Raw genomic sequence first — 144,179 nt, forward strand, 5'->3', positions numbered from 1 at the left:
GTCCCCATTATTATACTGACCCTTTTAGCTACCACTCTCATTCTGCCAATCTACTCTCTCCTATTTCCCCACTTATCACCGCTTGTGCCTTTCATCGAGTCCATGTCATATCATAATTCATACAGCCCCGTAATGCATTATGCAATGCACATAAACAGCTGCATAGCTATTCTTCCTCTCTGTAATATATGAGTATGGATAGTCTTATGTAAATCTACGTGCCTCTCTCTTTCAGACACGCACGCACACACAAACATGCTTTTCTCTGCCGCGCACAGACACGCTGCATCTCCCAACACCATCTAATGAGGTGATGACCAACCACTTGTTATAATTGCTTCAGACTCCTTTTAATTTTCAAGCTTATTAATCATATGTAGAGTTATTTAAAAATGCATAAATTAATCTTGGATTAAAAAGCCGATCAAAGCCTCAAAACAATTAAAGAGTAAGGTGAGATTTCCCTAGGGCTGGCAGTTTTATTTTAATGGAGTGTTCAGGTGATTATCACAGTTTGATGTGCAGGCTGTGATTAATGTAGGAACACTTAAATGAGTTTTTCTTTCCTTCAGTCTTGTAAAGGTAAGCATGATCCACATAATGACCCTCCTGATTCATCTCTTAATAACATTCTCTTTTTCTTGCTGTCATTGTGTAATAATAGAGGCTGTTTTTTTGAGCTTGTAAAAAAAATGTTGGTTTAACTTAAAAAAGTAAGTTACCTGGTTACCTTAATTTTAAGTTCATTGAAATTAAAAAATTTAGTTAATACAATGAAGGCGATTGGTTTAATCAACAGAAACTCAAAATATTATGTTATCTAAACCACATTAATTATTGAAGTTGATTTGAGAAAAGAAAAAATGTTAACAAATAATGAAAAAAAAAAAAAAATTCCTTAAAAATGTTTCTATCCAGAAAGCTTTTAAACATCTCTTATGTCACAAAAATTAGTCTGATTTAATGTTCATAAATCAACATGTTTGCCTTACTTTTAAGAATGACACCACTCAATTCTTCGTTTAGACTACTATTTTGTTTATTTCTGTTTTGATACTGTCAATGATAGACCAACCCAATTAGTGAAGCAAGTAGATACTATTAACCTTGCTGTTTTTTTTTTTTTTTTTTTAGTCTCTGCAATTTAAAATCTTCTAGTGGAGTCTAAGCACAGTGACCCTGTGTCAAGGGAACCAAGAGTGACAAGTTCGTTTTAAAAGCCTTGTTTGTTTTGTACCTAATTTTCTGAGTTGACAAGTAAAATTACCGTAGCTGCCAGTCACAATTGGGCAGCCTCACTACATCATCAGATGACCCTACCCTGACCCTTATAGACACAGTGGAGGACAGAGACCAAGCAGCATATATAGAATTATTTTTGTGTGCACATATGTTCCATTCATTTTCTTGAACTTGTGTACATTGTGAGAATTACCTAACCCCGTGCCTAAACCTACCCAGGCTATTATCCACCTCCTAAAATATATGAATTGGTCATGAGATAGTGTTGGAATTACTCAGTTAAGTGACATTCAGGAGAGCCAACCTTTTGTTAGCGATTTTTTTAGGCGCAACTAAGGCCTACGTTTTTTGATTGTCAATATTTTTAGAATATATAGGTATTAGTCGTAGGCCTATATATTTGTGATATTTGTGCAAATAATGACAGCAGCCTATTTATTTTTTGTCGATATAGCCTTCCGATAGAGACGGCGATTAGCGTTTTTTGTTAGGCCTACATGTAAACAAACGGAAAGGCGACTTGTGAGCGCTAGCTACATTTACCTAGCTAGCAGATTAATAATTTCTGTGGTTACTGAAATGTTGAAACACATATACATAGCATATTTGTAAATTTAATATCTACTTTTACATGCAACTTATAAATATATTAAATAATTAATAAATAAATAATTAACCCTGACTGACTGCTTCGCCATTCACAGGCACACAGCCTTTTCATTCTCTCATTTGTAGTGCAGCTGTTGCGCCTTTCCTCGTTTGTATTGTGCAGTCTGTGCTGCACAGCCTTCACTTTTCAGTCCACCTGGGTTGACACAGCGTGCCAGTCCTCATACACAACTATTACCGGGGCGCCTTTATCAATGTCCAGTAATTAAAATGTCACCATTTAATTTTCTGGCCACACAGATCCTTTTGGAGCAATCCGCTCTTAATAAAGGATCTAATCGAAATGCTATTTCGAAGTGAAACAAAAAGGCGTTGAAACGCGGTCCAAGTGTGGCGATCGATAAAGGAGAAGAGGATTGATTTGTCCTTAAAATTAAATTTATTGGGGTCATGGTTTTATGCTGATAGCTTGTAGAAATAATGTTTACTCTCAAACTCCTTTCTGAGGCGAATTTTATTTAATGTTCATATTTATTTGTTTAGGAATGTAACTTTTAAAGAAAGTTTTATTTTGTCCACTTTTATTTCAAAGGCCATTAACTTGTCCAAACGAGCTGTCTAACTGGAATGAATAGGGGTCACTGGAAACTCCCAGCCGCTTTATAACAACACAACACGCTTGCTCCTTGTTCTTGTTCTAATCTGTCGATATACCAGCACGTGCAATCCAATAGTAATTAAGCTTGAAATATTGCGTTTGGCTTTTTCGGGATTTTTACTTCTTTCTTTTTTTCAACATTAACCTACTCCGATATTTTGAGAAAAGAAAATATAAATTTGAACATTTCAATTTCTAATATTTTTAGATTCATATTTAGCCTAAGGGTAATTAATTAGGCCTATTTGACTTTTATGAATTCATGCGTAATTGATATTCTTCATGCCTAATTTAGGCAAATCTTAGCTATTTTGGAGGGACTCGAAATTGCGTGTTTATTTTAATAATGCTCGCCTAGCCTATCTGTCGTTGAATCTGACATCAACTTTTATATTGAAATGTATAGAGAAACTATAATAAAGTATCTCTTTTCCATTAACCGCTTAAAATCTGGTTGATGACATTTAATAACCTATCAAGAACTTCTCAGTTATTTTCTATTTGAAATCATTGCCTAATAATAATTATTGTTATTAATTTAGTCATATAGTCATTATTATTGTTGTTGATTTATTTTATTTGATTGTTATTAACTTACTTGCAGTTAACATTGGTTTTTATTTCATTATCAGTAGGTCTATAACAAGATATTAGCCTTACATATTAAGCGTTCTTTGTTCTAGAATGGGGTCTCTAATTTCTTAAGGATCAACAAAGGGGCTAAATTAAATATCGTGTGAGGTGTCGGATTCCCGTACCTGCCCTGAATTTAACCATGATGGGTGAGTAAAAGAAATAATGGATAACAATATGGCATTCAGCTTGGTCCCTGAATAATTTAAAAGAAGTGAATAATTACAGTCCAAAATGGTAATTATTGTTGGCGAGAAAGAAAGTCTCTTGCCTGTGAAAGTCAATAGCACTGGGCTGGGTCGCATTACTCCAAACTCCCTCCCCAGGACCTCCCTCCGCTATCAATATTGCAGAAAGCGCTCGTTTTCACATCACAAGCATTCTAGAGAGACTATCATGAACAGTTAAACTTAGCGAGGTTAAAAACAGAGATAAAATTCACTCTTCACTTTAATCATGGAATGCACTCTGGTATCGCTTTAAAAGCATTACAAATAAGATGGTGGTTTCATTTGATTTAGCTAGTTCTTGACAGTAATTTGTAGCCGAAATGTAAGAGTTTATTAGGTTATTTTATTGTGATAATATTTCATAAGCAGTAATTTGTGCATCTCATTCTCCTTTTAAGATGGAATCCACTTGATTTTGCGTTAATCTGAAATATTTAATGCAGACACGGCTTTTAAACTGGGTTTAAAGCGTAACGTTGTGAATTACGCTTTGTCTTCATAAGAATGATTGCTCCTAAAAGTTAAACTAACCCGTGGGAACTTAAACATATGCGGGCAACAGCACACCCCTAACCCACACCGATCCAAATAGCCCCCGGAGACAATCATTGCTTAGCCTATATAAGTCCCCCGGCACCATGCACTTTCAATAACAGTATAGTTTATTTTTAAACAGACACTGAATATAGATGAAAAGCCTCGAGGCCATTTCCCCTTTTCGTTTTTGTTTATGCACTCTTTTAATATGCCTTTTTTTTCTTGATTCCCATAACACGTTCCATTTCATAACAAAATAAATTGTGAATTATGCACAAAATAAATTATTTCTTTTATCTAGATCTTCTTTTGTGTGTGTGTGTGTGATCTCGCCATAGTGTGACGGTGGTTTTTAATTGACTAGTTGTGAATCCTTAACATCGTAAGCGTTTCTGAGCCTAGATCTTTTCTGCCTTTTTGTTTTGTAAACATTAGGTTTAATCCAAGGGACTTATTTTTTTAGGTTTTGGTGCGACCTAACAAGCGACATCAATAATATTCACCGTAGAGAAATCTGAGAAAACCTTTTATTTCATTAAAAACTTACAACAACAACAACAACAACACGTTTTCTCAGAACGCACCGTAGTAATTCCCACGAAAACTGGTATTTCACATTAAACAAACTTTTTCGTAGCCTACATACAGCATTAATACGACTACTACTAGGGTTGACTAATCTAAAGTATTCCTAAATGCCACGCGCGCCCCCGCACACACTGGCAGACAAGCAATCACTTTCATGTGTTAAAAGATCACGTGGTGAACTTTAAACGTCTCCAGGCCTCAATGACAGCACTGACTGTCGTCCCCATTGGTCCCGAAGGCAAATAGTTAATGTAAATATGCTGGCGCTAAGTGGGAGTGCCTCGCCATTAGTTTAGCTGTCACTTGAGCGCTGTCGAATGTCTTCAGTGGTTGTGTCGTTGAGGTCCGCACTAGCATGTGGTCACCCTCCGCGCGCACCTCAACAGTAGTCGCGGGAGAGCCGAGTACGATGCAAGTCCACGCGCTCTAATAGGCCTGAAAGAAAACCGCTAAACAAACGCTCGTGGACATTTTATATCAGATCGGCGGGATTCCAAGGCGTCTGATTACCAGAACGCGCTATAGAGGACAGCGCATTTATCCAGAGGATTCGAAAACGCATTTTCGAATACGCATTTTCCTCCACATATAAAAGGCTCTTCGCGTTCTTCTGAAAAAGGTGAGATCATTTGTCCATGTCTGCAATGTAAATTGTTTTTTTTACACTGTTCAGAAGCTAAAATAACCGCAAAGAACTGCGCTGTATGTATCTTTATCCACAATTTTATCCAAATAATAGGCTACTCTAAGTAAACTGTATGCGTAGCCTAATAAAACATAGGCTTTAAATATGTAAAATCTATTCAAATAGATAGACATCAAATCAAATAGCTATATTTGTCCATTTGTAAAAAGAAAAAACGCATTTTTAAGTTTAACTGAAATTGAAAACAAGGAGCTTGTCTTAATTATAGTTCACTTGGTTTTAACAACAGATCCGATAGCCTATACGTAAAGCTCATCTTTTAGTAATTACAATTAAAGTGGCTTAAAGCTTCTTACACCTTTATGCTCTTTGGCAAGGCTCAAGGAATCATTTCCTTCTGCTCTTTCCTTTATAATCACTGGTGTTGACACTGCATTTGTTTGCATTTTTCAAAACGGTCTTTTGTACTGCACACAAAAAGTATTGTAAACAAACGTATAAATACATTAAAAATGGGCTAAAACGAAGAAAGTCCGGAATTTCGATGCAATAAAAAGCACGTCGAAGTTAATATCATTAAGACGATAATCTCGGTGTCTCTACAAATATCTTTAGACAGATAAATTCTTTCAATGTGGATTAATTAAACCTGGCGGCCATTTCATGAATTTTCAGCATGTAGGCTAACGTTCTTTATTCATTATTATTTTTATTAGGCTATTGCTATTATTTTATTATCGCTATAACATTCTGTGTGAAATAATACATTGTTGTTATTGTTTTTTCCGTTTCTAATTCAGTATAATAGTGTCCTGAAAAATATTCTTTGTGTCCCTCTTCGCAGATTTCCAGGAATGGAATCTATCCCAAATCAGCTGCCGGCTGGAAGAGACTCCAGCTGTTCGCCGAACTCCAAACAAGACTTGCAGCCTTACTCTGGCCCAACACTCAAGCCGAACCAAGTCAGTGAGACCTCTTTATACGGAATACCGATCGTTTCACTAGTCATAGACGGTCAAGAGAGACTTTGCCTAGCTCAAATATCCAACACACTTCTGAAGAACTACAGCTATAACGAAATCCACAACCGGCGCGTGGCCCTGGGCATCACCTGTGTGCAGTGCACTCCGGTCCAGCTGGAGATTCTCAGGCGCGCGGGGGCTATGCCCATTTCCTCGAGACGTTGCGGGATGATTACAAAGAGAGAGGCCGAGAGGCTCTGCAAGTCGTTCCTGGGCGCCCACAGCCCGCCGAAATTACCAGAAAATTTCGCTTTTGACGTGTCGCACGAATGCGCGTGGGGCAGCCGGGGCAATTTCATCCCAGCCAGATACAACAGCTCGAGAGCGAAGTGCATTAAGTGTTCGTTCTGCAACATGTATTTCTCTCCAAACAAGTTCATATTTCACTCTCATCGCACGCCGGAGTCCAAATACACGCAACCCGACGCAGCAAACTTCAACTCGTGGAGAAGACACTTAAAACTGAGCGACAAAAACTCACCAGATGATGTGGCCCATGCCTGGGAAGATGTCAAAGCCATGTTTAACGGCGGCAGCCGCAAGAGGACGCTGCCAATCGGTGGGTCTGAAAGTTCGTCCTCGCTTAGTACGCAACGACCGGGAGGTCAAACCCAGGGGGAACCGTCTGAGGTGCCTCACAAAACTCTCAGATGTGAGGATGACAGGGGGAACGTGACCATGCCGAGCAGCATCCGCAGTTACCCCGTGATTCCGGTGCCCAGTAAGAGTTTTGGGATGTTACAGAAAATTCCACCACCGCTCTTTCCACATCCATACGGTTTCCCGGCTTTTGGATTGTGTCAAAAGAAGGATGACGGTGTGGTGATGGGAGAGCCAAACAAGACAAATCTGTCAGGTGTGTTCTGGCCGAGCGCTAAGGACAGTGCTTATCCCTCATTTCCGATGTTTTGGCCTACGACAGGCAGCTTGGCCATGCCAACATACCACCATGCCCAACCTAAACCTCCTTCTGACGTGTTATGCACCAGACATAGTGAACTAGACGCGTCAGAGCAAAGTGACCGAAGCACGAGCACCCCTAAAGACAGTTTACTTGATAATGAACGGTGTTCCAGCACTCAGTCGACACGGAACGAAGAGGATAAATCTGGGGACGAGAGCAGGTCTATAGAAGGAATGCCAGCCACCACCGCCAGAAAAATAAGCTACATATCCGCATTCAGACCGGTTGTTAAAGATGTTGAGAGCATCGCGAAACTATACGGCAACAGGGGTCCGTATTCTGCTCCTCGGTCCGGCTATTTGTCACCAGATTTCTTGAGTGAAAGTTCTAGTTATAGGTCAGTGTCTCCGGACGTGGACAGCGTGGACGATCCGGATGTGGACGTGGAGTCGCATAAGGCGCACGAGGATGAGGAGTCTCTGCAGCTGTCTGTGGATGACCGGCGGAGTCCACAGAGTTTGGCCGTAGCGCAGAGTGACGGGGTTAAAGGTCAAGACCAAGAGAATAGCCAGATCCACACCATGAGTGAGCTACACACGACAAATTCAAGTGAAACGCGGTCGTCTGATTTGGAGAGTCACGACAATAAACACACGACGCGATTTGAGGTGAGTACGGGACCGCGCATTGGATAATTCCTGTGATTTTTTTAAAATTCAATTTCTCTCAATATTTTTAAAAAGAAAAATAGGCTAGACATTATAACCTAATATTTTTAAGATATAAATAGGCTATCTGCATTAAATTGGCAGTCATATATTAAAAATAAATCAGAATTAATACGAATGCTATGTTTTCTTTTTCTCTTCAACTATAAGTAAATCTTTACGATTTATTTTTAAAGTGTATTTTCATTTTAATCTAATTTACATTATTCGGGTAATTAATTATTGTTAATGTAATACAGTTTGTGAATGAGGTGAACGCATCCAGATTGTGGAGAAAATTGTCGCGATGCTTTTAAAGCTTAATAATTAATTCAGGTAATTTGTTGTGAGTGGATATGGCTCTTCATAATCTTAGTTCATTAAAAATGTAATTATATCAAAATAACAATGTTCCACTCGAATTCTGTTCATCACATTCACACAGAAAATGTGAAAGTGGATAATTGCGAATAATTGCTCAATTTTACAGGTCTATGCGCGGGAAAGAGACGAGCACGTGCATCAAATGAGCACATCTTATTTTGGTTCAACGACGACGTACCAGCGCGAAACGAGTGGTAGGCCTGTTTTCATTCATGTGGATTTTTATTTTTTATTTTTTTAAAACAAAAAGTTATTAACATACCGCGTTTGTAACATAAATATGCTTATAGTTAAAGACGTGCATGAAGAAGAACCTTCGTCTACAGTGGAGGAGATGGAACCCAAAACTCAACAGGATCAAACCAGCGTCAACGAGGAGCGCCTGAAGGAACCAAATGATGGTGCGTACCGTTTACTGGACCTCCTGATATTCAGCACTAGTCTGTTGGTTTTCTTCATGCTGTATTTGTTGTTTGTGCAGATGAGGAAGCAATGCGCCATGACACTGGCAGCAGGGGCTCCTTGATTGGGAAAAACATAGAGAACATGGCCAAAGGTAACTAAACAAAACAATACATGACTGGACATTACCATTTGTCAACATATTTAGCAGAACTGATGAGAAAATGGAGATCATGAGGAGATTTACGGCACAAAATAGAACCTTAATTTGTTGTTACTGGAAATTATGGTTTCCATGATAGAGCGTGGAATGGCATGGTAATAAAACTGCTGATTATTTTGAAATTTAAAGTCATTTTGAAACATTTGAATAAGCTGTTTCTTTTATATATTTTAACAGAGGAATTGCAGAAACAACTTGTGGAACAAGTGGAGCTTAGAAAAAAGTTGGAGCGTGAATTCCAGAATCTAAAAGGTAGGTTGTTCTATGTTAGTTTCCTTTCTTATGTATTCTTTGCACTTTCCTAAACATATACAAGGCTATCAAAAACTAATTCTCTACATTTACATTTATGTTAATGTTCTTAACAGATTAGTTGTTTTATTTATTGATTGATTATCACTAAGACAAATTTCTAGGCAAATATACTTGGCAATAAAGCTCATTCTGATTCTGATTTTACCTGTAAAATAAGCTACAATTAGCTACAATATAAGTAATTCTAAATTGAAATGTGATATTGGTAACATTTTACATTTGTTAACATTAATTAACAATGAAAGATACTTATAAAGCATTATTAATCTTAGTTAATGGGACATTTAAATTTCATTTTAATATATTATTACAATCAAAAGTATTTGTTTATGTTATTTAATGGACCTGAGTTAGTGTGAAATAACAATGGACAGTTGTATTTTTTTAATTAACTAACATTAACAACGATTAATAAATACTGTAATACATGTCCTGCTCATTGTTAGTTAATGCATTAACTAATTGTAACCTTATTGTTGTGTTAGCGTGATATTTAAGAACCGAAACTTTGCAAACAATAAAATGCAGTTTGAATAGAATTCATTTTTAACAACTATGGATACAAATGCAAATTACCTTTAAAATGCTGATTAATAGTTGGCCATTTAAAATTAAATAGCTATAATAAAAAAACACAGTTAAAGAATCATTTTGTCAAGTGTAAACAAGAGGGAGTCTTTCAAGAGATGCAACAAAGAGTCCAATAACTTCGGCTCAGTATAGCTGAAGAGTTCTGCATAACATTGGCACGTGAATCCAAATTCATGACAGTGAAAAGATTTTGCAGACAGTTTATTTGAATGTAATGCTGGGGATTAATTCTTGCTGTTGGATCACTTTTCATCAGCACAAACTGAGCATATTTTAAAAATTGAGAATGAATGTTACAGAAACCACTGAAATACTGCAACAGAAACAAAATACTTGATATAGTTTGATATAGGGAAAATAGACAACTGATTTGTACAACGATCCATTCAAATAAATGTTATTACCCCAAAAGATGTCATGACTGTGCACAATTTTAAAACATACTTTTTTAAAGAAATAAAATACATAAAACAGCTTCACATATAAATATATACACATATAAATCACATATAAAAGCAGGGTAAATCAGTCAAATGAGAGAATTAATTAAGGGTCAAAACATTTTTGTAAAGCACTATAGTTTTTTATATTGTTTATATGTATTTTGATATTTAATTTATGTCACATTTTCTTCTTAGACAGTTTTCAAGACCAAATGAAAAGGGAGCTTTCATACAGAGAGGAAATGGTGCAGCAACTCCAGATTGTTCGAGGTAAGCGTTCGACTTCACACGACAGCTTGTGTACTGTATTTAATGAAACGACAACACACTAAACTCTTTCCATCAGAACTACTCACCACCTTCTGTGGTCCTTTTTGGAGTTCACATGAGTTTGTTGAGTTTTATATGTTACTAATCAGTAGGTTTATGCAGTTTTTCATTGCGTAAGGGCGTTACATAGACAGGGATCCTATGGTTTTTGTCAGCTTCTGAAGTGCGTACACTTGGATGCCAGAAAAGCCCATGCACAAACCTGAACCAGTTTAGATGAGAGGGGAAAAATCCACACCTGAGATATCCTTTGTCTCTCCTGCGCAGACACTTTGTGCAGCGAGTTGGACCATGAGAGAAAAACACGATAAACTATTCAGCAAAAGTTAAAAGGTAACTGATTCTGGCAAGCAATATTAGCATTGAAAAGACTAAAGGATGTATCCTAGGAAGGCACAGTGTGACCTTGAATATTTTTGATAACTCATGTTCATATGTAGACGGTTAGGATTTCAAATTCAGATTTGAGCCGTACTGCAGTGTATTATATCAGTTATTGTCCTTGAACACATTTCCTCTCTGTACACACACACATACATAATCGTATGCCTGCTTTTGTTTTAAATGATCCATTCACTTTTTTCCCAGAAGCTCACGACGCACTACACCATTTCTCGTGTAAGATGCTGACTCCCCGTCACTGCACTGGGACCTGCACCTTCAAGTCTCCTCTTCTACCACCTTGATGGACACCTATTCAAGACATACATGTTCTTTAGAAATACTGCTGTGTCAAATCAAACTTTACTTTTTTCCTCTGCAAAACACTGTCAACCTTTAGACCTGGAATAAGCAAGTGTGTACTGTAGTATTTTAGCTCTTACACTGTAATGAAGTCATTTTCATTTGCAAAGGAGTGTTTTCAGAGTCACTGTATGTACTGTATAATTTATATAAAGTTCTAGAAAATTGCATTATAAAAAAATTGACATCCCACTTAAACATATCGTCATCAGCTGTAGAAATCACTGGTAATAAGTGGCTATGTGCAATGCATATATTTGTTATGTATACTGTGCTACATTTTTTTCTCTCTCTCTTTTTTTTAGTGATAGGTTAGGACATTTTGTTAAATTAGATGCAACAGTAATTAATGTTTTTGTATATATTATTTATTCCAAGTCCATGTCAGTTGTTTATTCTCATCTGCATATTTGTATATTATTGATGTAAAGCACTTTAAATTGGCAGCCCTATACTGAAATGTGGATTAAATGATCTTGTTTGAGTCCGTCTTTATTTAATCTCTCTTTATTTCCATAACAATGAACTACATTTGCATATGTGTAACTCCCGAAGAACAACATAACATTGCTATCAAGATCTTAGATTGAATATTCTTGCATATTCACATGAATATGACTGTACAACTATGACAGTTTTGATTTTCATTGTAGAAATCCAAAAGGTTTGGTAATTCAGGGTGTTGATGAAATTAATACAACCACTTACATAATCATCTATATGCTTTTCTGAATTTCTATAATTTACTACATGTTTTGTACAAGCTGTATTCATATTTAAGGGGTGGTTTAAAATTTTAAGATTATTCAACTTGGTTTTTTGAGTCATCACAACAAAAATTGCTAAATTTTGAGTTGTGATAACTAATTGCAACTATAATTTTTACAGTGTTGCTGATGTTTACATTCATGCATTTGGCAGACGCTTTTATTCAAAGAAACTAACATTGTATTTGAGGAGCATATAGGCTATATATAGAAGAAATAGTTTTTAGTTCTCATAATTTTATGTTTTTTGTTTAAAACTCTTATAAACAGCATGACACGTTGTGAGTGCATCTGTGTCTCCTAAAGGCCAGCTATGGGTGATGAAGGTCAATGACGCACCACATTTGAATTTTTGGCATTTGTAACTTAATAACTCTATTAGTTTCTATTTCTACATTTTGGTCCAGCTGGTTTGTGACGAGTCTTTCGACAACCTTGAAGATAAGAAGATGCTGTCTGGTTCCTTTCTTAACTTTCACAAAACATGTACTTCATAGACAGCACCTCAAGAGATGCAGCTGCCTCACGTATCAACTCAAGATATATAGTAAAATCAGATGTTCTGCCTTCATAATGACTATTATTTTGTTGTCAGTTGTATTCAATATGAAAGGTTTAAAACTTTACTATTTTTAAGCCATCAGGATTTTAGAATGTTGATAGATCACATTAATTGATTTTAGCAGTAATGTCTATTATTATGCTATAGTGTTTAAGTCAGTTCACTCCTCAAGGCAACCTTTGCAGACTTCTGCATCTGTAAGTCTACTGAAGCTGTGTTCCCCCAAAATTAACATATTTATCAGTTAATTTTTTTGCAATTATTCAGCACAGATAAGCAAAATTAGGTGCCCAATATCATCATAAATATGGCTTTATTTAAAATAAATAAATAGGCTGCACAATGAAAAAACAAATTAAAACTAATTAATAATAATAAAACTTAAAATATTTATAAATATATATATATATATATATATATATATATATATATATATATATATGTGTGTGTGTGTGTGTGTGTGTGTGTAGGACTTAAAATATATATAAAACGAAAAAAGAAACTACGTAAAATATAAATCCTTATGCCTTCCCAAATTTACTGCAATTTACTACAAGAAAGAAAGAAAGAAAGACCACTAACAGAGACAGAGTTGCAAAAAGGTGCGAGTCTGCCATCTAGTGGACAACTTTTTCATAGCGTATTCATAATAGTCTCGACACCGTTTTGTTGATGTTATTACACATTGAAACAAATATTTTCAAAAAAGAGCTACTGATATAAAGTTGGAAATCAATCCGCATGGTTCGTCGGATCTTTTAATCGAATGAATCAGTTAAGCCTGTTTACAAAAATTGCACAATTAAAATTGATGGGATGAAATGGATGGGATAAAAGTAGGCTATAAAAAGTAAATAGCAGAAATGTTACGAATAACATACTAGAACAAGAAACCTTGCTAGGAATATGTTTAGCTAGGCCTACGTCTTTATTTTTAAGGACACACACAAGATTTTTAAAGGATTTAGGCACTATTAATGAAAATGCAAATTGACTTTGTGAGGTGAATCATGGCGCAACAAGCTGCACTTATAGACACATACGAAATCACAACAACACTGAATAAAAACGCTTAGAGCATGTAATATGACACGGTGGAATGCCAGAGTACACGTGATTACAAATTCAGAAACGTAAAAAACATGTCACAATCTGAATTGTTTTTAAAACAAATTGTTCGAAAGAACCGATTCCTGGAAATGAGTCGTCAGCTGATGAAACCGAATCCAAATTTCGTCGGATTTCCCGGAAAATGTACCGATACCATTTTGTTTAATCAATCAATAAACACATTTATGAATTATATAAATAGATAAATCCAACAAGCGAGTGCGTTTCGTTCCAGGAGATCTTGTCGCTGATGTGTAATGCCATGAACTCCATTCAAGCAGCGTGAAATCGCGTAATCCTCGCGCTAATTTTTAAACTTCAGAGGGATTCCTGAGCATTTGAACAAACACACGTCCTGGTCACGTGCCAAGGCTCAGATCACGCTTGCGCCAGAGAAACAAGATGGCGGAGAGTGCGGAATTGAAGGTAAAGTGTAACCCGCAATTTACTGTCAATACAGCCTTTATACAAGACCTGTTCGGCAATGCTTTCCGTCCGACCTTTTCCTGTGATTGACTTTTGTACGAGGCGTCGTTAAGTATTTGATTTAAAAGCGCTTTATGAGCAGTTTTAAGCCCGGTTAAAGGAACAGTGTTATTGTTGTGATGGATTCAGTTAGCTGCCAGCTAACCCGCACAGCTGTCTGCCTGCTGCTGTGAAATTATCACCCTACCATCTGAATTGATTTATTAATACTGTTAATTGTTCTTTTAACGTTTAAATGAGGTGATTAAATAATCCATGGGCCGTCAGGGGAGTCGGTCGTAAGTGTGAAGCAGCATGTGGGTGGTGCGTAGGCTGCTAACAGGCTGGAGATTCGGTACTTTGACAGTTAGTACTTCTGTTAACCCGCTACATTTATAAAAACAGACAACTGCTCAGTATCATAACCTAGATAGCTGACAACCAAGACTGAATTTTGGGCGTCGTAGAAACGTTTGAACATTTGAATTGAATCTGTGACGTCCAGAAATGCTCTCTGTGTTTGCAAAACACCAGGTTTTGAGACGGAACCATCGACCACGGCCTGTTGCTTTTAGTTTCTGTGTGTTTTAGTAGGAAGTTCGTGTATGTTTAGCGGGTGCTTAATGTCTTAGGTTTGAGATGTCCTGTAAGGTTGTTTGTCCTGCATTGAATTAAGACGTGAAGACATTTTAATAAGTGCATTCTGTCATTGTTGATGTGACTGTTTGAATGCCCCAATTACGATATGGATTACTAGTGATAATAAAGTGACTTTGGTCAGCTGTTTGTTGTTGTACTGTAGTGTTACTTATGGGGACGAACATCAAGACTTCTAAACTGGCTGTGACTTAGACAAAATACTGTCAAAAGACAGGTGTTGATTAATTTTAAGCAGTTTCCGAAACAGATAACATGGCAATAACTTGTGTACTAGAAGATTTTTCTTTTTTCCTTCACAAAGGCTTTATTTGGCAATAACACATTGTACCTTGATACTCTTGTTGGCAATAAAAACCAGCAATTTTGCAGAGAGCAAAACAGGACGATAGGCATTCGGTCTAAATCTTCAATGGCCTGTACTGCTGATAATCCAGTCAGCAGTGTTTCTTAGGTAAAACCGCTGTTATGTTTAAAAGTAGTTTTAAGCTGTATATTTTAGGTGTGTGTCAGTAGAGAAGGTATTTCCTGTGGTTTTGCCATTTAAGACAAAAATGAGTTTGGAGTTCAAACTTGCTACATGGGAAAAGGACAATTTGCTTTGCTGTTAAAAGGCAAATATCAAATATTTAATGGTAACACACAGTATTAGCATTAACTGAAAATAATTAAACTTTTAAATGTGAATTCAGTGAATATGATTTGCTGGACCATCTTTTAACTTCCAGAATCCCCCAATACACATAATCATCATCATCTTGCCAGTGTTCATTGAACCAGAAAGCATAAAAATAAATGTTTTTTTTTTTTTTTTGCCTTCAGCGCTGCTTGAAATCAGGAATGTTTTATTTGCTTTTACCGTTCACCATCTGACATAACTTGTCAAATGAAATCCAATTTTGATTTTATGATAAAACATACACCTGTTATAATAAGTCTAATATAATAGGTTACTGTAATACTAGCTTTTACTACTGCATAATGTTTAGTGTATAGGTCAAAACAAAAGGTTCACAATTTACACCTTCCTGGTCAAACATTGATTTTAAAATATGAATTAAAAATTCCCTGTTTGTTTTTGTAAATTATTAGGGATGGGGAGGTAGTTTATTATAAAGAATTCTGCCTCATTTTAACTAGTTATCAATTATTATAATTTGATTTATTTTAATGTTATTGAGCATCAACGCATTTGTTGGTTATGCAGATCGGAAGCTTGCTTTACGCAGTTACCAAAATGACATCCTTTCAGAGAAGTGCTTCCTTTAGATTATGTTTTTGTCATAAATGAGTCAAGGCTTATGATAACCACACTCATTGAAACTAAATCAGTAACCTCATTGTTGATTCAAGCAGTTGTTTTATTATTTGCACCTTTTCTGTGAAGATGTGCTATTTAGACTGTTCTCAGTTCTTTGCAAGGCGATCAAACCGTAGAACAGAGCCTATTATTGTCTTGCTTTGATGTTTTTGGAAGTAGTGCTGGAATTATCTGAGGGCCTAAAGAGATGATCTGTCATCATTTACTTACCCTCATGTTGTTCTAAACCTTTCTTTTTTTTAAAAAAAAGAGAAATTCTGAAGTCTGTGATGGTCGCTCTTTTTCAGTCCAGTCATAATGAATGTTAAAGCAACCTGCAGGGTTCCCTCGATCACGAAAAACCATGAGATAGAAGGAAACTTAAAAATTGTGATTTCTATTCTTGGAAAGGGGTCATGACATGAGAAATATAAGGGACATATAAGGGTCTTTGTACCATTGAAACATCCTTCAAGGTTCAAAGTTTAAAACATCCTCTTCATTATAAAAAAGCATTTATGTAGCCAAGCTTCAAAAATGGTTTGTTTAGATGTTGTGGGACATGTAACGTCACACGGGGAAATACATTTGCATAGACTGCCACTAGAGCATGACATTAATGAATAGTTTTACATCCACTGGCGTTCAGTCACTTAACTGACGTTGCGTCAAAAGCAAATGGAACCCATTATAATCATTGAAGCTGCCTACAATATACAGTATACAAATGTCCGTCAATTTCTGATGTACTCCATTGTGTTTGAGTCTGCTGACAACAGGACAAAAAATTGGAGAATAAAATAGGGCTGGACGATATGGCCAAAATTTATATCACATATATTCTTAATTTCGGTCGATACGATATAATTCCGATATCGATATGAACTATATAATAGCCTCAGAAAAACTGCCAAGAACGGCCACAACGGATGTCTGTACCTACAAACGTCTGAAAAATGAATTTGCCAAATCTATGAAATCTCTTCCTATAAAACTATATAATATTTTAGAAATAAAAACAGTATAATAAATTTGTTCAGCTTTTATTTGTATTTAGCCTTCATACAAACATAAAAATAAACATAAGACTCACTCACTTTAGTAATATTAATATCTTTAACATTAAACTATAACGTAGGCTGATTTTATTATTCTTAAAGGGTCATGTAAACATATGTATAGGCTGCACATCATTGAAAACACTAAAGGTACTCAATGTTATTCATAAGTGAAAAATAGTTATTTTTGCATTTTTCACAGAGATTTCTGTCTTCCTGTTTGAAAAGCTGAGTCGGAGCAACGACACAAAATCTGACATAATCGTGTACTTTCGGCCCAAGTATGGGCATGGTCGAACATGCTGACGTAGACCGTTTCGAGCGAATCTCGACATATATATTCATGACATAAAGCTCATTTAATCCAATCACTGCGCTGTAGTATGCATAAGATTATAATTGCAGTATTATGCATGAGGAAGCGTCACTTCTCTCGGAAGTGGATTGTTTTGCTGTAATCTAATGGAAAATATGTTCGCATGAGATCGTATTACATCAGAGAATTCAAATAACACAAAAGTGCTGCTCATTCACCTCTGCCTGCTCTAGCTGCGTTCAAATACGCAAGCCGTAGGCTGTTTACCTCAGCACAGCACGTGTGTTGTTTGTATTTTGCTCGCGATGCGGTCAGAACTGGAGTTTGAATACGAACACATGAAAAATACAATTGTTTTTATGATATACAGGCGGAGCGCGCATATGTTCGGTTTCAGCGCGGAGCTCCGCGATGAGTTTAATAACACTAGCCACGTGACACAGAGCTCACACAGAATAAAGTATCTGTGTTTAAAGTTTTTATTTCACACATTCTCCTGCACCAAACGTTAACCAGCACGGTGTAGTTATGCACACATATTTTCATCAAGTTGTGGAAGCTTGTTCCGTCGCATTTGCATCAGGTGTACTCATTTTGTAAAACTTGCCGCGTTCGTGTTTGATCTTAGCATACAACTGTTGAGCACTGGCTGGTGGCTGCATGTCTCTCTGGTGTACGTCATCACGCAAATAGCCAATCGCGTTCTGCTCTTTCTAGCGGCTGCGCCTCAAGTCAGTGATGCTGTAATGTATATATCGAAATACCGGAAATGTGTTTTAAAATCATATCACCGTTATCGAAAAAAATTATATCGCGATATATATTGATATTGAATTATTGTCCAGCCCTAGAATAAAACTACATTTGCATTGACAAGTCTTGTTTAAACGGCTTGTTTGTCTCTGTGCAGACTTTAGAAGGATCCCAGCATCATAAACAAGTGGTGGCTTATTTTTAATGGCGTCTCTGATCGGGATAGGATTATATGTTTGTTCAGAGCATTTGACTGCAGATTGTTTTGTAAATGAGGCACAGTGTATTTCAGTTTGCAAAAAAAAAAAAATTGTTAAAAGATGAAGCAGCCAACCATATTGAATCTGACAGCAGCTACAGCGCAAACCATAAGTAAACAATTTGATGATGCTTTTTGCTGTAAATTATGGTTTTATAGGGATAATATTTTCAAAGACTTATTTTTTCTATGCAGTGGTGTTAGCAATCATAACAATGGCCATTTGCTGACAAGCCTTAAAGGAGCCTTCTCTTAGTAACCAATCATTTCAGGGTTAGAAGGACAGTTGTAAGTAATCATTATTCTGCATATATTTGCTTTTTTTTTTTTTTTTTTAATAAAAAAAGAACTTGTGAACCTCAAGGAACAAATAAAAATAAAAATAACAGAATAAAACATGACAAAAGTTTTGTGAATATTCTTAGTCAAGTCACCATTATTTAAATAGAACTTAAAACAATACAGATACAAAGTTTTTTAATTAATTACAAAAAGAATATAAAATTTCAGCTCTGTGTCATTATTCAACTCAATTTGATTCAGTGTTGTTTCAATTTAGTTCAATAACAATGTCAAAGTTGCAAAGTTCATAAGATATAAAAAACTCAGTTCAAATTAAAAGCAGCTCTATAGAGGATAACAGTGTCATTATTCAGCTCAGATCAGTTCAGCACTATATTTAAATGCAATTTTTGGCAATTTCTGCAAGGTACATTTTTCTTTATAAATGTAATTTTGTTATTATATCTTCTTGATATTAAAATGTCACTTTTAGGAGGGCTTTTTTCTTCACCTGTAGTACTTGTTTCTAGCTGGCTGTTCATCTAGCTTGTGTAGAAAACCTGTGTGCAGCATAGTGCTGTTTGTATATTTAAAGTGTGTGCTTACAGACACAAGAGCCCATTTCCCATAGGGTATCGGTGTCATTGAGAGATGACTTTAGATTGTAAATTGTCTTTAAAATGGGGTCAGTAAGATTTGAAAGAAATTAATCATTTTGACTGAAAGTAACAGTGAAGAAGACATTTGTTACAAAAGATTTTTTTTCAATTAAATGCAGTTCTTTTGGACTTTAAAAAAATAATAATAAGTAGCTAATTTAAACATTAACAATAAAAAATGTCTCTTGAACAACATTTGAGCATAATATAATAATATAACCACAAAACATAATAAACACGCTCCAGCCAATAACCGACAAGAATGATTTTAAATGCGCGTTCATGACCGTTTCAGGAAGCACGGAGGGGAGGGGGAGGAGGAGGAGGAGGGAGGGTCTAGCTAGCCTCTGTTTTGTTTGAGAACACTTCGAACATCAACAGGAAGTTACTCCACCCAGGATTGCTTAGATTGTAATAATATTTCACAATATTAGTATTTTTGATCAAAAAAATGCAGCCTGGGTGAGGTTAAGAGACGTGTCATGTTTCGCAGAGCGCTGCAAACACACTGTTGCACACCAACGTAAAAATCAGAAAATATTAATTATTATTAAAACGCTGTCATTCTTAAAGCACCGGTAAAATGAGAAAGCGTGATAAACATCAGAATTTTCATTAACATTGCTGCAGCTTCTCCAACTTGGTTCACACAGAGATAAAAGGATCTTCTTCTGGTATGCTTTGTTCCTGTAGCAGACACCGCCATCTAGCAGTGTGGTTGTGTGCTTATAGAACGATGCATGGACATATACGAGACATTAGCGGATGTTGTCACTCCAAATGTCTATGAGATGCTTTGTTTTCTTTGCAAAACAAATAATCCCTATGTGTTGTTAGAACTAAGATGAATCGTGGTTTGTTTTTTACAGAGAACTGTTACACCCCTAGTTTTTACACAGCTCAGGGTCCACTTATTTTTCCTTTGTCTTCACAGGGTTATAGGGCCCTCATGAGGAGGATGAGCTCATCCTAATAACCATTTAAACTTAGGAGTGTTTGCTCCCTTCACCTTGCTCTCTCAGCTGGATGTTGACTAGGGACTTCAACTGTTGAACTTGACAAAGAGTATACTTTCAGGTTGTGGGATGTTCATTTGATCTTAGAATTATGAAAGAAAAAAACCCCTGGAAAGTTGAAACCATGCTGACTATATGATTTACCAGGAAGTTCAGGCTTTCTCATGGGTTCTTCTTGAATCACCAAACTTCTAATCTCTCTAGGTTTACTTTGAGTGCCGTTCCTCGCTACAATAGGACGAGAGCAAGAGTCTCATCTTCTGTCTGCACCGTTAGTGAAGCCGTTTATTTGTGTTGGGCGGTGGGGTGGGTGGAAATTAATAAAGAGTGTTTGTGTCAGTATTTGTGTGAACAGTCCAGTTGGCACTTGGCAGTAAACTGGGGAGGGGACTCTGGTCTCTCCGAGGTGAAGAAATATGATCTTCTGCTGGTCTGTGGTTCTCTTGTTTTCCCTGGAGCTGTGCTCCACTGCTTTTGTTATGAAAACTCACTGGCTTAGGCTCAGGCTTGATCTTCCCTTCCCCCACTATCTCACCCTCTTCACCACTCGGCCTGCCCATAGATTTTAATAGAATCCAAATGCGGGTACCTACCACCAACACAGTCCTTTATAGTCTCAGAATATCCAAGAATGATAGGGGAGGTAAAGTCTGCTGTTCTGCACACGAGAAGTGGCTTTGATCCCACACATGTAGGTGTTAACGTTTGCACATGTGCTCAAGCTACGTACATGAGGGCCATCACAATTACAGGTCTGCACAATACAAACCTTACAGCCTAAAATTCCCTTAAAAACCTGATATGATCTGCATTTGACAAACAGAACTGATTGTATTCTCACTGACATGCCTTTTAGCCAACATAACTATGACTTATGGCTTATAATGAATGCTAGTCCAAGACTGAGCCTGAAGCTAATTTAGTTCTAGCCGGCCTACGTTGTGTATAAGACATATAAATCGTAGCTCTTACTATACTGACTGGATAACCTAATTATAAACCACCCTCATTAACAGTGAGGCACCTAAGCACTAGTTAACTGAGTTAGGGTTAGTAGTAAGTAAACAATGACTCTGTGTTTCAATTGGAACTGCCTACTGTCTGTCAGAAATGAAGAAATGGGTTGGAAAATCTATCAAAAAATACAGAAATTAATACTTTTTATTCAGCAAGGATGCATTAAATCGATAAAAAGTGATAGTAAAGACATTTATAATGTTACAAAAATGTTACTATTATAACTATGTGCTGTTCTTTGTATTTATCAAAGAATCCTGGAAAAAAAATTATCAGTTTTCCACAAAAATATTAAGCAGCACGACCTTTTTCAACATTGATAGTAAATGTTCGACTGTTGAAAATTCAGCTTTGCCATCACAGGAATAAATTGAATTTTAAAATATATTAAAATAGAAAACTAAATTGTAATTTGTAATATTTCACAATGTTACTTTGTCTGGCTATCACCAGACCAAGCTCAATTTAAAATTGAACATTGGTCTGGGGAGTTTGCTATATATTTCCTACTGCACAAGAGGCGTGATCAACGAGCATTATTCACGCAATTGGATAGTCCTTCAACCAATCAGATCAACGATCCGGGTGACGTACTTTTGCAGAGCGATGCGAAAACTCCAGACAGGCTTAGTTTGTATTGGTTTGTAGCATTGATCAGCGGTTTGCAGAAGCAGCAATGGCATCGAGCGATTTTTGCAGGTTGTGCAAAAAAACATGAAAGTGAGTGGTATTTGCACCCAGTCGAGCGATTTGTTTGCTAAACTAAAGAAGTCATTTAGCATCATTGAGAGGTTAAAAGGAATTGGATTGACGGTCGTGCGAGAGACGCCATCGTGTTATACCCACCCAGAGCCATAGAAAGAGCTCTACCGCCAATAGAGAGCAAGGTGGATAAGCCAGTCTGTGATTGGTTCCCGCAAAAGTGTAACAGATGCAGAAGAAATGAATGTACGGGTTTCCAGACTGAGTTGCCGGGCAAAATCAAATCGATGTTACTGAACAGTAACAACTGTTTTTACTGTTTCTTACCAACCCCAAAGTTTAGAACTGTAGTGTGTTTTAATTGTTTTTACAGAAAAACCATTTCAATTCTTAACAACATTGTTTGAATTTTAAAAGTTTAATAGTTTATTTTCATTTATTTACTCAACCTTAGGCTGTACCAAACGTGTATGCTGTCTTCATTGATCATCATTTTGGGGTGAACTATTCCTTTAACCTAGTTAAATGCTCTCTTAATTATTTGTTTTGGCAATTGCATGATTTCTCTGCTGTTTCCTCTCTTTTAAAAACAGCAAATGGTGATGAGCCTCCGTGTCTCAGAGCTTCAGGTTCTTCTGGGATATGCAGGCCGCAACAAACACGGAAGGAAGCACGAACTCTTGACCAAAGCGTTACATTTGTTGAAAGCCGGTTGCAGCCCTGCCGTGCAGATGAAGATCAAGGAGCTCTACCGCCGCCGCTTCCCCACAAAGATGGTGTCCCCGACAGACCTCTCCCTCCCTGGCATACACTCCACTTCTGGAGGAGCTCACGCAGGCCTGCCCGCCAGCCTAACACAGCTGGGATTTGATGGGCATGGTTCACCGTCTCTACTACCTGTCGCACTGCTTGGGCCAAAGCACGAGCTGGGCCTGCCCCACCTGCCCTCCGCCCTTCACCCAGTCCATCCAGACGTCAAGCTACAGAGGCTGCCCTTCTATGATGTACTTGATGAGCTTATCAAACCCACCAGTTTAGGTGAGTATAAGGAATGATCTCTTAACAGTCAGCTCCAGTGCACAGCATAAATGAGTACACCCCCTCTGAAACTTCTGAAAGTCAGCAATTACTCAGTTACTTAGAAGACATGTTAGGGTTCTATAGAGATATAATGTTCCAGCAAGTCTGCTTAATCAATTACCAAAGAAGCATGTCAAAATTATTCAGGAAAATAAGATTTTCTTATCAAGGTGATAAAATGTTGTGTAGCAAAAATGAGTACACCCTCCTAAAAGTTACTAAATAAAACGAAATAAAAATGTTCTGGTGTAAGTTTAAGGCAATGTTTGATCAACAGGTAAGTATGTTGAACCAAAACATTTCAAGTAGAAGTAATTTCTTGACAATTAAAAGTCTTATACAGCCCACTGAATCATTCTCAGACTTAATGCTGACAACAATGGAACCACTTGGAGAAGAACGGTCAGGAGACTTATTTCTTAGCACAAAAGAGGACTACCAAATCATTGTTTTGAGTGAAAATATAGCAAAAGTAACACAGAAATTCAAAAACAATGGACTTGTGACAAGGCCCCTGAAATAATCAGGTCTTCGTTTTTAAGCTTTCATTTAGTGATGAGGGATTTTTTTGCTAGACAAAGAGCAGGAGAAATACTAAGCTAGTGTCTCAGAGCCAGCAAAAGCTATGAAAAGAGTGACTGTTTATCTCACAGAGTAAGATGCAGCCTGCAGAAATGACATGCATGGTTGTTCTCACTGGAACTACATTCTGTAGCCAAAGCACAATAAAGTCAGTTAGCCATTTCCAAAGCCCATATTTACAAAATATAGATTCTGGGAATCAATACTCTGGTCTCATGAGACCAAATCAGTCATTTTGGATCTAACAGCATCCAAAATGTTATGGTGTTGCTAGAGGAGGAGTACAGTGAGAAGTGCCTGGTTCCCACAGTAAAGTTCAGTGGTAGTAAAGCTCTTATGTAGAGATGTATGGGTGCTGAAGGTGTGAGGGAGTTGTGCTTTATCAATGCTGTCATGAATTCCCACACCACTGTGTAATTTAATACACAAACTTGAAACAGAAGATGTTACCCTTTCCTCATTCCCTGCATTGTTGGGCATTTTTTCAACATGACATTGAGGATATGCATTCTCTCAAGGTGAAAAACCTTCTGTGGATATGCATTGCACTCAATCTTAACACTCTTGAGCGCCTGTGGGGGATTCTGTAGAGACGAGTTGAGCAACACTCCCCATTAAAGATCAGGGCATTTAAGGAGCTCATCCAGGAGTTAAACAGGACAGATGTGCCAATTTGTCATGAACTTGTACACTCCGTGCCAAGAAGGGTCAGAGCAGTATATTCAAAATTATGGAGGGCATACTAAGTACTAGAATATTATACATTTGTTGAATTAAATCTAGGGTGTACTCATTTCTGCAATCCTTAATTTAAACAAAATTGGCTAATTTACTTATTTTATGGCTATTAATGAAATATATTTCTCAGTTTTTATTATGTATATGTTTAATACATTTCAGTTTTGCCATCTTTCCATGAATTGTATTAGTGATCATAAAGAAAATACATCTTTTGTATTTGTTCAGAGGGGGTGTACTCATTTATGCTGTCCACTGTAGTTGATTACGGTTGAATAGTGCTGAAATGTAGCTTGTCAGAGAGTGTTTTGCAGAGTAATGTCCTTTCCAAGAAGTTTTGTCTCTAAATTCATCTCCTCTGAAACATATTTCATCCTAGATGCACATAAACAGTTTTGTGCCATTTCTACTGCAGCCGTTTTGTTAAAGGGTTAGTTCACCCAAAAATGAAATTTCTGTCAAGTACTCACCCTCATGTCGTTCAAACCCATAAGACCTTTGTTCATTTCCGGAACACAAATTAAGATATTTTTGATGAAATCCAAGGGTTTCTGAACCGTCAACAGCGTAGGAGACTGACATAGAAGAGAAGAAATTGTTGAATAAAGTCATTATTTTTGTTTTGTTTTTGCACACAAAAAATATTCTTGTCGCTTCATAACATTAAGGTTCAACCACTGTAGTCACATAGACTACTTTAACGGTCTTTGCAACCTTTCTGGGCCCTTGAAAGGTGCAATTATGTTGCTGCCTATGTGTGGTTCAGAAACCCTCGGATTTCCCTCGGAAGGTCTAATTTAATAGGATCTAATTTAATAGGATAATTAATGATAGAAATTAGATTTTTGGGTGAACTAACCCTTTAAAGTTATTTAACCCAGGGGTTTTTCTGAATCCAAGAATGACCCCCAAATATGGTGCACCCCTAAAATAAAAATGTAGCTACATATATTTATGTGTAATTTATACCATGTGAGAGAAATATTATGGTTATGCTTGTATGGTTACAGTGTAATTACACATACATACTGACTAATATTAATTAATTGCATTCACTTAATATAGGGTTAAGGTTAGGCTTAGGGTTTGGTTTTGGGTTAGTTGCTTGTAATTATGCATAATTTATTGTTATTACTATAGTAAACATATGTAACGTTATGAGTAACTGTTACCTTAAACAATAATTCTAATTATATTTTAAAAACAACAACATAGATTTGATTAAATAATTCACTTTTATATTTGTTATATATTGCATCAATAGATCGCTTAGAAAAGCATCTTTTCGGAGCTTGTGGACATGATGCTGCCTTAAGACTAGACTTTCGGACATCCGATCAACTAATCGATTTTGAAAATCTGTAGATTTGTACATCCCTTATGAGCAATATGAATGTCTCTTGAAGATTTCCCTCCCCCATTGATGCAAACATAAAGGTGCTCTTCAAGTGATTTATGGCTTATCAGATTGGACAGGGGCCACCTGTGCTATATTTAGTCATCCAGCTCATGCTAAGAATAAAAGGCCAATATGGAAAGGAAGTGTGATTAAGCACTGTGGCTGTGCTAGTGCCTTTTTTTCTTTGATAGTTCTCTCTCCAGCAGGTTTAAGTGTTACGATCTTTCACTGGTTTTTGGTTTTTGTGATGTTTAGATAACTAAACATCACAAAGACCACTTCTGGGATTTTTCAAGTGCAAGCCTGTCATTGTATTCTTTCAATGGAAATGACTGCCAGATTGGGTCCTCAGAATCAATATATGGAGGCAGTCAGGCCAAACTCCATCAAAAATTGAGTTGCAGTGATTCAGTTGCTGAGCAGATGGCAGTTTGAATCAAATCTAGGTCCTTAACCAATAACTCATTTTGGAGTGTGGAAGCAAGCTACCTTATTTCAAGTTTCATTTTCTTACAAGAACTCTTATATAGTTCAGTTTGAGTGCAAATTGCTAAATAATAACTGCCTTTTGCTATGCAATGCAAAGGACCCTATAACATTAAATTGCTTCTCAAGCAACTTCCAGAAAACAAGATGGTCCTTCTTCCGTATTGAGTTGAAGCCCTTCGGACTGAACATTCTTTCTGGGCCAATGTGATGAATTTTGAGTTGTTTGAGCTGAGAGTGCAACCAGTGTTGATGGAGCTTCAACACAGCAGAGAATTGAGTACAGATTAATCATCTTCCAGCATCTCACTGTTAAACACTCTCCACTTCAATTGGAATAGATTTTCCTCTTCACATGACTACTCAAGGAAAGCGCACCTCTCATTTCAGTGTCTTTCATTGAGTTCAGCCACCTATGTGTGCGGTGTGGAGTGCCTGTAAAGGTGCTGATAGAGCTTCCTCTTATCTCTCTCACCCTCTCTTGCTTCTGAAACCCTTGCTTCATTTAAGGAGATTGGGTTATGTAACCTGGGGTTATTTTTGGATCTGTTGTAGAGTTTGGCTTTGAACTAAACTGCGCGAGTGTTTAAAGTAGTTCCACGGACCAACAACCTTGTGTCTGTAACTGAGATGCTGCTTTGAAATCAGTTTGAGATAATTAACTTTACTTACTGTTGAATTTTTTCTTGATGCTGCTAACTAAAGTTCACTTTCATATGCTATTCTGTTCACTGCTCAGTCAAGGATGCTGTCACGAAATATGCAAATAATTACTATATAACCAAAAGTACGTGGACCAACAAAAACCATTACAAGGAAGTTGGTCCTCCCTAACGGTTTCCTTTTGAGTAAACACACCAGACTTACTGAAGCATTTCTTTATGGACTGTACGATACAGGAAGAAAAAAACCCTCTCCAAACTTGGAAGTGTGCCTTTTTATGAAAACTAATGCTAAAGGAATAAAATGGAATATTCTGTGTGTTGCCTGAACTGTGCTCTTTTGTAATACATAGGCATATGGTAATGTTAAAAATGATTAAATTCCTTTATATATTTTTAATTTTAATTAAATTGTTAATTTAATTGTAGAACTATATTTTATAATTGTTGTATTAAAATTCGTATTCAATATTTATTTAATTTTCATGTTTTTCTTTTTATCAATAGAGTGATGTGGTGGGTTTTCCATCTTCTATAATCATCTCCTCTCTTATTGTTTTACAGCCTCAGACAGCAGTCAGAGGTTTCAGGAAACATGTTTTGCGTTTGCACTAACGCCTCAGCAAGTTCAACAGATCAGCAGCTCAATGTAAGTATGGGGGGTGATATCACATCATATTGCATTGTTGGACAAGATAACATGGTTCAAGTGCTTGAAATGCCCCAATTAATTTGGATTTCTAATAAATTTTACATAGTTTTCACGTAACTGAAACCTGGCTGAATTTAAAACAGCTGTTGAGCAGTTTACCTGGTCTTGTTAGATATCTTCCTCTTGTAGTTACATAGCAGGCGATAGTGCTTATCAGACATGCCCAAGCGAGCGGTCCTGTAGAATGTTTGGTATGCTTTTCTCTCCTACGCTCTATCACACATTCCTTTACTCCCACCCTCTTGTCTCGACAGGGACATTTCTGGGACCAAATGTGACTTCACCGTTCAAGTACAGCTAAGGTATATGACAAGTTTCCAACAAAAGATCTACAAAACTCAACTGGAAAAACTGGAAACATGTTGCTAAATAATTACTTTAAAGAGTGTCGTTTTACTTGCCACTATTGTTAATGTATGTGTTATCACAGAGTCTTATGATAATGTAAAATGTTGTATTTTAAATAGCAAATAATTTGTTATTTTAAGTGCTGTGCAGTTAAATATTTTTTTATTTGAATGTGCTGTGTCTACGTTTTGATTGTCTGTTTTTAGGCTAACATACCCCCATCTTCAGAGCTTGCTTTTGTTTGGGTTTCTAAGAGAGTCTTGGAAATCTTTCCCACACATTCCTAAAAGAATCTCAACACATATTTTTCAGGTTTTGCTTATCAGAGACAAGTTGTCCTCAGGAAGATCATTTCCCACCCAACCTTTGTGTAAAAGTGAATGGAAAACCCTGTACCCTCCCTGTGAGTCTGGCTTTATTTTTGGTCACAAATCAGCAAGAATCTTTCAGCCAGTGACGGACAAATTGTTTGAAACAATGATTAACACGTGTATTTTTAAAGGGATAGTTCACCCAAAAATGAAAGGTTTTGAACAACTTGAGGGTGAGTAAATAATGACAGAATTTTCATTTTTGGGTGAGCTATCCCTTTAAATGACTTTTTCCAAAATTGTATGAAACCAACACAAATACAAACATTACATTTTTCAAAGATTTAGTTTTAACTTTATCATTTTTCTTTGTTAGCATATTTGACTCCTATAACAAATTAATGTTTCATATACAAACCTTTTTCTGTGATTTATTGTTTCTTGTGCTGGCTGTTTAACTGAATGGTTTTTTTGTGGTTGTCCTCAGGGATATCTTCCTCCAACCAAAAATGGAGTGGAGCCAAAGCGACCGAGCAGACCCATCAACATTACCTCCCTGGTTAGGTTGTCTACAACAGTTCCTAACACCATTGTTGTATCATGGACGTCAGAAATCGGAAGGGTAATAAAAGTGAAATCTGTTTTGAAATTGTTTCTTGGTTGGTCTAAAATTGAAACATCATTGTCATGTTGCTCAGAATGCGACAATTTCTAAAAGCTATGTTTTCCATACAGAGCTATTCCATGGCAGTGTACTTGGTCCGACAGCAGTCCTCCTCAGTTTTGCTACAGAGACTACGGTCAAAAGGCATTAGAAACCCAGACCACTCAAGAGCACTCAGTAAGTTTACTCTGAACTTATAATGGTATGCGCAACAAACTTCCGTATTCTGTAAAACGGGTTGCTTCCAGTTCAGGTGTTTTGTATGTACTTAGTTAAATATAGAGCTGTTTTACTCAAGATGCCTTCAGAGAAGCTACCATAGATGTCTATTGCATATGCAGATTGATATATACATATTTTTTGTTTTTCTTCTTCTCACTAACGTTCAGATGTTAGAATACAACACCAACAATAAAAAGAACTAGCTAGGTTAGCAGATTACCTTAAAGTCCCCGTGAACCGGAAGTTGCAAACAACTTTTCTCCAGTGTTGTGACGTATTTCCAAGTGAAACGGAATATTGAATAGAGGGCAGGGTTTTACTTTAGCGCTCCTCCTCTCCATCTCTCGCTGGAGTGGAGGGAACACAATTCCAGACCGGAAGTAACTTTTCAGATTTTGATTAAAGATTACCACGACAAACAATTTTTTCTGTGTATTAACTTGCACGGATTAATTGTTTACCACAAGACTAGTTATATGCGCTAGCAAAGTAAATAGGGTCAGTTTTGATTTCATGACGACTTTAAAAAATAATGGATATCGCGGTCAGCAGTGTTGAGGAAAGTTTATTTCAATAGGAATGCATTACAATGTTGAGTTACTCTCTAAAAAAGTAACTAATTGCATTACTTAGTTTCTTTTTATGGAAAGTAATGTGTTATGTTACTTTTGCGTTACTTTTTCTCAATCTTTTCTCATTTTTGGCAAATGTAAAGGCCCTTTCAGTCCAAAAGTGAAATAAATTAAAGGTGCCCTCGAATGAAAAATTGAATTTACCTCGGCATAGTTAAATAACAAGTGTTCAGTACATGGAAATGACATACAGTGAGTCTCAAACACCATTGTTTCCTCCTTCTTATATAAATCTCATTTGTTTAAAAGACCTCTGAAGAACAGGCGAATCTCAACATAACACCGACTGTTACGTAACAGTCGGGGTGTACGCCCCCAATATTTGCATATGCCAGCTCATGTTCCCAACATTATGAAAGGCATTAGACAAGGGCAGCCAGTAATGTCTGTATCTGTGCACAGCTGAATCATCAGACTAGGTAAGCAAGAACAATAGCGAAAAATGGCAGATGGAGCAATAATAACTGACATGATCCATGATAACATGATATTTTTAGTGATATTTGTAAACTGTCTTTCTAAATGTTTCGTTAGCATGTTGCTAATGTACTGTAAAATGTGGTTAAAGTTACCATCGTTTCTTACTGTATTCACGGAGACAAGACTGTCGCTATTTTCATTTTTAAACACTTGCAGTCTGTATAATTCATAAACACAACTTTATAACTTTATTCTTTATAAATCTCTCCAACAGTGTAGCATTAGCCGTTAGCCACGGATCACAGCCTCAAATTCATTCAGAATCAAATGTAAACAATATGACAGTATACAATACTCACATAATCCGACGCATGCATGCCGCATGCATGACGGACACTTTGTAAAGATCCATTTGAGGGTTATATTAGCTGTGTAAACTTTGTTTAGGCACTGTTCAAGGCAAGCGCGAGCTCCGTGGGCGGAGAGCACGAGATTTAAAGGGGCCGCACAGCATAAATCGGCTCATATTTAATGATGCCCCAAAATAGGCAGTTAAAAAAATTAATTAAAAAAAATATGTGGGGTATTTTGAGCTGAAACTTCACAGACACATTCAGGGGACACCTTAGACTTATATTACATCTTGTAAAAAAACGTTCGATGGCACCTTTAAGCCTCAGGCTGAAGGAAATGTAAATTCACTCCTGTACAGTAGAGAGCGCAGCTCAAACAAACCTTTCAGCTGTGCTGCCATTCTGGATCACAGAAGAATAGGATGCAGGAGAAGTAGTAAATGATTAAATGTAAGCTCACATTTAGTTTAGAACTAGTCTAGAATAACCATCATGTTTGCACAGTGTCTCTGCACTCCCGATTTCTCTCAACATGGGGACAGGAGGGCTGTCAGTCAGTAAATGGGAAAACAATGTAACTTGTGTTACTTATTTGAAAAAAGTAACTCAGATATTTTGTTGTAGATTTAAAAGTAATGCGTTACTTTACTAGTTTCTTGGAAAAAGTAATTACGTAACTCGCATTACTTGTAATGCATTACCCCAATACTGGTCGTCAGTTCATACTGCTGTAACACTTCCTGTCGGTTCATATGACATTCTGCCCAAAGCCTATTGAGCCTTTTCATTCTGAATATTACACACACAAATGCGAATTTCTGCCAGTTTAAGTATATAATAAAGTGTTTTTCCAAGTTACAAGTCTTATTTGAGCTGCCTGTTCACTGTCAGAGAATATTGCCTATTAAAAGACTGATTGATTTTGCATTCTGTGCCCTCTCTTCAGTCAAAGAAAAGCTTACCGCCGACCCTGACAGTGAGATTGCCACCACCAGCCTGCGAGTCTCCTTGCTCTGTCCGGTATGTAATGGACCTTCAATAAAGTTTTTATTCCTCTCAATGGATTCTGTTAAACCTTGTGACATTCCTTTGGACACAATTGCATTAATCATTTTGTCAGAATAATGAAACTTTGCTTCTTTTCACCAAGGCCACCAGGCCCTGCTTAGGACTCTGATTTCCCACATTGTGTTTGTTGTCAGTTTAATAATTTTGAGCTATGGAGAATAAACCACAAGCCAGCAGTTTAGGAATGAGATACAACTGTATAATCATCATTCAGTTATAAAGTTTGAAAGCAGCATGTGGCAATATAATGAATGCTAACATAATGTGTGCCCATCTGTGTGTAAATGAACAGCTCGGAAAGATGCGGTTGACGATTCCCTGCCGAGCGCTCACCTGCTCGCACCTGCAGTGCTTTGATGCTACGCTCTACATCCAAATGAATGAGAAGAAACCCACCTGGGTGTGTCCGGTCTGCGACAAGAAAGCCCCATATGAGCACCTTATTATTGATGGGTCAGTACTGGTCTCACCTTTCACACCTGTGATTGTGGGCCATCTGAAATCTCTCTTTGTTTTGTACCAGTCATCGCCTAATGTGTATGAGCATATATACACTACCGTTCAAAAGTTAAAGTTTGTAATATTTTTATGTTTTTGAAAGAAGTCTCTTAGGCTTACCAGGGCTGCATTGATTTGGTCAAAAAATACAGTAAAAACTGTAACATTGTGAAATGTTATTACAATTTAAAATAAATGTTTTCTATTTTACTTTATTTATTTACAGTCATTACTCCAGTCTTTAGTGTTACATGATCCTTCAGAAATCATTCTTGTATGCTGATTTGCTCCTCAAGAAACATTGAGTTTAAACTCAAAATTTTCATGGAAACTGTGATTATTTTTTTTTCAGGATTTTGTGATGAATAGAAAGAAAATCATTTGCAACATTCTAAATGTCTTTACTGCCACTTTTGATCAATGTGCCATTGCTTTATGAAAGTATTATTTTCTTCCAAATAAACAACAAAAATCTTACTGACCCTTAAAGGGATAGTTCACCCAAAAATGAAAATTTGATGTTTATCTGCTTACCCCCAGGGCATCCATGATGTAAGTGACTTTGTTTCTTCAGTAGAACACAAATGATGATTTTTAATTCCAACTGTCGCCGTCAGCGGTATAATGCTTGTGAATGGTAACACAATCTATAAGAGTCAAAAAATATGCACAGACAAATCCAAATGAAACCCTGTGGCTCATGACGGCACATTGATGTCTTAAGACACGAAACGAATGGTTTGTGTTAGAAACCGAACAGTATTTATATCATTTTTTACCTCTAATACACCACTATGTCCAATTGCGTTCAGCACTTGGTTAGTGATGTCTGATCACGCTCTGACAACGGAAGTGATGTCTCGCGCATATACTTCAATGAGTGCGAGACATCACTTCCGTTGTCAGAGCGTGATCAGACATCACTAACCAAGTGCTGAACGCAATTGGACATAGTGGTGTATTAGAGGTAAAAAATGATATAAATACTGTTCGGTTTCTCACACAAACCAATCGTTTCGTGTCTTAGGACATCAATGTGTCGTCACGAGCCGCAGGGTTTAATTTGGATTTGTCTGTGCATATTTTTTGACTCTTATAAATTGTGTTACCATTGACACGCATTATAAGACTGATAGACTGCACCGGTTCAAGTTAAAAATCATCATTTGTGTTCTACTGAAGAAACAAAGTCACCTACATCTTGGATGCCATGGGGGTAAGCAGATAGACATCAAATTTTCATTTTTGGGTGAACTATCCCTTTAACGTTTGAACGGCAGTGTGTGCTGTCAAAATTGAAGTCTTGCCAAAGTTGTTTTTTTCCCTAAAAGATTTTCTTTTTTTGTACAGGTTGTTCATGGAGATTCTGAGCAGTTGTGTGGACTGTGATGAGATCCAGTTTAAAGAAGATGGCAATTGGGCTCCTATGAGATCCAAGAAAGTGGTACAGGAAGTGTCAGCATCGTCAAATGGCATTGATGGTATATTTTATATATGTTATACAGTTGTCTCAGTCCTGTAGTAAAATGTGTAGATATTTGAATGTTACTGTATTAAACATAAAATGAGATACTATTGACTTTTTTTGTTTTTTTTTTTATTAAGGGAGGTCTGTTTTTTATGCTCCTCTCTTGTAGACTCGTGTCGGTCTGTTGTATCAGACCACAGAAACAGTTCGTCCCACAGTAGCAGTAAGAAAGTGGAGGTAATTGACTTGACGCTGGACAGCTCCTCAGATGATGATGACGACGAGCCTCCACCTAAAAGAGCCTGTCCATCTCTATCACCCACCTCCCCACCTGTCAACAAAGGGTGAGAATTTATATTTTTCTTCATTTTGAACGGTATGTCTATTGATTTATCATTTAAACCCCAACAAACGTTTTTGTATAAAGTGTATTTGTGATTTATTTCTTATAAATGGCATTTGGATTCATATTTTGTTGTATAATGCAAATATCAGACATTTTGAAATGTGGTTTAAATTTATAGATCATTTTGAAGCCTGTGTTATGTCCCTTTTTTTTTTTTTTTTTTTTTTTGCTGTAGAGTGTTGAATCTGCATCATCAGGCATCTCCACTGGCACGGGCTCCCAGCATGCCAGCAATGGAGACAAACTATATCCCTCCCCCACCGCCTCTCATCCAGGATTATCGTCACTATTACCACACAGCCAGTGATCTGTCAGGTACCGGCATCATTGATTATATGTTTCATTTTTATAAACAGAGCTGCATGAATCTGGACAAATTGAAAATCACAATTTTTTTTTGTTGTTGTTTAAAATAAAGGTCACGATTCTGAATAGGCAACTAAACAAAATAACATGTAATTTACTGGAGGTTCTGTCAAAATGTTAATTGCTACAGTGTATTTAAAAATATTTAATTCATTTGAATCATTCCTTCAAACTTTAAAAACAAATCAATGAATCAAAAAGACTTCACTTGTTTCATTACTGGATGAATCAGTGTTTTTGAACAAATCTCTTGAATGAATGATTCAATGACTTACATTATTTGACAATCAATTGTCGCCACCTGCTGGTGTTAGGATGTAATCGATACAATCTAATTTGATGCTTTAAGTTATTTTTAAAAGATGATTTACTCTATTTTGTCCGCTACTGTAGTTTATATCCAAACTATAAACTTTTATCCCATTACTTTTGTGATAATTTGAATTACTGTAAGACAGAAATAATGATACTGTTTGGTTGAAACTGTTTGATTTCATACCTATATACGATAACTGCTCTCTCTGGGTCAGCGGCAGCACCAACACAGATCTGAATGTTCGCTGTGATCGTACTTGTACTTTAATAGACAGTCTTTAATCGTGCAGCTCTAATTATAAATCTTTGTACATGAAATAAAATCTTTGTACATGAAATGTGGGATTATTTTTTTGACTTAATCCAATGAACAAAGATTTAGGATTTTAAAATATGTTGGGTTTTAAAATATATCTAGGTCAGATGTAACCAAATTCATACTAAACAACTTTTTTTCCTTGTTCTACAGATCTGAATTTCTTCTCATTTTTACAAGGGGACAATCACCAGGTATGTTCACTCTCTGAAACAGAAGCACATCACTGCTAGAGGGCAGTATTGTTCTTAAACAAACGTCCATGTTTAACCAAATTTACATGGATTGAGTGCACTAGAACCCAGATCTGGCTGAGATGGAATTAAAATAAAAAAAAAATTTATTATAAAACATCAACCATAGTCTAAAGTTGTTTTTCTTTATCCCCTTTGCAGCATTATAACATGGTCATGGCTGCTGCAGCCGCCGCCTCAGCCTCTGCGTCAGCATCAGAAGACCATGAGCTGCTGCTGAACCGCTTCATGCCCTACGGTTCCTCTCAGCTCTTCCTGGAGCAGTCGGGGACGCCGGCGAACAGCTCGCTAGTGCCTGCCAACGGCAGCGGGGGCAGCAGCAGTGGAAGCAGCAGCAGTCTGGTGTCCTCCAGCAGTCTGAGAGACAGCCACCCACACACCAACGCCTCCCGCTCGCGCTCCGACGCCGCCGCCTCCGTAATATACGGCTCCATCCCCGACGTCATATCACTGGACTGACCGCACTGGGGCGCCCTGCAAACGGACAAGCCTTTATCACGAACGGCTGGAGGGCGGAGAAGGATCTTAGTGCACTCGTGATGGGATTTAGACATGAATGGGATCGAAAGTTTGGAGGAGGAAAACAAAAAGAGAACAAAGACTTTTGTAAAGAGAAGAATACAATTGCTGTGTACAGAGAAGAAAAATCTATTTTCAGTTTTACTTTTGTATATAAACAATAGGACGCTGCCTACCCAGTGAGTGACTTCAGTTGGTATTTTCTCCATGGATACTGAAGATGTTTTTCACTGCTCTGTGTGTTGTTCTTTGATTATCTTATTGTGTACCTTTTATACTTTTTGCTATTTTATTTCACTTCAAATAATTATTTTAGTCACAGTAATAGAATGGCAGTCATCTTCATCATTTTTATTTCTGAGACTCTTTCCCTCAGCCATTGTTTGATCAGTGAGGGAACACCACATTATTTAATGCCATTATCCTGTGCAGGTAATTTATTATTGCTTTAAGTTATGTAGGATGTATGCTGTACAGAAGCATTCCCTTATGCCAATACAGAATCTAGCCACGACATGCTTGAAGAGTCGACAGAGGTCACGTCTTATTCCAGTTGCACATTCATTACCACATTAAGTATGTAGGAAGAAGAAGAAGCGGAGTTTAAAGACATCAGTGCCCAGATTTGCTGGATAGTACCTGAGGTAAACTCTTGTACTGTTTTTTTATTTCACGTTCTCATATCCTTTGATGTTTTTTTTGTCTGAACTAAACCTCAAAAGGTGAGGTGAGGTTTGCAAAAACAGCGCTGAGGGTATCAGAAAATATAGTATACCTCATTTAGTTTGTTGCAAAAATGACAGAATAATAACCAGACTGATGTTGCAGTAGACGAGTAATTATTTCCTCAAGACATGAAGTGTAACATCCCATACCAGCAGACCTTCAGATTCAGATTTGGTCCCAAGATTTCAGCTATCAAACGGCAATTGACAGCTTTCTGATTTGGTGTCTTCTGTCTCTTCCAGTGGCCATTTTAAATGTCAAGAACACCTTGTCATTTTCTCAAGGTCTGTGTGGTTTGGGCTACAATTGAGATGGGAACCAACCGTTCCAATACAACCATCATCTAATTCTAGCTTTATAGGTTTTGAAAGTGTGCTTGGAAGGTGACCTTATTGCAACATAATCTGTGCTGTCTATTTTCATCTGTGTAAAACTGAATTTATTTATTTTATCTATATATTATATTTTTACTATTTGTTTGATCATGCATTTATTTGGTAATTATTTCAAGAGCTCTTAACACTTGCTTTGCATTGTACAAGTAGCTAATTACGTGTCCTTGTCTCTCCTTCTCTCACATTTGTACTATATGAGACATCTGAGGCATTAAATTCCACAATCGTACTTGCTGTGTCAGATTCAACTTGGGTTGAAATTAAGCCGTTTAAAGGATAAAAGCCACATCCTCTGGCTTCATTGTGAAGTGACAGCTGTTTTTGATTTGTCATTGATTGTCCTGCATTAAAAAAAAAAAAAAGGGTTGTGGAACAGCTAATGATGGATCTGGATGAACGTTAGCACATTCTTTTAATCACTTTAATGACAGCCAGTGCACAGTCCACTAATCTTTCTAAATGAGAGTGATTTTTGTATTCAATGTTGAAAATTAACAATTGGATTGATGAACCCATGCTTGTTTAATTTATATATTTTTACATTTGCACTGAGTTACATAATAGCACACAAAATTGAGACGGCCGTCATTCTACACAAATCTCCCATTTGACATTGCACTGAAATCATACATTTCATGTGCCCGCTGAACCGCTACGTCCTTGAAGTAAACCACTAGACAGTCAGTCTGTTATAGCTGTACCAATAACTGGCAAGTATGAACTCTCTGCCTTAAGTTCTTCTCTTACTGTATGGTACGCTATGAGAGAAACCATTATGTACAGGAAACCAATACCAGTTTGTACAAAATATTATATGAATTATTTATTATTTGAATTGGGATACATTGTTTACTTAATGAATGTTACTTGTTTATGTAGAGAGCGGTTTAGCTGTAATAAAACAAATACATTAAATCTTTTCTATTTCTGTCTTATCTGTATTTTGGTCTTTATTTGACCTCTGGTTGCAGAATGCAAAAATGGATTAAAGGATTAGTTCACTTTCAAATGTTTTCATCAAAAACCTTCATTTCTTTTCGACTGAAGAAAGAAAGACATGAACATCTTGGATGACATGGTGGTAAAATTTCCTGATAATTTACTCACCCCCATGTCATCCAAGATGTTCATGTCTTTCTTTTCTTCAGTCGAAAAGAAATTAAGGTTTTTGATGAAAACATTCCAGGATTTTTCTCCATATAGTGGACTTCAATGGCCTCCAAACGGTTGAAGGTCAAAATTAGTTTCACTGCAGCTTCAAAAAGCTTTAAACGATACCAGACGAGAAATAAGGGTCTTATCTAGAGAAACCATCACTCATTTTCTAAAAAAATAAATAAAATTTTATACATTTTAACCATAAATGCTCATCTTGAACTTGCTCTCTTCCTCTTCTTCTCTATTAGAATTCTGGCAGTGTAGACACTGCTAAGTGTATTACTGCCCTCCACAGGTCAAAGTTTGAACTAATTATTATATACTTGCACAAGCATATTGTATATGACAATTTAGTTCAAACTTTGACCCGTGGAGGGCAGTAATACACTTAGCAGTGTCTACACTGCTGGAATTCTAATAGAGAAGAAGAGAGCTAGATCAAGATGAGCATTTATGGTTAAAATGTATAAAATTTTAATTTTTTTTTAGAAAATGAGTGATTGTTTCTCTAGATAAGACCCTTATTTCTCGTCTGGGATCACGTAGAGCCTTTTGAAACTGTAATTTTGACCTTCAACCGTTTGAAGGCCATTGAAGTCCACTATATGGAGAAAAATCCTGGAATGTTTTCATCAAAAACCTTAAATTCTTTTCGAATGAAGAAAGAAAGACATGAACATCTTGGATGACATGGTGGCGAGTAAATTATCAGGAAATTTTAATTTGAAAGTGAACTAATCCTTTAAGGAAATATTGTGCCATAGTCATTAAAATTGAGATTTTTTTTTTATTATTATTAAAATTTTTCTGTCGATAACATAAAAACGTATATTGGTCTTATTTGAATCTGACTAAGTAAGACTGACTACCCATTGGCAAACTTCTAGTTGGTAAGTAGTTCTGCAGTGGCAGGCTATGGAAAACACGGGATAAAAGAATAAAAAAGGTCATTTCGAGTTTATAACTTACAATTCTGATTTTTTTCCCCCTCGCATTTCCGAGTTTAGGGTACCACTGGGCTAAAGGCACACCTTAAGAAAAATGTGCTTTTCACTACTCCCATAGTGTATGATTGCAGAAAAAACATAATCCTATTTGTTTTTTAATGAACATTGTTGGAGCAACATATTTTGTATGAAAAGAAATCATAAAAGTGGTTTGTTTGGTTTAAAATATATGAATGTGGTGTATAAATTATATATAAATATAAAATATATTTTATAAATTATATATTTATAAATATATAAATTATATATAAATATAAATTATATATAGATATAAAATTATAAATGAGGTGACGAGGCTTTTGCCCCACACATGGCTCTCCAGCATGGCGCAAAAGGCACAAAGCATTTGTACAAATACTTTAGCTGAAAAAATGTAAAGTAAAAAAAAATCACTTTAACAAAGTTTGTACTATTTTCAATTTATTTTGATAAAATAATTTATTTTTATTCAAATAAATATATATTATTTAATATATATATTAATGTCATTAAAATGTTAATTTTAAAAATACAGAAACCAAATTATTTAAAGTAAAGATTCTGAAAGCATTGAAGGAAATCCCATAATAATTTCATATAGCTTTACAGTAGTATCTACAAATATGATGATATATGATATATTTTTAAATATGATGGTTTCATTATAAATATAGTGATTATCTCTAAGGTGAGATAAGATAAGGGTATCTCTGTCGGAAGCTTTAGTTATTTTAGTTGATAAAGTTTTAAATACAGATATTTTTCTTACAAAAACCCATCAGTTCGCTTCAGAAGGCCTTTATTAACCTCTGGAGCCGTATGGATTATTTTTATAATGGATGGATGCATTTTTTTGGGCTTCAAAATCTCGACCTCCATTCACTACCATTATAAAGCTTGGGAGAGTCAGGATATTTTTAAATATACCTCCGATTGTGTTTGTCTGAAAGAAGAAAGTCGTATACACCTAGGATGGTTTAAGGGTGAGTAAATCACGGGATCATTTTCATTTTTGGGTGAACTAACCCTTACAGAAAAGTGCTGAGCTTAATTTTTGTGCCATCTAGTGGAGAATAAAATTAAATGCGCCTTTATCTCACAATTCTGAGAAGGAAAAAAAAAAGAATTGTGAGAAACTGGTTATTCTGTCTTTTCTTCCTCAGAATTGCGAGTTTATATCAAACAATTCTGACTTTATAACTCACAATTGTGAATTTATCTCAAAATTCTGAGAAGAAAAGTCAGAATTGCGTAATATATATTAAAAAAAGATACAGTGGGTACGGAAAGTATTCAAACCCCCTTAAATTTTTTCACTCTTTGTTATATTGCAGCCATTTGCTAAAATTCATTTTTTTTCCTCATTAATGTACACACAGCACCCCATATTGACAGAAAAACACAGAATTGTTGACATTTTTGCAGATTTATTAAAAAAGAAAAACTGAAATATCACATGGTCCTAAGTATTCAGACCCTTTGCTGTGACACTCATATATTTAACTCAGGTACTGTCCATTTCTTCTGATCATCCTTGAGATGGTTCTACACCTTCATTTGAGTCCAGCTGTGTTTGATTATACTGATTGGACTTGATTAGGAAAGCCACACACCTGTCTATATAAGACCTTACAGCTCACAGTGCATGTCAGAGCAAATGAGAATCATGAGGTCAAAGGAACTGCCTGAAGAGCTCAGAGACAGAATTGTGGCAAGGCACAGATCTGGCCAAGGTTGCAAAAAAATTTCTGCTGAACTTAAGGTTCCTAAGAGCACAGTGGCCTCCATAAGTCCTTAAATGGAAGACGTTTGGGACGACCAGAACCCTTCCTAGAGCTGGCCGTCCGGCCAAACTGAGCTATCAGGGGAGAAGAGCCTTGGTGAGAGAGGTAAAGAAGAACCCAGAGATCACTGTGGCTAAGCTCCAGAGATGCAGTCGGGAGATGGGAGAAAGTTGTAGAAAGTCAACCATCACTGCAGCCCTCCACCAGTCAGGGCTTTATGGCAGAGTGGCCCGACGGAAGCCTCTCCTCAGTGCAAGACACATGAAAGCCCGCCTGAAGGACTCCAAGATGAGAAATAAGATTCTCTGGTCTGATGAGACCAAGATAGAACTTTTTGACCTTAATTCTAAGCGGTATGTGTGGAGAAAACCAGGCACTGCTCATTACCTGTCCAATACAGTCCCAACAGTGAAGCATGGTGGTGGCAGCATCATGCTGTGGGGGTGTTTTTCAGCTGCAGGGACAGGACGACTGGTTGCAATTAGGGTTGTTCCGATTCCGATACTAGTATCGGAAATACCACCGATACCACAAAAATTTCTGGCATCGGTATCGGCGAGTATTTAAACTCACGTACCGATCCGATACCATTTTCTTAAACAATACCTAGTTGTGCCCGCTATCTTTGCTTAACGCAGCAAATCGGAAATCAATTCTTCTTCGCGGCTCAGAATGCAAACACAGGAAGTTGTGCTGTGTTGCCACAAGCAACCACTGTTTAGAGCAGCGGAGAAGTGAAAACGCGCTAGCAGTATGTCTGTTGTTTGGCAGTATTTCAGACCAGTAAAGCGGCGACATGTCTCATATGCAATGCTGCAATTTCGAGTGGCACAAGTATTGGCAACTTTAACACAAATAACTTAATAAAGCATTTGAAGACGCGTCACCCCGCGCAACACAATGGTTACATAAAGGCTAATGCTGCGTTCACACCAGACGCGAATGAAGCGATAAGCGCGAGTGATTTACATGTTAAGTCAATGCAAAGACGCGAATTGACTCCCTGCGGCGCGATTCGCGTGAATGACGCGGTGCGAATTGAGCGATTCGGGCGTTTGACGCGCTTAAGATGGAGAAGGATGAGGCGTGCCAGCTTCATTCAAACAAAGAGAAAAGCTTTCAAAAGACAATAAAGATAACCGACAAAATTGTCGGGTTTATTGTTCTGGATGACCAGCTGCTGTCAGTCGTCGAAAACGTGAGATTTTTATTTAACAAAATTGTTTCTGGACTTCAAGTTTTAAAGAGATTATTTTCTTATATAGCCTAATTTTATTCCTAGATTTGTTGCACTGTTTTATAGTAATATTGTAAAACTAATATACCTTTTTCAGTTTACAGTGTTAGATTTGTGGCTGCATTTGGAGTTCTTTTTCACTTAAAATAAATAAATAATATAACTGACAAATGTAGCCTATGTCAGATAATAAAAATACTCTAGTTCACTGTATATTTTTGTTCTTGTTTTATTAAGGGATAAGTCTGAAGCACACCATAAATAATTCTATCAATTAATACAGGGCTAGTAGTGTATATATATATATATATATACAGATACACACCCAGGTATCGGATCGGTACTCAGTATCGGCCGATACCCTGAGCTCAGGTATCGGAATCGGTATCGGGAATGGAAAAGGGGTATCGGAACATCTCTAGTTGCAATCGAGGGAATGCGGCCAAGTACAGGGATATCCTGGACGAAAACCTTCTCCAGAGTGCTCAGGACCTCAGACTGGGCCGAAGGTTTACCTTCCAACAAGACAATGACCCTAAGCACACAGCTAAAATAACGAAGGAGTGGCTTCACAACAACTCCGTGACTGTTCTTGAATGGCCCAGCCAGAGCCCTGACTTAAACCCAATTGAGCATCTCTGGAGAGACCTAAAAATGGCTGTCCACCAATGTTTACCATCCAACCTGACAGAACTGGAGAGGATCTGCAAGGAGGAATGGCAGAGGATCCCCAAATCCAGGTGTGAAAAACTTGTTGCATCTTTCCCAAAAAGACTCATGGTTGTATTCGATCAAAAGGGTGCTTCTACTAAATACTGAGCAAAGGGTCTGAATACTTAGGACCATGTGATATTTCAGTTTTTCTTTTTTAATAAATCTGCAAAAATGTCAACAATTCTGTGTTTTTCTGTCAATATGGGATTGCTGTGTGTACATTAATGAGGAAAAAAAGATGAACTTAAATGATTTTAGCAAATGGCTGCAATATAACAAAGAGTTAAAAATTTAAGGGGGTCTGAATACTTTCCGTACCCACTGTAATTGCGACTTTTCATCTCACAGTTCTGACTTTTTTTCTCAGAATTGCGAAACAAAAAGTCGCAATTACCATTTTTATTTTTTATTTAGTGGCGGAAACAAGCTTCCATAGTTTTCCTTTACTTGTTACCACTGTTTTTCTGCCACCATAATGCGCGCGCAGCTGCAAGTCATGTAACTGTGACGTCTGCTCCCAAATACTCTCAGCGAAAAAAAGTCGCTCATCAGCGTACTGTTGCCATGGTTACCTATCTCTTATTTCGTGCCATTACTTGTAATCTAACTTTTGTGATCACTGAAATCACTTGAAACAAAGATAGTCACACTAATGCATAGGGGGAAAAAAATATGTACTTTTAACCCCCCATACCGCGTTCCCAAGGGATCAAACCCCAATAATTGCCACCCAGTCATAGGTTACATGTTTCTAGCCAATCTTTGCCCCGCATAGGCGGGTAAGACCAGTGCGTGTGCACCTCTAGATATATTAGTGGAAGCACACGGCTGGTGGGCAAACCGCTGAGAGAACCTCTTCAGCACAACCGAACACGGACTGAGCGCAGCGCGCGCGCAGGTAGCAGGTGGAACGCGCCAGTGGATACTCAACTATGGGTGACCCCTTCAACAGCACAGCAGCAAGGTGTTTAACCGAACCTCTCAGGGTCATGTCACATTTGGAAATCTGGAGGACATTGACGTAACCGCGGACAGGAGTCCGGTCTTGAGGATCATGATCTCCGTGGTGTACATTCTGGTGTGCGCAATAGGCTTAGTTGGGAATTCGCTCGTCCTCTTCATCATGAGAGTGAAACACTGCAAACAGAGCACCACCATTAACGTGTTCATCATTAACTTAGCTGTCACGGACCTCCAGTTCGTCCTGACATTGCCGTTTTGGGCTGTGGATACCGCTCTGGATTTCAGCTGGCCGTTTGGAGACGCCATGTGCAAGATCATACTGTCCGTCACTGTGATGAACATGTACGCCAGCGTCTTCTTCCTCACTGCTATGAGCATCACTCGATACTGCTCTGTGGCTTCAGCCGCCAAGAATAGTGTCCGCGCACCAGCATCATGCTCTGTCAAATGGGTTTGCGCGTTTTTGTGGGTCGTTGCTACAGTCGCCACCGCGCCAACGTCCATTTTCTCCACTGTGACAAACGTGGCTGGAGAGAAGCTCTGTTTACTAAAGTTTCCTGCAGGACAATACTGGCTGGCCTTTTATCATTTGCAAAAAATCCTGGTTGCTTTTATTCTTCCCATGTTGATCCTTTCCGTGTTCTATTTGTTGCTTCTGAGATTTGTGAGAAAGCGAAATTTTAATAACATTCATTCAAAGCACAGGATTCATGTCACCAAATCTATCACAGTTGTGGTTCTTTCATTCTTTCTTTGCTGGATGCCGAACCACGCGATTACATTTTGGGGTGTGCTGGTCAAGCTGAACGTGATTCACTGGGATGAGGCTTATTATATTGTCCATACTTATGTATTCCCCGTTACTGTTTGCTTAGCTCACACTAATAGTTGCTTAAATCCTTTTATATATTGTCTTACGAGAAGGGCATTGAGAATGAAACTGAAAAATTGTTTGTCAAATATTGCTCCTTGGTTATTAAAGAAGTCTTTTCAGAAATCTAGGAGGCATCCGTGAACCGACATGTGACACAAATGCATCGATATTAAAATTGCAGATCGATAAGGATTATAATTATTATAATATATTATCAGTAAGTTTTGATGCATATGATAATTTATTGTTGGATGCTAATCTTTAGAGACTAGACTGAATTTATTGCTAGACCCATATTTAAAAAAAGAAAAAAAAAAAGAAAAAGAAAACAATGACCAATTAAACTGAAAAGTGAATATTGTTTAAAGAATGGTCATCTTAAACAATGTCATCTTTTGTTAATCTGAGAAGTTCAAAAATGCATGCATGTTTGAAAATGACTAAGCAACAACAACAGTCTGTCTTTACAAATACTAAAACATATCAATTGTAAAACACAAGCATATTCCCAGTTGTGAATAAGGTTGACATAAATAAATAATTATTGACGTAAACCAGTTTCTGACCATAATTTCACCTATGCAGTGCTGAACATATTATTTAATTGTAGTCAATGCTGATTACAAATTAGGAACATAGATTACTCATTTTAGGTAATATATTGTGATTACTTTTAGGTTGCTTTTGACCTAACTCGTTTATCACTTAGATTTGAATGGGATTATTGTGTACCATACTGATATATATATATATATAGCCTATCAAAGAGAAAGAAAATATTTTCCATTCTTTGTAATCAACAACATGAAATGCATTAAGCATCACATTATGCCAGGTTCTGGGGTTAATGAAAGAACTGCAGGGGGGTTGAGTTGATGAAAAGATAATGATTGATTAAAATCATAAAAACGTCAAATTAAAATGAATAAATTATTTGAAAATAAAAATAATCAAAATAAAATGAATGAACACTAAAATATTAATATTTTATGTGTTTATCAGCGTGTCGTCAATGTGACCATTATCCTACATCAGAGAACTGTAAACATACAAATGTGTAATTATCAAGTTGCTCAGGAATATCAAGTTCATTCCTTCTATCCTAGGAGACTCTTGCAGGTTGAAAAAAAAAATGTTGTAGCATCAAATAACATTTAAGGAGTCATATTGTTCAATTTTCCAAGTATTGATTTTAGACTTTTAATCATAAGTAATGTGATTACATACTGTATGTTACTTGTAATGCATTACCCGTTACATCAAAAAAGTAATCTGATTACATTATGCATTTTACTTGTAATGCGTTATTTTACTTGTTACACCAGAAAAGTAATCTGATTACTTTATGCATGTTACTTGTAATGCTTTACTTGCTACACCTGAAAAGTAATCTGATTAAGTTATGCATGTTACTTGTAATGTGTTACTTGATACATCAGAAAAGTAATCTGATTACTTTATGCATGTTACTTGTAATGCTTTACTTGTTACACCAGAAGTAATCTGATTACTTTATGCATGTTACTTGTAATGCTTTACACCTGAAAAGTAATCTGATTAATTTATGCATGTTACTTGTAATGTGTTACTTGATACATCAGAAAAGTAATCTGATTAAATTATGCATGTTACTTGTAATGTGTTACTTGATACATCAGAAAAGTAATCTGATTACTTTATGCATGTTACTTGTAATGCTTTACTTGCTACACTGGAAAAGTAATCTGATTAAGTTATGCATGTTACTTGTAATGCGTTACTTGATACATCAGAAAAGTAATCTGATTACTTTATGCATGTTACTTGTAATGCTTTACTTGTTACACCTGAAAAGTAATCTGATTAAGTTATGCATGTTACTTGTAATGTGTTTCTTGTTACACCAGAAAAGTAATCTGATTACTTTATGCATGTTACTTGTAATGCTTTACTTGTTACACTGGAAAAGTAATCTGATTAAGTTCTGCATGTTACTTGTAATGCGTTACTTGTTACTCCAGAAAAGTAATCTGGTTACTTTGTGCATGTTACTTGTAATGCATTACTTGATACATCAGAAAAGTATCTGATTAAGTTATGCATGTTACTTGTAATGTGTTACTTGTTACACCAGAAAAGTAATCTGACCATTTTATGCATGTTATTTGTAATGCGTTAATCCCAACACTGCTAATTTCAGATGAGATTGAAGACACCTGATTGCTTGTTTTTTCCACAGTCTGAACACATCAATAGATCACTGTATTTTATATCATTTTATTCATTGGTTTGTTAAATACACACAGTATTGCTATGTTATTAATATATGTTTAATACAGTTCTCTTCAGTTAAAACCAAAAATTCACTGTCCACTCAAGTGGACATTTGAAAATCTATTTGAAAAATATGTGTAAAATAAATCCTGACTGAGGTTGTCATAATTTATGCATGAAATGGTTATATTATTGAAAAAATAACTTAAAATCTTAGGGGTCTCCAAGTATTGTAGGTCAAAGGGGTTTGTCTGACAAAAAAAAGTTTGGGAATCCCTGCATTACATGAACAAACAATAAAAAACATGAAAACGGCAATGATATTACACATTCAAAGTTTTCTAAGTTTTAAATATTTTTTCCAGACTTTTGTCCAGATCAATATATAGTGAATATGACTGGATGATGAAGAAGTGTTTCACAGCTAGCCTATATCGGTAGTGTTTAACTGTTAAGTAACAAAATTATTCATCTCATACACTGTGTTATTATTGAGAGGTGCTTTTAAACGTAAGAACACTCATGGCCGTTTTTTACAACTTCAGTCAAGTAAAATTACAACAAAGAATACCAATAATCTACTTTATTACAACTGTAAACATGTATATTTTGCATTGCAAATATCAACATAAATGATAGAAGAGACATCTTTACATACAAAGAGCCGTTTGGAACATCTACAAAAAAAAAAAACAGACATTTTAATACTGTATTAATACCGCGAAAAGCGAACAAATTCTGTGATGCTCTAGTCACCTGACAGGGGCGCCAAAAAAGTGCGTCATAGAAACGCAGCGCGACGCCTTCACCCTGTGTGAATTAAATCGGAGCTGGCAATGCCTGGATTTGATTTTCCAGCTATTTTTATTGTTTAATCTGTGAATGGCGCCTAAACAGGACCCTAAACCTAAATTTCAAGAAGGTAAGATACCCTACAGGAAAGCTTTGGATCCTCTAAAGGAGTCATCAGTTGTTCGGTGTATCCTCTCATTCATCCGAGTAAAGGAAGCGGGCGCTGCCACTGCACAATGGCGCGTGTGCACAGCAAGATGTGCATAGAAAAGCAGGTTTTTTTTAGCAAAACACTGCTAATTGCCTATTTTAAAGTGTGCAGAATTGTTTATCAGCAATCAAGTGCATGCACAATAGCACGTTAGTGCTTTCCGTTATATATAACAGCCTCTAAACATGCACGCGGCCGCGCGTTTCTGAAACAAAACATTAGCTGTTGTCTATGTAGCCTATTAGCTTACAGCAGGCCTTGTTTACAGGAAGCTCCATTTATAGCATTAAAGTCCTGGCGGGAATAACGTTAGTTATTTATCGCCATTCGTAGCATAATGTTAAGAGTGTTATTGAATCGTTTCGATTAAACAACTTAGTGACTCATTGAACAGAGTTTTTCAGACATAAGTTACACGATTTGTAATGAGCTGATGGTTAGCAGCATTTGCAGATTTAACAGAGGATTTACTGATATGGGGTGAGTTTATTAACCAAAATGTTGACAAATAAAACTTGGTTTGGTTAAATAGCATTTTTCAAACATGTAAAAACATTTTCTGCTAAGACTTAGTTTTAGTATTGTTTAATGGAAATGCTATTATATTTAGGTTCTAAGTAAATTTGAATATTGGTTGTAATAAATTGAAATTGGAAAAAAATTACAATAATCGCATGCTTTTAAACTATTTTGCTTTTGTTTTGTTACTTTGAATGCATTTACTAAAAATATACATGATAAACAATTGCTCCTGTGCTCATATACGTTATTTAACGCCCATTAAATGCTTCTCCTTTATTCATTAGCCTACCAGTGGACGCCATTGTTACACATTAATGTTTCTGATGTATTTCAGGTGAACGAGTGCTGTGCTTTCATGGGCCATTGTTATACGAAGCTAAGGTATCTGTTTGAATCATTCATGCCATTATGCATTCTTCAAAAGCCTGTTTGATTTTTGATTTTTTTTTTGTGTAAATGTAGTATAAGTGTTTGAAGTAATGGTTTTGTAAGAGTTATGCTTTTCATATAATTTTCTACATTCAGTGAAAGCACTTAAAATGGACACCGTAGCAATTAACTTTTTTTTTTTTTTTTATTTAATATGTTTTGTTATCCTGATGTGTTTTCTCATGAAGAGGCATTTTTCCTGTTTGTGTTTGTCTGAATGTAATTTTAATGTTAAAATTACTTCAAACGTTTTAATTATCCTCTAAAAGATTTGGATGTTTATATATACATATTTTATCTCTTCACAGTGTGTGAAAATCAATATTAAGGACAAACAAGTGAAATACTTTATTCATTACAGTGGATGGAATAAGAAGTAAGTCTATGTATTAAAAAATTAAGTGCTAGTTACACCTTTAACATCCCTGTTTCCACCAATGACCATGCTATTTTTTTACAGGTTTGGTCGGTTAATTCTAAGAATGTGTGTTTAATGTGTTTCTAGTTGGGACGAATGGGTTCCTGAAAGCCGTGTGCTCAAATATGTGGACAGTAACCTGCAAAAACAGAAAGAGCTTCAGAAGGCAAACCAGTGAGTAATAAAATTTGTAAACAAGTGACTCCTGACATAGATCTTTCAAAGAACTGAATTTAAAGTAGGGCTGGGCGATATATCGCATGCGATTTCACGCGCATTTCGTCAGTAAAGCCAGTTCCCTGATTACCGCTAAATCGCCATCACCTGCTTTCAAATGGAGCGCCTTTTAATAGACAGAGCCGTAGTTCACGGACAAGCCACGCAAAATCGCGTTCAGTATCGAAGATGAATCGACTTCGATAATGAACCTGATTTTGCGTGGCTTGTCCGTGAACTACGGCTCTGTCTATTAAAAGGCGCTCCATTTGAAAGCAGGTGATGGCGATTTAGCGGTAATCAGGGAACCGGCTTTACTGACGAAATGCGCGTGAAAATCGCATGCGATATATCGCCCAGCCTTAATTTAAAGCCAATATAATGTACATAACCCTTCCATATCTTTATTTTGTCATTGTTTACACAATCTGTACAAAAGATTTACTGCAGAAATGTATTGTTTTTCAGAGACCATTATGTTGAGGGAAGGATGAGGGGTGTCGCACCGAGCAAGAAAATCGCTGCTGTGCAGCAAAAAAATGTAGATGTGTGAGTACTATTTTGCTTGAGGCAAGAAGCAAAGTGCATTTATGGGCACGTCAACAGTTCATCTAGAATTTCTAAAATTATTTTTCAGAACTGCAAACTCAAATGCATAGTTAACCATGGTTTTTCTATTAATTTCACTAGAAAAACAAAGAAGAACAAGCAAAAGAGTAAGTTCTATTTCCCTATGCAAATACTGATGTATTTTGACCTGTCGAAGCTGTTTAATTGTGTTAATGTAATTAAATAACCATTTAAAAGAGTTTCGCAGATGGCTTACAAATGTCATGCTGTTCTCCCATTAGTATTTGTCAGAAGTTTAAGTAGTTGCAGATGCAATAGTATTCAGACATTATTAAATGTGGCTTGGGGCCATTGATTTACTGTTACTGAAAAATAAACTCTGCCTTGTTAACTTCTCAGCACCAGGGTCTGGAGAGGGCACTAGCACTGGGGACATGCCTCACCCCCCACGCAAGAAGAGGGCACGTGTTGACCCAACTGTGGAGAGTGTATGTCCGTTCAAAGTCTGTTTAAAGCAAATTGGCCAATATTTAGAGTCTCTTTTTGAACTGGAGTTTTTACATAAGCAAACACTAAGGCTGTTTTGACGCCCAAACTGGTTTTGTGTGCAGGAGGAGACTTTTATTAACAGAGTAGAAGTGAAGGTGAAAATTCCTGAAGAGTTAAAACCGTGGCTGGTAGATGACTGGGATCTGATCACTAGACAGAAGCAGGTAACTACAAACGTCATCCCATGCTCAACCTAATCAAACTCCTGCATTGCTCTTAATTTAGATGTATTGCATAATAATTAAAGGTGCAGTAAGCAATTTCTGAGAAAGACTGTTGAAATCAGCCCAAACAAACACACCCATTGCTCCGCCCACGCAACGTAAGAGTGTATTTTTCTTTATCATAGCTGAAGTGAAGATGGCGAACGAGCGAAAGGAAGTGAACATACAGTACATAAGAGTGTATATACCAGCAAGAGTTCATTAGTTGCCAGCAGCACTCCAGCTCCACATAAACAATAGCCCCTTTCACACAGAGTTTCCTGAAAATACTCTGATAATTTGTCCCGGGATTGTTTGATTTTTTTTTTTTTTTTTTTTTTTTTTTGGTTCATTCCCACTGGCAGTGATTTTCCGTCATTTGTAATGTCTCCGCAGCATCTTAAGTTTGCTCATGATCTGTGATTTTTTTTTTTTTTTTTTTTTTTTTTTTTTTTCCTCAAAAAACCATGCTTGTGCTTTTTTTTTTTTTTTTTTTTTTTTTTCCCCTCTGATTCAATCATAAACTAGCACGTCGCGTACCATTCCACAAGCTGGCGAGCGATCTCAGCTTTAGCGTCATCACTACGACGCACCTCTTACGGCATTGGTCCTGCCTTTAGTTCACATGGGGGGGATTCCGGGACTGATCCCGGCAATGTTTACAGGTTTGCGTTCACGCAGAAGGCACTCTGGCAATTTTCTGGGATCAACGCACTGTTTGAAAGGGGCTAATGACGCTCAACTGTCCTGTTACTATAGCTAGAGTTACAACAACAGCATATCTTGGCTCTGTGGAGAACCAGTGTTACTCACATATGGAGCAAAAACAATGCAACCTCTGTGTCCATTTTCAGGCCTTCTTGCTTGGGTCTCTCCAGCACTGGAAAGCTCTTCTAATATTAACATGGGTTCTAAAGTGCTTGCCTGATCATAACCCTTCTTTTTCCAGTGATTTTTCCTCTGACCTTTTCTCTTTTGTAATGTCTCTCAGCCATCCTTCTTTCTACAGTCTTTGCTCAACTCTCTATTTTGCTCACTCTCTCTCCTCCACCATCATGAGTGGACGCACCCCCCTACTGCAGATTGGCAACAAGTATGTTGTGGTGCTCGGTCCGATCCACTTTCAGCAGCATTTCTTAGAAATCACTTGCTGCACCTTTAAACTACAGAATGCTGTCTAGAGCAGCAACTAAACAAAGGAAAAATATGATTAGGTATTTGAAGTTTTACCAATGGCATGTTTGCTGAAATTTGCCTGGATATCTGCACAAATTGGTCATAATATTTGAGTTTTGAACGATAATATGGACTGTGAAAATATTTGTGGTTTTATGTATTTTTTTGTTTAGCTTTTTCACTTGCCTGCAAAAAAAAATGTGGATGCTGTCCTGGAGGACTATGCAAATTACAAGAAATCAAGAGGAAACTGTGATAACAAGTATGATAACTACACTTGATCCATATTTTGTTGAAATCGTTGTTGTAATATTAATTAGTTGTGCAAATCATTCAGTTAATTCTAAAGAGACACTCATACACACTTGACCTTTGCTCAGGGAATATGCCGTGAACGAGGTGGTTGCTGGAATCCGTGAGTACTTCAACGTGATGTTGGGCACTCAGCTCCTCTACAAGTTTGAGAGGCCGCAGTATGCAGAGATCCTAGCAAACCATCCAGATACGTCCATGTCTCAGATCTATGGGGCGCCGCACCTGCTGAGGCTTTTTGGTATGAACTTAAGTCAACATGAAATTGCAGTATTTATTTATTTATTTTTTTGGTGTTGTTTTTAATTCATGTGCCCTCGTAATATTAAATCAAAATAACTTCCCCTTCCACTTGCAACAACATCTCTTCTCTGATGTCATGAGGGCGGGACAACCTGTCACTCACATGAGATCACAGAAATAGCAAACCACAACCATACAATCAGTTCCCAAAACAAAATCAAGTCCCTACATTTCTCTTTTTTTTTATTGGTCAGGAAGACGTTTCACTTGGATATACTGTATGTCACAATAGGGAAGAAAAGACTACTGAAACTTCCTTATCATGCCAACTTTAAAAGCTAATTGTGTTTTGAAACCTAATTGTATCATTAAATGCAAAGTAAACAGTCGATTTTAAGTATTTTACAAGAAAGAAAATGTTGAATGTGAGCTTTGAATGCTATAAACTATTAAACCATTAATCCATGGCAATGCTCATAATTTCATCCTCAAAGCAATGTAATCATGGAAATACAGCAAAGAACAGGTAAAGAGCCATATCACGTAGAATGTTTTAATTACATTATTGGTAATGGCATATTCTTCACAGTATTTTGGGTTTTTGTTAACGTTTGTCCTCTTGTGTCCTTTGACAGTGCGAATTGGAGCAATGCTGGCTTACACACCTCTGGATGAGAAGAGTCTAGCCCTGCTTCTCAGCTACCTGCAAGATTTTTTAAAGTAAGTAGAGATTGATTTTTGTGCTTGATTATTTGCAGGCAGTAAATGGCTGAAATGTGAAACATTTTGTGCTCGTTTTAGGTATTTGGTGAAGAATTCGTCATGTCTGTTCTGTGCAAGTGACTATGAGGTTGCACCTCCGGAATATCATCGCAAAGCTGTCTGAGGACAAAGCCTGTGAGGATGTTTGGTGCTACATTCTGATCCTCATTTTATTTTTATTATTTAAAATCCATTCATCAGTCTTGTGGAAGATTTTAGTGCTCACAACATCAGTCGATATTGGTTCAGTAATCTAAGGATAATGTCTGGTATTCCAGATAAGGAATTACATTAAATCTCTTCGGAAAGCTGCTGGTTTTTGCTCCCATTTTATTGATCTGTATTTTTGGTTTATGTAATATTGATAAACAGAACCTGGTCATGTATAGTTGAAATGCTGCATTGTTTTAACTTTTTTTTTTTTTTTTTTTTTTTTTTTTTTTTTTGAGAAAAATGTCAGTCAATAAATTGTCCTTCCCAGTCGTGGCTCTGTTTCATTATTCTTTAACCGCAGATAGACTCCTGCCAAATTTCATAGATGAGTTCAATAACTATGAAGCAGAATCATATCTTGATGCTAAGAACAGTAAAGGTTATGAAGCAACAGCAGTTCAGTGGTTTGTGGCCACATTAAAGGGATAGTTCACACAAAAATGAAAGTTGTCATCATTTACTTGCCCTCAAGTTGTTTCAAACCTGTATGGATTCCTTTCTTCTGCTGAACAAAAGATATTTTGAAAAATGTCTGTAACCAAACAGTTGATGGGCCCCATTGACTTACATAATAGTTTTCCCCCACATATAGTTCCAAAATTTTGTTTTTGGGTGAACTATCCCTTTAAAGCAGATGCTGTTGACCTAGGGTCAAGTTTAAAAATGTATAGTTTGATTAAAAGAATAAAGTCCAAATATCTACTTTTACTTTGCTTGCTTCAATATACAGGTGCTGGTCATATAATTAGAATATCGTAAAAAAGTTTAAACATTTTTTTATTGTAAATTATTTTTAAAAATGAAACTTTCATATATTCTAGATTCCCTACATGTAAAGTAAAACATTTCAAAAGTTTTTTTTTTTTTTTTTTTTATTTTGATGATTAGAGCATACAGCTCATGAAAGTCCAAAATCCAGTATCTCAAAATATTAGAATATTTCCTAAGATCAATCAAAAAATGGATTTTCAAAACAAAAGTTCAATTCTTTAAAGTATGTTCATTTGTGCACTCAATACTTGGTCGGCAGCACACATTACAGCAAATGACTTGCTCCTAGCACAAATTACAGTATCAGTGAAGTGTGGCATGGAAGTGATCAGCCTGTGGCACTGCTGAGGCACTATTGAAGCCTTCAGATCATCTGTATATTGTTGGATCGACTGTTTCTCATCTTTCTTTTGAAAATATCCCATAGATTTAGGTCAGGCATGTTGGCTGGCCAATAAAGCACAGTAATATCATGGTCAGCAAACCACTTGGAAGTGTTTTTTGCACTGTGGGCAGGTGCTAAAGTCCTGCTGGAAAAGGAAATCAGCATCTCCATAAAGCTTGTCGTCAGATGGAAGCATAAAGTGCATTGACTTTGCACTTGATAAAACACAATGGACCAACACCAGCAGATGTCACGGCCCCCCCAAATCATTACTAACTTCAGAAACTTCCCACTAGACTTCAAGCAGCTTGGATTCTGTGCCTCTCCAGTCTTCCTTCAGACTCTGGGACCATGATTTCAACATGAAATGCAAAATTTACTTTTATCTGAAAAGAGGACTTTCGACCACTGTTCACTGTCCAGTTCTTTTTCTCCTTAGCCCAGGTAAATGCTTCTGACGTTGTTTCTGTTTCAGAAGTGGCTTGGTAGTCCTTTTCCTGAAGGATGTCTGAGTGTGGTGACTCTTGATGCGCTGACTCCAGCTTCATTCGACTCATTGTGAAGCTCTCCCAAGTGTTTGAATCGGCTTTTCTTGACAGTATTCTCAAGCTTGTGGTCATCCCTGTTGCTTGTGCACCTTTGCCTACCCAATTACTTCCTTCTAGTCAACTTTGCATTTAATATGCTTTGATACATCACTCTGTAAACAGCCACCCCATTCAGTAATGAATCAACAAATTAAAAAAAAAAAAAAAAAAAACTTTTGAAATGTTTTACTTTACATGTAGGGAATCTAGTATAAATGAAAGTTTCATTTTTTAAAATAATTTACAATAAAAAAATTAACTTTTTCACGATATTCTAATTATATGACCGGCACCTGTAATACAGATTTGGAGGATTTGCAGTTGTAACTTTTGAGTATATGTTTAAAGAGCATGCTGCATGTTCACTGTACAGAGAGATTGTCATTTTTTTCAGCACACTGCAAAGGTTTAGAAACCACATATCATTGTAACATGATAGTGTAGCTCAGCTTCACATAACATACTGCAGCTGTTACAGTTAGAACACTTGTATAACTGCTTTTTAAAAAAATATTTAGGCACAGTGCCATAAAATACGCTCTATATGGGAGGCTGCTGTTACATAGTACATATTTTAAAGGCAGAATGAATGAGGTCTTTCAAGAGCCTCATGTTTGAAACAGGTTTGTCTACTGGATTTGGCAAGTCCCCAGACTTTCAGCTAGAGCAACATTCAAACAACATAAAATGGCAGACTTTACCCCCAAGAACATAACCCTGTTTATTGTTTTTTTTTTTTATTAGAAGTAGCACCCTCAGCATTATTAATGTTCAGTTTTTTGTACTATAACAAAGAAATGAGTCTCTTTTATGTTTATATGTTTAGGGGGCTATTACATGATCCCAGAAAGAGGATGTGATTCACAGGATGTGATTCATAACACGCTTGATTGGCTTTTAGTAAAGAAGCAATAAAACGCTTCAGGATATAATTAGGGGTCCAAACACAGAATTTCTCCTCTTCATTATTTTTCTGCCCTAAAACTGGGCTTCAGAGACTGTAAATCAAAGACACTGCTAATCAAACGAATACACACTACACACTTTCTTCAGACACTAGGTGGCGCTACTAGAAGATAATTATTTATATTATACTCTGGAACTGCAAAAATACTATAGTAAAGTACTTTAATTATTTTTTGTGGTAATTATATAGCTAGTTGTTGTGGTAATATAACAACTAGGCCTATAGTAATATAAACAAATGACTTTACCCAAGACTGTACGAAGTTTTCTCCAACTATAGGTTATATTATACTACAAAACACTACAATTTACTGTAGTAAAAACTAAAGTATACTACAGTATTTATTACAGTTTATCACTACAGTATGCTGTAGCATTCATTAACAAAGTGTTGTAAATACTATAATATATACTACAATTTACTATAGTTTACTATAGTTTACTATAATAAATACTATACTGTTTTTTTACTTCATGTGGATGGAAAAACATACACATGGACAATGGGACTTTTTAAGAAAAATATAGTTGAGAATATGATATCAACTAAAGAACCTTTGGGTTGTGTTCACATTTATCTATCAAATTTTGCATTTTGTTTGTCCTTTTCTGTTTTTTTTTTTTTTTTTTTTTTTTTTATTATTATTTGACAAAGATAATTGTCTGATAACACTTCACATGATATTATGACATAGAATAAATATGAATAATCTCATAAACATGTAACATAATAAAATGTGCCAGCTAAATAAATGAACATCAATTCAGTATCTACAAAAAGTGCAACAAAAGTTTATATGATAAATGTTCATTTAAATCATATGATGATTTTAAAAAATAGGCTACGCATATTTCTAACCAACCACTGACGCAACTGTGTTTACAAGTTTGCAAACAGGACGAGCCTGCTGACAGTATTACTCGAGGCTGTATCCAAAACAAACACTCATTGTCGAGCTGCTTTTGAAGGCATCTACGGAGTCTGTGGAATCTGCAGCCCACAAATCATGTGAATCAGCTTTTCCACGGCATGACCTTCATACGGAGACTCCCTGTTCACGCCGATTGGCTCATTGTTACACAGTTTTCCTGACGATTGGTTCATGGGAGCGCGTCAGGTCTCAATAGAGCCTGAACCTTGTAACCGAGGGGTGGAATAAAGTTTACAGGCAAACTTTGACAAGACAAGAGACGCAGATTTGGACATCTGGACAAGTGCACTGGGCTTAGTTACTGTTATACTGGAACTATGAAAAGTTTTAAACAACGACTTAAGAAAAACGAGGTAAACATTAGTGGCTAGATACAATTTTTCACTCTTTCGAATAGCCTGTCAAGACTTTGGACCAAGCCCATAACATGTCCTGAAACTGTGAGAATGGGACTGTGGGTGGTCAGTCTGTGTGGTTGTAGTAAGTTGCATATTGTATTGTTTGTTTATGTTTATGGCTAAAGTGATAAGGACGTCTGACGCGTGATTGTGTATCATATCTTTAGAAATTACGCGACAGATGATTTTATCGCTGGTGAATGACATACTTTGCGCTTGAGTGAGACAAGAGATTGTTTACTGTGTTGTTGGACATGTAAAAAACTAGAAATATTCCACAAATATTGTTTGCTATTTCATCCTTATTACTTGACCAATTTCTTTCTTTCTTTATTGGTTCCTGTGCTGTGATAGACTGTAAGGCTATTTGAAATAACTATAATAATTTCTGGATATGCAATTGTAATGCGGTCAACAGACCTGGAACTACTTCATAGTGCGGTTATTGAGAAATAATTGATAGTTTAAAACTTCTGTGAGCCAGGAATTCAGCATCACCTTACCATAAATTACATTATAAAAAGGATGGTTCTAGTCCTGGATTCTGATTGGTCAATATAGCTTTCCATCCTGTTATTTATTAATTTTTTTTTTTTCTTAGAATATTTGTTCACTGTACGTACGTTATTTTATTTTTTGCATAGCAACATTCTGTTATTTCAGTAGGACATATATCATATAGCGACTTAATGAAGGAATTTTTAAAGGAAATTGCTAGTGTTATACCAAAGACTATATAACACCAAGACATGTCACTCGTATTGTTTTGAATGGGAGAAAGTGTAACGCGCAATATGGCGGAATAAGTCCCGCCTTCTAAATAAGAGCCAATCGCCGACTGGTAAAGTCTTCGCATCACTTCAGCGGAGTTAGAATCACCGGTTTCTATAGAAACAGTCAGAAGCGCGCCTCCGAAGAGACGCGCATTTAGGTCTGCGCATGCGCATTAGCTTGATCCAGCCTGAAAAATAGTTTTATTGTCATGATTCGAGCGTTTAGAAACTAAATTTATTAGCCGGTTGTTGTTAGATTTCATTGGTGATTTCAAATATGAAATTTAATCGTAAGGTTGGCGAACAGTTTTGGAGAATTTGATGTTTCCCCATTCAAAGAGATTGCATGATGCCCAGGATGCCCGAGAGGCGTTTCAAAGATGGCCGCCGAGTGAAATGACTTGTCTTAAAGGGACTTTGGTTATACTGAACTATAGTAAAGGTTTCACATTAAAAATATGTGATTTGTTTCTCTTAAACGTGGAAATAAAGAAAGTTGTAGGGTTTCAAAAAAATAAAAAGTGTTCATTAGCAAAGCCAAAACATAATGATAAATGCGTAGAGCTGTAAGAGAATAAGTTGCGAAATTAATGGTATAAATATTGTGTTTTCTTATGTTTCAGAGTACAGAATGGGGAAAGTATGATGAGCGTCTCATGAAGGCAGCAGAGAATGGAGATATAGAGAAACTCATAGCCACACTCAAGAAAGGAACCAACCCCACCAAACTAGACCCAGAGGGCCATTCTGCGTAAGTGCCACTTTCAACATGATGCTTGCGTGATGTTAAAAATAGTCCATTCTGTCCAATGTACAGCAGTTTTGTTTGTTGTTGTTGTTGTTGTCTTTACTTGAACTTTACTGAGAATAATTCTCCTCATAAGTATACTCTATATTTTATTCTACGCTTATGCAACAAAACCAACTGACTGACAACATTTTTGCAAAGACAACTCATTTTACAGTCAGTTGCTGTGCACTACTGAGCTCATTCCTGCACTATGTTTTAAAGTGGAAGCCGAACCCCTCTATGAAGGGCTCTGGGATCAAGTGGTCTTGCGGTCTTTGATTGGACATGAATCAACATATCTCTATCCTCCCTGCTGGGACTCTTGTGTTCACTTCTTCTGTATGCATTTCATCACTCGTCTCTTGCCACAAAAGATAGCTTTTTAATAAAAGTGCAAATGTCCAGCCAGGGGATGAGGGAAGAAATTTTGAAAGCCCTATTTTTTGTACCCTCATCCTCCTCTGCAATGCACAATGCCTTGATTGTTGTTTAATTTATTTCCAGTAGCGGCTTCTGAATGAAAAGTAGGGAGTCTGTAGCACTCAAGTTTTGTAGTGTTTTTTTCTTCTGCATTAGAATTGCACACTAACCTAAGACTTTACTGCTAAACACATTTTGAGGCAATTTCACCCTTAATGCTTTTTAAATCCTTCTTCTGCATTGGTTTACTCTTCTTATATTTTACCCTCAAGGATAAGTTACCTAGAATGCCCTGTTTGCTTTGTGGAGGGTTTGGTATTGCTTTATTTTATAATTGACAGAGCTTAGGTACTGCTTCTGCAATCTGTAATGAGATCTTTCCTCCATGGGCCTCCCGCACACATGATGATAAATACTGGTATGTGTAAAGAAGGATAAACAAAGCACAAAATTAAATGTTGAAACATGAACCTCCAAGATGATTAGCATACTTTCTTCAGAATCAAGCTAACACTGACATACGTTTTTCTACAATACTATGTTTGCAGAAAGAATAAAAATTGACCTCTGATTAAGCATTTTAAAGGTATACTATGTAACTTTTTGTTTGTTAAAAATTAAAGCGGCAGTCTGTAACTTTTTTTGAGTTAAAAATTATCCAAAATCAATTTTTGAGCAAGTACATAACCAGCCAGTGTTCAAAACTATCTCCTTACCTTAAAGGTGCCCTAGATTGTTTTTTTACAAGATGTAATATAAGTCCTAGGTGTCCCCTGAATGTGTCTGTGAAGTTTCAGCTCAAAATACCCCATAGATTTTTTTTAATTATTTTTTTTAGCTGCCTATTTTGGGGCATCATTAACTATGCACTGATTTTTTCAGCGCGCCGCCCCCTTTAAGAGATGCGCTCTCTCTGCCCCACGAGCTCTCGACTATATATACATCGCATAAACAAAGTTCACACAGCTAATATAACCCTCAAATGGATCTTTACAAGATGTTCGTCATGCATGCTGTATGCATGCTTCGAATTATGTGAGTAAAGTATTTATTTAGATGGTTACGTTTGATTCTGTGTGAGTTTGAGGCTATGCTCTGTGGCTAAAGCTAACATTACACACTGTTGGAGAGATTTATAAAGAATGAAGTTGTGTTTATGCATTATACAGACTGCACGTGTTTAAAAATGAAAATAGCAACGACTCTCGTCTCTGTGAATACAGTAAGAAATGATGGTAACTTTAACCTCATTTAACAGTACATTAGCAACATGCTAATGAAACATTTAGAAAGACAATTTACAAATATCACTAAAAATATCATGATATCATGGATCATGTCAGTTATTATTGCTCCATCTGCCATTTTTCGCTGTTGTTCTTGCTTGCTTACCTTGTCTGTGCACAGATCCAGCCGTTAATACTGCCTTTCCTTGTCTAATGCGTCGAATGGGCTGGCATTATGCAAATATTGGGGTCATACATATTAATGATCCCGACTGTTACGTAACAGTCGGTGTTATGTTGAGATCCGAGTGTTTTCCGGAAGTCTTTCAAACAAATGAGATTTACATAAGAAGGAGGAAACAATGGGGTTTGAAACTCAATGTATGTCTTTTCCATGTACTGAACTCTTGTTCAGACTGCGGAGTGGATACAGAAATTGAAATCTACAGGTAACGCTAATACACACTAAATACACATAGTCACGCAATGCTGATGTTGTTAACATTAAGAATTTGAGAACAAAGTATAACAATAATAATAATTTGCATGGTTTGACGTGATCCGATTGTTAGATTTAGTCATTGGTAGCATGATAGCAATTGGTAGCGTGATTTATCGTAATGCTTTTTTTCCTCAGTTGGTCAGAACAAAAGTTGCAGATATGTTACTTAATTATTCAGATGATATTATCTGGTGAAAATTATTATTTTGGCCATACTTCCAAGATGTACAAGCTGTGATTCCAAAGTACAGTATCCACATTGGTGTGGTGACTGACAGCAAACATTAAATTCATCTGCGCTGAAGAGCTGTGCCGATACACATTCCACGTAAAGATGATAATTCCACAAATAAATGCAATAGCAGGTTTTGAACAGAGATGGCGACAAAGAGACAAAACCTACAGACTGCAGCTTTAACTAAATATAAATATTAAGTCAGTACATCATCAATCCTCCTTCCAAAATGTGTTTTAGTCTTATCCTTATGATAAGCCAATTATAAGTGTTTATATTTTAAACCTGTCGGGATGGTTCATGGGAAATTGCATACACACGTCATGCATCCGTGCATGTCTCATCATATTTGTAAATAGAGAAAAGCTGCTCCAGCTACTTTGATGCATGTATGTTGTGGGAGTGGTGTAGGTTAGTTGTCATAACGAGTAAGAAAGGTTGACACGGAGCATACTAAATCTTGAACCTCAGGGTAATCACACATCTTTAAAAAACGCAGAACAGAGGAGAGTTTGCTGGCAAAAAGAGAACGCGACAGAGCTCGTAATAAAACAAGAATCAACATTGGCTAGGCTTTTTGGAGATGTCGAGGGATTTGAAATGTAAAAGCCATGTGGAGATGGGATTTTAATACTCATCAGGTGATTAAGGTATCTTATTGAACAGATAAATTACCTTATCTGAGCTCTCTATCTAGCCTGTCTAGCCAATCACAGACATATCTGATGAGCACGTGAACACAAAGGCCAATCAGAGTTGTTTACGAATCAGCGCAACAGCAATCAAAGCAACACATTTTTAAAATTTCAGTACTGACTTGGTATCACATTCGGTACTTTTGACAACTCTAGTCCACTGTTTTATGTTCTATGACTTACGTTTTCATGGTCTAATCTAAAACATCTTTAAGAAGATTTATATTGGCAAGTAGATGTTTGTGAAGATTTGTAGAGATCTGGTTTGACCTTTTTTTGCTTTTTGTGTTGTGCGTTGTTCAAAACATAACCATCCCACCCACCCCCCCAGGACAGGATAAAGTGTGATTGTTTCCAGTTCCATCCCCTCCACTTGCTTCATAGGTAGAATACGATTATATTTTTTAAAAAGAAAAAGCTCCATACTAGCTTAGAAAACACATCCCAATATTAACATTTTCTGCTTCTCTGTCATTTGGTTTGGATAATTTTTTTTGAAACGAAAGAAAAAGCCTATTACATGATTTTAACAAGTGTTTCATTTTTCATACCTGACTAGTTTGACAGTAGCCCATCACATCACAGCATGATATCCCATTAACATTAAAGCCATATAAGCCATGAAAGAAGTTCTTAAGTAGTAAAACAGGAACATGAGAAGCAGAGAAGTTGTTCCAGAGAGTAAATCATCATCATAAAAGCTTTCTAACAACATAGACGTTTAACTAAATCATAAATGTGCGGCACAGCAGTGCTCCAGTGATAATATGTTTATGGGAGAGTATTAAACATGGTGTGTGGTGTTACATGAAGCCTATAATTTTCCTATTTTTCTTCTTTTATCTCTTCCAGTCAGCTGTTTTTAAAGGGGGTTATGTATTAGGTGTGTCAGGCCTCGTGACAGGATTTTTGTCGTGTTCTGTTGTTGTTCAATATCTCCTACCTTCCAATGTTTTTCTGTTAAATAAAATATATGAATATATGCCAGTAAACATAATGGAATAAAGAAATGTTACATTTTTTTATATTTAGCTCCTGTGCATTTTATTTTCATTCCTTTTTCAAATAGATTTAAAAAATACTTTTTTCCCCTTTATTTTCTGCTACAAAACATGTTCATACCCATTACCCACTCCTACATCTTGTTGATCCTTCTTTTGTCCTCTAACTATTTCAACTTAAGAGCAGCAACAGTCTTGGTGATCTAATTAACTCTTGTATCATGCCTGCTTTGTGACTAGGCTCAAGGAGTGGTCGTGTCTATTTTCTGTTGAAACAGGCCTTGGGTGCCATGTTGTTGCATGTTAACATTTCTTGGCTCTTAATACATAATCGTATTGGTAAATCACTGGTAAACTCACATATGTTGTAAATGCATATTTTGATTTCTATGGAAGTTTTATAATATTAACCTGTGCAAATATCTGCTTTTAAATATACATCGTTCATGTTGTAAAATAATATTATTGACACTGACATTAAAGGGTTAGGACACATAAAAATGTCGTTCCAAACCTGTAAGACCTTTGTTCATCTTCGGAACACAAATGCAGATATTTTTGATGAAATCCGAGAGCTATCTGACCTTCCTGTGTACAGCAACATTACAACCAATTGCAAGGCCCAGAAAGGTAGTAAAGACATTGTTAAAATTGTTGTACACACAGTGCGTAAACGGTGTAGGAGACTGGGAAGAGATGATATTATTGAATAAAGTCGTTATTTTTGTTTTGTTTTTGCGCACAAAATGTATTCTCTTTGCTTCATAACATTAAGGTTGAACCACTGCAGTCACATGGACTATTTTAACGATGTCTTTACTACCTTTCTGGGCTTTGCAGTTGGTTGTAACGTTGCTGTACACAGGAAGGTCAGCTAGCTCTCGGATTTCATCAAAAATATCTGCATTTGTGTTCCGAAGATGAACAAAGGTCTTACGGGTTTCGAACGACATGAGAGTGAGTGAAAGAAATTTCATTTTTGGGTGAACTAACCCTTTAATGATGACAACAATATTATTGATGATAATTAGAGATGCACCGATTGCAATTTTTTTGGCCGATTCCGATTTCTGATTTTTTTTGTTAGTGTGATCTGCCGATACTGATTCTGCCGATTCTGATTTTCTTTCTAAGAACTATAATTGACAGCATATACAAACAGAAATCTTCTTTTCTTCAATGCAAATTTTATTTTTCATAAAAAAACAAGTAAAAAGTCAGTAACAAAAATAAGAACAAATAAACAAGTTGCAAACAACAGCAGAAATAAATGCATTAGAATAAAAAGAGCTATGAAACTTTAAGTTTTTCAGGTTATGTAGTTTTCAGGGGGTTTTTTTCAGGACAGAAATATTACAGAAATCAAAGTTATCAAATGAAAAATAACACTGGATAGTCTTCATTGAAAATCTTCATCAAAATTAAATACAGATTAATGCTTACAATTAAAGCAATAAAACTTATTTAGTCAAGAGCAGAAAGTTATTTTCTTTGTCTTTTGCTCTTAGATTAACATGACAGCAGCAGGAATATTGGACTGCTGTCACTTTAAGAGTTTATGCACGGACCCAATATACTGTTACACAACATGCGCTCGCTTTTTAACGTGCCGAACATGTGGGAAATCGGTCGATTCCAATCCCTGGCCGGTCGATCGGTGCATCTCTAATGATAATCGTGCTTCTATTTTATAAATTTACTTGTATGTTATTTTTTTTTTAAGGTTTCATGTTGCTGCTAGCAAAGGCCTCATAAATAGCTTAAATGTTTTCCTGGAAAACAGTGTCAATGTGAAGGCTTTAGATGCTGCCGGTAAGACTTTATGTCTCTGCACTACTCATCTTTAATGATTGGCATCATATACACTCATATAAAAGTACACATTTAAAGTAGGTCAAAATCATGGCCATACTGTTTCTGACTTTTGAACCTCACTGTATGTATGTTGTTCCTCTCTGCAGGTAAAACAGCTTTGCATCTGGCTGCAGCAGGCGGTCATTCAATGTGTGTGCAGAAGCTGCTGCAGGTACCTTCCACTGCGTTTTTCCACTAACAATCACAGGAAGAAAGACTAATGAGAAACCGCATTGGAATGTCACATTGTTGACGTATAACCAACCCCTTTAGCAATTGCTCTGCCAAAGACAGCTCAATGCTTTCTTTTCTTTCCCTACCCTGTTTTATGTTTAAAGCCCTTGTTTATTTGGATTTTTTTTCTCTGGACTTTCCTTTGCTTTTGATCTCCATATGAAACTGTGTGCTTAAGGCAGGGATGGAGCAATTTACTCCACTTTTTTGTATCATAGCAACAGTTTTTTTGCTTCCAAACGCATGGTTAAGAATGTGAGGTGTGTTATCTGGTGTGGAAATGTGAATTTTCTTTCGTAAAGCTTTGATGTAAATGCAGCTATAATTAAATGCAAGTGAAAACGAAGGATATGAATGCAAATGAGTTTCAATTGGCAGTCAATTGCATTAAAGCAAAATAATTAAAACCATGAACAATTTAAAGCATTAAAAGTAGAATCTTATGATTGAGCCAAATTCCACATATACATTTGAATTTATGATGAGCATGTGCTGAGTGGCATTTATGCAATTTACATTCTCTTCAGTGTTTTTACCTCAGTTTTCTTGTTGAGCAGAGGAATATGTAAAAGAATTTAATATGTATGATATTGCTCATGCATGTGTTAAATATTTTCTTTTCCAACAGTGTAAATGTCCTGTTGACAGCGCAGACCTGCAGGGCCGTACAGCTTTGCATGATGCAGGTGTGTGGATTTTTCTTCTTTAAAATTATAATTTTTTATTTTTATTATTTATTTTATTAATATTCCATTTAAAATATAAACAGTTGCTTTTGTTTCACTGACTAATCAACAACAATGCATCATTAAAGCTTTCATATCGTTTTTTATTCTTATTGTTAATTCTGGTCAATAATCTCATGACCACTGCAAATAACATCAACGCCAGACTAACTGCTTGTTGTTAAGCTTAATGAAGGGCTATTGTATGGAAGCTTGTTTCTGCCACTGAATAAAAAATTATAAAGTTAATTGCGACTTTTTATCTCACATTTGTTTGTTTTTTTCTTTTCAGAATTGCAAATTTATATCTTGCAATTCTGACTTTATAACACAATTGCGAGTGATAAAGTCAGAATTGTGAGATATAAACTCAACTGAGAATTATAAAGTCAGAATTGAGAGATATAAATTTGCAATTCTGAGAAAAAAAGTCAGAATTGCGAGTTTATACCTACTTTATAACACGCAATGCAACTATATCACGCAATTCTGAGAAAAAAGTCAGAATTGTTAGATATAAAGTCACAATAACCTTTTTTTCTCTGAATTTTGAGTTTATATCTCACAATTCTGACTTTATAACATGCAATTGTGAGTTATAAAGTGAGAATTGTGAGTTATAAAGTCCAATTCTGAGAAAAAAGTCAGAATTGTTTATATCTCACAATGCGACAACATCATGCAATTCTTGCAATTCAAGTCAGAATTGCAAGAAAAAAGTCAGAATTGTGAGAAAAAAGTCAAATGTGAGTTTTTATCTTGCAATTCTGATTTTATTTCTCGCAATTGTGAGTTTATAACTTGCAATTGTGAGTTTATAACTCACAATTCTGACTTTTTCTCGCAATTGTGTTTATATCTTGCAATTGTGAGAAAAGAAGTCAGAATTGCGAGATGTAAACTTGCGAACTGTGAGATAAAAAGTCGTAATTATCTTTTTTATTTTTTATTCAGTGGCGGAAACGAGCTTCCAGACTATTGCCTAAGTTAGGCAGGCTGTATTGAGATATTTTATTAGTGGTTCAATTTCACAACGGTGACAAACAAAGTTTAGGGAAAACACTATTGTTACCTGGCTGTCACCAATGAAGGCATTTAATCAATTCATTTGTTCCATAGCCTTAAAGATGATTGCTGCTTGGCAGCAGATTCTGTGGTTTTGAGAAGATGGCAAAACTATGTATAGTTAATATAAAGTGGTCCACCAACTGCACAGCACCAACATATTTTAATGCCACACCTTAATGTGGGACTGTCTGCATGATCTCTAGTGTATTAGAATATAAAATAATAATAAAAAAGTCTTAGATTTGACATTCTATACAACATGTATGTACACTTTTTAGGATTCTAAGGCAAGAAACATTTTATGAGACTGGTCCTATTTAATATTTTATTGATATAATATTTAATTAATAACATGCAAATATTTTAACCGACAAGCCTACAGGACATACCACAGTGTTAAAAGGTTTTATGCACACCAGTATGCTTAGAGCTTTTTCTTCCACATTCTGAAACTGAAGTGATAATGAATTCTTTCTTTTCATTTTGGGCATGCGTGTCAGATTTATTATCATTCTTTTCAAGCAGATCTTTCATTATGAATTCTTCAACTGCTCCATGAGGATGCATCAAGGACCGATATAATGTCTAGCTGTCAGAGTTGATCAGACAATTATAACGTCTTGTGTCTTCTTATTGTTTTTCAGCATATGTAGGCTGTAAAGCCGCCATCAAGATGCTCTGTGACAGCGGGGCATCTATTGATGCTGCTGATGCAGTAAGTAAAATAGGTTTTGAAACAACAATTCATTTTGCACGCTGTGTATATTTAAGAAGTGAAGTAAGAAAGGGAGATAGAAAAAGTGATTTTGAAATTAACACCAAAATATATACATAATATACAGTATGTACCTTTTTCAGGATGGTAGATCTCCTTTGTTGCTTGCTGCTAAGATGAGCCAACCAGGAGCATGCCAGTTGCTTGTGCAATTTGGAGCACGCACTGTCCTTCGAGACAAGCAAAACAAGTAAGGGAAAGCATTTAAAAATGATCATATTTCCTGTTGTGCATTAATAATGATCCACAAAGTTAGCAAAAATCAAATCTGTATAATTAAAGAGCCAGAAGAGGAAGATCACATTTTAAATTCAAATACATTTTTTATGTTCAGTTCCAGCTTGTATACTAATGTGAATCAACTTGCAACCTAATATGAAAAAGGCCATCCCAGGTCATTTCAGCTGCATTGTGCTAGTGTCCTTAAGAAATCCATCTTCTACAACAAGGAAGTCACCTGTTTTCCTTCCACTGAAGTGGGACACATTTGCATGTGTACCCTGCAGAAAGCAGCAATAGGAACAAAGTGCAAAGCACACTTGTACTAGTGATACCTTTTGTTATTTATCAGCATTTATTGATATAGAAAGTGCAGCAACATTACCATTTTTAGGGCTGCCAAAGTTCATTTAACTCAGGAGATTAATTAAATGATGAACAGCATTACATTTATTTAATAAATAACATAATGAAATACAGTGTTGGGGGTAATGCATTACAAGTAACTTGTTACGTAATCAGATTACTTTTTCAAGTAACTAGTAAAGTAATGCATTACTTATTTTAAAATTTACAAAATATCTGTTACTTTGTCAAATAAGTAACGCAAGTTACTTTTTCACATTTATTGACATTTAAGCTCTCCTGTCTTCATGTTGAGAGAAATACAGTGCCGAGGTGTTCTGCGCGCAGTGTAAACATGATGGTTATTGTAGTTCTAGAGTAAATGTGAACATGCATTTACTCATCTCACTTGCACAAAAACATTCAGTATTCCTTAAAATGAATAAAAACAGTGAAATGCAATCTCAGAATTTTACACAAACCTGTAATAATTAACTATATTAAAGGTCCCGTTCTTCGTGATCCCATGTTTCAAACTTTAGTTAGTGTGTAATGTTGTTGTTAGAGTATAAATAAAATCTGTTAAATTTTAAAGCTCAAAGTTCAATGCCAAGCGAGATATTTTATTTAACAGAAGTCGCCTACATCGAACGGCCAGTTTGGACTACATCCCTCTACTTCCTCCTTTAATGACGTCACTAAAACAGTTTTTTGACTAACCTCCGCCCACAGGAATACACAAGAGTTGCGTTTGTAGAGTGTGTTTGTCGCCATGTCGTCGAAACGCTGTTATTTTCATCCCGCAGTCCAATCACTGGGTCTGATTCCGGCTCAAATTGATAGGGTAAAATTAAAGACATGTTTACAATAACACTGAGCGCGTGCATCTCCACGTTATGGTAAGAGGCGTGACCTTTCCGGGCAAGGTTCGCTAAGCTGCTGTCGAATCACAACACAGGAACCGCTGGCACAATCAGAACTTGTTACGTATTTCTGAAGGAGGGACTTCATAGAACAAGGAAGTCATCAGCCCGTTTTTATGACAGTGGAAACAGCGGTATACAGATAAGTAAATTATGTGAAAAATACTGTGTTTTTTTACACGCGAAACATGAATACATGTTATATTGCACACTATAAACACAATCAAAGCTTCAAAAAACCACGTAAAACGGGACCTTTAAATCACACAAATATACTATATGTATTTAATCTCACTTTATTAACCAATACCTTCGCTGTTGACTTTCGATGATCTAATTAAACCATACTAATAAGCAAAAAGTACTTTAGAAATAAGAGTGTTGAACTTCCTTCTCCTGTATCCTGTTCTTCTTTAATCCAGAATGGCAGCACATCTGAAAGGTTTGTTTGAGTTACACTCTCTACTGTACAGGCATGAATTTGCAGCCTGAGGCTTATTCATTTCACTTTTGGTGTGAAAGGGCTTTTACATTTGCCAAAAATAGAACTTTTTATTGTTGTTATTAAAAAACAAACAAGCAAGCCCTGCCCAGGTGAGAAAAAGTAACGCAAAAATAATGTAATTAGTTACTTTTTTAGCAAATAACGCAATATTGTAATGCATTAATTTGTAATGCTTTCCCCAACACTGATTATATAGTTCAGTACAAGTCATGAACTGCTTTTGATGAGTCACCTAGGAAAAGTTAATTCAAGTAAAGATATCTTTAGCTTTGCAGAAATAATCATAAAGTGTGTTTGACCTCAGTAGTGCCATACCAACTGATCAATCATTATTTCTGTGTTCTGTTTTGTTATATTTTATGTTCTGTATGTGTGTGTTCTGTCTAGGACTGCGCTAATATTAGCTTGTGAGAACTCCTGTAAAGAAGTGGTGGAGATTCTCCTAAAGACTAAGGCAGATGTTTCTGCAGTGGACGCTTATGGCCATGATGCTTACCACTATGCCAGACTAAGTCGGAATCAAGACTTGATCACACTTGTACAAAATGCCTTGGAAACAACCACTAAAGGTAACACAAATGTGCTTGTTGAATGATATTGAACATTTTTCTACTGTTTATTAGCAATATACATGTATACGGTGGGATTAAATGTTGTTTCAATGTGTCAAAACATCATATAATCTTGTAACCAGCAATGCTGGGTTTTTTTCAGCAAGGTAGTACAAAGTGACAGTCTTGTTATCATCACATGTAGCAATTACTGAACCTGCTCATGCAGGCAGCAGGTCAGTTGAGTTTTAAATTTAGATCCCATATCAACCATCATACTGTCATTACTGGGTAATGTCATGTCATTTAAGAGAAGTGATCCAGCAGATCCAGCTGTGCTCACATAGACTTCTCAGATTCTAACACTAAAAGGATTCCTTTTCCAAGAAGTGTCTTATTTAAAGAGAGAGGCTTATTCCAAGCAAATCAGCTGCTTATTCTTAGATCACTTGGGTCCCTGAAAGATGCTTTTCATATAATATCTGCCATATCACCAGATGATAAAATGCAACAATTAGTTAATAAAGTGATTGTCATGTAAATCAAAGCACATTCATGGCATAGTAAAATCTGAAATGTTATGCATTAGGAACAGAAACATTATGTGCTATAACCTTTCCCCCCATTTTGTTTTCAGCTAAAGAGACTGCCAATGTTTCACAGAAGATCCAACAGGTAACATTGACATTTTGCTGACAGTTTAAGTGTTTGGCGCATTTGCATGCACATTCACAGTCAAGTTCAAGTATTTGAAATCCAAGACAGGAAAAGGAAGTAACGGCAGACAATAAGGTCATGGGTTTGCTGCACTCAAATTAACTCCATCCTTTTATTGATCTTACTTCCATCTAGCATCTTAAATGCTAATCGCAGTGCACTTTAATTAGAGCCATTCTAATACGCAGTCACTTGAAAATGATGATGGTGTGCGATCTCCAGCTCTCCAGTGATGGAAATCAATTTGATGAAATTTCTGCAGCTGTTGATGGAGAGGAATACTGATTCGCATGCTCAGCCATACATGTGTAAATTCATAGTTTCTTTGTCCTAACACATATATTATGGATCCAGCCTTCAGGATATGTTTCACTAATTTACTGTAGGGAAATGTATTATTAAAGAATCGTTAGAGAATAGCATTTATTATGGAAATAGATTTCTTTCTTTCTGAAGGCCATGTTAACAGAGATTTTTGATAAGAATTGAAACATTTATTTTTCTTTCTGAATGAACAGGCTAAACCCTGGACCAAAGCAGGATCAGTAAAGACGGAGAAAACTTTGTCAGAGCCCCTAACAGTGAGTTTCTTTAGAGAATGACTGATGATTTGATTTCATTTGATTGACATCTGAAGTCTGTGCTATCAGGCAATCATTTTCCTCTCATGTAGCTGATTGTGGTCCTGTGAACAGTTGTGAATGTCATCATTAAAAGGTTGTGTCTGAATTACAGAGGGAACATGGCAGTCACTCCACTGAAGGTAACTTGGAACGTGTTTTATATATAAATATATAGAATTGCAGAAAATCAGGATTACAATCAGTCATATCACAAAAGCTTTCCAGGTCGGGGCTCTAATGTTTTAAACATATTTTCTGCTCCCTGAAGGAAAAAGTGCCAAACAAGGTCATAATCTGGATTCTACACAGGTATATATTTTTTTTAAGTATGTGACCTTGATATATTGCTTACAGTTTGTACTTCTTTTATCAGCCATTTAAATTAAATTTTACATTAAGGTCTTCATCACAAAATCAGTCAATCAATAAATAATCAATCAATCAATCAATCAATCAATCTTTAGTTTAGGTAACTTTTTTTTTATGTATGTGACCTTGATATCTTTGAAAACAGTCCTTTTGTCAGGCAGTTAAATTTTATAATAATGTAAATAATATATATAATGCTATGAAAGCTTGTTTCCACCGCTGAATAAAAAATAAAAAAGGTAATTGTGACTTTTCTTTTTATCTCACAATTGCAATTGTGAGTTTATATCTCACGATTTTGACTTTATAACACGCGATTGTGAGTTTATTTCACAATTCTGAGAAAAAAAAGTCAGAATTGCGAGATATAAACTCAGAATTGCGAGAAAAAGATCAGAATTGTGAAAAAAAAGTCAGAATTGCGAGATATAAACTCGCAATTGTGAGTAAAAAGTCAGAATTGTCGAAAAAGTTTTTTTTTTTTTTTAAATTCAGTGGCGAAAACAAGATTCCATATAATGCAGCGCACCAAGTAATACAATTTTTATAATGTGAGCACTTTTTTTCTGACAGAATATAGAGATTAAAGGGTCATAACCTCACTTGATATCAGACTCATTTTATATCCTATTCTAATCAAACTGAAATTACTTCAGTTGAATTAAACTAGACGAACAAAACAGTATTTCTTACTTCAACATTACCCTTGTCAATTATTCAGGTCAGGCCTGCACAGTCAGCTCCTGTGCCAGTGAGATCTACTCCGATGGAGTTATTGCCCGGTGAGGTGGAGGCCCTTAGGAGAGAGCTACGAGATGCACGAAGGAGGCAAGAAGTAGCTGAGGCGGAGGTACACAGGCTGGACACGGCGCTGGCTTTGCGCTGTCAGGAATACGAAGGATTGAGGAGAAGCAGCGAACAAGCTCTGCATGCGGCCCATAACCGGGCATGGGAGCTGGAGGAGGCCTTGGGCGATGTGCAAAGGAGGATGGCCGGCTCAGAATCACGAGTGAGACAGATGCAAGCTCATCTAGTGGCCGTCAGAGAGCACTTGGTGGAAGAGCTGAGAGTCCAGCTTCAAGAAGTCAAAGGCCAGCGGGAGGCAGCCGTAGCCGAACTGGGGAGAATGCAGAAGGAACTCAGCCAGAGCAGGAGGGAGGTTGAACAGCAGAAGGAGAACCAGAGCTCCTTGATGCAGGAACTTAGCCGGCTTTCCCAGGAGCTGCTCAGCAGAGAAGAGCAAATAAACACACTGAGGACCAGGTTAGCGGGAATGGAGACACAGCAGGCTGAGATGTTGTGTAAAGAAGCTCAGACCCCATCAGAATGGTGCCTCACACATGCGAAGAGCACCATGACTGACACCATCACAGAGACCCAGGAACCAACTGTAGATCTGGAGAACTACATCAGCAAGGGTGAGCACACAGTCATAACCAGCTCACTGAACAATGCACTGCAACAGGCTGAAACCAAAGCTGACGAGGCTCTACAGAAGTACCAGTGCGCTCAGGAGGAGAACCAGAGCCTGCTGAGAGAACTTAAAGAACAAAAGGCAGAGCTGGATACCATCCAGGAGGCTCTGCAGGCCAAGTTTGTTCCTGTTGTCTTAATGGAGGAAAAGGAGAAAGAGGTGGAGCAACTCAAAGTAGCCCTTGAGGAGATGGAGAAGAGACAAAACCAAGCCAGTGTGAGCATCTCAAACACAAAAGAGGAAGGTGTTCAGAGAGAAGAACACAAGCAGCCATGCACAAGTGAAGTACAGCATAACAAAGTATCTTCTTCTACAGGGAGTGACAGAGCAGAACGTGAAGTCACTAGAATTGCAGTGAGAATCGTGCAGCCAACTGAAAGCAAAAGTAGCACAGCTGAGGACCAGGGGAGCACATCACCAGATCAGGTTGCAAAGGTTCATGATTATTGCTTGTATATTTCTTATATTCATTCATGATTATTTTGTCTCACAGATCATCAATTAAAATGACTGATAAATGGCCGATACTCAAATTCTGTACTTTTGTCTAAATAAATTAAGAAACAAAAACTTTTTGTTTTAAATGATTAAATTGTTAATGTTTTTAAAAATCAACTTTAAGTGAGAATTAGATGGCAGCGAAGGTAATAAAATGTGGGAAATTAAAAATTAAATATCTCTAATATCAGCAAATAGCCTAACTGTTACAGTACCAATGTATTGTGCATCTCTAATTTAAACATACTGTACAACCAAAGTTGAGTTGACCACCCAGCAACCAACCAGAACACCCCCCAGAAAAAGGTCTAATTACATGTTCTCTATCTCAGTCATCAGTGAAACATGAGGAACAGAGGTTGGCTGAGGTCAACATATCAGAACCCGTCAGCTCCTGTGAACCATCACAGTCAGACAGCTCCCTCCAGGCTCAGGTCTGCAGCCTACAACAGCAGCTAGAGGTTAGTTCCTCACCAGTTGCTCCATTCTTTGGGGCTGTTTTTTTGAGATTCTGTTTTGTTTAAGCTTAGAGAGGTCAGTGCTTTCAGTGCAATTGTGATAGGATTCGTTAGTATAGGCAGAGCTGTTGAAAAAGAGAGTTGCGACACTCTGTGATCTCGCCGCTCTGTGATCACAGCAGTAACTAAAGCCTAAAGTATACTTCGGCTGTACAAGCTTTTCGACGGTCCATGCACTGTCCACATGATGTAAATTTCGTCATCAGGAGGGTTGGCGGACGTCCGCGCGTAGCCCAGTTTTTGGTGCGCGTACAACAGCGTATGTGCAAGTGACTTGAAACTTGAAAACAAAGTCCATTAGATAGCCAAAGAAGTGTACTTTTGAAAGGCTTGCGCGCTCAACTGTGTGCAAGATGGAAACATAAAATGAAGTATTCTGGGCCTTAGTTGTCAAACAAATGTAATGAAGTTAAAGGGATAGTTCACCCAAAAATGAAAATTTGATGTTTATCTGCTTACCCCCAGAGCATCCAAGATGTAGGTGTCTTTGTTTCTTCAGTAGAACACAAATGATGATTTTTAACTGCAACCGCTGCCGTCTGTCAGTGGTATAATGCAGGTCAGCGGGAACTTGGACTATAAGAGTAAATAAAACACACACAGACAAATCCAAATTAAACCCTGCGGCTCGTGATGACACGAAACGATCGGTTTGTGCGAGAAACTGAACAGTATTTATATCATTTTTTACCTCTAATACACCACGGAAGTATGTCTGTCCATTGAAGTAATGCGCGAGACACTGCCGTTGTCAGAGCGCGATCAGACCTCACAAATCGAGTGATGAATGCCGTTGGACATAGTGGTGTATTAGAGGTAAAAAATTATATAAATACTGTTCGGTTTCTCTCACAAACCGATCGTTTCATGTCTAAGGACATCAATGTGTCGTCACGAGCCGCAGGGTTTAATTTGGATTTGTCTGTCGTGTTTTATTTACTCTTATAGTCCAAGTTCCCGCTGACCTGCATTATACCACTGACAGACGGCAGCGGTTGCAGTTAAAAATCATCATTTGTGTTCTACTGAAGAAACAAAGACACCTACATCTTGGATGCGCTGGGGTAAGCAGATAAACATCAAATTTTCATTTTTGGGTGAACTATCCCTTTAAAAGTACAGTATTTTCCTCTGAAATATGGAGTAAAAGCATAAAGTTACATTAAATGGAAATTCTCAAGTAAAGTACAAGCATCTCACATTTGTACTTAAGTACAGTAGCCTACTTGTGTAAATGTACTTTGTTACGTTCTACCCACTGGAAGCAGACCATGTCATAGGCCCCTTGAGTTGAGTCAAACCTGTTGCTGTTGGAGAGAACTGGGAATAGAAAGGAAACATGAAACTGATTAAACTCATAAAGGATACACCAGGCTGAAGACATTTTTGCAATCCCACAGAGTAACATGAGATTGTCCTATGATATTATAAGAAATCTGCTGTGACGGTGATCAAAAACAGCATGAATCACTCTCAAGAGACATCTTAACTTTCAAAGTACTTGCATTTCCACCCCAATGCTTTTAGTGTAATCCAGCAAAACAGAGCATTTTATGACATGTATTGTACATTTCTAAATGAAATGCAAGTATGCATTATTCATTTTTCTTTTGTAACTGATGTGAAAACCAATGCATTATGATCTTGTTCTCTTTTTATTGCCAGAACTCTGAAAAGCATTACAGACACGTGCTTTCAATATACAGAACACGGTTGCTCAGTGCAGCACAGGTAACATTTTATTTTTTTATGATGTATATTTTCTTATTATCTAATGCACTTTCAGAAGTAAACCCATGAAAACTGCAGTGTTTATGTTCTAGAAGCTGTGGTCTTCTTTTTCAGGGTTTCATGGACGAAGAGGCCAGAGTGGCTCTGCTTCAGATCGCCAAGATGAGAAAGGAGCGTGTGTGCTGAGCATTCATTGTATACATGTATATACACTTTTGTTCAAAAGTTTGGGGTTGGCAAGATTTTTTTAATGTTTTCAAAAGAAGTCTCGTATGCTAACCAAGGCTGCCTTTATTTGATAGACTGTGAAAAGTTTTCTATGTAAATATGTCATCATTTTTTAAATTTTTTTTTCTGTAATGGCAAAGCTTAATTTTCAGCATCATTACTCCAGTCTTCAGTGTCACATGATCTTTCATAAATCATTCTAATATGCTGATTTGGTCCTCAAGAAACATTTCTTATTATTATCAATGTTGAAAACAGTTGTGCTGCTTTATATTTTTGTGGAAACCATGATATATGATTTCAGGATTCTTTGATTTATAGAAATAACATTCTGTCTTTACTGTCATTTTTGATCAATTTCACACATTCTTACTGAATAAAAGTACTAATTTATTTCTGTCAAAAATACATTGCTGACCCTAAACTTTTGAAATGTAGAGTAAATATATGCATTACACCGTGTCTACAACAGACACGACCGTTGTTGTGTCACACCACAACAGCTTGATGGACACAACGAAGGGACCATTGCAAATCCGTTGAGGTCCAGCTTCCTCTTTCTGGATCTAATCATTGGAGCTAGAAGGTCCAATCACACCATAACCCTCACCTTAAACCTATCCATTAAACTAGTTGCGTCTGGTGTAGACATGACTAATTCTTTAACAGAAAACACAGAATCAAATTTGATGTCATTTAGGTTTTTTATGTCCCCTTTTATTAACCAATGGCTTGTGCAAATTAGCTGTGGCTCTTTGTAACTAATTAAACTACAATTAAACTGTAACTATTAAACAATGAAATATATCTACACTGTAAAAAAAATCTCAACTCATATTTTGTTTCTTTTTTTGGGCCTTTGAGTTTTAGTTGTGTAGGCTACATTTGTTCATAATTGTTTTTGGTGAAATTAAAGGTGATGTGTGTAATTTATTAGGGGTGTAAATACATTGATATGGATGGATCGATACATCGATCTAACGAACGATATGATGTATCGATGCAATGCTTAAGAAATCAATACCTATGAGAAGCAACTTTATTTTGACACTGCATTTGTCCATCTGCATTACTGCTAAAGCATGAATTATCTTTTAAAGGATTAGTTCACTTTCAAATAAAATTTTCCTGATAATTTACTCACCCCCATGTCATCCAAGATGTCCATGTCCTTCTTTCATCATTGGAAAAGAAATTAAGGTTTATGAGGAAAACATTCCAGGATTATTCTCCTTATAGTGGACTTCAGTGTTCTCCAGACGATTGAAGGTCAAAATTACAGTTTCAGTGCAGCTTCAAAGGGCTTTAAATGATACCAGACGAGGAATAATGGTCTTATGTAGCAAAACGATTGGTCATTTTTGAAAAAAATACAACTGTATATGCTTTATATAAACAAATGATCGCCTTCCAAGTGGTTCCGCCAAAATCGCACTTTCGCATTCTTCAAAAAGCTTACGCTGTATGTCCTACGCCTTCCCTATTCTACTTACGGAATGAACGCAGCACCAATTCCATTTTTTCTGTAAGTAGAATAGGGAAGGCGTAGGACATACAGCGTAAGCTTTTTGAAGAATACGAAAGTGCGGTTTTGGTGGAACCACTTGGAAGGCGATCATTTGTTTATATAAAGCATGTACATTTAAAAAAAAATTTTAAAAAATGGCCGATCGATTCGCTAGATAAGACCCATATTTCTCATCTGGGATCGTGTAGAGCTCTTTGAAGCTACACAAAAAATGTAATTTTGACCTTCAACCATTTGGAGGCCATTGAAATCCACTATAAGGAGAATAATCCTGGAATGTTTTCCTCAAAAACCTTAATTTCTTTTCAACTGAAGAAAGAAGGACATGGACATCTTGGATGACATGGGGGTGAGTAAATTATCAGGAAAATTTTATTTGAAAGTGAACTAATCCTTTAACTCACCTGTCAGGGCTCAACAAAAAAGGATTATTGTGCAAGGACCTTACAAAAATCTCAAATGCTTCCGATGACTTGAGTCATTATTGGGGAGTTATCATGCTTTTCACTTTAGAATACTGTTCCAAATAATTAGTAATTCATTCTGAAAGATTTGATAGGCTAATATGAGTCATTAGGCTATAATTAATTTAATTAATTATCCACTAGGGGTTACCATGATCTTAACTAGAGAATTATTTATACATTATGGTATGAAAAAAATAGCAGTGATTGATTAGCTTATAGTGAACTTACTAATAAACAGTTTCTTGTTAGTTAATAGTAGTTACTAGAATGTTAAAATTGTGTTACTAATTTGTTCCTGTGTTATTAACAGTCAGACCTTTTACAAAGATGCAGGATGTGTTCTTTAATGTGAAGGGCTCAGACTGCCCTCTTGTGTTCTGTACTACACACGGTTGCCTTTTGATGAAAAACAAAAAATGCTAGGGGATTTTGTGTTCTCTATGGGTAAATATTTTGCTGTGAGAAGGAATGTAGAATGCTGAGTAGTAGGCCTATGAAAGCTGTAAGGGTGGTTCAGGCTGCAGGATTTCCGAATGACTAATGAAACATTATCATTATGACTGTGCAAAACTGTACATTTCTTGTCCATTACCACCCACTGCTTCTTATTCCAATGACGGAAATAAGCGCAGTTAGAATTGCAAAATATGTGGGAGAGCATTGCTAGAGTGTGACGATATTGTATTGCAATAGGTAACTGTTAGCACTTCAAAGTTAATACTGCATCAAAACTAGTTAGTACACCATTTGTAATTGAAAGGGTTTAATGACAAAATCTGGTTACGGTTACACCTGAAATAGTTACACAATAGATGTATGAGATGATAAAATCATATACCATTAATTGTACCCATGTACATAAAATGTTACCCGAGAGATGGAAGGCAGAGCTCATGGAGAGGAAGAGCAAAGGCCCAAACATAGACTGTAAAAAAAAAAAAAAAAAGGTCCAAAGAAGAAGAGACAGAAAAAAGAGAAAAGTCCAGAGAAATTATGTGAGACATTCAAACTGACCAATCAGCATACAGCTCCCCAGTCAGACAAGCCAGGCCGCTCTCATGCAGTGAAAAATACACAACGCATCGACAGACAAGGCAGAGCAGGTTACTTTTGATATGAAACAAAGTCTCACATTTCATTTTTAAAGAAATTTAAACAATAAATACCGTCTTGTGGCTCTTTAAAGTGTTGTGATAGATCGCTGTAGCGCCTCGGTTGAAGCGGCTCGTGAACCGATCATCTCTTCCAACTAGTTCATTTATAGCATCAAATAAACATGAATGAACATCAGAAGTAATGCTGTTTTAACCGCGGAAAGACGTCAGTACACACCATTTTTCAAGTTCAAGTCCACCGAAGTAATCTACTAACACCCCTGACTGCTTTGTCGGAGAAAATGGCGGATTCGGCGTTATGATTTGTTAGATCGCCTGTCAATCAAACGGTAAGGGGCCATTCTGAAGGTGCGTTCACGCGGCCTCGTAATTCCTGTAGTTACGAGATTCTAGCTTGTAAAATGCGTTCACGTCCTCGTAGAGATCGTAATTACAGCTTGTAAGCTGGGAGTTTTCTGAAAGCTCCCACATGTACCACGTGGCCGCTGTACCACCTGACCGCTGTAGATTCATTTAGGCGTTGATAGTGGTGCCATGGAAACGCTTAGTTCCCAGTCAAAGGACGTGAACAGCTCCGAATATAACGTCACGTGTTGCCATTTCAAGATACCGGTAAATACGAGGTGACGTGAACGCAGCTTGACATTATATCTTGAAATTTGGACTTTATAACTCGAATTTGTGAGTTTATATCTCACAATTCTGAGGGGAAAGAAGAATTGTGCAATTAAAAAGTCTCAATTACCTTTTTTATTTTTATTCGGTGGTGGAAACAAGCTATAGTCATCTCTAATGTCCTGAAAAATCATATTACTAAGTGCTACTTACTGATTTGTATTAATAAGGCAAAAGAATGAACATCTGTAAAGTGGAAAGATGCTGTTTATGTACTTAATGAAATCTATCCATTGGTCTTGGCAAAAAAAGCTTTTCTCTGTTGTGCATTTTTTCCAAGAAGAGCCCTTACAATAAACCCTAATATACCGACTCCACAAATACTCAACATATGGTTTTGATTTCAGCACTCAACAGAAAAATGAGAGACTTGTTGTTAAACACTGACCTCAGCGCAGTCATCCATCAAGACTTTTATTTGTGCTAATACGATTTATTGTCTACACTGAGGTTTGGCTGAGCCTCACGCTTGCACAGACCTGTTTTTTTCTCTTCTATGAACTGACTGTGGTCGTTGTGGTTTCATTCAGTTTCTTGGCTTGGCTGTTCATGTTGTAGTTATAGTTTATCAAAGCTCATGACACTGAGAAGAGCTTTTTGGCACTGCATTAGCGTTTTATTCCACTGAAGTCTGAAGATTTTGAACAGGAAGGGAACATAATACCCCATTAACTTTGAAGGAACCCTGCCCCTCCCCACGTACAACCTAAACCCCCCTCCATCCACCTCAATTTGTTCACTTGAGACCCACTTCCCTCCCTAGCTATTATTGTGTCTCATATTTAATAGAGGAGAGAACCACAACATTGGTTTCATGTTTTGTCATTTGTGGTCTGATCTGCCTAAGCTGTTCTCAGTAATTATGGTGAATACTTCTCAATGCGCCTGGAAATTTTTCCTTTAATCAGATTTCCAAAGTACTAACCAGAACCAGATGCCCACTCGGCTTGTCTCATATTACGGTATGCTTAGAGATCACAGCATGGTGATCGTTTTTAACAATCTGCTAACAAATACTGACTGCTGTCGGCCACACCTCTTCCCCTGAGGGGGCGTGACCGCAGTAAGTAATGCTGATTTTAATGCACTGCTCATATCCATTTGAAAAAGTGTTCAACTGGAAACCCAACTGGACCTTTGAAAACCCAACTGGGCCTTATACAATTTTGGTAATTTCACCATGTTCACCTTATGGATATGAGCATTCTTGCTGTTATATACCTTTACGTTTTTTTGTCTTTGTGTAGATAACTTTTTTCCTAAATATAACTAAATTTTCCCTTTTCCACACCTGTTCCAGAATGCTAAAAACTCCTTCTCATTACTGTAAGGCAAAAAAGATTGAAAATTTAAAGTTATTTATATGATTTAAAAAGTACACTCTAAAAAATGCTGGGTTAAAAACAACCCAAGTTGGGTTGAAAATTTAAAAACCCAGCGATTGGGTTGTTTTAACCCAGCGGTTGGGTTAAATGTTTGCCCAACCTGCTGGTAGTTTATTTAACTCAACTATTGTTTAAAAACTACTGTATTGCTTGCTTAAAATGAACCCAAAATATGTTGGAAATTAACATTTATTAAGATGTTTAATATATGAACATAAAGTTTAATTAATAATAATTAAACAATAAACCTTTATTAAACTGCTTATTAATAACTTTTGATTATTATTGTTGCCTCTAGTAATTATGTGTCTGTTTTTTAATTTCCAGCCTATTTTGGGTTTATTTTAATCCTGCCATATAGTAATTTTTCAACAATAATTTTCAACTGCGCAGCACGTTGGGCAAACATTTAAACCAACCGCTGGGTTTGTCCATATTCGACCCAACTTGGCTTGTTTTGAACCCAGCATTTTTTAGAGTGTATATTGAAAAGTATATACATGGTCATTTAAAATCACAAATTTTAATTTTTTAATTTTAATTAACTCAAATTAAATTTAAGCTACACTCTAAAAAAAATGGACAAACCCAGCGATTAGGTTAAAGGTTTGACCCAACCTGCTAGGTTGTTTTATTGAACTCAACTATTGTTTAAAAATTACTATTTCTCACTTAAAATGAGCCAAAAATATGTTGGAAATGAACACTTATTAAAAAAGTTGAATAAATGAACATTTATTAATAAGTTTAATAAATAATAATTAAATAATTTTGTCATTTTGATGATTACTGTTTCCTCTAGTAATTATATGTCTGATTTCCAACCTATTTGGGTATCATTTAAAAAAACAAAAAAACAACAAAAAAAAACTGCCCAGCAGGTTGTTCAAACATTTGCCCCAACTGCTGGGTCAAAACAACGCAAATGCTGGGTTTGTCCATATTTAACCCAACTTGGGTTGTTTAGAGTGTACACTATAGAAATCATGTAAAAGCTAAAGTAAAACACACACACACACACACACACACACACACACACACACACATATATATATATATATATATATATATATATATATATATATATATATATATATATAACATTTTATTTATTTACATAATTTATTTTGCATTTTCTTGACAATTAAGAACTTAGTCCAGCATTTTTAACTTAGGTAATGTTTTAATATGACCCATATCAATTAATGTCCTGGAAAGCAGTATCAGAGAAAACCATTTGACCATTTAAACTGTCTTTATTGGGCATAGTGTTTCACAGTGGTATCAAATCTCTCACTAAGATTCTTCAGTCATGGTGTCAGTATGTCTGTCTCTGATCATGCCAGCCGTGTTAAAATTAGTCCTGCTCTTAGAGCTTTGTGACATCTGAGTTGAGGGTTGCGTCACTGTTTTTCCCCCTCATTAAGCTACGGTTAACCACCAATGGATCAAGGCCCTGTTCTCATTCTCTCCTCTTCTGTCCCAGCCCAGCACAAATTACAAATGCCTGGAGGAGAAGACATCCCACATTCACACGTCTCACAAGGTGCTGACATTCCCTATCTGTTACAGCACCACTGTAATGGGAGAAGAGAGTTAGAGCGCTCTTCACCCCAAACCCACACATTAGTGTGTGAAATGCTGGAACGTCGCAACCACAAGGCATATGGGATGTATTTATAGCATTACTGGGTTATATACTCTGCTGACAGAAATGTTGATGATATATTCCAGTCCTGATGACTTTGTTTTCATCCATCAGGCTGTTGTCAGGTTTGAGCTCGTTCTGCTGTAATACTTTTACTGCAGGGTGTCTGTATCAGACTCTCCCCCACATCTCTCTCATTACATAAACCACATAATGAGGCAATCATCTGTCAAATCCTTAGAGATCTTGTTAGAAACTGTCAAGAGCAAGAGAGAGTTTTTTGTTGTCATTTTAGAAAGAAAATGCCTGCTTAAACCTTAATACCATGACTGAGGTGCCCTTGAGCAAGGCACCTAACCCCCAAGTGCTCCCCAGGCGCCGCAGCGAATGTTGTGGGCATGTGCGAAAAATTGTGCGATACATGATCCTTTATACATGTGAAAAATGCAAAGGCCCCCTCTTTTGAATTTCTCACAGGCCTCTAGGATCGTGAGTCAAACAGGCCCAGCGAGTTTCATTCCAATCGGCCTCTATTAACCTTGTCTAATAGCTGCTCAAATTTATTTGGCCAATGGTGGACATGTTTTTTGAGATGCATCAATGTCCTCATAGATAATCATGGCACTTTGGATGAAGACACTGCATGCCAATTTTCAAGTCGAATGGACTAACGGTGAAGTAGTTATAGCCAATTTCATGTTTTTTTGCCCTGTTATTGCGACACCAAGTGGCCACGTCCTTTTTCACGTGACCACAGAATGAGCTCTTACATAGGTGTGCTGAGTTTGGTGAAAATATCTCATTCTGTTTACAAGTTATAGCTTTTAGTAAAAGTGGCTCTGGCCACTTAGGGACCTTGGGACCGTGAATTGAAATTTCAACTTTTTTGGGATAATTATTGACAATCAGACTCCAGAGAAACCTGCTTAACTGGTTTGGATCGATCGTGCCAAATACCTAAGACTAGTTTGCAAAAGTAGGTTTTTCAAAAAAATCCAAAATACCCCAAAATTTTGACGAGTGATTCAGAGGCATTTTGTCCATCTTAAGCCAAGGATTCCAACAATATAAGTGCCTACGCCTAACGGTTTAGGAGTTATGAGTGATTTCGTAATTTTCATTCGCTGTAATGCCCCCATCAGGCCAATTATTGCATGCCTTGGGGATGTTGTAGGCAATGCAAGTCTCTACGACTTACAGTTTGGTCTGCCCGATCACTTTTAGGGAAGAATGCTGATCCTTGGAAAATTTTACAATTACAATAGGGTTTCAGTGCTACTTGCTTGAACCCCTAATTATGGTTCACAATTGTAAAATGAACTTGTTTCATACATTTTCTTGTCAATCAATGTCACCATGTAAATTTACTATAAAATGCTCAGTTATGGTAATGCCATTTCATAAAAATATTATTAGGCACATCTTTTACACCTCAAAACACATTTTTGACCATGTCCAAATAACAGCTAAATCAAAATCAATTACATGGTAGATGACATCATAGAAAGGGATATAAGATGCTCTCATTTTAGTAAGGATGGTAATTTAACTCTAACCACATGATGTACCTTGGTGTCAGCTCAAAGAACCAACTTAACAAAACACAAGAATGGGCATTCCTGCATTATTCAGGAAGCTGTAACTTTATCCAGTTTTCTGTGACATGGGGTGGTGACCTAATGGTTGAAGACTAGGGCTCCACAGATAGAGGTTCAATTCCCAGAGGTGCCTTTAGAAACTGGAGAGTAAGTGAGATACACATCCTCTCATGTTGTCATTGTGCAATTGGTATGCTGATGATATTATTTCATAATAAAGGAAATGAGAAAACACAAGCATCGTGGTCACAGATTTTTAGACCCCAGTGTATATATGTACAGTAAATGAGTATGTGTGTGTGAGGTTCTTTGGTGTGTTTATGTGTGCTTGACTGATTATTTGTATTGGAAAATGCCTTGGCCGCAGGCAGGGGCTGTGGTCTCCACCATCTATTACAGCTCGAAAGATCAAACCCCTCTCCTCCGGAGGGAGGAATCCGCAAGATATAAACAGGCTGTTAAATGGAAAACTACATCTGTGTTCATTTGTTTCAGCCAGAGATGGCCACATTTGGTAATCCTTACTGAAAATTATTTTCACTCGCTTCAGAGAGTGAAAAAAGTTTAGCCTGCCATCTGTTTCCTATGGGAGTGCTGCAATGGATGAGTGTTGAGATGTGGACAGCCAAAGATTCCCCATATACTCACTAGTTCCCACCCGACTTGCATCACATCCTCTCTCCTAAAGTATTATCGACATGTTTTGAGAGGCATCTGTGGGTTTAATAGAAGCCATGCTCTGTTTGGAAAGTTAGAGAGATTGAAAGGGCTGCTGTGGGTCTTGCGGAACATCATTGTCTTCATTAGTTGACTTGAATTGTTTTAAAAATGCTAAATTTGAGGACAGACAAGAAACTACCTGATTAAAATGTGATTTGGCTAGCAATAGATCACGGAGCAATTATGGAAACGTGTCAGTCTACGCCTGAGACTCTTTAATGAGACGTCAGAGTTGTTGAGCAGTTATCCTCTATGCTGTGCTTTGGAGATTCATAGCTTGCGTAGTATAGCACTTCAAAGCAAACCCTAACCGAACACTTTTTATCACATGCTGGTGTGTAACATTGAAAGGATGACATTGATAATGGCATAAAAGAACAGGCTGTATGAAGCATCATCAGGATGTTTTAATGAAGACTGAGACTAAAAATAAGCCAGCTCACCTCTTTAGGAGAATGAAGAATTGGGCCTTTTGAAGTACACAGGGGTGTGTAAAAGCTCTGTATGGGCGGTTCTGAGTGTTTGAAGAGGAAAAATATGCTTGACAGTGCTCTCTCTCGCTCTCTTTGTCTTTCGCTCCTCATTAGACTGCATAGAGGGTAAAACAGCCTCTAATGTCACCTTTACAAGCGGCCTCGTCTGCCCCTTTCATCTCGGATCCTCTACAACTTTTCATCACTCTGATCCTCCTGTGATCCTGAAACTTTGATTGAGCCTTTGTGCTACAAATTTGTTAGTGAATTGAAATGCAGATTCCCTGATGAGTGACTTTAGGGCTGAAAAAAGAAATTTGCTTAAGAAGGTGATTATCCACCTGGAAAATGCAAGAATTGCCTTAAAAATAGGAAGCTTGTGAATTCATGTATGTGTGTGCGTTTGTGTTCACGTGAGGATGAATTTGCTTCATTCCATAAAGTGATATAAAAGACTTTGAGAGAAGAGAAGAGATGGTAACACTTTAGTATAGGGAAAAAAATCTCACTTTTAACTAGTTGCTTATTAGTCTGCATATTGGCTGTTTATTAGTACTTATAAAGCACATATTAATGCCTTATTCTGCATGACTATATTCTACATCCCAATACCTAAACTTAAATGCTACAACAACTACCTTACTAACTATTAATAAGCAGTAAATTAAGAGTTTATTGAGGCAAAAGTCATAGTTAATAGTGAATATGTGTTCCCCAAACAGCATTTATTTATCTGGGTTACTTTATAAGTCTTTATAACTATACTAATACATAATATTGTTCATTCCTTGTTAATGTCTTGCCATAGTACATTCATGTTAAATTTATACAACTTTTTAATGTTATATGTATTGGTATATGTAGAAATTAAATTATATTATATAACAGTGTGTGTGTGGATATAGATATCAATAACATTAAAAAAAATTTATTCCTGTAGGCCTAGAAGCTTTCCCTATTTAAAGGTGCTAAAGAGGATGTTTTGTTTTATACATTTTTGCAATATTACTTGAAACTGTCTTTACTAACTGATAAAAGACTATTTATTAGGTGCACTGAAAGGAATAATATCAATATACATCATCTGTGCACGAGGTAGGGCCTTAAAAACATCAGCCAATCGTTTACGTGATCATCGCGTAAACGATTGGCCCTCTGGCTTGTCAATCACTGCCATGACGTTCCTTGTGCGAGACGTGCGTGGCTGCACGCTCCAGTAACTTTACACACTCTACAGGTGGCGCATGCAATGTTTTTGTCAGAAAACAGGAGTAAAAACTGCAGATTATGAGTTACCTGCGGTGAGTCCGACATAATGAATCCACTAACACGACACAGCGAATGCCGGTGGTAAACACTCGTGTTTCAATACTCGTGCACGAGTTTTGGGAGGCGTTCCCTCGAAAAGAGCTGTGAAGGAGGGGGGTTGTTCTTACGCATGCGCTCATTTCAAAAACTCACTAACAGTCTTTGGTTTCTCAGTCGACGAAAAGATCCTCTTTAGCACCTTTAAGCAATGTAGTTTAGACGGTTTGGCCTGGTTTCACAGACAGGGTTTAGATTAAGCCAGGATTAGGCCTTAGTTCAATTATGGCATTTAAGTAGCTTTTATAAACAAGCCTTAGAAAACAAACTCTACTGGTGTGAATCTTGAGACAAAACAATGGCACTGACATTTTAAGATATGTCAGTGTAAGTTGCTTTCAGTTAAAACAGCTCAAACATGCATTTTAGTCTGGGACTAGGCTTAAGCCTTGTCTGTGAAACATGGGGTTTGAGTATTTTTTTTCCCCTATCTGCTGTACTCCTTTTCTCCAGCAGAGAGCAGGCTTGTATTGCAGTGAGACATCAGTGTCTATCAGTGAGGCAGTTTCTATCACTCCAGCAGATGGCAGCCTCAAAAGCTACAGCACTTGTGTTGCTGCTTTAAACAAAGACTGATGAATTAGGTGCTCTAAAGAAGGTTTGAATTAAGGCGTGTATGTCAGTGTAACATCAGTCATTAGCTACATTTTAAATGAGAGGCAATTAAACAAAGTTTTATTTAAAAACTAAATTGTTCAGACTAATTACATTGAGAAATGTTTTTAGACATACCAATACCTCAGTGTTACATAAATTAATGTACGGTTGCCAAAAATAGATCATTGCTGACCGTTGTTGTTTGCTGTGGGTGTGTGGATAGCTGAGGTGCAGTGGAGAGTGGAGACAGAGTCAGTACTGTGACCCCCCTGTAAACCACAGACCTCAGCACTGTCGGTTTGCACATTGACAGGCTCCACTCCCTGTGGGTTTGGCTGGAGGTGGCCTGGAATTGACCCACAGCCTGTGGGCGCTCAGGGGAGGCAGGGTTAGTACTTTGGCTAAGTGTAATGTGGATAACAGCGTGTGAGTTAGCAGAGCTGAAGTTCCTTTCCCACAGATTTCCACTGAGGTTACAGCTGCGATCTACTGAATATTTTTTAAGCGTAAGAACAAATTAATAAGTATGTGGTTTGGGAGGAAGGGCAAACATCTGCAGGACTCTCTCCAAATACACTAAAGAACATTAAATTAAACATGTTTTGCTCATAGATAGATAGATAGATATTGTAATAGATATATATCTATAACGTTATAATATATGTATATTACAAGTAACACGATTTATGTAACCAAATTACTTTTTTTAAAGTAACTAGTAAAGTAACGCATTACTTTTAAATTTACCAAAAAATATGTTACTTTTTCAAATAAGTAATGCAAGTTACTTTGTTTTTTCCATTTATTGACTGACACCTTTCCTGTCCCATGTTGAGAGAAATTGGGAGTGAGGTGCAAAGGCTGAGTAAAGTTCAGTATTCTTCAAAATGAATAAAAAAATGCAAACTCAAAATATTACGCAAACCTGCAGTATTTTAATATGTTAAGTGCAAATATACTTTATGTATTTAATCTCACATTATTAACCAATGTCTAAACTGATAACCTTCGATGATCCACTTCAACCATACTAATAAACAAAAATGAATGAAATTAGACTGTTGAACTTTCCTCTCCTCCATTCTATTCTTCTGCAATCCAGAATGGCATCACAGCTGTAAGGTTTTTTTCAGCTGCGCCCTCTACTGTACAGGAGTAAATTTGCATTTCCTTCAGACTGAGGCTTATTCATTTCACTTTTGGTTTGAAAGGGCATTTACATTTCCCCCAAAACATTTTTTTTTGTTATTAAAAAAAAAACAAGCAAGCCCAGCACAGATCAGAAAAAGTAACATAAAAGTAACGTAACACATTACTTTCCATAAAAGGAAGTACCGCAATATTGTAACGCATTACTTTTAAAAGTAACTTTATGTGTGTATATATATATATATATATATATAAAGTTTTACAGATAGTGGATGCGTTTAAAAGCTGTTGCTGGAGAGTTGAAGTAGGGTAAGGATTTATCGAACAGTTTAGCCCTGGACGGGAGGTATGTTAGCAAGAGAGCAGTAATCCGGAATGTGCCCTCCCCTGCGGATCACCAGAGGAGCACGTTGGAAAATCACTGATGTCTTTACAAATATTTACTTTTGCCCCGCAACATCTGCTGAATTTATTGTTGTAAAATCCCCCACCGTTAAGCACTGGATTGGAGTGTCCAGATGTTCCTAATAACGGCTGCTAGCTTAGCCTGTGATGGAGAAATAAAGGTGCCCTTGAGCAAGAACGGACTAGTGTCAGGCTCAACCCAGCACCGAACCAGCTGGATTAGAGGGAACACAAGCACTGGAAGGGCCCTTTATTAAATGCGATCTGTAGTGGTTAGGCTTAAGGTGGGCATGAAAGATCACTGGTATGTCACTGCTTTTGTCTGTGAATACTTCTGCCCTCTGTACCACAGCGCTTATGTGTGATCTGAATGAAGCGGCAGGTATTTGGGTAGAGGGCATTAATGATTTATACAGCGTCTGTTAGCCAAGAACGTTTTGAATAATAATAAGTCCCCCCAAGATGTTTAATCATCTGATACCTTTGGACTGGAACACAGAGTCTGCCTGCTTGCCTGCAAAGTTTGTTTTATCTGTCTCTCCTCAGCCCGCCGGATAGATAGGCCTCTTTGGGCTTCTGCAGATCGTTGAGGCTGCTATGGGGCTTCTTCGGTGGGCACAAAGCCATTAGTTCTGCTCTATGTACAGAGGCCACAGAAACTTTTCGGACATTTGAGTCACACTTAAAAACACTTTCGGTATGTGTTGGAGTCATGGTTCAAGTTCAGGCTCGGTACAGCAGGAGGAAACTAAACATAAAATTGCTCTTTTTCCCTCTTTTTTTATTAAACAGTGGTTTACTGAACAAATTGTGTCTCTGTCTTTAAATAAATTCAATTATAATTAAACATTTCTTAAAGATAAAAAATCTATCTCTGCTAATGCTGGCTATAACTATAGGGAGAACTTTCTTCCACATTACTATAATATTAAAAAATACAATTAACAACAAAGCCCAAACTTTTAAATTCAGTTGCTATTTTTTTTTAGATAATAATCAACACTTGCATTAATTTGTATGCAAACATGTTGATTGCATATATCAGGCGGTTTTTGCATTAACTTCTAAATCTTGCCTAATTATAAAATTATGTTTCTACTCCAATTCGTTGGTAAAATATAGGCTATTCATTTACACAGTGGCTGTCATAACTTGTTTTCATGACAGATTTATTTAAACATACATTAAACATATACATTAAATAATCAAGATAGGTTAAGGTAAAATATAATGAATATAGGTAAATAATGTGACGGGTCTTTTTTTTTTTTTGGTCAAAAAGGCCTTGATAATAATATTAAAAAACAAAGATATGACATCCAAAGTATGTAAGGTAGTACAACTATATCTCTTTTATTAAATCCAAAAGGTTTTATTTATATTCTGCTACACATAAAGGTATTTTAAAGATTTTGAAGTGTCAAAAGGTCATTCGATTTAACCGTCCAAAGGCCATTTAATTTGTGATTTAAAATATCTTAAAATGTAATAAATATATATTTTTTTTATTCTGGCATGATTTTATAACATCATATATCAACATAGTGCAAAATGGTATTAAAATTATGTGTAGAAGTCATTGCTTTGTTATGAGAAAGAATGTCTGAAAAAATGAATTTCATTGATGTCATTCAGAGTAACCAATATAAAGGGACCATTTTGGATCAAGTCATGCGGTCAATATCATGTGACAGGATGTGACATTATTCAGACACCTGCAAAGGACCACATGATCATGAAGCAAAGTAACTAACTGTCTTTTAAGTCCAAGTCTTTTAAGTTAATTTATTTATAAAGCACATTTAAAAACAGCCACAAGACGGACCAAAGTGCTGTAGATTAAAATCAAATCATAAACACATAAAACAGAAAGAATAAAACATGAATTTAAAACCAAAGAAATTACAGATAAACAAGATCATGATACAATGTAATAGGGACCATTTTGGATCAAGTCATGCAGTCAATATCATATGACAGGATCTGACATTATTCAGACACCTGCAAAGGACCACATGATCATGAAGCAAAGTAACTAACTGTCTTTTAAGTCCAAGTCTTTTAAGTTAATTTATTTATAAAGCACATTTAAAAACAGGCCCCAAGACGGACCAAAGTGCTGTAGATTAAAATCAAATAATAAACACATAAAACAGAAAGAATAAAACATATGAATTTAAAACCAAAGAAATGACAGATAAACAAGACCATGATACAATGTAATAGGAATGGGACCAATATTAGTAGGCCAGATCAAACAAGTGTGTTTTGAAAAGAGACTTAAAATGGATAGGGAAGGTGCCACTCTAATCTCAAGCAGCAGATTGTTCCATAATCGAGGCCCAACCACAGAAAAAGCTCGATCCCCTCTTTTAACTATTTGAAAAATTCATGTTTTCACTTGAACATATGCATGTCCCGAAACATCAGGTAATTCGGTACAAAACATGGAAAATGTTGTAAATTTTAAAAACTTGTACTAAATGTAAAATGTTTGCTTGTCCTTTTGCTAGCTAGCTAGATATCACCCTGTTAGCATTGTTTGAAAATATCGTCATTCGGTATAACCAAAAGTGTCAAAGGTAAAACCGAAATTTTGGTTAAACCGAATAAATTTTGTAAAAACTCTAAAAAAAAAAATCTTGTAAAAAATGACAAAAGCAGTGTTAATTGATTATAAAAAACACAATCTCATTGTTAACACTTAATAAAACTTCAAAATTAATTTTATCTCTATTATGTTTTTTTTATACTTTTAAAAACCTTATTCGTCAATGACCCATATATAGGCTTACATAGTGCATATATGTAGCAAAATAGTTCATCTCTATAGCGAACTAACAAGCTATGGACACTGAATGGCTTTTCTGAGGTAAATGCTATGACATATTGTGTACAAGTTGTTTTATTGACGTTTTTCCGCGGTTGAAACACCGATTGAGCGATTACAAGAGATACGTTTCAGTAAGTTGTACTGTATCTTTCAGCATACCTTCAGATGTTCATTCATGTTTATTCTGTAACTAGTAGTAAAAAGGAAGAGATAATCTGTCACGCCACATCAAAAAGCGACAAAACAGCATTTATTGTTTGAACTTCATGATAAAATAGACAGTATTTGATGGATGAGATTTTGTTTCTTATCAAAAGTAACAAAGACTAGAGCTTATTGCATTATTGGTGGTTAATGATGGTTAAAAGTGGTTAATGGGCTACAACTCTTCAATTCTGTATGTAAATTCTCAGTATGTATAGGTGTATCGTTACACACCCCTATATATATATATATATATATATATATATATATATATATATATAGCCTAGTAGTACATTACAGTAAGATTTTAATGTTTTTGAAAGTAGTCTCTCATGCTCAAAAATATTGATCAAAAATACAGTAAAAACAGTAATATTGTGAAATATTGTTACAATTTAAAATAACTGCCTGTATGGGATGCTGCTGAGGAGGACTAGGTGTTTCCAGTCATCCTCCATCAATGCATCCCTGTTGTGAGAGCATATGTCAGTGTTTGTGCTCTTGTGTGTGTACAGGATTTTTGGTTCTGTTTACACCCATTAACTCATCTCTGGTTTACACACAAAATAGTTTAGATTTCTTTATGTATACAGCATCAATATAACTGCATAAATCTCTAATTTTCTTCACGTGTGCACCCATATGTTTAGGTATTTGCGTATGCATCCTTGTGAGCGCACATGACAGACGTTTTCCTCGCAACTTGGAACAGGCTTGTCAAGGGGGATCTAGCACCCGTTAGTGAGGGGGGGGGGGGGGGGGGGGGGGGGACTGGGGGGTGTGGAGAGCAGTAAATTATTTGTGCTGGCAGATGTTCACAGACCCAAATATGCATGAGTTTGTGGACCTGGCAGCTCTCGTCTCCTGCCAAACTTGCTGCTTTTTCATGATGCATGCGGGAGCAGTTGTTATTCTGGCGGCATTACAGAGTGCATTAATCTGAACTGTCATCACCTCCAACCGCTTTTGGTGGAAATTATTTCACCCCTTTATTAAGGGAACTCCAGTGAAACATTACCAATAGCGGTAAGGTCAACATTCTTGGCGGTTCTGTCATCAGGCTGCTGTGCTTTGACGCCGCTGGCCTTTCTGTGCAGCGTATACAGTAATGTAAACCTTGGATGAAAAGCACAGACCATGAGAGAGAGGAAAGGTGGGACCCCCACTTCTTAAACGTGGCGCTTCCTGGCGTTTCGATCACCATCTCGCTCGTATTTGTTTTAAAAACCCACGCAGTGATTTGATTCCATTTTAAAGGAGCGCTCGTGCCAATGGCATATTGCTGTAAAGTGTCAATGTATGTGGTTTTGGATGAGGTTCAGAATGAGTCAAGCTACTGTTGTGGTGCTTTGTTAGAGTGTCTCTCTCTCTCTCTAAAAGTTTAGCCAAACCATTTGAGCTGATGATTTCACAATTCATTTGAAAGCAATCTTTTCCAGGCCAACCCAGCGTGCAAATCCAGTTCACTGCTTCTTACCACAGAGTGGTTATGGGAATGAGTGTTTGGTCAGTTTGACCATTATTGTTCAGAACACATGCTTCTCATAACAGCTTAGAGAGACAGATGGAAAAACTCTTTATATGAAAGAAGTAATCAGTGGTTTATTCAACTATCCCTTTTGAAGAGACAGTAAGAAGCCCCTCTCTGCGTGGATCAAATACAGATGCGCTGTGTACATCTATACTTAGTGTCTGTCAATGGTATGTTTTGGCAGCTCCACCGGACGGGCTGTCGTGCTGTGTAAATTGCATAAGTATTCAGCATGTGATGCCCATTGTGACCTTTGGTCTCTCTTCCTGTTGCAAACTAAAGCCATTTAGCCTGTCAGGGCCTCAACCTTTTTGTAAATGTCATTTTGAGGGATGTGTGAAAGCCATAACAATAGCCATCGTGTAATCAAGTTATCAGCGATGCCTAGGAAAAAAAAAGTGCAATTATCATAATAACATATCCAGCCAGTCACTTACTGTCATGCCTGTTCTGAGTATGCACGGGGGTGTGCGGGTGGGTGGGGGGTGGGGGAAACGGGAGGGGAGTCTTTTCTAAAGGAGGGCTTTGGCAGTCTGCCACAGAGTGCGCTTTTCCCTCGAGGCCTCTTACTCACCAGTCAGAGAAAATGAGAATTACACATATTAAAGAGGGTAAACGGCAGTAATCACCGCACTGGGAGGAGGCAAGAGGATTCACAGGCCTGCTGAACGTGTAGTGCAGGAAGGGAAGTGCTACTCGGTTCTCACACACACACCCTTTTGGAGAAACGAGCGGTGCTTTGCCCCATATGCTCTCAAGAATGTTCCATAAACTCCATCCACTTGTAGGCCAGCAAGCATTACGACTTGTTATTTTAGGTGTTCTTGGTGTCAGCGCGTAGGTTTTGTTTCCAGTCATTGATCTTAGATGAAAAGACCACGAGGTTAATATATACTGCGGTGTTTTCCATCACACCATAGGATGTGAAAATACTGCCAGTACTTCTGTTGGTTTGTCAGTATGTATTAGATTTAAGTCAGTGTAATTTATAGAAAAATATTTAATTGTGATTATTCTTCCAATTTTTATTTAGTTAACTCAATTGTTTAACACATCTGAATTTGAGTGTAATTTGTCTGAATGACACTACTATTGAAAAAAACATTTCCCCCACACTTTATTGATATATTTGTATTTGTTTAAAGCTATATGTCATTTGTATAAATCCATTTTGGGTGATTATTTTACTTATTGAGGTTTGATGATGACTAAATTACTATACATGAGTGCAAATTAAGCCAACTAAAAAACAGTAAGAACAAGAAATGCTTGATTTCACATCCTATTGCTTCAGTTATATACTAGTATATGAAGCATGTAATTTAAAAGACATTAATGGTCATTGTAAAGCATTTTAAATGTTATACATAACATAATTTTTGCAGGAATTATAATCAGGTGCTAAAAATACTACCTATTAAAAGTCAGTTAAAGGTGCCATCGAACGTTTTTTTTCAAGATGTAATATAAGTCTAAGGTGTCCCCTGAATGTGTCTGTGAAGTTTCAGCTCAAAATACCCCATAGATTTTTTTTTTATTAATTTTTTTGGGGCATAAGTAGAAATGCGCCGATTCAGGCTGCGGCCCCTTTAATTGCTCGCGCTCTCCACCCCCTCCCGAGCTCTTGACTCTATCATTGCATAAACAAAGTTCACACAGCTAATATAACCCTCAAAATGGATCTTTACAAAATGTTCGTCATGCATGCTGCATGCATACATCGGATTATGTGAGTATTGTATTTATTTGGATGTTTACATTTGATTCTGAATGAGTTTGAGGCTAGCTTGAGGCTCAGTGAATACAGTAAGAAACGATGGTAACTTTAACCACATTTAACAGTACATTAGCAACGTGCTAACGAAACATTTAGAAAGACAATTTACAAATATCACTAAAAATATCATGTTATCATGGATCATGTCAGTTATTATCACACAATCTGCCATTTTTCGCTATTGTTCTTGCTTGCTTACCTGATTCAGCTGTGCACATCCAGACGTTAATACTGGCTGCCCTTGTGTAATGCATTGAACATGGGCTGACATATGCAAATATTGGGGACGTACATATTAATGAGCCCGACTGTTACATAACAGTCGGTGTTATGTTGAGATTCGCCTGTTCTTCGGAGGTCTTTTAAACAAATGAGATTTATATAAGAAGGAGGAAACAATGGAGTTTGAGACTCAATGTATGTCTTTTCCATGTACTGAACTCTTGTTATTTAACTATGCCAAGGTAAATTCAAATTTTAATTCTAGGTCACCTTTAAAACAAATGGGATCACTTGGGGTCCTAAAGGAGACCCGATCAAAGCCACTGGAAGGCAAGCCTGCAACCTTTAGCCAAAAAAGTGTAACGGCTAAAGGCCAGAACACACCAAGCCGACGCCGACGAACTAGTGGCGATGAAAGCAGACTGTGGGGTTGGCTCACGTCGGCAGCGTCTGTGTCCAAAGTTGCCCTGACACACCAAACCGACGCTCGACAGCCGACGGCCAAGTAGCACATCACTTCTGCGCCTGCGTGAGATGAAATGCCTTTCCGAACCAGCAGGCGGCAGTAGCTAAACAGCCAATCAGAATGATCAGATGGCCCGACGGACCGACGAGCTCCAACGCCGATTCAACATTTCGAATCGGCTGAAAAAAAGCAGACGAGGACCAACTTCAGCCGACAGTGCGGAACACACTGAGAAAACTTAGTCGGCCGACGAAGAAAAACTGCTGACTGTTGGCTTGGTGTGTTCCTGCCTCAATGCTAACTTGCGGTACGCATTGCGGTACGCAAGGAGGAGTTTTGAACGGCGACATGATAGGCTGAGAGGTGCCGCATGTGATTAAGTTAGCCGTTATGCTTTCTCCAATGGAGAGATACAGACCCTCTTATCTCCCTACAATAATACCATCTCTGACCCGATTCCTGGGGGCACTCGATCAGAGATTGTACATTATAGGGAGATGAAAGGGTCTGTATCTCTTACCATTGGAGAAAGCGTAACGGCTAACTTAATCACGTGCTCACTTCTCAGCCTATCGTGTAATGGCAGTGACATCAGTACCCGCCATTCAAAACTTCTTCCCTGCGTACTGCCAGATCGTTAGCATTAGCCGTTACGTTTTTTTGGCTAAAGGTTGCAGGCTTGCCTTCCAGTGTCTTTGACTCGATTTCTTACCACACTGATCTGTTCTGTTTATGCATTTTTTCATCGACTACCTTGTGAATCGATGCCCCCAGAACACTGTTGCCACCTTGTGGATAAAGTAATTACTGCAACAAAAATAAATTAATTAATTAAATGCATAAAAAGTATGCGCGGTTACAAAAAATCGGTGGTGCGCGTTCAGTACGCACATACTATTCTGTTGACGAAATTCGCATCACGCGCACTGTACGCTGTAAAAAGCGAAGTATACTTTGGGCTTTAAGCTGTTTTGAAACAATCTGTATTGTATAAAGCACTATATAAATAAAGGTGACTTGACTTGAATTGAATTTATATGCTAAAAAAACCTTTCAAACATATTGAATTAATTACATGCATTAACTTTGACTGCCATAGTAATTTTTGTTTGTATTCTTATGAATGCTGTTTGTCTTATCAGGATATGCCACAATATATCTGTTTCCAGCGTTGTATTTGATCTCTGTATCTCGTGTGACGGCCTTGCATGGCTCACATCACGGCAGGGCTTGTGAGAATTCAGCCCAAGCATGAAATCATCTGGCTTTCACCAAGCCCTTTTAGAGCTGTGATGTTTCCTCCGGTGCAGTCCTGAAAACATTGACCCCCAGGCTACTCTGCTTTCCTTGGCAGTGACTGCGGAACCTTTACAAGGAACAGCCTGTTTGTTTGTTTGGTCCATAGAGTTCACTCAGCGTGGGTTGTGTTTGCCAGGTCACTAGAGCCCAGCTGAGTGGCGGAGAGGGCCGGGGAATGGCCAGGACTGCTGTGGCGGAGAAGGGGAACAGCTGCATGGCGAATCCCGCACTCTAACCCTTTAATTTATTGCTCATCCCCACGTGTGTGTTCCCCTTCTCTCTCCATAAGGAAGATACTAGTGGCTGAAGGCGGACCACCCTAACCTCGCTGGATCGAAGTCTTCACCACGAGCCTCAGATAAGAGGCCTGGAGCGGATCCAGGTGCATTAGAGCTGGGTTGAGCTTCTGACACGAAACAGCCCTCAGGGGGAACCACAGGCATCCATAAATATTTAGGCACCAAAGAGGTTTATGGAGTTTGTTGTAAAAGGATTTATGATGGGTCGTGAGTCCATCCAACAACTTGGAGAGGGGGCTTTTTCAGGACTTTGGCTTAATGCACTGCCGAGCCGCACTCTTCACAGGAACATCAGCCGTGGCTCAGGAGAGGTCCGATCAAAAACAAACACTTTACACACCAAGAACGCAAACAACACCTCACATCCAGCAAGCTTTTCACAAAACAGGTGTGAGCTCATAAAAGGCTCTTTACCTGCTGCGTGAACGATGCATTCTGGTATGCAGAAGAGATCAACAGATGTTCCAGCCCTTATTAGGACAACACAGGAATTGCGTAAATGTAAATGATGGCCTATGCCCATTCTTGGATTTAAAAAGAACTTAGTATGTATGCACAAAATTTCAATACCATATTAGTAACTGGCCAATATTAGTGTTTTTTTAATTTTTTTTTTTATCTGTTTTATATTTTATTTATGTCTTCACCAGAAAAAGACATTCTTTGAATTGGTTCCAAGAAACATACAGTGTGTGGGTTTGCCAACATTTGAATTACCTTGCTTGACATCAGGTTCATAGATGGGGTAAGATTTGTGCTATATATTTTTCAAGTGAAATGTTTCTATTTGCTATTTAAGTTATCTTATATATTCTCAACAGCAAATATGTTCAGTGCAATGAATTCAGTGAAGCATTTCCACATTGCTTCATTCCAGTGAGTCAGTATGGCTCTGATGCTACTAAAATATTTTCGGTCCAAATAATTTCCCTTTAAACCATTTAGTGTCTGTCTGGGCAGGTTCATTGGTTCATGGTGCCAGTGAAAAACACAGAAAGAATAACTGGAAATTAAGTGAATAAAACAGATGTTCTTACTTATATGGGGGCAGTCCTTAAAGGTATACTATGACTGCATTCCAGTTTGTTTTTTTATGCCCTTCCCTCGCTAACTTCCCTCAGTCTCGCTGACTCGGATGTACGTCATTGCTTACGTTGGGCTGAATTGGAACGTCCCAAGGCCTTGATCACTTTGAATCTGCTATGGAGTTGATTTATTTTTTTATTTTTTCCCCCTATGAAACTGTTTAATGCAGCATTCTATATTTGTATGGGTGTTTTTGGGTTGTTTTAGATATTTAAAAAAAAAAAATTAATATATCATATAGTTGTTTGTGGTGGGGTAAATTAAACGCGATATGCAGTGACGTCACAGTCGTGTTGCATTATGGTATATGGAGCTGCCTGAAGTGTACATATGAAGTAGACTCGCTCCCTCGGTCAAAATCGAGGGAGCAAGGGTCTGTCCAAGTGGAACGCACATCAAAATGGCGGCAGGGATTCTCCCGAGGGAAAGTGCTTAGGGAAGTTTGTGAGTGTGTGTCTAAAAGTGGAACGCAGCCTATGTAACAATTTTTTTTGTTCAAAATTTCTTCTAGAATTTAAGTAATGAGTCAATAAATCATCAATCCTTCTTCCAAAATGCGTTTTTGCCTTGCTCTTATTTACTATGGTAAAGAAGTGTTTATATTTTAGATAGTTTTCGCGCAAAAAACGCGACAGAGCTCGTAATAAAATGAGAATCAATCAACATTGGCTTGGCTTTCGGAGATGGCCTGCAGCAAGACGCTTCTCAAGATGGCGAGAACTGAGGGATTTGAAATGTTGTAAAAGGAGATGGCGTTTTTATTACTCAGCAGGTGAGTAAGGTATTTTATTGAATAGATGAATTGCCATATGTAGTTTTCTAACAAACATTAATTGTAAAGCATTATATATTGTGAAGGGTCAATTCATTATGGGTTGTTGTATCGCTGCCGCTGGAATTTATTTTCAAGTAAGTAATGTGTCTATTAATGGTCAGTGTTGGGGAAAGTTACTTTTAAAAGTAATGCATTACAATATTGCGTTACTTCCTAAAAAAGTAACTAATTGCGTTACTTCGTTACTTTTTATGAAAAGTAATGCGTTACATTACTTTTGCGTTACTTTTTCTCACCGGGGCTGGGCTTGCTTGTTTGATTTTTAATAACAACAAAAAAGTTATATTTTTGGCAAAAAGGCCCTTTTACACCAAAAGTGAAATCAATAAGCCTCAGGCTGAAGGAAATGCATATTTACACCTGTACAGTAGAGGGCGCAGCTCAAACAAACCTTTCAGCTGTGCTGCCATTCTGGATTAAAGAAAAATATAATAGAGAAGAAAGAAGTTCTAGTTCTTATTTCTAAATCTAATCTAAAGTATTTTTTGATTATTAGTATGGCTGAATTAGGTATATTGAAGGTCAGCAGCAAAGACATTGGTTAATAATTGAGATTAAATACAAAGTATATTTGTGTAATTTAATATAGTTTATTATTACAGGTTTGCTGAGATTGCATTTCACTGTTTTTATTCATTTTGAGGAATACTGAATGTTTTCGTGCAAGTGAAATGAGTAAATGCATGTTCACATTTAGTCTAAAACTATAATAATCATCATGCTTACACAGCGCACACAACACACTCTGCACTTTATTTCTCTCAATATGGGGACAGGAGATCTGTCAGTCAATAAATGTGAAAAGTAACTTGCGTTACTTATTTGAAAAAGTAACTCAGATATTTTGTTGTAAATTGAAAAAGTAATGCATTACTTTACTAGTTACTTGAAAAAGTAATCTGATTACGTAACTCAAGTTACTTGTAATGCGTTACCCCCAACACTGTTAATGGTTATAACGTCAGCTAGTCAGCTTGAGATCCTTTCTATTTAAACTTGTTCTCTTAAGTCTAGTAGTGATTTTTATTTTTATTTTTTTATGAGCATAAGGATAATATCTCTCGTTTTTTTTAGTGATGAGAAAGAACCATATTCATCCGCACAGTCATGCAGAGCCGAAGCACAACCAAAACCGTTTTCGCAAAATGCATGCAGTTTCACATCATTACAAATGTTGATTTTACTACATCTACAATGGTATCTGTTATGGCTGATTTTTAAGATTATGTTGTTATAGGAAAAGCAGTTTTTTATTGAAGGTTTCTCATGTGAAACTCCCCTGATTACAAGAAAATAGTAAAAATATAGAAAAAAAAAACAAAATAGAAACCTTGTTCTCTATTTTATCACTACAGGACGATTATGGCTGGAGGCACATCAGGACTCTCACTTTGTATTTTATGAATGCAGGCTTCAGGCTCATGTTGTTTTATTACCCATGTGGCCTAAATAAATGTGCACACTGACCATTATCACTCTGTGACGATTGAAAGTGAAAGTCATTTTTAGATGAATCTAACCCTTCAGACAATTGCCACTCCAATATCCGGCAATGTAACTCAGGCTGCCTTCTGTTTTCTTTGTCAGTTATCAGACAGCGGTATAATAAAAGGGAGACTTGGGCTAGTCTTTTATATCAGGAAATATGAATTATTGAGCTGTCTGAAGATCAGGCTTAAGATTACAAGGGAACATATCTCCAGCAGACATCATATAATGAAAGAGATTTATCATTTTAATATGTGCATGCTGCTGCTGTAAACAGGGCCTATGTTAGCAAAGACCCCAGGAAAGGTCCTTATTGGTTAGGGGTCTGGAGTGAGCAGCAATATTCCACCTGTGCTACCTCTGTTTTCATTAAACCCATGCTCCTCTTGAGCTCTATCATGGAGATGTCAATCACACCCCTTTTTTATTTTTTGTGAAGGTATTCTGATGGTATTAGCCTCACATTTATTTATTTATTTATAATAAGGCGATTGTGTTGACACACAATTGCATACATTGCCATGTCAGTAAATCTGTGTCATGTGACCTCCTTCATACATTTTAACCAATATACAGTATGCTCTATGTATACTGTCTTTGATGGTAAAATTTATAATAATTTTACACCAATATAGTTAAGCCAAAAATTATATTGTGGTCAATATCAACAAATGGTCAATTAAAATCTATACAAATAACTTCCAAACAGCATTTTTTAAAATATATCACTTACCCCACCTTTAAAAACTTGTGGATATTTTTTAACCTGATAAGAATACGTGCATAAACTATGATGGTAAAACATTTACCAAATAAATTCCTTGATGCATATCAAAAAAGTCATGTGACTTTGCACGATGGGATGGCATAACCAGTGGACCGATCTCGATGCACAGCATATAAAATGTTGTTTTGGTCATTCTGAAATACCTTACCCAAAGTCTGTCATCAAAGTGGTTTGGTATATTTACCTCCCAGAACTGTCTTGCACAACTTTGTTCCCAAACAGCAGGTATCTGCCTCCAAAAGCAAGATAACATGACCACATTTATTGCATTTCGTCTGCACACTCTGAGGCACAAGTAATTTATTATATACGAGAAGGTTCCTAGTGCAGCATCTTCCATTTTTCTTAGTGATATTTGGTGCCTGTTTATCAGGAAGTTACAATTTTGTACTGTAGTCTTCGACTCACTGGATGGAAACAGTGCTTTATTCACAAATGTTTTATGTGATATTCCAGTTTTGTGCATAAGTTAAATTTGCAGCTTTGGATGGAAACTGTTGAGCTGTTGAGTCAATTCTGTAAGTTTAGGGCAGGACTATCACTTAAAGGGTTAGTTTACCCAAAAATGAAACTTCTGTCATTAATTACTCACCCATAAAAAAAAAAAAACCTGTCTTAATTTGTGTTCTGAACGTGAACGAAGGTCTTACAGATTTGGAACGACATGAGGGAGAGTAGTTAATGACAGAAATGTCATTTTTGGCTGAAATAACTCTTTAATCTAACCAATGGAAGTTGATGAAAGCATTCGGGAAAACATATTTTTTGGTGACGCTAGGTTCGTAGAAATGACACACTTCATCTTTAAGTCACTCAGAAATCAAGTTCACTGCACAGCTTCATACTCTATTTCTTTTCACACAATTATTGTACTCTTGCTCTCTCTCTCCCCCCATCTGGCCAGCTCACAAATTCCCCTCCTCCTCCTCCCCTCCAGTCATCTGTCCATTTCTCTCCTGGGTTCCTTGGAGGGGGTCAGAGGTCCTCTCTGTCGCAGATTGCCAGAAGATCAAGAATCCTCATTATCCTGTTAACTGTACATTTATCAAACAAGACAGTGGGGCTGCGGTGCCCCGGCCATCATTAAGGTTTAATAGAAAGGGGGCGAAATGAGCGAAGGAGCAGTAAAAAGCTGTAGCAGGAACTAGCGTTTCCTTTTAATGCCTCTGATATCCCTGACAGGATTATTAATCAGGAAACTAAAAGAAATTTCTGGACCTTTTGCTCCCAGCTTCCTCACTTTAGAGTCTTTTAGCTTGTGGCATTACATAGCAACTGACAGGTCATGAGGTCCATCGCTAATTGGTTCTATGGGGTTTTGAATAACAATGAGCTGAGCCCAATTACCGCAGCTACAGAGAAGCACAGATGAGAGAGTGTGTAGGAGCCCAGTAGACTCAGTGCAAGCTCAGATAGTGGAGAATCGGGGGGGGGGATTGATGGGTTTGAAAGAGGGGGGGAAAGTTACGTTTCATCCCTGCTGTGCCTCTCTCTTTCTCTGTATCTCTATTTCTCTGTAAGGGCATTAATGAGATTTTCAAATCAACTGGCATGTGCTCTAATGGAGAGCTGAGCTAAACAGTAGCATTCCTGCAGGACAGCTCTGCCTCATTGACTATTCCATTTGAGGAAGACATTCACATGTTCTCTGGGAATTATTTTAACGTCCCAGTTATCTTGCTCTTTTTGTATCGCATGTTCATTTATTAGTGATATGTTTTGCTTCCTTGTATCTCACACCGAGGATCTAAATTAAGGTTCCTTGATGATTGGCTCTAAGTGATCTTCATTGGCACTTTAATGTATTCTTCAAAGCTGCAGGCTGCTTCAAAGCGCCCAATTTGTTATGTAGATTATTCTCCGCTCTCCTTTACTGCCATGTCTGTTCCTACCTTATTTTTGAAAACTCAGATGCAATTTGCCTATTGTCCAGTTTATAACAATATTTAAAGAGAGAGTTCACCCAGAAATGAAAATTATCCCATGCAGTGTAAAACCCAATAAGTTCAGAATACTCAAAACATTTAAGTAAACTAACTCATTTTTTTAAAGTTGGTAGAACTTAAAATTTTTGTGACAAGTGGGGCGGGGCTGAGAGCCATGGAAGCGGATCAAGGCCAGTGTGTTGCACAGGTGTCTCTCACTAACAATCCCGTCACCGGCATCCCTTTCCCAACTCACCATAATGTTAATTACATACAGTTAATTTACATAAACATCACATTCAGATCTTGGTTAAATGTTACATAGCAAATAACACATGCTATTATAACTATCAGAGAGACTGTCATTACATACTTGCATATATGTAATCAAACAACATATGTGGTCTTAAATGTTTTGCAGCTCATCCTCAACCTAACCACAGGCTCTACTCTTCACCACAGTGGTAACCCTACAAAACTAACGTAACAGAACCCCCCTGAATCCCAACATAACACAACATTAAACATTATATCTCCATATGTTAATCTTGTGCAAAAACACACAAAATAACACTTAATTTCAACAGTTATTTATATGGTCTGACACAAAGCATGCTGGGAATTAGAAATCTGCTGCAGCTCAACTGAATCATATTAAGTTCAGCTTACTACAATGAAATTTTGAGTTCATGCAACTTTTTTCTATTAAGTACAATGAACTTTCATTATTATTTGAGTGAAACAAACTCATTTAATTTAATTAATTTCACTGTTTGGTTTTACAGTGTGATTTACTCACCCTCAAGCCATCCTAGAAGTATATAACTATCTATCTTTCAGACGAACACAATCGGAGTTATATTAAATAATATCTTGACTCTTCAAAGCTTTATAATGGTAGTGAATGGTGCTCCCGAATTCGAAAAAAGTGCATCCTTCAGTCATAAAAGATATTCACACTGCTCCAGGGGGTTAATAAAGGCCTTCTGAAGTGAAGCGTTGGGTTTTTGTAAGAAAAAGCTCGGTATGGAACAGTACCACCTTGGTTGAGGTTCCAAGTGAGCCATACCAATACTAAATGTGACGTGTAAACATTGCAGATCACTGACTGGCCATCACTACCAGCGTCATTGGATTTGAAACACAAGACACCAAACCTGCTAGATTTAAATAGTCAGTAACAGCCACCACAGTATCATTTGTTCGCGAAACGACTTGCTTTAAATGACCGTCGCACGCAATTTGAATAAAGAAATGGCTGTATTGCGGTCAGTAGATGAGGTGCAGACTCATTGGTAGATGAGGAGCGGATCCACAGCAGTAGAGGCGGTGCAACTAATAACGATCAGTCTAGAATCCCACCCACTTTGAAGTGGTACTAATTGCAGTGGAAAAGTGAGCCGAGCCATGCTGTACTGAGCCAAGCGAGTAGTACCACGCAGTGGAAAAGCGCCATTAGACAAATATGGCTGGGCAACAAATTCAAGCTCCTCTATATCGAAATCCTCCAACATTTCTCTTTAAAAATTACATTCTAAATTCGTGACCATCGAGTCAGGGTTTTTTTTTGTTTGGTCAGGGGTTACTCCTCCACTGATTTGCATAGGCTGTCTGCCGGAAGCTAGTTATTTTAGTTTATAAAGATTTAAATATGAACAAAACCCACCGCTTTGCTTCAGAAGGCCTTTATTAGCCATGTAAATTACTTTTATGATGGATGGATGCACTTTTTTCAACTTCAAAATCAGGAGCGCCATTCACTACCATTATAAAGCTTTGAAGAGCCAGGGTATATTTTATAATATAACTCTGATTGTGTTCAACTGTTTTTAAAACAATGATTGAAAATTATTACTTTTTACTTTTAAAAATGGAAACTTTTCTTGAAAATGGTGTAAATGTTTGATATGAAACCAACATAATTACATTTCTAGGAACCTTTGCTGAAGTCTTTTAAACTATATTTTTTAAGAGATTTATCCTTATGCCTCATTGACCCTAAAACCTTAAAACATCAGTGATTTGATACATTTTCTTTTTTTTTTCCTTTTCTCAGAGAACCTACTTTATAAAGGCTTTGGTCTGCAGTCTTTGCCCTTGAACTAATGTGTCCACATCGGGTGCGAGAGCAAGAATTTAATTTGATCCCCGTTTAAATAATCTGTTTCAAATTCATGAATTCACACGGAGCAATCCTCCCCGTTCTGAGTATTCATCATTCTCAATAAGCCCTTGGAGAAGCCGTCATTAGGTTTCGGCCTCACCCGCCTGCACTGAACCGCTCCTCAAGGGCTGCAAATTGGAAATGGGACTTAAATACTGCTTGAAATGGATACTTCATATTCACCTAAGCCCTAAGACTGGGCTGTCAAGCGCAAAGAGGGAGGAAGACGTGCGCTTTCCATGCCCGCTGTACTTACGGCATTGAGTCGAATCCTTTTAATTGCCCGAGCTGAAAGGCTTTACTCTGACCTTTTCAAAGTCATGGAGCAAACAATTCTCTTCAAGGTTAATGCGCCTTCCTTGTTTTTTCTTTCGTGTGCGCTTTTGAGTTATTGACCGAATTGATGCAGTGCTTATGACTTCAACCCTGAGCTTTTGGAGTGAGCTGTATTGAAGAAGCTACTCAGAGGCTGTGCTCGAATCAAGCCGATGGAGTGCAGTCACATCACAGTGAAGAGCCTAATCTAATTTTCATTTTTGAATAACTGTAAGCGCAAATGCAGCACTAGCGATACGTTGAGAGACTGTCTGATAAGAAGTGCTGATTGACCTGCCGCTCATATAACCCACTCGATTGGATCTGCCGTTCGCAGACAATCTGTCACTGCTTGTGCATCAGCATATCTGATTCATTTGTGCTTTAAAGCAGTTTAAAGAGTTGAAAGAGGAAGGCCTCTTTGCCGTAAAGTCTATGTAAATACATCTCTCGAATCTCATCTCAACACAAAGACTCGGAGAGCTCTCTAAATCCCTGCAGTTTAAGAACAAACTGGATACCATCCACCAAACTTGACAGCGGGATCTAATTATGCATTAGCAACTTCCAAATCTGCATATCTGCATACAGTTGTGGAGCTGCAGCTGTTGTCTCTGAAGAGTTTATCATTATTTCACATTTATTTTGTTTCCCTAATTACCTAATTAATTCTGTTGTTTTGATTGTCATGTTTACCATTTGCTTTGTGGAGGCATTATCCTGTTCTGTTTGTCTGTTTGAAGAAGGAGACATCTCGCTGAATTATTCATGCCCTGTTCCAGCGTCAGCGCAACGTTTAAACGATGAAGGAGTTTGTGAAATTCTGTCTTGGTCTCTGACTAACATGGGTGCATGTACACACACTGAGTCTATATATATATATATATATTTATGCTGCCTGAGGCGATGGCATAGGTGGAAAGTAGAAAAGTGGATTTCACAAAGCTTACATGATTCAACTTCGATAAAGCTTTGACAAAGATCTCCTCTCATGTGTCTCTCTATAGCTTAGAAGAACAGACTATCTGGGCAGTGGTGTTTTGGGACTGGGTTTAGTCTAGGGAACTACATTTACCTCTGTGTTGAGACTCTTAACCACTTGATTTAGCTAATCAGAGTCTTAATGACACTAATTTGGGTCCTTACACTGAATTAGTCACAGTGCCCTTTAGGCTGAGTAATGGCTTGCTGTCCTTGAAGTGGAATATGGGTTGTAATTGGACTGCATGTCTCTTGGTTGCTTCTGGTTTTTCTCCTCTCTTGACATTGGCCTCCTAAGAACTTAATTTGAAGACAGGCCAATTGTAGTTGGGTAAGCAAATTGTTCCTGTGCAGTATGTGGTCTGGTTAAGGGGCAGGATACAGGTGCTCCTCCCTGCTAATTCTACCCCTCTGAGTACATGCGAAGAGAGAGAAAGCATCTGTTTATGGTTTATAGGTCATTCCTGTCGTGCAGTACATTTTGGATTTTTAAATCTTTCAAAACTTGAACATGTTTGTGTTGTCATTCAAGTAAGTATGAAAGGGTTTAACAGGCTTGCAGAAATATGCTCTGGTCAAGCTTATGCACTTAAACTTTCAATAATAATTTGATCATGTGCACAATGAAAAAAAAAAAAATGAACAGGGTGGAAATGAAGAGGCAATGTTAGCCACTGCACAGTTTGTGTAAGAAAAATATCCATATTTAAAACTTTAAAAACTAAAACAACAAGCTTCTGGCAGACAGCCGTATGCATTGATTTATGGGGAGAGAGTGAACTCTGACCTGACGCATGGTGTAGGGTGAATTCAGGTTGATTGGGACACTTTTCCAAGTAATTCCAAGTAAGTCGGAGGATTTTGATATAAGAGAAGAGGAGCTTGAGTTTGTTGCCCTGCCCTATAAGCTTACACTACTCCTACATCACGTCAGGGGTTACTATTTTGGCATAAGTTGACGTGCGTACAGCCATCTGCCGGAAGCCAGTTATTTAAGTTTTTAAAGTCATTTGGTCAAAATCATGGTTTTCATTTTCATTTTTGGGTGAACTTTCCCTTTAATTTTTAATCTTTTGAGATTTTGATATTGACAACATAGTCTTTTTTGTAATTTTATCACACAGGATAGAATGTTTTCATGTTTTTCTTCCAAAAAAATGATATAATTTCCTGGAGGATACTGTCATTAAAACTGTCTTTTGTTACTTTTATGGGATGTTTCTTGATGGAAAGCGATATTAGACTCAGAAAAAAATCAAGACCAAAAACAAAAGCAAACCCTCCCTCTGCTTTTGTAATTTTTGATAGTTTTCAAAACAGCCGTGTTGCAATTATTATAAATTTGACTCTTTGTTCAATTAATTGAGATATTGAAGAAAAAAGGTATATGATTTCAATCCTAAAAAATTGTGAGCTGAATGTTTTTTTTTTTTTTGCCATATATTAAGACACATGACGTGAAAACTGCTTAGCAGAAATGACACTTACACTCAGGCTTTATAGATAATTTTTGCATTCATCTTCTTCAGTAATTTTCTCTTTTCTGTAAGTGTGCTTGCCAGATCACAGAGTTACACAGACAGATCACAAGCACATCAGCACAGGGTTCATTGTGTACTTATTAGCAATGTCATCCCTAATTATTTAAGCTCAACTGCAATCTCATCTTTCTTTACTTCCTCCCTGTCCATTATTTCCAGTCTGTCTCTCGCCTCTAGCAAATGTCTCTATGGATTCCGAGTTTACAGTGACATATGCTTCAGCTATCCACACTCATGATGAGAGGGGATCTGCCCTGCCTACATGTATGTGTGTGTGCGCATGTGTTTGTGCAAGTAAATTTGTTTGCGCTCAGAACCCGGGGTGTTTTTTGATGGACGTTATCACATCCAGAACAGAAGCGCCAACAGGTCTCGAGTAGTGCCGCGTGCTTTTTAACAAACCCCCACCTGCCAAAGGTGCAACATTCTCCCCCTGCTTCACAGGCTTATGTATTTTCCTGTTTTTGATCTGTTCTTATATGATCATCTTTAGTCTTCCCTCCAGGCCTGACTCACTGCAGTACCTCAGCAGACCCAATGGAGGCGATATTCCAGCCAGAAGTTCATTTCCCAGTGGCATCTACCTGCACAGTCGGCGGGGGTGGGGGAGGTGGTCTCGGTGCTTGTTCATATCTTCATTAACAAATATCTTCATTACCGCACTGAAAAACAATGGGAGAAAAAAAACAACAGCCGTGCGATGAAACTATGGCAGCCCCTCGGGGCGTTCTGCTGTTTGTAGTGACACAGAGGACGAGTTATGCTAATTGAGTGTTCTTTGCATAATTAGAAAAAAGAAACTTTATCATTATTATGAGTACAGAATAGCCAGACTGTGGGTAATTTAGAGATTCCCAGCAGGGTGCTGCACGGTGGAAACTGAGCGAGAAAGAGATGGAGAGAAAGAGAGAGAGGATGCCCTCTCAATGTTATTCTTCTGGATATAGAAAAGCATGTTCATCAAGATGCTTAGCCAAAGTGTGCCTTAATGATAATTACTTTCCTCAATGTGCTCTTTTCGAAGTGATTTAGCGAATTTGTTTTTGAAGAGCATCCATTTGCGATGGAAATTCACGAGGAAATATTTGGATTGAAGGAATTGGCGTACATTCAGGCGCGTTGCCAGCATCTTTTTAGCAGGACCAGACGCTACTGAACCAATTAGGCGTCTTTGAAATATTAAGAGGCTGAGAAACCTTGCGTTTCATTCTTGCGCATGGTAGAACTTAGTCATTCGGAGTGCTGTCATGTCTCCTCTCCTCTACTTTCCAACATGGCCGACTGTGTAGTGTACCTTGAGACAGCAGAGAACATCCCCTCCCGCTTCAAAGGTTCTCTCGCCTTTTTCATCTCTGTGTACCAGCCCACGGCCAGAGCCATGGATTAATATTTCAAAACATGTTTCCCTCTCTCTCTTTCTCTCTTTCTCATCCTACCTCCTTTCCAGCCCCCCCCCCCTTGCTGTCTCATATACACAGTCCTCGTTCCCTGTTCACCACTTACTCTCTCGCTCTCTCTCTCTCTCTCTCTCGCAGCCTGGCTGCAGACACGTGTGATATTTTCCCATATCTCATGTTTTGCTGCTCCGCTGCTCCCAGAGCCCAATCACTGGAGCAGTATGTTTTATGAATTAATAAGAGATGATCCTGGAAGGTCCAGGGAGGCAGCTAAGAGAGAGCCAAGAGCACAAAGATGGAGGGAGCGCGAGAGAGAGAGCGAGAGAGAAAAAAGGAAAAGAGAGAGGGTGGAGGCTGCAGTCGAATTTTAATGAGCACCAAGGGGAATATCAGATTTTTTCCCCCTAGTTCTTTCTGTGGATATCCAATGGCACACTGCTCTAAATCACTGTCATGCAAACAAGGTATTTCCCATCATGCCCTTGGTTTTTGGCTGGTAAGTGTGTCACCGTGTGGTACAGCTTGGCTCGCTGGGTGCACCTGCTCCGCTGTCCTAATTGAACAGATGATCTGCCAATTTGTCATGTTTATCTTCAGCGCCTTTCCTCGGCGGCTTGCCCACTCCCCACAGCCCCCTCGCAACACGCTGCAGATGTTAGCAGCATTTTTTATGACAGATCTTGTAGTCATTACTGAATAATTCATGCTTGCATTAATGTCTTCAGATAGCATCTCCAGCACCCCCCTCCCTCCTTCTCGCTCTACCTCCATCACTTCCTCTCTCTCTCTCTCTCTCTCTCTCTCTCTATCAGCCGCTCGCTTTTCACTCATCCCCACCCCCCATTTCTCTTCCCCAATCACATGGGAAAACTTTATTATGCCTCCCTCTGACGGCAAAGTATACGGATAAAATACCCCCCATTGATATGAAAATAGGATTTAAATTATTCACTGAGGTTTAAAGGTTAGTTGAAGGTTATTACTTGGGGACAGGCATAAAGGGAGGAGAGAGAGTCTCTCGGTGCATTGTTCACCAGCGAGCAGACGAGGCGTCGGTGAAAGGCTAATTTGCAGCGCATGCTGCAGTGGCCTCTTGTGAATAAAGCCCAAAGCCTCTCAGGAGATTTTAACATGGGAGAAGTCAATTATTTATAAGGAAATTATGTCTGGCTGTTTCGCCCCGACAAAAAAACATTTCTGCCTGTAAATAAGGTGGGGAGCGTGCGTTTCCGCTCCATCCGATTGCTGTTCTCGAGATTATTATGACATGTCATTTTTCTGCTCAGCCCATCCAGGCAAGGATAATAAGAGAGCATCTTGGAAAGGGAGGTGTCCTCTGAGATTGCCTTCAACATAAATCAGATCAGTTGAAACGCTTGCAGGTTTTATATGGGTTGGATAATGGGGCTTAGAATACAGTGGACTTAATAAATCATTCCCTTTGTTGGTGTGCGCGCTTTTTTCCCTCTACGGGTTAAGAGCCAGAGCCGGTTCAGCGGTTGGTCCCTCTGTTCTTACGCCACACTGTATCTCCATAGCAACCACGCGTGCAGGTACCGTGCGTTAGCGGGGAGTCATGAGGAGCTATGTGATGCAGACGGACCTCCTCCTCCTTCTCCTCCTCCTCCTCCCTCGCTTTCTCCATCACAGACACACACAAACACATTCACACCCTCCTTTTTTAATCTCTTTCGATCCTTCGCTCCTACTGTGGAGTGACCTGAGGAGGTTTGTTTACAGAGCTTTGTTTATGTTCTCTTATAACTCCCTGTCTCTTTGTCTCTGTCTCATTTACATATTCCCACACAGCACTCCTCCTCCTCCTCGCTGCGAAAACACTCGGCGGTTGTTTGTCTTTACGCTCCTGTCATTTCTCCTCTGATTTTATGACCCCCACCATTCACGTGTCATGCTCGATTATGAACTTGATCATTCCGGCAATCTTATAACCATTATGCCATTAATGTGCGTCATACCAGTGGTGGTCTGGAACGTAAATAAAGTTGTTAATTAAAACAAAAAAGGAATAATTTAAAAATACTGCAAATATTTGACATGATCACTCTAAAACTGTGTAAAATGTACAGTAAAACTGCTGTGAAATGTACAGTAACTTACTGGCAATTTTGGTTTCCAGCAAGCCTGTAAATTGTAAATTAGCAAGAGTACTATAAATCAACTACAACTGTACTGTAAAATCACAGCATAACTGTAAAAACAGCAAAACAAGAGTAGCTGTGAATTTACAGTTCTTTACTGTAAACCGATTGTCTTAAATTGGTCAATTGTCATTTAAATTGAATTCTGTTAGAAACTAATTCTGAATCTGTTTGAAACGTGAGTATATTAGTACTGTGAACTTATTTCATTCGAGTCTACAAAAAAAAGAATGTTTCTTAAATTAAAATAAAATTAACATCAATTTAACTCAAACCTCTCTTAGCAAAAAGATTATCACTGCATCAGCAACTATATTTTTTATTTTTCATGTTTTATTTCTAATTTCTGCTCTGCTTACAGTATATTTGTTTTATTTTTATATTTTTAAAAAATGTGAATTAAATAAGTTAAGGTCTGTTTCCAATTTCAGTATAATATGATTTGATTAGAGCCAAAATTACATAAATCCATGGTATGTGAATAGTTGCCTTTTTTTTTTCTTTCTTTTTTTTTTTTTAATTGGTGGTCTGATTTATGGAAGCTCACAATTCTGACTCTTTTTTTTCTCAGAATTGCAAGATATTAACACAAATTTGAGTTATAAAGTCAGAATTGTGAGATATAAAGTCAAAATTGCGTGATATAAAGTCAGAATTCCGTTATATAAAGTCAGAATTGTGTGATATAAAGTCAGAATTCCGTTATATAAAGTCAGAATTGTGTGATATAAAGTCAAAATTGTGTGATATAAAGTCAAAATTGCGTGATAAAAAGTCAGAATTGCGTGATATAAAGTCAAAATTGCGTGATAAAAAGTCAGAATTGCGTGATATAAAGTCAGAATTGCGTGATATAAAGTCAAAATTGCGTGATAAAAAGTCAGAATTGCGTGATATAAAGTCAAAATTGCGTGATAAAAAGTCAGAATTGCGTGATATAAAGTCAGAATTGCATGATATAAAGTTAGAATTGCGTGATATAGTCAGAATTGTGTGATATAAAGTCAAAATTGCGAGTTATTAAGTCAGAATTGCGTGAAATAAAGTCAAAATTGTGAGTTATAAAGTCAGAATTGCGTGATATAAAGTCAGAATTGCGTGATATAAAGTCAAAATTGCGTGATAAAAAGTCAGAATTGCGTGATATAAAGTCAAAATTGCGTGATAAAAAGTCAGAATTGCGTGATATAAAGTCAGAATTGCATGATATAAAGTTAGAATTGCGTGATATAGTCAGAATTGTGTGAAATAAAGTCAAAATTGTGAGTTATAAAGTCAGAATTGCGTGATATAAACTCGCAATTCTGAGGAAAAAAGCTTGCAATTCTGACTTTATAAGACAATTGCGAGTTATAAAATTAGAATTGCATGATATAAAGTCAGAATTGTGTGATATAAAGTCAAAATTGCGAGTTATAAAGTTAGAAATGTGTGATATAAAGTCAAAATTGCGAGTTATAAAGTCAGAATTGTGTGGTATAAAGTCAAAATTGTGATATAAAGTCAAAATTGCATGATATAAAGTCAGAATTGTGTGATATAAAGTAAAAATTGTGAGCTATAAAGTCAAAATTCTGAGATATAAACTCGCTATTTTGTGTTATAATGTCCAATTGTGAAGAGAAAAACAACATTGTTTTGTCAGAATTATATAATATATATATATAAACTCACACTTCTGAGAAAAAAAGCTTGCAATTCTGACAATTGCGAGTTTATATAATGCTATTCTGACTTTATAACTCGCAACTGTGAGTTTATATCTCGCAATTCTAAGAAAAAAAAGTCTGAATTATAGTTATAAAGTCAGAACTGCGTGATTATAAACTCGCAATTTGCAAGAAAAAAGTCAGAATTGTGAGATAAAAAGTAGCAATTACCTTTTAATTTTTTTTTATTTAGTGGCGGAAACAAGCTTCCATACTGATTTGATCAGACTTGATCTGAAAAGTTTAAGAGGTACTTGTTTATGCCATTATTGTGGTTAAATTACATTTTTTTTTTTAAATTTCAAGGCCACAAATGCACTCCCTTGTTTTGGTAATTCTGAAGGATATGGTAGAAGTAGTGATTGCTCATTTGGAACAAAACATTTCATTGTGGTAAAATGAGCACCTCCTTGGGAATTTCCTCCCATTAGTTTTTAAGATAAGTAGGAGTCATTAGTTAGCAAGATTTGTGCTGGCTTTCCTAGGCTCCAGTGTGTGTGTGTGTGTGTGTGTGTGTTAATACTTTAAATGGAAGTGTTGCCACATCAAAGATCCACAAGATGAGAGGAAGAATTAATTGCAACCTTGGGAAAGTGAGACAGAGCTGTATGTGGTAGTTTGTGCCTAGTCCCTTGTCTCCATCCGTCCAGTCCCTTTCTCTTTCATCCTCTCTCTCCTTCTTTCCCCCCATTCCGTGTTTTGTCAGGAACGTTTATCCTGAGCTTTAAGCCGCCTCATAGATGCCTCTGAGTGATGTTAATTACAACCGTTACCACAATTCATGCTGAGTGTCAATTTTCATCCCTATAGATGCTCTCTCTCCATTTTCTCACCAGTTGAGTATTCATTTGCTCTGAATAATACTGAGCTTATCAAAGTCAATCAGCTGTGAAACTCATTTTCAGATGGAAAATTTGAGGCTATTCTGACTTAATTTGGTAAAGACTGCTTTATTTGCCCATTCACAGAGCCCAGAAATTTGTTGGTTGGGCCTGTGACAGCAGAACACTTTGTTTTTGATAGTTTCTGAGCAGATCATTAACTGAAAATAAGGAACTCGTGAGAGGCTTGACTGAAGCACTCTAGCAGAAAGGCAGTTCCAGATGGCCGAGCGCTGGTCGAGAAAGCAGATGTGCTTAAATAGGAACACACACACATCACGCTGTTCCGCTTCTTCAAATGGAGCATGGGAGGCTGTCATATATCACTAAAATACATATACTGGTGCATTCATGCAGGAAAACATGCATTCACACTCATAGGATCCTTCTCTCTGTCTATTGATCTGGCTCAGTAACTCGGAAGTTAATGCCTTCCTGTGATGGTGCTGCTGTTTTGAAAGTCCCATATTGGTTGTTTTTCCCCCATCCCCCCTCACCATGTTCATTTTTATGCCGTTTTTGTCTGTTGATGAAAGTGTCCTTTAAATGTACTCAATATTTCATCATATTCATTCATTATAGCCAATTTTACTCTGACTGAAATGGCATTTTAATCCACAAAATTGACTATTTAGTTAATGGTGACAAAAGTGTGTCAAACTAAATTTTAAAACTGAGCTCCAGAAATAATATTAAGGAGTATAATATATATATATATATATATATATATATATATATATATATATATATATATATACAGTATATATGAAATAAAAACATTTAATTACAGTCATGATGTAACAACATATTTTTCTCGTCTTGTCTAATCTTTATCCAAACAAACTTTTGTCAGTATTTTCATTTGACAACATTAACATTGCTTGGCCCCTGAACTTTTCTGTTGAGTTGAGGAGATCATGATACGCAATGCGATCATGAATGACTAAGCATGAAATAATGACAGAATAAATGTATATTCTGCTGTATATTTGGCATGGATGTTAATAACAAATCCATATTGAACACTTACATGCAGTGACATGTTGCGAAGGCCTCAATTTGCTATTTTTGAATAGTCGTGATTGATGAGCGATGTAGATTTGACTTATCCTGTCATTGATGCACCTCAGAGAAGTCAGCATTCGTCTCTATTCCTCCGTTGCCGTGGAAGCCTGCGGATCAGATGTGCGCTGTCAGACAAGGCCGGACTTAATGGATGGTGTCAGCAGAGGGGATCACTGCCATCTCCCTCCCCACTCATCCCTCCAACAAGGCTACAAAAACTGCACTCCATCTCCGGTGAAGCCAAGAGGCACTTCTGCAAGGAGTTTTTCCTGCTGCTCCAAACAGCTTGTCTGATTACAGGCTGATCAATACTTGGCCTCTCTCCCCCTCCTGGCAAGGGAAATGATGCGACAAGAGAAGCTGTGACATTGACTGGGCCCTGGAGGGGGTGCCTGAGTATTGGTCTCAGAGAAAGGGTCCTGCTATTAACTCAGCTGGCCTCCTCTGCTGTGTCATTGTTAAACGCTGGCAAGGAAGAACAGCATGTATTAAACGGCTGACAAATAACATCATAATTGCACTCTTCGATTTTAATCGATGAAATTAGGGGCAGTTTACATCACACCATTTTCAACTAAAAACAGAAAACTTTTTATGAGTTTTGGGCGTTCATTTACACGACAACGGCGTGCAAAAAATGCAAACTTTTGAAAACGGGATTCAAAAGTGATACTGTTTTCGTCTCCGTGTAAACCAGTGTTTCTCAAACTTTTTCTGCCATTCCCCACTTTGGAGGTAGGGAAGGGTTCCGAGCCCCACCTGTCCCCAATCGCCACAACAAAATGTCAATAAACTAGGCTTTAAGTTTAACACATTTAAAATGTATTAATTTATTTTATTAACATTACATTTTAAAACATTACATCAAATAACAGCATTAAAAACTTTATTTATTATATATAAATTATAAATTAAATATTATTTGAGGGTTTTATTGTTTCCATGGCAACGCGTCATGCTTGTCACGTCACACACCGCAGCCACAATAAACACTGTATGACAGATGTAACGCTTTTATTTCGTTTCTCCTTTTTTTTTCAAAATATTCACAAACTTGCTTACCATGTCATCAACTATCTGATATTCCGATTCTCAAATATGTATGAGTGAGTGTGTTTGGTCGTTTAAAAACGTTAATAAATGATCTTGATCTATAACGCGAGATGGGTGCCGCCATGTTTGTTTGCGCAGCTGTTCAGAGAGTCCTGTCAGTCAGATTTATAGCACGCGAATTCAGCAATTTCTCCCGAAATCCATGTAAGTAAGTGGCCGGTGATCTGGGAGAAAAATAGAGTAAACTTTATAGTTACTTATACTATGTGTGTCTGATATGAATAAAACACGTCGGCTAATTATATTTGAATTGATTGTTACTGCTGCTTCCATAGACATCAGTATGTACTTTACAAACTCTAAATACATTGTTTTACTAGTACTTATGTATATTTAAATGTCTGACACCTAAAATAAACATTATGTTGTTGAAAACACTGCATAGTTGTGACAAATGACAAGCGCTTCTGAACGCGTCCATCTCTGGCTCAGCGGCAGCCAAAGCGCGAAAAAGCACAGTTTGAATCTGGCAGTTAAGTGACGTTACTGAACGTTATAAATCCCATATTTGGGACTGTACTCTCAGGGGCACAGAAATAAAAATCCCATATGTGGGACAGGACTCAAAAGGTTAAAAGAGATGGGCACAAAAATGTCCAAATTTCCTCGTTTGTCGCACCCCACCTGTCATGTCTCTATTCCCCACCAGTGGGGCGTGTCCCACATTTTGAGAAACGCTGGTGTAAACTACAAAAATGCGAATTTGTGAAAACAGTGACGTCATGCGCATGTGTATTACGTGGTCAGTCTATAGGTGCGTAGTTTCTTTACAAAGTGACATCGCCATCTACTGGCCTGGCATGAATAATACAGTGTTTTAATCGTTTTTCCCTGTGAACGGGGGTCATTTGACAATGTTGTCGTCTGTAGTGTATGTGAAAACGCAGAGGAAAAACTTTTCCCTTTTTAGTGTGTAAATGTACCCTTATTCTTTTTGTTGTTGTTGTTGTTGTTGCTTACTGATTGCTGTGGAAATTAAATCCATCCATTTAGGGGTGTAACCCCAGCATCCTGGCAAAATTTGCCCATTGGCCTCTGTCCATCATGGCCCGATATACTGATTGGCTTCATCACTCTGTCTCGTCTCCACCAATAAGCTGGTGTGTGGTGGGCGTTCTGGCACAATATGGCTCCTGTCACATCATCCAGGTGGATGCTGCACATTGGTGGTGGTTGAGGAGATTCCCCCCTCCGAATGTAAAGCGCTTTGAGTACCCATAAAAGCGCTATATAAATGTAATGAATTATTATTATTATTATTATTATTATTACCCCCGTCCTCTTATGTTCTCTAAGGTTCAGTCAATACAGTTTTTGCCAGCTATGTTTTGATCATTGTATATACCAAAATGGTTCTTCTACTATTATGTCTGCCATTAAAAGTGTTAGATATCTTGCTCTTGCCAGTGTCTATTTTCCCCTTCTTGTGTCTTCATTAGGGTGCTGTCTCTTTGAAAAGCTCTTTAAACCCATAACCATCATAGACTTTGAAGGGCACACATTTCTCTCCAATATTCAGATTAGCAGTCAATCAATGAGTGCATGTATACATGCACACACTTACGCACAACGTGTAAGGTCATGTAAACACCCTGGTCTTTGTTCAATTTGTCAGATAAAGGTCATTAATTGTTTAAGCAAAACCCAGTCGGCATCATTGTAAACATATTTATTTTTTTCTAGCAGCTTATTTAATGTGCGCATGTCTGTTTACATTTTGGTCTCAACACCAGATGAAAAAAGTCCATTTCAAAATTTAAACAAGTCAAGTCAAGCACTTTGCAAGGATGCATTGTTTCAAAGGATAGTCGTCAAAAACATCTCTAAAAAAGACAATAGTGTCATTATTCTGCTGAATTTAGTTTAAATAAAGTTTCAATAAAGTTTATCAATTATGAAATTAGTTCAGTTTAGGTATAAAAGCAGCTCTGCAGAAGACAGTGGCGATATTCACTTTGAGTCAGTTCAGTTCAATGACAAAATTCATCAATTATTGAAAGTCGAATCAGCAATAAAGCAGCTATGCAGAAAACAGTGGTGTTATCATCTAGCTCAATTCAGTTCAAGTTTTGTTCTCGTCTAATCGTGTCAGTGCAGTCAATTCAATACTGAATATTAAGTGTCCCCAACTAAAGCAAGCCAAAAGTGACACTCAAACTTCAATCAGTTGACAGAAATGGAAAAAAAAAACAGGCTTAGTTGGGCAGCCAGGTCTCATCTGTCCGTGTAAATTTAGTTTTATTAAATTGTCCATTTTGTAATGGCCTATCTGAGAGTTTTCAATAAGGATGCTTGATTTCTTAGTTATTCTGTAACATGAAAATAATCCTATCGTGTTGGCTAGAATTTTAGCATTTTGCTGTAAACACATTCAGTATGGTTTTTCAATAAAGATCATTTACATATCCTCTCACCAGTCTTGAATACTGGGTTACATCCTTGCTCATATGTCATTGATTTATGATAGTTTACCCTAAAGTCAGACACTATAGAGTGTCAGCCCACTTTTAAGTAATTTTGGCTAATACTGCAGAGCTGAGATTAGTGATATGATGTGTCCTTTGTCATAGTGTGTAGTGCCCCTCACCTGGTCCTCTGTGTTGGGTCACACCGCTTATCGCTTTTACAGCCTCCATTATTTACGGCTGAGCCAGCATGTCTTTCTCTCTCACTGTCTCTCTGAGGCCCCGCCATTCCTATTGAACGCTTTTATAGTCTCCCCACCGTTTCCTTGTTTGAAACAATATAGCAGGGACTGTTGTTATTGATTCTACCGGATTGTGCCCTGGGTAAGTGCTCCTTTGAGCCTCGCTGCTAAATTAAGCCATCGTTCCAACAGCGGATGACAGCACTCCTTAGATCCTGGCTGCCTTCTAATGGCTCTGGTATTACTCATATGTTAATTGATTGGGCGGCGGAGGAGGAAGCCGGCAGCAAGGTGGAAATGACTCTGCTCAGCACAGAAGTCTGATGCAGACCTTTCAGAGAAATAAGTTACCAAGCGGAGTGACAATGAGGTCAATCAACTGCACAGAGAGAGGGAAAATTACTTTGATGATTAAATTGATCAGAATTACTGAAGCACCATAATGGACTACCTGCCAAGCTGCTTCTATTTCAAGACTGGCCCTCTGTAACATTTACATCTCAGAACACTGTAGAAAACGATTCTTAAATCAAGTAAGACTGAAAAACAACCAGTGATTTACTTGATTATTGTCAAGTTTATTTACTTTTACAAAGATCTTACTTGCAGGAACACAAGAAATGCATCTCACTGTAGCTTTTCTATTACAATACATACCAATGAGCATATCAAGTGATTTGGATTAATGCGTTTTTAATTAAAATAATCAAAGGCTGTGTCCAAAACCACATACTCTTGTCACAGATCCCTTGTTCCCCGGACTCCATTTCCCATGATCCTCTTGTCTCCACACCTGCACTCACTTCCCTTGTCATCTCCTCATCATCACTTATCATCTACACCTGGAGTTAATCATCATCACTTCCTTTATAATGGACCCACTCCCTTTACTCCCTGTCCGTTCTCTGTTTATGTTAAGCTTGTGTGTATGTAGTTTATCTCCTTCGTTGTTATTAAACCTATTATTGTGGATCTCTGTGTACGCTTCATTTCTCCAGCATACACCAGCTGTAACAGAAGAACGGACCTTTAACACCACCGGATTTCCACAAGTTTAAAAATTATGGATTCCAGTCTTTCTGAGGCTCTTACTCCTCCCGTGCCTCCCGCTACCATGTCTACGGCAGAGCGGCTCATCGGACTGCTGCAATTTGGACGTTCGCTGGAGAGGTATGTGGAGGAGTTCGTAGAGCTCGCTTATTTGATAGATTGGTCGGATGCTCATTTGATCGCCCTGTTTCTGGATGGACTGGACGAGGACACAATCTGCTTTTGTTAACCTGACGATTATGTTTCCTTAACTGATACTATAAATTTAATTTTGTATTTAAACGGCTCCCAATTCTTAGTCGAAGAGGTTCAGGATCTTAAGTGTCCCTCTCGTCCAGTCCTCCCGGAAACACGGGCGGCCTGGCCAGTCTGTCAAGCTCCGTCTTCCTCCTCATACCTCTCCAGTGAATTGTTTTCCTGCGTCTTCGCTGGGCCCGCACACCTCCGCTGGGTCCAAAAGGCGGAGAAGGAAGAGGAAGAAGTGCAAGCTCTCTCCAGTCTCCTGCGAGCCAGTTTCTCCAGTCTCCTGCGGAGCCGGTTTCTCCAGCCTCCTGCGGGCCGGTTTCTCCAGCCTCCTGCGGAGCCCGTTTCTCCAGTCTCCTGCGAGCCCGTTTCTCCAGTCTCCTGCGAGCCCGTTTCTCCAGTCTCCTGCGAGCCCGTTTCTCCAGTCTCCTGCGAGCCCGTTTCTCCAGTCTCCTGCGAGCCCGTTTCTCCAGCCTCCTGCGGGCCGGTTTCTCCAGTCTCCTGCGGAGCCCGTTTCTCCAGTCTCCTGCGGAGCCCGTTTCTCCAGTCTCCTGCGAGCCCGTTTCTCCAGTCTCCTGCGAGCCAGTTTCTCCAGTCTCCTGCGAGCCAGTTTCTCCAGTCTCTGGCTCGTATACAGTTTAATTGTATACGAGGGGATGGATTGGACCCCTCTTCCAGCCGCCGCCGCTCCAGCCTCTCCGGTCTCCGCCGAGCCAGCCTCTCCGGTCTCCGCCGAGCCAGCCTCTCCGGTCTCCGCCGAGCAAGCCTCTCCGGTCTCCGCCGAGCAAGCCTCTCCGGTCTCCGCCGAGCAAGCCTCTCCGGTCTCCGCCGAGCAAGCCTCTCCGTATCTCCGTTCTCCGCCGAGCCGCTCCAGCCTGCCACGAGCCGGCTCCGGTCTGTCAGGAGCCCAATCCAGCCTGTCACGATTCCGCTGCCAACGCCCACAAGCCCACTCCAGTCCATGCATCCACTCCGGTTAAGCCTTCCCTAAAACTCCCCAAGTATTTTTTTGGGGGGGGCCCAGTACCTGTGGGTGGGGAACTCCTGGGCGGGGTTTCAGGGTTGCCAGAGCCCACCAGGGCTCCAGACCCGCCATGGCAGCCCAAGGCTCCAGACCCGCCATGGCCGCCAACAGCACCTGACCCTCCATGGCCGCCCACGGCTCCTGACCCTCCATGGCCGCCCACGGCTCCTGACCCTCCGTGGCAGCCCATGGCTCCTGACCCGCCATGGCCGCCCACGGCTCCTGACCCTCCGTGGCAGCCCATGGCTCCTGACCCGCCATGGTTCATGGATCCGCCCTGGAGACCTCCGTTCCTGTCTGCTCCTCTCCCTGCACCTGCATGAGTTCTCCAGGGCGCCCACCCCCCTCCCGTTTGTTACCATTTGTCCCGGGGTAATGTCACAGATCCCTTGTCTCTCGGACTCCATTTCCCATGATCCTCTTGTCTCCACACCTGCACTCACTTCCCTTGTCATCTCCTCATCATCACTTATCATCTACACCTGGACTTAATCATCATCACTTCCTTCATAATGGACCCACTCCCTTCACTCCCTGTCCGTTCTCTGTTTATGTTAAGCTTGTGTGTATATAGTTTATCTCCTTCGTTGTTATTAAACCTATTATTGTGGATCTCCGTGTACGCTTCATCTCTCCAGCATACACCAGCTGTAACAACTCTCTTGAGTAGGTACTTATTTTGAAAAAGTACTTACTTTGCGAGAGCTAAAAAAGTGCGTTCTATGTAGTATGAATGAAATTCGGACATACTACATTCACCATGTTATTATTACCATGTGAACTACCAGCGTTAATTGCATTGTGTCACTGTCATTCACAAATCCTCTCCTGTGGCCTCATAGGATAGTAAAGTGTCCATCTTATTTCCGTTTTATATTACGTTTTCCTGATGAACTTGAATTATGGGAGGTGCTTCCGGTTTGGGGAACTTCCACTCAAAAAGACTGAAACAAATCATTTCAAACAATACTACAGAAGTCAATGTTTTCAAAATATCATCTTTTGTGTTCAGCAGAAGAAAGAAATTCAGACAGGTTTGGAACAACTTGAGGGTGAGTAAATGATAACAGAATTTTCATTTTTAGGAAATTTTTCAACTATCCCTTTAATTGTTACAATGATGGCAGATTTGAAGTCTTGTCAACTTAATTATTTTAAGTAAAGACCTCAAACTTAGTGTCAAGTAGATTTCAACTAAAAAGCCATACAAACTGTTGCCTTCATTTTTCTAAACACCTCCTTCCCATCTGGCCTTCTTTGTCATCACCCTGCAGATGGGAGAAATGACACAAGGGGGCAATCGACAGGCTTCAGATCGTAGCTCAATGAGCCAAAACAGCCAAAGGAAATGTTTGCAGTTTAGGCGGTTAAATGCCGAAAAAACATCTGGCCTGTCACTGCATAATCCCAAACATAATCCAATTGGCTGCACTCAGCTGAGGGGGTTTTCAGGGTGTGCATAGGGAACTGCTAAAGTCAGATATTACTCTTGTGCGGATCTGAGAGGTTTGCCAGGGCTACTCCTTGTTGGTAATGTTTTTGCAGCCCTATAAGCTGGAAGCCATGCTAAAAAATATCACCCAAGTCACCCATAGTAAACGCCCCATTCATCCTCCGTTGTTCTCCCTGTCTCTCTCTTTTTCTTCCTCCCTCCTCCTGTCTTTCCTGCTCTGTCTTAGGCCTCATTTCCTTTCTTGTCCCATGGATGATTAGGAGCAGCCTGCAGCATTTATCATGAGTTGAGAGGAGAAGAATAGGACAGTATGAGGCTGAAAAGCCACCAAATCTGCTCTGGTAAAATAAGAGAATATCATCTTAACCCATCTGATCTCCACACCTACAGAAACATGATGGATTTTAAAGAATATAGAGATCGTAAAATGAGTACAAACATGTGCTTTGTATAACAGAAATGACTCTTTTATAGACTTATTTTAGAGAAGAATAAAGTAGATGGCTTATTTAATATGACATAAAACAAAATGAGGCTGCGAGGGGTTATAAATATAGCCTAGTACATTGAAAATCACATTGACTTGACATTGACTTTTCAGAATGTTTTTCTTTTTGGAGTCCCTGGGACCTCATTGATATATGTATAAAATAATTATAGTGATTCTGATTAATTAACTCTTATTTTCCCTTCAAATTATTTTAATACTTCCTCTGAAATAAATCAAAGCCCAGTACACTGATATTATTGCAGTTTTTGCAGTCAAAGTATCAGTTATTCTCAGAAATTCTCAGATTGCTTCCCATTCTAGTGATTTTGTTTCAGTCCTGGCTTCAATCACGATAATAAACATGCACTGTATTGTTATTGTGGGCACTTCAAAATACTGTGAAAAATTATTATGAATTATTTATATTTTTAGAATCCATTTTTCCATCAACCAGTGAAAATTGACAACACTACATATATGATGCATCAAAAATCATGCGCACTCCGATGTAAACAACTTAGTAGATCTTAGTAAGATATGTCAACATTTTTACCGTTTTTTTAACACTTGTTTAAAAAATTTTTTTTTACATTTGTATCATTAGATATTCGAGTAGGTTGAAACCCAATACTTACATTTAAAAGTGTAATAAATTTTTCTGTCGTCACCGGCGCGCAATGAATTCTTGGGTAGACAAGGCTGCGAAGGATCCATCTGTTGTATCCTTCATTGCCCGGGAAACAAAGGATGCATTTCGAGGCCCCATTTGAAGTGCCGCTATGACTCAATCGATGACGCCTTCAAATGCTGCCTTTTTGAAGGATGCAGCCTCTAAATTGGAATGCAGCTATAGTGTACCTTTAACTAATGAGACCTTATTGTAAAGTGTTACCGTTTTGTTCTTTATAGTTCTTTTGCACTGTAATCTGTATAAAACATTTGTTTACTTTTTTGTGTTTCGTTTTATTGTATTTAAATGTTCAGAGCTCTTTTTGTTATAAGAAGACAGTTATTAAACCTATTAGGAGGAGAACACTTTTTCTGTAACTTTATTCAATATTGTGTTAAAAGCTAACATATACCGTAATAAAAGCTTGAGCAATTATCATGATAGGGAAATTTGATACTGTCACATGCTTAGTATCTCTACAGTTTTCCATGTGAAAATTAATTGCGTTTATTCAAGTTTTAAATTTGATGTCTCTGTCTGAAACCCCAAACATTAGCAATGTAATGTTTTTGTTTTTTTTCCATTGAGGATATGTAATCAGAGTTTATATGTAGTTTGTAATCTCATAAGATTTGGAGAATTCATAAATCATGAGCCATGTTTTTTTAGACGTTTAGAACATTTTTATTTCCGCCAAATTAAACATGGTGTCTACTCTGAATAAAATCTATTACCTTACTGTTGCTAATGCTGTATTCTCTTTCAGCCAGAGGTGACATGTGACACTGTGATGGTATTTTGTACATTGAGCTAATTTGCTAATGGAAGGGCCTCTTTTTACTAGTCGCTAATGAATATTAATCACCGCTAGTTACGTGTGGCACGGTTAATTTGGATAGCTGTGCAAGGGCACCATTTTCTGTTTATGTGTCTTTATATGTGTGTCCAACCTGGTCTTTACCGACCACCCCCCACCACTGGCTCGCTGCCAGGCAGAAGCATTATTATGATCATCAGTCAGAGAGAGGGGCGGCTAAATGTCATTATTGCATGCTGCAAGTGCCTCTCGGGAATCTGAGGCTGCCCGTTTAATTTCTCTAACAGCCTGAGAAAATGTTTCTTTGCATCAGTACTCTGGTCCGTGGCAAAAAAAAAAAAAAAATCTATCAGCCACCACGCAATTAACGACATAGATCATTTACATAGTCACACAGCTAATTTTCATAATGTTCCCTTTATTATCAGAGGAAGAAATTAACCCAGGAATTTATTTACATATCCACTGCAAACGGTAACAGTGCGCTAATTGGCTGTTAGATGATTAATAGGCTTACAGCAGATGCTAATGAATCATGCACTCACTGTTCTGAAGGTGCTCTTGCAGTGTGTTTGTGTTTTGGCAGCTTAATTAGTCTGATAATTATGTACTTGTTGCGTTTGCTTTCAAGCAAATACAATCAAACACTGAAAAGATTAAAGTGGATTGTATTAGTGAGAGCAAGTGTTAGCTCTAGCACTTAATGACCCCAGCTAGACAATCATAGATTTTTGTTGTTGCTTTAAGTCTGTACTTGAAAAATGAGTGATGATTTCTGGGTAAGGTAGATTTTTGAAACAAAAATAGACATGCACAAGGTTTTAATGCTTGAATCTAGGGGAGTATTGACAAATTGTAGCACGCAACTCAGTTTGACTGACAGTTTGAGACTTAATTAGGCAAATGAAACCATCTGGCATATAATTCAATGAAAACATCTGTTTCCATTTCTAATTCAATTTAATGGAATTTATTAGTGCAGAAGAGTTTTTTTCCAACTTGTCAGATTTTTAAGGAAAATTGCTCTACTCTTTAGTAAACTATGAATGTTTACTTTATATGCAATGTGTGTGTATATACATATATATTTACACACACACACATTCTTTCATTTATCAAAAACAAAATAGTATAATGCAAATGTTTATCTTTATCAATACATCATACAATCAGTAATGATACTGACAAAAAATTTGCTTAGTTTGAAACGGACATCACTGAAAATAATGATCAAAAAAGAATTCAATTCACTAAGTGAGTCAGATGTTGATTCAGTTCAGTGAAGGATTTGCACTGGTGTTTGATTCACTCATTTGTTTCTGAATTGAATTACACTATTCATTTTTGCATGCAGACAGAGGGGACTCAATAGAAATACAAAGTTCTGTCATGAAACTCTAGATGACGCAGGCTAATAGGTCCTTCAACTCAACCTGCTTGTAATCACATCATTCTCTATAGGGCACAGCTGATTGGTTCCTGCTGTATCAGTAGCCAATGAGCTCACATGCTCAGCATTTGCCTTAGCAGTGCAGCACGCTTTAAGAAACCCTCCACCTTCCCCAGCTCCACCTGTATAGATCTGCTATGGGTAATTCATGTACGCTATATTACAGCAGCAGCATGTCTTACTTGCTCACAGCAGCGTGTCATGTATGTATTGGCAGTAGCAAGTCCCGTACTTGCTATTCAGCAGCAATAACCAACAGCAGCAGCAATAAAAACTGCGGCAGAGTAGCAGATCTATTCCGCCAAGACCAAACATATCAACATCGTCATACCCATTACCATGCCAAAAACTATGTTTCTTGTCATTTTTTTCTTGTTACACTGCTTTATTTACCATAATACAGACTTCTGACTCACATTCACATACACAAACTCGGGTAATGATTTATTTTGCAGTGGCACTGAAACACTGATATAAATATGTTCTCTATATTTTATTTTGGATAAATATTTTGGGTAACATTTTATTTTACAGTGTCCTTGTTATATATGTTGCATGTACTTACTGTAGTAATAACAGTAAATTGTGCATAATTACAAGCAACTAACCCTAAACCAGACTTTTCCTAACCTGACCTTATAGTAAGTACATGTTGTTAACTGACATTACTCAGTACGTAAATGTATAATTACACTGTAACAAGGACACCTTAAAATAAGTGTAACCATATTTAGTTTTTAGATATTTTAACCCAAATGATGAAGTTACACTCCTGATCCTCACATTATATCAGTGTGATTATACCATTAATGCTTGGATGAATTCTTGAATTATGTCTCTGTAACAGTACCCGAATGCATTCTGCATATTAACAGGCCTTAGAAACAAGAAGATCAAAAGAAACCCCCAGTGAAATTGTCTGGGACTGCAGAGGTGCACTGCCCTGTAATTAAAAGAGTCCAGTAAGTCCATTGACTCTGCACAATATCCTATAATAAAACCCCCAAATCGGCTCTGGCTGGAGAACCATTAGGAAGCATTGCTTATGAATATTTGATGCAAATCCTCCTTTTTGTCTTGGACACAGCTTGAAGCGGGAATCGCATTGATCTGCCGTTATAATCACAGATTAAAAAGAGCTCTCCCCAAACCATTCCCTGATTAAAGGCCTGTTTACATGCCATGCTTGCACACCACTGCTGCTTTTTCATAGGCCTTGAACAGGCCCCCATAGGCTAAACTGTGCTGCTAAAACCGACTGAAACTAATGGGCCCCTCACTGGCTGCTGAGAGCAGGGTGTCTTTTAGATTTGTGTTTCAACTCGTTAGTTTCTAGATTTGGCCGGAGTCTACAAAATGTCCCTTATGAAATATTAAATTCAGCAAATCCTCTAGGAACTCGGCTAAAAAGGGGAGTTATATCACGTTGTCTTTGTGGATCATTTCATCGCAGTGTTCTCTGACCAGAAAATGGTCATTCAAACCTTAAAGACTTAATGGAAAATAAGAAATAAGGCACCGATAAGTGTGTTTTTTCTTAACCTACTTTTCAGCAACCATTAAGATGTTCTCTGTAATCCACTTGACTTCATGATGTGTTTTTTTGACTGCATTAGCTGGTTTTGCCCCAAAGACAAACTGGGGACATTTTATGTTTCTGTTCTCTCATTCCCTGGTGTCATGGGACTGTTTAAACAATGCACAATGCTCTTGTATTACTCTCAAACAATAACATCCTGCATTTATTATTAATGAAATAGACCAAGTTCTATACAAAACACAAGTCCATCCTAATTAGACCAAACTACACCAAAACGAAACCCTTTTGCATTATGCCTATACTTTGCAAACAGGAGGCACAAAAGCCTACATCCTATATAGCCTACATCTGAGCATAATGATGTGTAACAAAGGCTTTGAGTGTACTCACCCTTAATATCCGCTTGTTAAGTCTGACGTCACGCGGCAGCGCTTCCGGGTCCTAACGCTCTATCTCATACCACAAGAAAAATGTGCTAATATACATACACGATGTGGTGTAATACTACAAAAAATATAAAATTACAACCTTTATCTCCATATCAAAATTCCAGATGGCCAGACAATGATTCATCTTTTATAAATCATTAAAATATTAATATCTGTGACGCTGTGAGCACGGAGACTGTTGTGTAGACTGTAAGTATTTAAAATGTTTAACTTTTTTAAATGATTGATGTTTAATATGAATAAATAGCGCTCATAAACGGCCGTCGATGGCATTCTCAAGTGAAACGAGTCGAGGCTTGGACCCGGAAACAGCGTTCTTTACGTCACGACTTAACAAGCGGATAGATGAAGGCAGCAGGGGTGCGTCTCAATCAGCTCCCTAGTTCAGTAGTCAGGGCACTGATCAGGGAATCAGCCACATTAATTTACATGATATACTGATTCACGACCTAGGGAACTAGGGAGCTGATTGAGACGCAGGGCAGGTCTCCGAGTGATACAAGCGAAGTCCCTTTAAGACAAGTCATTTAACTCGGCGGCCATCTTTGAAACGCCTCTCGGGCATCCTGGGCATCATGCAATCTCTTTGAATGGGGAAACATCAAATTCTCCAAAACTGTTTGCCAACCTTACGATTAAATTTCATATTTGAAATCACCAATGAAATCTAACAACAACCGGCTCATAAATTTAGTTTCTAAACGCTCGAATCATGACAAAAAAAAAACTATTTTTCAGGCTGGATCAAGCTAATGCGCATGCGCAGACCTAAATGCGCGTCTCTTCGGAGGCGCGCGTCTGACTGTTTCTATAGACCTTATGTAGCCCCGCCCCTTTTCAGCGCTGCGCTCGTTGTCTTTTGACTTCCGGCTTGTATTTCCACAGCGATCTTATGTATTTATGAATGAACTGCTCATTTTAAAATCTTCCCGTTCTACTGACATTTGTTAAGACACCCGCTTTAAACATTACAGTGCTCATGATAACTTTTGTTAACTCTATAACACGTAAATCCACTTCACCAGCTAATTATTCTTCAACAGCGATGCCATAGAAATGTACAGGGCTACCGCGAAAACGGAAGTTCAAAGACAATATTCTAAATATGGCGGCGCGCATGTTTCTCTGGAAAATAAGGTCTATAGAAACTGGTGATTCTAACGGCCGCTGAAGTGACGCGATGACTTTACCAGTCGGCGATTGGCTCTTATTTAGAAGGCGGGATTTATTCCGCCATATTGCGCGTTACACATTCTCCCATTCAAAACAATACGGGTGACGTCTTGTGTTATTCTATACACAAATCCGCCGCGAACTCTATGGGCGCCGCCATCTTGCCTGCCGCCATTACTGCGTGCCTATGAGTGTGACGGTGTGACACTTGCCGGCCGGTGCCCTCTAATGACATTTCAATTAAAGCGCATATCCTGCTCATTAAAGAAAATGTCTGGTGAAAGGGAACATGGGTAGATGATGTCAGGCAGTGGCCAAAACTTACAGATAAAGGTAATTTATTGACAACATAATGTAATAATGTAAAAATGTAATGTCATGTAATTAAGAAGTGTATTAATTGATGACAACAATAAAACCGAACGCTGTCATTATAGCTGTGTTGCTAATATGTTCACAAGCTTAAGTTTCAAATAATTATTAGGCCATCCTTAAAAATATTCTTGTTTGCCATAACCCGACCGACCCTGTCAATTTAGGACCGACCAAATTAATTATTTTTTCCCCTTTTAGTCCGACCGACTTGCCGATTGTAATTGCGTTAAGACCCACGGATTTTTTTTACTCTTCAAACAGCTAACACAAATGCAATAAAATGTGAGACACACGCAATTGACGCTTTTCACACGCTCTCACGCCACACATCCATTTTCTCACGCACAGAAAAATCGCGAAGTAAAGAGGACACAGAGACCGACAGACTAGACAGAGCAGGTTACTTATGATAGAAAAAAATCTCAGCTCTCAGATTCTGTCAATTTTATTACGAAATTCAAACAATAAATACCGTTTTGGTGCTTGTAAATGTGACATGCTAGAAATACAGATTAAAAAAATATTACAACATCAAACGACGTATAATGTTATGTTCTTGTAAACATGTTTTTAAAAATGGATTTATGTATTCACACTTACCTTCGTCTGAGGTAAATCTCTCAGAAATGACCGACGGCTGTCAGCTAGCAGCCCCTCACACAGAACCTGTTTTGGCTGATATGTGTACTGTATTACATCTTTTTTATATTTTTACTTATATCATTGAATAAAGTTGTTATTATAATAAAAAATGCATTATATTTAAATTGTTATTTTTAAATAATACTGCCAGCTGATAGGGCTCTCTGTATGTTTACAGCATTAAGTTAGGTGAGTTGTTTTTTTCTTGAGAAAAATTATAGCCTACCTAATATTTATCCAAATGAGTCAATATTAAATCAAATCACAATAATAATTAAATAATAATAATTGAATAAAAATAATAAAAAAGTGTAGCTTACCAGAAATTGTAGCCTACCATGTAAACATTGTAACATGTCACTAAACCTAATAAAATTCAGCTTAGTTACTAAAATGTTTTGACAATCACAATACACTTAATGTGATGCAATAAAAAAATTTTTTTTTTACATTTTTTACGACCTACCGACCATTTTTTATTTTTTTGGCTGTTACGGCAAACCAAAATATTTTTAAGGATGGCCTTAGCCACGACCAGTTGTAGCAATAAAATACATGTTCTTATAGGTATTGAAGATTATTTTATTAATCATCTGGCATGCGATGAGCCACCTCGGTTATGTGTTTCATCCACTTTTGACGCACATCTTGGTCCTCCGCTCGACCAGGAACTCTGTGCAATCCGTATGGCCGTAAACATGGGCAGTCAATGTGCAACAAAGCTTCGTGGATTACACAAACGGTTTTATTCCAGGCCTGTAGTTTTGTGCTGTTGTTAAAACAACCAACCACACAACACGCTCTGCCCGGCATCACTGGACAGCATAGGTAACTAAAAAAAACTATATAGCTAACATCTGCTACAGCCTACGGGACCAACACGCTACTTCTGCTGCTTCCTTAGCAGCAAGGCATGCAGTAATGGCGGCGCTGCTTTACTTCCGTGTTTCGCCGGATTTGTCTGAGTCTTTGCTACAAGTCATTATAATTATAGCCTAATTATGTTTCAAGTTCTGTTTTGTGTAATAATGTGTAACTATGAATTTTCTGATCATAGGCAGAGGGTAAACCAACTCCAGGGTAAGGAGATGCGATTCCCATTTAAAAACACATTTAAATAGATTTCCTTGAAATAGCTTTAATTTACTTGCCACTGCGCTACCTACATATCCCAAAATAAACACTGCTGATAAATTATTTGTTAATAAAGCATCTATGTTCACAAACCACTGTTAATTTTAACAGATTACGTACACAGGATTTGGCAGAAAGCACGCACTCGCTTTATAATGACTAAAAATCTCACTCATCTTAGTTCATCGCGATCTCAAGAAGTTCTGTAACAATAAATTTAACTGTCTGCACAATGAATCTCTTCTTTACATAAGTGTTTGTTGTAATGAGGGGATATTTGCCAGAGAGCAGAACTCACTGCTCAAAACGCCAGTGTTTTTGTTCAGTGCTAACTTAAACACCTCTGATTGGTCATTGCGTTCAAGAAATCAACAGATAGGTTTGTGATTGGTTACATTGCTCAATGCTGCAAAAACATGTTGTAAAGCCTTGTCGTTCTTCAGAGCGCAAACACAGATACACACTGGATCATTTGCCATCATTTTTGGCACGTCAGTATTTCACCCCCCAAAAAAACCCCACTCTTCACAGTACCGTATCTTTGCAGGTCGGTTTCTTCAAGCGTACCTGGACAAAAGCTGTTTTAAACACAAAGGGCAGTCACACCAGATATTGATTTGATTTAGTTAATAGAAGTTAATTGATAAATAAAATCTATTTATGACAGTGTTTTTGAAAGCATCCTCACTTTACAGCATTTTTACACGAATGCCTAAAACTCTTCACAGTACCGTATCTTTGCAGGCAGGTTTCTTCAAGCGTCTTGGAGACACGGCCACAGTTCTTCTGGATTTAGTTTATCTCAGTTTCATTTGTTTCTTCATGTAATCACAGACAGACTTAATGATGGTGAGATCAGATCTCCATGTGGAGCTCCGGCTGTTGTCAGATTTTCATCATTCAAAAATCTCACTGGATTATTACAATTGATGAAATGTAATCTGTTTGGAAATGTTTACATTTCCACACAGAGATCTGATCTCACCATCATTGAGTCTGTCTGTGATTACATGAAGAAACAGATGAAACTGAGATAAACTAAATCCAGAAGAACTGTGGCCGTGTCTCCAAGACGCTTGAAGAAACCTGCCTGCAAAGATACGGTACTGTGAAGAGTTTTAGGCATTCGTGTAAAAATGCTGTAAAGTGAGGATGCTTTCAAAAACACTGTCATAAATAGATTTTATTTATCAATTAACTTCTATTAACTAAATCAAATCAATATCTGGTGTGACTGCCCTTTGTGTTTAAAACAGCTTTTGTCCAGGTACAATTGCGCATTGTTTTTCAGGTAGCTTTGCAGGAAGGTTTCTTCAAGCGTCTTGGAGACAGGCCACAGTTCTTCTGGATTTAGTTTGTCTCAGTTTCATTTGTTTCTTCATGTAATCAGAGACGGATTCGATAATGGTGAGATCAGATCTCTGTGTGGAGCACCGGCTGTTGTCAGACTTATTGTGCATTCAAAAATCCTGCTGGATTATTACAAGTAATGGCAAAATGAATGTTTGTAAATGTGAACTGATATTTCCTACTGATACACCACAGTAAAAGATATAAATAACTGGCTTAAAACCCTTTTTTGTGGGTGAAAATACTGACTAAGTGCCTAAGACTTTTGCACAGTACTGTGTGTTTCGCCAATATGCTAATATTACGGTAAAAATTATCCTAGAACAGTAGTTATGTGCAGCTTTTCCCCTCTAAAAGCAATCGGAAGCAGCAGCAGGTAGGCAGTGGTTTGAGTAAGTAAATTTCAGTCTCAAGTGCACGCCCAGCCTTACACACACTCTGCCTAATTTCTAAAGTCATATTTCTGAAGATAATGTGTTATTTAAAGTTACCATTGTAGAGATAGTGTTCCTGTGAGCTAAATATGTGAATGGCCAAATCCACTTAAATAAGTTTTTTGCTCTCAATTGTAAGTTTGCTGAAAGACAAAAAAAAGCGCCATAAAGTCATGCTATTTTCAAAGTATTATGGAGCCATACAATAGCTTTTTAAAGATGTTATTCACTGAAAATATTGACCTTGTCCTTGGTGTGAGTGTTCTGTTATATATTGATGATACTTTAATGGTGCTTTTACATCCTTTTTGTGGAATTTCACAGTTGAGGAGATCACTATAATTTTCTGCAACACATTGTTCCTATACATATTTTTCCTCAGCGCAAATGTAATTCAGCAATTTGATATTGAAGCTAAATAGAGAGTGATGTAGATTTATCTAGCTTCTCGTTTCACAGTGTCGCTGTCTCTAGAAAGATGGATGGCAGCAGGTTGAGGGGCCCTTAGCAGTGTTCAGCGTGTCTGCCATCAGATTACAGGCTTCTGGGAGCCCAGTGCTCCCCATGTTCACGTCAAGAAGGGGCTTGAAGCATAGCAATTATGGAGAAATCACATAACGTATGGTGCGACTCTTACCTTCACTTGTCATCCTGACCGCGTCTCATTTGCACAGCCTCTCGTCTCAAGTGGCAATGAAAAATTGCTATAATATAAAAGATTACATAATAAGCTATTTGCATCTCCCCGAGTGTATGTGTGAGGCTCCCTTAAGCATAGCGTAGTGCAGCCGAGCTCTTGTTCCAGCTCGGGAGCTGCTTCATGTCTAGAGCAGAGACAGAATGGGGCTGCGGGTCAAAAGATCAGCAATCAAATCAGTGTAGTGTTGGGTTGTGGAGAGTACTTGAGTGACAGCTGTCAGAGGGTGCATCCAGAATTGCGCATTATAAACTCTCTGCCTTCCTGGATGAGCTCTTGTGGTGACGCATGCGATAGTGACCTCAAAATAAGGGCAAGTTGATGAGAGGGTTTGGGACAAGTGAATTAGCATAGCTCAGGATGCGTGTCTGAGGCAGCTCTGTGGAGATTCGTGCACACTTGAGTTGGCCGATTCACACACTGTCCTTCTAACCTTCACTTGGCTATACGATCAGTGCACGTTTAACGCTTGCCTGAGTTTTAAGCCACGCCGAAAATGCCCGAGAATTAAAGTGCCGCTTTCGTTAGTGCTTGAGCATGTTCTGCCTTTGGGGACGGTCCAGCTTTGTAAGATCTGATTTCCCAGCTTGTCAACATTGATTATGCACTGTGTTTGAGGAAACACAGTTTTCCCCCATTCTGTTTTAAAGGGCCTGTGGGAGCAGTGCTCTCTCTTTGAAACAGATGACTCTGAAACAGTAGGTCAGAACTCGGCCTTCTGATAAATGGTTCTTAGATTTAAAGGGTTAGTTCACCCAAAAATGAAAATTATGTCATTTATTACTCACCCTCATGTCGTTCTATATGCGTAAGACCTTTGTTCATCTTCAGAACACAAATTAAGATATTTTTGATGAAATCTGATGGCTTAGTGAGGCCTCTATTGCCAGCAACCCTAAAAACATATTTAAAATAGTTCATGTGACTACAGTGGTTCTACATTAATATTATAAAGCAACGAGAATACTTTTTTGTATTCTCCAAAAAAAAAAAAAAAACGACTTTTCAACAATATCTAGTGATGGATGATTTCAAAACACTGCTTCATGAAACTTTACAAATCTTTTGTTTCGAATCAGTGGTTCGGATCGCGTGCCAAACCGCTGAAATCACGTGACTTTGGTGCTCCGAACCGCAGATTTGAAACAAAAGATTCGAAGCAGTGTTTTGAAATCGCCCATCACTAGATCATTGAAAAGTTGTTATTTTGTTTTTTTTTGGCGCACAAAAAGTATTCTCGTTGCTTTATTATATTAAGGTAGTACCACTGTATCACATGAACTGTTTTAAATATGTTTTAGTAGCTTTCTGGGCACTGAAAGTATAAATTAACTTGCTGGCAATAGAGGCCTCATTGGCCTCATAGAGGCCTCATTGAGAAGGCCCATCGGATTTCATCAAAAAATATCTTAATTTGTGTTCTGAAGATGAGCAAAGGCCTTACAGGTGTAGAACGACATGAGGGTGAGTAATTAATGACAGAATTTTCATTTTTGGGTGAACTAACCCTTTAATGATTTAAAGAATAAGCAAAGATCTATTGAAGTTTATTAATTTGAGATTATTTTGGGTTTACCTATTTTGGTTTATAGCTGGTTTAATTATTTCTAAAAACTTGAGATTTTCTAAAAACGTTTTTTTGTTAGTTAATGCATCTTTTTGTGTCTAAATAGGCCTACACTGAAATAAAGTGGGTTTTGTTCAGTGTTATCATCCTCTTCCCAGAATGCACTGAGGCATGAGAATACATCACATTTAGTAACTTTTTGTCTTGTGGTGAGTTTGTTCAACAAACTGAACATTCAAAATGTTCAGTTTGTTGATTATTACTCTAGTCATCATTAATTTAGTCTTTAGGTCTGTGTGTAGCAAGTCAAAGATATTTAATGTGTTTACTGGTTCATGAGTGTTTATGTGATGTTGTCATTTATTAATAGAAAGAAATAAGCACTTTGTTCACCATGTGCTTTCCTTGTATAACACACATCATATTGAGAATTAAAGCCAAGTGGAATAAGAGATGCAGCTTAGACTAACTAAATAGGCAATTGATACAATAATGGCAAATTTTAAGTCATGGAAACTTGACATTTAAAGTTCAGTGAATTGCCTCCTCATTTTTCCCTTCACCTAGCTCAGAATTCTTAAATTTAATAAATCCGAATGACATAAAATATTAACCGGTTGGCAGTGCTGGCTGATGATGAACAGGTGTGGGTAGCAAAGTTCTGCCCCAGTCATAACAGTGTCTGTCAGTTAGCACTCAAATGCAGCTGGTTCTTGCAAGCTTGTTTACAGTACTGGATGGAAACATCCCTATGCTGTCAATCAAAATGATGGTGATGTCATTATAGCTGCTGTGAGGGAGCCAGTGCTGTATGAAGTGGGCCTGACCTTGTGGACAACAGTAGCCTTGAGAAAGATGGGAAGCTTGTTAAATAGATAATAATCAGGAACAGAACCAGCAATGCCAGATGCAGACTCCTGTTTCTGTATGTTGACAAATGGCTACCGTGTGAGAAATGACAGAAAAATAAAAAGAATCATATTTTTGTGACTAAGCAGGAAATGTGTCTTTCTTTAAATACATAAAAAACAATTTTCATTTACAAATGCCACTGTAAAAAATGAGTCAGCCACGATTAATTTATTCTGTGTGCAAAAGTTTTTAGAGTGAGAGGAAAAAGTAGTGTTTAGCTGGTTGTGTAATGTCAACATGGTGGCCCTTATGGGAAAACACATTCTCATCTCATGTGAACTGTAAAAGACGTTTTAAGGAGGGGAAATGTGTTGTGTAAAGGGATAGTTGCTAAAATAAAATTCTGTCATCATTTACTTGCCCTTATCGTTCCAAACCTGTATGACTTTCTGTCTTCTGTGAAGCATAACAGAAAATATTTTAAAGGGGTCATGAACTGCGTTGTTTTATAATGTTTTCTGGGGAGCACTTATAATGTTAGTATGCATTTTTCATCAAAAATTGTCATAATTTAGAAATAAAAGACATTTTTCCTACCCTGATTTTAGCCCTCTGATTTGAACGCTCTGTTTTAAGGGGCGTGTCTGCTGTGAGACTTCAGTGTAAACGCCCACCGCTGTGATTGGCTAACATCTTTCCATTTGAAATAACTAAGTATTACTCTCTCGAAAACTTTTAGCATATTTTTACTATTACAGCTCTCAAGGTTAACTAATCGTGAAAAGTGTTGATTACATTTAGATCTATGGCATTAGATTTAGTGGCATGAAAGGTTGCAGAGATGAACACTGTAGCCGATCAGACATGCTGTTGAGTGCATGAAAGCAGTGATCTAGTCATTGCAACTAAATTCCTGCACACTAATGAATGCTTTCATTTTTGAGTTTTGGCTTGAGTCCAGAAACTCAGTAACCGATAAACTTGCAATGTTTGATTGACAGCTCCAGCGATTGTAAAGGGAGCGCTCTTTCATCTCTTTCTATATATAATTTAATCACCATTTAAATAACAGATTATTTTCATCCTACTAAGAGAAACAACGTGAAGCTGATTTGATTTACTGACACATAGACATAGAACATCTGACTGTACATGAATCGTTACATATCAGATCAGGCATTAGAATTAACATAGTTGTCGCATTACTGTTGTGTCCATATTGTAAAAGTCTGTTTTCAAAGCCTGCGCCGAAATGACATTGATTTACCAAAGAATCCACAGTGAAATGTACCGAATACAAATAAATAAAGCTCAAATGAGACTTTCACATTGTTGAAAATATATAACCATATTCCTAGCATTAGGATCTTTTGAAAGGTAATGTTATTTTTAGCCCTGTATCGCTCTTCTCTCCTCGTCATATCACTAACACACCTGTGGGTGGGGACAGCGTTGATTTCTTATGTGGAGGCGGCGTTTCCACATTCCAGGATCAGTCGTTCGCTGGGCCTGGTGTCAATAAAAGCTTTTATTGGACTAACAAAGACGTTTTCTGTTCTGAAACTTACAAGATATTCTTATAGTACAATGACATCATTGCTTTTATATTAAAAGCTCAAGAAAAGTTAATATCTCAATGCATGACCCCTTTAAGAAATGTCTCTTTTTTTTTGTCCATACAATGAAAGTCAGTAGTCACCAAAACTGTTTGTTTACCAACACTTCAAAATGTTGTCTTTTGTGTTCTGCAGAAGAAAGAAATGCATACAGGTTTAAAATGACATGAAGGTGAGTAAATGATTACAGAATTTTAATTTTTTGAAACTATCCCTTTAAGTGTATGAATATTTTTGGGGGGCATCTGCATCTTTGTCATTTGGGGTGAAACATAATAGCCACATACAACCTAATAGTTTGTAATTGGATGATAGTGATAATGCATTATGGGTCAGCTTAAACACCTGAACTGAGCTCTGGTGTGATCACAATCATCCTGTTACATTATGACTGATTTCAGCACGGGTTGAGGTACCAATCAATGGAGAGAGAGAGAGAGAGAGTCAGGGGCCCCTCTTGCACTCTGACTCTGTTGAATACTGATTGTCTGTCTGCCTGCCTCTGCCACTGAGCCATAGAATTGCTCTCTTCTCATTCTCCAGCACTTGTGCCTTCCCTGGCTGATGGACAGCCGATTCATAAGACGTTCCCACTGAAGAGTAACATTTCTCATTTTGCATCTGATTCCTCCCTAACAAGGCGATTGCGCCGTTGCATTCGAATGCGGAGATAATGAAAAATGTTATGAATATTTCAACGGCGTGACAAAAGAGAAGTTTGTTCGATGGCTCTGTCCTCTGATCAATCCCCACCAGACCAAACAGGCTTAATATGAGAGAACAAGCGATCCGACTTATCTGTGATGTGAATGTATAATGTTAGGTTTTTTAATAACTGCAGAGTGGCCTCGGGGCCTGTCTGCAAAATGGCTGCTTCACTTTGGTATTTGTGCATTTCATTTCTGTTGAATCATTAATGTTTCTCTAGGCTAACAGCTCCTCTGGCAGCAACAGTGGGATCGAAGAGAGGCTGAACTAAATGCCTGCATTGAGCGGTACTCCATCAAAGGCATCAAGCCTTTTTATTTATTGGATAAATGCATGTGTTCTTTTCTCATGTGTTTTCCTTCTTCTATATACCTCGTTCGTGCAGCCCAGGTGAGGACAGACAGAACGTGCCCCTTGTGACCTTTGACCTCAACCTTGTACTTATGTTCTGTCATGCAAGTAGGCATCTAATACTTAAGGATGAGTATTCAAGATGAATATGCACTTTAATGGATGTGAATAATAATCATGGCCAACAAGATCTGCGCTCACTATGATCAAAAATAGTGTTTGTACAGAGGCATTTACTTTAATAGAATTAATTATAAATGGATAATTGGATCAGTGTGCCTGGCAGAGACTGTCAAGGATACTGAGAAAGCATCTTAATAGCAATCTTTCTCTTACCATTGAGTTACGCTTTTAAAAGACAAGGTGCTGGTCTGGAGGTTAACATAATTAAGGTCCAATTCTCTCTTTCACATCTTACAATGATAGTAATTAATCTTGTACATCTTCAGACTGAATTGCCAAAGTGGTGTGTAAGAATGCTGAATTACTGCTTTTTCATGTCGCCTTCAGACTCAAAAGTCTTGCCGTATCGAGCGCTGCCGTTTAAGATAATGGGCGCTGCAGCTTTGAAAGGGATAGTTTATTCCAAGATTTCTGTCATTTATTCACCCTCATGCTGTTCCAAACTTTTTTCACTTTCTTTTTTTCTGTGGAGCACAAAAGAAGATATAAAACGTCTCATTGTTTTGGACCCCATCGACTTTCATTGTATGGACAAACATTTTTCAGAATATCTTCTTTTGTGTTCTTTCAGAAGAAAGTAAGTCAAGGTGCAAATTTGGAGCAAAATGATGACACAATTTTTATTTTTGGCAAGAACTATGCTTCTAAAGGGATAGTTCATCCAAAAATGAAAATTATCCCATGATTTACTATGACTATCTTCTTTCAGATGAACACAATCGGAGATATATTTAAAAATATCCTTGCTCTTCCCAAGCTTTATAATGGTAGTGAACGGGGGGCATGTTTTGAAGCACCCCCAAAATGCATCCGTCCATCATAAATAAAATCCATACGGCTCCAGAGGGTTAAAGGTGATAGAGAGGATTTTTTCATCGACTGAGAATCCAAAGACTGTTAGTGAGTTTTTGAAATGAGCGCATGCGTAAGAACAGCCCCCCTCCTTCACAGCTCATTTCAAAGGAACGCCTCCCAAAACTCGTGCACGAGTATTGGAACACGAGTGTTTACCACCGGCATTCGCTGTGTCGTGTTAGTGGATTCATTATGTCGGACTCACCGCAGGTAACTCATAATCTGCAGTTGTTACTCCTGTCTCCTGACAAAAACATTGAATGCGGCGCCTGAAGAGTGTGGAAAGTTACTGGAGAGCGCAGTCACGCTCGTCTCTCACAAGGAACGTCACGGCAGTGATTGACAAGCCAGAGGGCCAATCGTTTACGCGATGATTGCATAAACGATTGGCTGATGTTTTTAAGGCCCTACCTCGTGCACAGATGATGTATATTAATATTATTACTATCAGTGCACCTAATAAATAGTCTTTTATCAGTTAGTAAAGACAGTTTCAAGTAATATTGCAAAAATGTATAAAACAAAACATCCTATTTAGCACCTTTAATAAAGGCCTTCTGAAGCGAAGTGATGGGTTTTTGTAAGAAAAATATACATATTTAAAACTTTATAAATTAAAATAACTAGTTCCGCCAGAAGATCGTACGCATACTGGGCAAGTCAACTTGCGCCAAATGAGTAACCCCTGAAGCAATGTATGACGTGTGTCGGGTCAGGGGTTACTCTTCTGCCGCAAATCGATGCGTACAGCCGTCTGCCAGAAGCTAGTTATTACAGCTAAAAGTTTTAAATATGTATATTTGTCTTACAAAAACCCATCGCTTCACTTCAGAAGGCCTTTATTAACCCCCTGGAGCCGTCTGGATTATATTATGATGGATGCATTTTTTTTGAGCTTCAAAACACCCCCCCCACTCATTACCATTATAAAGCTTGGGAGAGCCAGGATATTTTTAAATGTATCCCCGATTGTGTTTGTCTAAAAGAAGATAGTCATATACACCTAGGGTGGCTTGAGGGTGAGTAAATCATGGGATAATTTTCATTTTTGCGTGAGCTATCCCTTTAAGGAATTTAAATCAATTGCCATTTGTTTGAAAATTGTGGTGAATTCATGATTATGCATTGTTGGTTGTCGAGCACTGCAGGGAGAGCAGTTTATGTGCAGACTATAGAACATTTGAATGTAAACGGTGATGTACTTTACCCATCTAAAGCCCTGATTTACATTGCATCCTAAGCAGCCTTTGTGAGCCCAGTGAGGTGTGAAGAGATGTAATGAAACAGAGCCTCTGTTTATGAGGGGAACATTCATATTCATTAGCAGTCAGTCATTAGCATACGATGCCTGTGACGAAGCCTGATGCATGTTTTATGAGCACGGTTAATGGTACATTGACAGCGCAATAAAAACGAGGGAAAGTGTGTGTGTGAGAGAGAGACGCTTCCCCAGGAAAGCCACAGGGCGCTGGGCGGGTTATTGATTCTCCCCTGTGTCCTATTGATCTCTGATGTTTTCATCTCACAAAGGCCCTGCTAAGCTGCCGTGTATCTGAGAGACACACTGACAGCGCAGCCCATTGACTCTGGCTATCAATAGCCGGGGAGCTGGATATCATTAAATCCTCATCATTGTGTTTTTATCCTCCACACACCACTGACTGCCTCTGGTGACCTCCAAATGAAGCTGCATGTTGCATGGGTCGACACCGCCTGGCACAGAGGGCATTCCGGTGCATGGCACCTCAATTAAAGCCGACTCTTCTGACATGGTAATCGTGGCATGCAGTTTTCACAACTTTGTATATGAACATAAGATTCAAATTGTATTCACCAACAGTGAGTTAGTAAAGGCCCCAATATACTTTTTTTTATACTGGTTTTTCGTCATTTCGAACAAAATCAGGCCAAAACAAAGTTCGGTTTGTGTTTGTTTCGGGACTTTCTGGCTGGAGTTTCAGGTTCTTTTCGGGACTTTCTGGCTGGTAAACACCTTCAAACTACCATTTAATGATCCATGGCGATTATGTAATGGGTAGGTGTGGCTCTAAGGCTCCGCCTTCTTTGACGTCGAAATCTTTAAAAACATGAACACACTTCATAGAACTGCTTCATTGAAGGAAATATAATTGTAATTCTAATTGAAAGAGACACGTGTTTTTTAAATGTTTAATAGCGTAAAGCTGCTTGCTTTTTGTCAAATGTATAAAGTGGTATATAAATAAATGTGGAATGACTTTACTGGAGTGTCGAATTGCAGAGCTCGTGAAAACATCCACATCGCTATGATCAGATGCTTTCTTTACAATTGTCTTCTCATCACTGTCATTTTGTTGTGTTTATTTTGTTATTGACAGGAAAGCATGCAACACATATTTACATATTCTATAGATCTATACAGGTGGAGCTGGGGAAGGTGGAGGGTTTCTGAAAGCGCGATGCACTACTAAGGCAAATGCTACCCATGCTTTTGAAGGTTGAGCACGCAAGCTCATTGGCTACAGAATACAGCA

The 144,179-nt window shown here is 37.6% G+C and overlaps 5 protein-coding genes across 17 annotated transcripts; all 5 read left to right on the forward strand.

The window, feature by feature from the left end:
* The first annotated feature begins 4,240 nt into the window (after positions 1–4,240).
* Positions 4,241–11,692, forward strand: skor1b (SKI family transcriptional corepressor 1b). 8 transcript variants are annotated; one of them, XM_048169359.1, is made up of 9 exons: positions 4,244–5,116; positions 5,988–7,737; positions 8,267–8,354; positions 8,451–8,561; positions 8,642–8,716; positions 8,963–9,037; positions 10,330–10,404; positions 10,732–10,797; positions 11,053–11,194. In XM_048169359.1, exons 2-8 carry the CDS (start codon positions 5,998–6,000, stop codon positions 10,773–10,775), a joined length of 2,208 nt encoding a protein of 735 aa, XP_048025316.1. In that variant the 5' UTR covers positions 4,244–5,116; positions 5,988–5,997; the 3' UTR covers positions 10,776–10,797; positions 11,053–11,194. The 8 variants fall into 8 exon arrangements, 5 of the variants coding, with proteins under 5 accessions (XP_048025312.1, XP_048025316.1, XP_048025317.1 ...); XM_048169360.1 differs by having other exon boundaries at positions 11,056–11,194; XR_007181715.1 differs by lacking the exon at positions 11,053–11,194 and having other exon boundaries at positions 4,241–5,116; positions 10,334–10,404.
* A 2,234-nt stretch (positions 11,693–13,926) lies between these two features.
* Positions 13,927–37,300, forward strand: pias1b (protein inhibitor of activated STAT, 1b). Of its 2 annotated transcripts, XM_048168488.1 has the most exons (15): positions 13,997–14,073; positions 22,586–22,630; positions 22,725–23,169; positions 27,643–27,727; positions 28,045–28,092; positions 28,451–28,541; positions 28,937–29,071; positions 29,185–29,290; positions 31,687–31,760; positions 32,101–32,261; positions 33,657–33,787; positions 33,944–34,118; positions 34,356–34,495; positions 35,331–35,371; positions 35,573–37,300. In XM_048168488.1, the coding sequence occupies exons 1-15, from the start codon at positions 14,050–14,052 to the stop codon at positions 35,888–35,890; spliced, it is 2,019 nt and encodes a 672-aa protein (XP_048024445.1). In that variant the 5' UTR covers positions 13,997–14,049; the 3' UTR covers positions 35,891–37,300. The 2 variants fall into 2 exon arrangements, with proteins under 2 accessions (XP_048024446.1, XP_048024445.1); XM_048168489.1 differs by lacking the exon at positions 22,586–22,630 and having other exon boundaries at positions 13,927–14,073.
* Positions 37,301–43,289: 5,989 nt separating this feature from the next.
* rxfp3.3a3 (relaxin family peptide receptor 3.3a3) lies at positions 43,290–45,341 on the forward strand. The gene is given in 2 exon segments (XM_048168955.1): positions 43,290–43,900; positions 43,903–45,341. Coding segments are annotated over 2 exon segments (1,044 nt in total). The 5' UTR covers positions 43,290–43,882; the 3' UTR covers positions 44,929–45,341.
* A 2,451-nt stretch (positions 45,342–47,792) lies between these two features.
* Positions 47,793–53,813, forward strand: morf4l1 (mortality factor 4 like 1). Of its 2 annotated transcripts, none has more exons than XM_048169147.1 (12): positions 47,793–47,962; positions 48,900–48,946; positions 49,303–49,370; positions 49,500–49,586; positions 50,097–50,177; positions 50,319–50,344; positions 50,598–50,686; positions 50,810–50,911; positions 52,300–52,388; positions 52,507–52,679; positions 53,317–53,401; positions 53,483–53,813. In XM_048169147.1, exons 1-12 carry the CDS (start codon positions 47,923–47,925, stop codon positions 53,565–53,567), a joined length of 972 nt encoding a protein of 323 aa, XP_048025104.1. In that variant the 5' UTR covers positions 47,793–47,922; the 3' UTR covers positions 53,568–53,813. The 2 variants fall into 2 exon arrangements, with proteins under 2 accessions (XP_048025104.1, XP_048025105.1); XM_048169148.1 differs by lacking the exon at positions 47,793–47,962 and adding an exon at positions 48,158–48,523.
* Positions 53,814–57,251: 3,438 nt separating this feature from the next.
* uacaa (uveal autoantigen with coiled-coil domains and ankyrin repeats a) lies at positions 57,252–76,806 on the forward strand. Of its 4 annotated transcripts, none has more exons than XM_048168919.1 (16): positions 57,253–57,650; positions 59,092–59,219; positions 65,061–65,149; positions 65,299–65,363; positions 66,054–66,111; positions 67,863–67,933; positions 68,077–68,183; positions 70,373–70,554; positions 71,174–71,211; positions 71,772–71,834; positions 71,989–72,016; positions 72,145–72,185; positions 72,967–74,145; positions 74,550–74,678; positions 76,401–76,466; positions 76,581–76,806. In XM_048168919.1, the coding sequence occupies exons 1-16, from the start codon at positions 57,615–57,617 to the stop codon at positions 76,650–76,652; spliced, it is 2,352 nt and encodes a 783-aa protein (XP_048024876.1). In that variant the 5' UTR covers positions 57,253–57,614; the 3' UTR covers positions 76,653–76,806. The 4 variants fall into 4 exon arrangements, 2 of the variants coding, with proteins under 2 accessions (XP_048024876.1, XP_048024875.1); XM_048168918.1 differs by having other exon boundaries at positions 57,257–57,650; positions 72,967–74,154; XR_007181634.1 differs by lacking the exons at positions 76,401–76,466; positions 76,581–76,806 and having other exon boundaries at positions 57,252–57,650; positions 72,967–73,935; positions 74,036–74,154.
* The last annotated feature ends 67,373 nt before the right edge of the window (positions 76,807–144,179 follow it).

This window comes from Megalobrama amblycephala, linkage group LG19 (genome assembly GCF_018812025.1).
Source record: "Megalobrama amblycephala isolate DHTTF-2021 linkage group LG19, ASM1881202v1, whole genome shotgun sequence".
Taxonomy (NCBI): Eukaryota; Metazoa; Chordata; class Actinopteri; order Cypriniformes; family Xenocyprididae; genus Megalobrama; species Megalobrama amblycephala.

Bases quoted from the DNA above. Each gene is read 5' to 3' on its own strand.
- skor1b (XM_048169355.1), top strand. From the start codon at position 5,998: ATGGAATCTATCCCAAATCAGCTGCCGGCTGGAAGAGACTCCAGCTGT. The intron at 8,717-8,962 runs GTAACTAAACAA...ATATTTTAACAG, and splicing joins CATAGAGAACATGGCCAAAG to AGGAATTGCAGAAACAACTT. The intron at 10,405-10,566 runs GTAAGCGTTCGA...AGGTTTATGCAG, and splicing joins GCAACTCCAGATTGTTCGAG to TTTTTCATTGCGTAAGGGCG.
- pias1b (XM_048168488.1), top strand. From the start codon at position 14,050: ATGGCGGAGAGTGCGGAATTGAAG. The intron at 28,542-28,936 runs GTGAGTCTGGCT...GGTTGTCCTCAG, and splicing joins GAAAACCCTGTACCCTCCCT to GGATATCTTCCTCCAACCAA. The intron at 33,788-33,943 runs GTATATTTTATA...CCTCTCTTGTAG, and splicing joins ATCGTCAAATGGCATTGATG to ACTCGTGTCGGTCTGTTGTA.
- morf4l1 (XM_048169147.1), top strand. From the start codon at position 47,923: ATGGCGCCTAAACAGGACCCTAAACCTAAATTTCAAGAAG. The intron at 49,371-49,499 runs GTAAGTCTATGT...ATGTGTTTCTAG, and splicing joins TACAGTGGATGGAATAAGAA to TTGGGACGAATGGGTTCCTG. The intron at 49,587-50,096 runs GTGAGTAATAAA...ATTGTTTTTCAG, and splicing joins GAGCTTCAGAAGGCAAACCA to AGACCATTATGTTGAGGGAA.
- uacaa (XM_048168918.1), top strand. From the start codon at position 57,615: ATGAAAAGTTTTAAACAACGACTTAAGAAAAACGAG. The intron at 72,017-72,144 runs GTAACTTGGAAC...TGCTCCCTGAAG, and splicing joins TGGCAGTCACTCCACTGAAG to GAAAAAGTGCCAAACAAGGT. The intron at 72,186-72,966 runs GTATATATTTTT...TCAATTATTCAG, and splicing joins ATAATCTGGATTCTACACAG to GTCAGGCCTGCACAGTCAGC.